Source organism: Canis lupus, chromosome 16 (genome assembly GCF_048164855.1).
Source record: "Canis lupus baileyi chromosome 16, mCanLup2.hap1, whole genome shotgun sequence".
Lineage (NCBI taxonomy): Eukaryota > Metazoa > Chordata > Mammalia > Carnivora > Canidae > Canis > Canis lupus.
In genome coordinates, this window is record NC_132853.1 from 30,747,502 (window position 1) to 30,891,680 (window position 144,179).

At 42.9% G+C, this 144,179-nt stretch overlaps 2 protein-coding genes across 29 annotated transcripts in view; both read right to left on the minus strand.

Annotated features, from left to right (window-relative positions):
* Positions 1 to 10,368: 10,368 nt before the first annotated feature.
* On the minus strand, positions 10,369 to 65,101 carry HLF (HLF transcription factor, PAR bZIP family member). Of its 6 annotated transcripts, none has more exons than XM_072779945.1 (4): positions 64,949 to 65,101; positions 60,510 to 60,845; positions 19,440 to 19,660; positions 10,369 to 14,772 (listed from the first exon to the last, which is right to left on the minus strand). In XM_072779945.1, the coding sequence occupies exons 2-4, from the start codon at positions 60,703 to 60,705 to the stop codon at positions 14,557 to 14,559; spliced, it is 633 nt and encodes a 210-aa protein (XP_072636046.1). In that variant the 5' UTR covers positions 60,706 to 60,845; positions 64,949 to 65,101; the 3' UTR covers positions 10,369 to 14,556. The 6 variants fall into 6 exon arrangements, with proteins under 6 accessions (XP_072636046.1, XP_072636040.1, XP_072636043.1 ...); XM_072779939.1 differs by lacking the exon at positions 64,949 to 65,101 and adding an exon at positions 63,346 to 63,957; XM_072779942.1 differs by lacking the exon at positions 64,949 to 65,101 and adding an exon at positions 63,037 to 63,271.
* A 32,103-nt stretch (positions 65,102 to 97,204) lies between these two features.
* STXBP4 (syntaxin binding protein 4) overlaps positions 97,205 to 144,179 on the minus strand; it is a 214,435-nt gene continuing 167,460 nt past the window's right edge. For 10 of the 23 annotated variants that reach the window (XM_072779947.1, XM_072779966.1, XM_072779967.1 and 7 more), the window contains 3 exons: positions 142,680 to 142,766; positions 126,183 to 126,280; positions 97,213 to 97,442 (listed from right to left, as the gene is read on the minus strand). In XM_072779947.1, coding sequence (XP_072636048.1) covers positions 97,384 to 97,442; positions 126,183 to 126,280; positions 142,680 to 142,766 — 244 coding nt within the window. In that variant the 3' untranslated portion in view covers positions 97,213 to 97,383. Of the gene's footprint in view, positions 97,443 to 126,182; positions 126,281 to 131,086; positions 131,192 to 142,679; positions 142,767 to 144,179 lie in introns of those variants that run through there. The other 13 variants (XM_072779955.1, XM_072779952.1, XM_072779953.1 and 10 more) reach the window with 7 other exon arrangements.

Genomic DNA, 144,179 nt, shown 5'->3' on the forward strand with positions numbered 1-144,179 from the left:
CCCCACCTCCTCTCTTCTTTTAAGCTGTTTTTCCTCTGTTTCTGAGATTCCTCTTCTTTAGAGGAAAGAAAGGCACTTTGGTCTTCTAAGGGTTCCTTTTCATGAGGCTTTGGCTGCGTCCGCTTCCCTCTGTAGTTCTGGGGCCGCGGCGGGGGGCCGGGGAACCTGAAAGGAGGCCGAAGGGACTTCTGCAAAGCCTCCTGCCCCGAGAGGAAGCAGGCCTGGGGCCGGAGGGGCGTCTTGGGGCCGCCTGGGAGCCTTGTCAAAGGACGCTCATTTGCTCATTTGCCGGCCTTCAAAGCTCCGAACAGAAAAGATAGGAGGAGGAGGAGGAGGAGGAGGAGGAGGAGGAGGAGCAGCAGGTTCATTCGAGGCCAGGCCTGCCTGTCCAGGCGGAGTCGCCCCGGCCTGCCGGCACCGTCATGACCCTGGCCCATCTCAGAGGTGGCGGGTGGAGAAGCACCAGGGTGCAGGCCGCGGAGTCAGCACCCCGGCCAAGGCATTGGTTATTTTAAAAAATTTATTCAAAACTCATTAATTATAGCTGAGGAAGCTGGGGTGTGTCGGTAGGGCCTTGAAGAGACACAGGTGGTGGGCGGAGGGCGGCACAGCCCCCCGAGGGAAGGGGGGGACGTCGACCTATACCTGCAGCACAGGCCCCCCTGCTCTCTGAGCCTGGACAAGGCTCGCCCCCCGCGGCCAAGCCTCAGTTTCCTTCTGTGTCGCACCCTGAGCACCTCGCAGCGGGGCTGGAGGAGCTGAGCAGGCGAGGCAGCGTTCAGGGCGCCGGGCTGTTCGCAGGTGGGGACCCTTCCCTTCCCGAGCATCCCCACCAGCGAGCCATTCCTGAGGAGCCGGCCCTTCGCTTTCCTTCCTGCACGGCTCCTCCGGGGCCTCCTGCTGGGCCCACCTAACCAAGCCCTGGGAAAGCCTCCCAGTCCCCAACGGGCCGCGGCCTCGCGTCCGTGTGCAAAGGCAGGGATCCCCGCTCTTCGCATCCTGGGCTCCCCGGTCACTCACGGCTTCGGAATATCTAGCTGGAAGTGGTTTGGGGGCTGCAATCTATTTGGGTGGTGGGGGTGCATCTAGGAGAATCTGGAGCCATGTTAGTATGTGGAGGCCGAGAAAAATCAAGGCCATTCCACCTCAAGTTTAGCATTAGCACAAGTACAGCCATCTTAGGCCCCTGGAAATAAGAGCTGAACTTTTACAGGAAAAACTGCAGAATATCCTCGGCAGGGAATCCCATATCGGAAAGACAATAAAGCTCAGAATTGCCCTCGTTAGAGAATCCCATATCAGATCTTAAGAAACTCTCCCACCCTCTCCCCCATATTGGAATGGAAAAAATTCCTCCCCCCCTTCTGAAGATCCCCTAGACCAGCCCATAAAAAACCCAGCTGTAACCCACTTCGGGGTCCAAGCTCCTGCTCCGCTGTGTCAGGTATACTTGGACCCAAGCTCGAGCTTGTAAATAAACCCTCGTGCACTTGCATCAGTGTCGGCTCCTTGGTGGTTTCTCGGATTCGCAATCTTGGGCACAACAAGTAAAGCAAGCATCCTGGGGTTGCTTGAGCACGTGGTACTTTGGGGAGGCTTTCAAAAATTCACGATTATGGGGTTCAAAGGTCCATGAAGCTCCACTCTGTCAGTTTATCTCTGAGTGAAGATTAAAGGTGGGATATGGTTCTTAGACTCAAGGCTGATGTTACTGCATGAGTTTATTATTTTTGTTAAAGATTTTATTTATTTATTCATGAGAGAGAGGAAGAGACACAGGCAGAGGGAGAAGCAGGCTCCATGCAGGGAGCCCGACTCGGGACTCGATCCCAGGTCTCCAGGATCACACCCCAGCTAAAGGCGGCGCTAAACCACTGAGCCACCAGGGTTCCCCACTGCATGAGTTTAGACAGAAGTTTGCAAACCTAGGGTGGATTCCAGTCTCCACCAGCAAATGTTCAATTCCTCGTCTTAAAGTAAGGGTAGTAGATGCGAGATTCTCCCAAATTCCTTTGTCAGTCCCGTCCCTCTCCTGTAATATGTTAGGGTGGAAACCTTACAAGTAAATCTAGCCTAAGGGATTCGAGTGCCCAGTGCCTCCGCATGTTGTTTAATTCATTTGACTTTCAAAGGCCAGAGAGAGGACACGAATCCTGGGTCACTCCCAGGAGCTTATTTGTCTCCTGCAAGGTCAAGGTAGAAGGGGCTGGGAGGGTGGTGGTCGTTAGGCAACGTGAGGGGACAGACTAGAACTAATACTTGTTGAGTATCTAATACTCCAGGTTGCTAGGTGCTTTATATATGTTATCTTGTTTAATGCGACCAACACTGAGATGGCATTAAATGACCCCGCGGCTCAGAAAGACTAAGTATGACGTTACAAGCTAAAAAAGGCTTCTCCGTAGTGAGGGCTCCATGAGTTATTTGTTTCTTGAATCAATGGGTGCCAGGGCTTGAACCCAGGTTTGATTCAGCTCCAAAACCTGTGCTATTTCCAGGCTACATCCTCAAGCCCAACTTAAAGAGAAACATAGTTACTGACCTTTGGCAAATGCTGCACATCTCCGGTGAGCTGGGTCTGAAGAGACAGCATTTAGGAGAAACTCGGGACCGTGCACCAAAAACACAGTGATGACTTAGTGTCCCTGCTATGATACTGAAGCACTGCGCAGAGCACTTTGGTTGATTCCAGCTGAAGGAAATTTTATTTTATTTTTTTTAAGATGTATTTATTTATTCATGATAGAGAGAGAGAGAGAGAAAGAGGCAGAGACAGAAACAGGCTCCATACTGGGATCCCGATACGGGACTCGATCCAGGATCACGCCCTGGGCCAAAGGCAGGTGCCAAACCGCTGAGCCACCCAGGGATCCCATGAAGGAAGTTTTAAAAGCTAGAGTCTTGCGGCCTCCGTGGTTGCAAGACACAGAAGCCTGCTCAAGTTAGCCCAATCAAACGTGTGGTGGTGGTAGAAGTAATTATAATGCTAGAGAGCATACTGAATCCAAGGGAGGCTGAACGACTAAACATCAGGAAGGACAGGAATCAGTGAGGTCCAAGGACTTTGCAGGATTACAAAGACTTTTACTAATTTGCATTCCCTCCTCCACTGATTTATTCAGTCTCTCCAGGGCTGTTTGGAGGAGTGCTTTGCAAACTGCAGCTCGCACAGGCATCACCTGGAGATCTTGTTAAGATGCAGATTCTGGTTTGGTAAGTCTGGCACGGGGCCCAAGAGTCTACATTTCTAAAAAGCTCCCAAGTGATGCAAATGACGCTGGTCAATGGACCACACTTTGAGAGAACTTAAGTCACTAAATCACAAGCTGAAGTTGGAATCACCTGAGACTTTTTTTCTTAACTTAGATGCCTGGATTCTACGCTTCCCAGCAGATTCTGATACAACTGGTTTGAAGTATGACCTGAGAATTAGGATTTTTTTTTTTAAAGTCCCCCAGGTGATTCAAATGAGCAGCAAAGTTTGAGAGCCATGGTTAGATCAAATTCTCAGTGGACCTGATGGAGCTGCTTCTCTGGGGTTAGAGGTCCCTCCTGGTTCAGGCAGCTATGGATGGACATGGGGCTTATAAAGTACACACATATCAGCCACACTTGAGTCTGTATAGGGCCAATGGGCAAGGATTAGCATATCTGGCACAAAAGAAGACTTGGAGTCCAAAGAGCATGAGTACAAATTCTGGCATTCCCATTTTCTAATTGGATGCTCTCCTCCAGAAATTCTGGTTTCAAAATTCTTTAAGCATTGGGTTTTTGTTTTGTTTTGTTTTTAAAGTGAAAAGTGGAAGCTGTGATTTCTGATCCACATCCTTCCCACGGTCTTTTGAGGCTCAGTGCAGTGTTCCACCTGGGGGCACAAGAGAGAGTAAACTGGGAGAGCTTTCTGAGGAAGATAGGCTGGCCTTCCATGCAAGTCTCAGGGTGGTGCAGACATGAGTTTTTTTATAAGCTCCCTCAGATGATCCTTCTGTGCATCCCTGGCTGTGAACCATTGATCAACTGAGATCATATAATAAAACCCTCGAGCTGTCCTTGACTCTTCTACCAAATCCCATGGATTCAAGCTCCCTAAATAGCTCTTGAATCTATCCATCCATCTCATCCCTAGAGCCTTATTCAAAGACTAATGTAGAAAGTTCCCTCAACTCTTCCTAATTCCCTGCAATCCATCTTCCCAGTAGCTGCCAGTATCATCTTTCTAATACAGGAACTGCTTATGTCATTCTTTTGATCAGGATAAAGTCCAAAGGCCTTAAAGCGGTGTGCAAGGATATTCATGGCCTGGCCATACCTCATTTCCCATCACTCTCCCCCTCATACCTTACATCCAACAGTCCTATCACTCCCAGGAGGGTTCTGTTCTCTCTCATTTCTGTACTGCTACTTGGGATGTCCCTCCCCATCTTTCCTGACAAACTCCTGCTTTTCCTCCCCTTGCTCTAGCATCCTCTTCCCTGCAGAGCCCTCCCACATCCATCCTGCTCCCCAGCAGAGGTTGAGGGAGGTTTAAGGCCAGTTCTGTTTTATGAATCTTAAAAAGACAAAGAAGTCCCCAAAGAAAGTTACTCAAGACAGTTGTCATTCTATCTCTGTGAATATATATGCTTTTGGTGACAAATCAAACATCTTAATTTGAGGCCTTCAAAATGTAAGACATGGCCAAATGACCTTTCTGCTTCATAATCCCACCCACATGACATTGAACCAGCGTGATCCTCAGGCTAGCGGAGCCATGCATCTAGTGCTACGCAGAGTACATCCAAGGGATATGTGTGCACAGGCCAATTTTAAGGGGATGTCTAGATCTTTAACTTCTTTTTTTTTTTTTTAATATCTAACTTTTTTTTTAAATTTACTTATGATAGTCAGAGAGAGAGAGATAGAGGCAGAGACACAGGCAGAGGGAGAAGCAGGCTCCATGCCCCAGGAGCCCGATGTGGGATTCGATCCCGGTTCCCCAGAATCACGCCCTGGGCCAAAGGCAGGCGCCAAACCGCTGCACCACCCAGGGATCCCTAGATCTTTAACTTCTATATGTACTTTTGCTTAAACCAATCTGTCAGTGAAAGTGCTTGTGACGGAGGCCTTGTGCTGGTTCTCCCTTTCTTTCCTTCCTTAGGCAATCGGACTCCTTTCACTTTACCAAAGATAGGCATACTCTTACCCACCCTAAATCTTACTGTGGTTTAGGGCTCTAGTTCCAGGTATCAAAATATTTGGGACATTTTGGGGACAAGGGGACAATGAGGTGATTGGCTGTTGGTGAACCCTCCTGTTATTGAGGCACCAAAACTATGCACATTTATTTCCCTAGATTGGCAGTTCCACTAAAGTTTTGCTTTTTAGGGGGCACCTAAGTGGCTCAGTTGGTTAAGCAGCTGCCTTTGGCTCAGGTTATGATTCTGAGTCCCAGGATCAAGCCCCACATTGGGCTTCCTGCTCAGCAGGGAGTCTGCTTCTCTCTCTGACTCTCCCCCTTCTCACATGCTTTCTCTCTCTCCAATAAATAAATAATTTTTAAAAAATTTTGCTTTTTAAGATCAATAATTATCAAAACTGTTAATATATGATATGGTTTTATCAATTACATAATAGAAATAAAGGTAACCGTCAATCATATGTAAAGAAAAAAATTTTAAACTTTTTGAGCTTTCTGTTCTGGGAAAATAAAAATAATAATTTCAGTTTATAGACATGATCTTCTGGCTTAAAAACATGGAGGCTCAATACAAGACTTTCAAACACAAAAACGTATTACCTGAGAAACAAATTGAACAAATACAACAGAAATAATGATTTTGAGGGAAGAAGAAGTAAAGCACAGATTCCAACCGCATTTTTTCAAATGGGTGTTGGTAGGTATTAGATCGGTAGGGGTCACTGGCTCCGTTAAAAAGAGCAACACGTTGGCTTACCTTAAATTGCCAAAATTTAGAGCAGTTACTGTGTCCTTTGCAACTATTTAAACCTGTGATAGCATATTTTGGATGCTAGCTCTATAATATGAAATGCAGGTTCATGTTTTAAAAATAATTTTAGGGAGTACGTGAGGGGAAAAAATGGGGAGATCATGCTCAAAGAGATGTTAGGCCTCATTTCTAAGTGAGTATCTACAATCTGGGGTGAGGAATAGAGGAAGGCCTATGTGGCCAGGAGGAGTCTAGATGGGGGAGGGTATGAGGACTAGGAAGGCTGCACCCAGTATAGAGACTGGCCCTCCTGAGAGCAGCTGGACAGCTCTGGACAGTGTTCAAATGCAGGACACAGGGAGGCAACATGTAGGCAGTAATGTTCTGATGGTCCAACCAGGGTGGGAGGTCTGTCCAGGAGGTAGGCCAACCTCAAAGTCATGTATGTGAGAGGGGATGAGCCTGGATTCCAACCAGGAACTGTCCTCCACTCACTAGCCTGGGGAGTGGCAAAGATGTCAAGATAAGGTCACTGGACTTCAGAAGCCCCTCATATCAGGGCAAGTGGGACATTGCAATAGCCAACTCCAGTCTCTCAAAGGTTTCATTCAGAGAAGTTTTTTTCCTCTTTCATGTGATAGTTCAGTGACTCAGAGACCTAGGTCCCTTCCTTGTCTTTATTTCTCAGGACACCTGCTGGAGCCAGAAGGAAGGGAAGAGAAAGGGACCACATGGTAATGTTTTGGGCCAATCGTGAAGTGATAGCCATGCTCACATCTGCTCATATTCTAGTGGCTGGAATTCAGCGGCATGGCCACACTACATGCAAGGGAGGCTGGAAAAAGTGGTCTGGCTGAATGTCTGGAAGGAAAAGGAATGGATTTGGTAAGCCGTTGACATATTGCTTACCCTCATCAGGGATAGTCAATACTTGGGCCTGTGTCTGTGGCTGATTAGTAGGAGTTGACATATCTATAGTATATAATATATATATGCATATCTAACATCTAATATATATAATTTATATTTATATATATGTACAGTTGACCCTTAAACAACATGGGGGTTTGGGATACTGACCCTCTACACAGTTGAAAATCTGCATATGACTTTTGACTCTTGAAAATCTAAACTACTAATAGCCACTTTTGACTGGAAGCTTTACTGATTACATAAATAGTCATTTAACACATATTTCGTATGTTAGATGTATTATGTACTGTGTTCTTTTTTTTAAAATATTTTATTCATTTATTCAATGAGAGACAGAGAGAGAGGCAGAGACATAGGCAGAGGGAGAAGCAGGCTCGCTGCAGGGAGCCCAAAGCGGGACCCAATCCCGGATCCCGGGATCATGCCCTGAGCCAAAGGCAGATGCTCAACTGCTGAGCCACCCAGGTGTCCCTATGTACTGTGTTCTTATGATAAAGTAAGCTAGAGAAAAAATATTAAGAAAGTCATAACGAAGAGAAAATACATTTACAGTACTGTACTGTATTTATTGAAAAAATCTGCATATACATGGACCCACACAAATCAAACTGTGCTGTTTGAGGGCCAACTGTATGTGCATGCAACTGTATGTATAAAGATAGATATGGGTATAGGTATAGATACAGTATAGGTATAAGTATTTGCAAGGAGACCGAGGCAGGCCTGATAACAGAAGCTACCAGGAGAGCTCCTGGGAATCACCAGGACTTCTCATCCCTGTGTGAGCAGGGGACATTCTCAAGCTACAAGTGTCACCATTTTAGCACCATTCAGTACACTGATTCAAAAAAGGTTCTCCCAAATCCCAATCCAAGGCAGCATAATTGGCTTCAAATTAGTGATGCTTCATGAATTTTATGATTATAAAATCCATCTCAGAAACACAATTTGTTTCATGAAGCGGCCACACTCCCTCCCCAGTTCACTCATCCATGTAGAACCCGGATGTCTTGAAAACACAGCGGTGACTCTTGAATCAAGTATTTGCAGAATGAAAATGCATCCACTAAAATATATAATATATGGTCTGACTCTGTCGTAGCACATCGCCAGCGGTTTTTACTAACAATTACTATTATTATTACAAAAAGGAAATACTGAATCCCTATCACACTCTGAGCATCTATTTAAGTGTTTTAGATGCACGTTCTCACTTAGTTCGAGTAAGACCCCTACAAGGAGACTACTGTGATGCCCATTTTACAGTTAAAACTCAGGGCGATTTGGTGAACTGTCCATGTTGGATGGATGGTGAGTGAGGGATCTGGGACTCACGTCCAGGCTCACCTGCCCCCTGCTCACCCTCCTAACCACGGCAACTGCCGTCTACCTTTGCTGAGCACGGACTTGAAAGCGTGCACTGGAGTGGTGTAGAACACAAACTCTCAAATCAGCCTTTCAGCCTGGGCTTAAATTCTCCTACTTCCTCTCTTGAGCCCATCCTTCATCTGCAAAACAGGGATAAGAATATTACCTATTTTGTAGCATAAGGATTAAATGAGATGTGGCAGGTTGAGGGTTTAGGATTCAGTGACTGTTAGCTTTTCCAATTGTTTCCTGGCACTGAGCCAGGGTTTGCAGGATGAAAAGAAGTCAGAGAGAGGGGCCTTTGGTCCCAAGTCCTCACTGACTCAAAGCCCAGACAGGCAGAGGAATCTCACCACCATCTTCACTCGGGCCTTTCTTCTCTAAAAGGTCCTTTTGATTTATTAGCAAGAAGCTATCTCCTGACTACAAAGGCAAGATTTCAATAATTCTCACCCAGTCCCTGGCTAAAGATGCCCAAAGAGACTTCTAAGCCAGTGATTTTCAAAGAGGGAACTTAATTCATATACTTTGAAGAGGGGGGCTTGATGGTTGGGCAGTTGGTTATATTTTAAGTTTGAATGGAAAGCCATCCCCCATGGGCAGCAGGCAAGGGACCCTGGGGACGGAGCGCTTGTGAATGACTGGGCTTCCATACAGCTTGGCTTCCTACCAGTTCCTGCCATCTTGGAGGCCAGAGCCTCTCCAGGCATGGGGGAGGCAGTCACCTCCTCTAAGAGATTTGAAGAGGCCATATATAAAATCAGTCACCCAAAGAGAATCTTAAGGTATCTGTGTCTACTCCCACTCTCCTCAGAGAGGAGAAAGGTGTTTGGCGATGAAAGTAGAGCTGAACCCTAACAGCGCGATCTAAATGGGAAGACGCCACGGAGTGGATGCCTACTGACCTGTGTCCAAGCTATGATCTATTAGGGATGTCAGAATACGAAACCACATCTATGTGGCATCCCTCATTCCTCCAGCCACCTGCTCCTTCTTCTGAGCAGGAGAATTGTTTCCTGTCCACTTTGAAGGAACAAATGGTCTGAGATAGTGAATTGGAAAAATTGCTCCTAGCCCACATTCCCCTTTCCTGGGCCCCCATGACAGGTATTTGTTGCGGGCTTATGATTTTTTATGAAGTCATTCTCCCCACAACCCTCAGAGGTAGAAATTACAACTTCATCTCACAGAAGAGGAGGTCTAGGTTAAAAAATGCTTAGTGCTGCTCAAGGTCATACACCTGCTAAGTGACAGATTTGAGTCACCGAGATCCTCACCCCAGAGTTCCCTTCTCTCATGCCCAAGATGCTGAGTTCCTTGGCCTGGGCTACAGCCCATGCAGTGCCAGTGTTTGGAGCTCCCCAGGTGAGACTAATGGGCTGCCAGGCCTGAGCACCACTGCACTGTGTCTGCCCTTCTATAAATCCGTAAACGTGGTTTTTATTCCATCTTGCATTACAGATTCCTTGGGGGGGCGGGTGGAAGGGGGAAGCTGTGGATCTCCCCTACAGAAAAATAAATATGTTTATATATGAAAAGTTGCATACAATTTCAGGTAATTATGGTAATTTTGAAGCTTCTGCATGGCTCCCCTGAGTCATGAACTCAAATTAAGGTCAAGTCTGTAAATCTTCGCTTCCAATTACTTGGCCACACATGGGAGTTAGCTGGAAGCCTTTAAACAATTCATTTTCTTTCTAGTGACTCAGAGTTACTGGATCTGTAGTCCTGGAATATGTTCCCGGTTTATTCTTATACATCCAACCAGTCTTTGGACTGGTTTTTGGGAACCAGTGCTCTAAATGATGCCCATCCAATGGGCCAGGATTCATTTCTGTCACCTCTACCTACATAATGTCAGACAAGTTGCTTAACCTCCCACACCTTCTCTTTTCCCTTCTGTGAAATGGGAATAATGATAGACCCCACCTCATAGAATTGATATGGGATTAAATAAAATATTCCATGTCAGTGTTTAGCAAAGAGTCTGGCACGTAAGTACTCAATAGATAGTAATGTATCACTGATTACATAGTAATATTATTTATCATCGAAGTAATTAATCTCTAAATGGTCTCTTGGTGATAGGATTGGGAACAGAACCTAATTTCTAATAGACTGTCAATAAAAATACATGAAAGAAAGGAAAAAATTCAAAGTTTATTAAGCATTAAGAATAACAGACAGATAAAGGTTTGGACTTAACAGCATAAACACCACCAATATCTTGGTGTACAATTAAACTGACCTCACATTAGTTTGTACCTGTTTAACAGATGCAACCTTTGTGGTGTTGCCAAAAGGATAATGGTTATGGTTATTGTTACGTTTGGTAAGGTGCTCCAGAATTAAAGATGTTACGATTAGACTTAAATATTCACACACACACACACACACACACACACACACACGCATGCACTCCTCTACCCACACCTGGCCCTCTGCAAAATGTACTGACTTCAGTTGGCAAGTCCAATTCAACCAAGATCTAAGATAAGGCTTTGCTCATTTTTAGAATGACATTATTAATTATAGAGAAAGCTAAGAGGAGACCATGGCCTCTCCAGTGAGGCCCAGGAACCCTCAGCAGGAAGCTGGCGCCCTGAGAACAGAAGAAATCTACCACATGGTTTCCTATCACCTGCAGCTTGCTGGCCCCAGGTTAAATCCCAGCCTCTGCATGCCACACCCGCAAAGAGGCCAAGCCAGCCTGCCTTGGGATTGCTCTGGTTAATTCTGCGAAAGTGTGAGTTTTCCTAAAAGGAACATTGGGGGAAACTAGAGAAACTACAAAAAACAAAAACAAAAACAAAAAACAAAAAACAAAAAAACAAAACAAAAAACAAAAAAACCCAAACCAAGCATAACTGCATGTTACAAAATGCCTGTTGTTTTACTCGGGGTGGGTGAAAGAGAGAGGCTCCACCTAAAATTCTTTTTGACTCTTCCAAAATCAGAGGACCTTCCATATGCACATTTAGAATTATTGTGTGTTCCCTCACAAAACCAGTGAGTCGGAAGGAAACTGTAGGTTATCTAGTAATAGAATCCTACCCACCCAATGCCAAATCCCATCCGTGCTGTCCTCAACCAGTTGTTCTGCTTTGAGAGATGGCTTCACACAGGCCTGTCACATTGGAAGACGAAAGGCCCATCACAGTCTTGCCCATTGGGTGTTTTGAATGGTCAGAAGGTGGGCACTTTCTCAAAAGGAGGATATGATCATTTACAGCCCTCCCACCCCTCCCTACAGCCTCCAGTGGCATGGGCAGCAGGACAGGCTGATCAGCTGTTGCCTTCCTCTGCAAGTCTCGTCCACAGAAATGATAGCATGACCTTGTCAGGAAGTCCCAGGCCGCTCATTCCAAATTGTGTCTAAATGATGTTGGCGTGACATGATTTGGATTCATTTTTAATGGCCAAGTAATTAATCTCCCAAAGATGCTTATGATGAAAAGGTGAAAAATGACAACAGGACTTTTAATAGCTGCAGTCTGCAGGACTCATTTGACCCTGGTTGATCCAAGTCATTCCAGATTGGGCCATGACTTCCCACGCCATTTAGCAGAATTGCCTTATTTACTAGTTAATTGCCCTAGACAGAAAGCAGTGAGTCCAGGAATGAGTGTTCATGTGTGTGTGGTGACAATGACCTACATAGAAGGCACGCATACAGACTCCAAAGTTTTTACATTTTAAGACGAGGTAGGTTTTCTGAAACCTCTCCTGGCACACCAAAGAATACGTTTTATTATAATCTTTTTATTTCTTCTGCAGAGAACATTTGTGATCCTCATTTGATACAAACAGCCTAATTCCAAGAAAGACCAGGGCTCAAATACGGTTTTTCAGCTACCATCTCATACTGTAGTTAACTTGGATGGTCCATGGTGCCTCACTTCTCCACTTAAAAGATACTGCTTGTCATTGTTTTAGTAACTACTGCCACTTAATAATTCTGCTGCCATTGGTCTCTTTACCTATAAAAAAGCCAACTTTGCATGTCCACCCGTGTCTCTTACTTAATATCACTTATTCAGTTCTGCTTCGGAACTTGGCCACAGGTTTTATTTATTTTACTGGTCGTATACCTGAACCATGCATTTTGATTCCAATGCTCTCCCATTTCCCACCATAATCTGTAGCTCGGAACAAAAGGGATTTCTAAGTAGGAATATCCTACTGGTCAGGGTTACCAAGACTATGACCCTATAACAGAAGCTTTGCCGGTGGACTGACCAGGAAACCACCAGGTCATTAAATAATTAGATACTCTGGAGGCAGGAGAGTAGAAAATCCCACTGATGAAAGGGTGTTTTAATCTAGCACAAAATGTTTCTTTGCAATAACAGCAGAATCTCTTGACATTACACAACTTTGTGAAACAAAAGAACAATCATCTTTAAAGTCAAAACATCTATCAAATTATAAACCATACACATAACACCAATATCAACCTTATATTGCATTAGACGCACGTGCCCACAGAGGAGAACAGAATTGTCTGGGGTGCTTGCAGTGATTATTTCATTCCAGGAACTCATAACTTTGAAGTGAACATTTTCGTGGCAGATGCTTTTCCTAAAAAAACACTGTATCATCCAATAAATATTTGACTAACATCCACTTTGTGCTTTTGGGTGACGTTAACTGACTTCTCTCCGAGACCTAATAGGAAACAAGAAAGCTCCTTATATATTTTAGAGCAGGATTCGTCACACCAAGCTTCGATGCTGTCATAAAATTTTAATTTAAAGCAAAAAAACATGCTGATGTATCAGTGATAGGCTTAAAATATTAAAGACTTCAAAAACCCCCAAGCGCTTCTTCTCTGTACAACATTGATGAATATATATCTTTGCTATATAATTTTAAAACATGGAATAGTTTTCCTTTTCTCTTTGCTATATATAATATATGTCTTCCAAAATACATTGTCAGTATTTATATCTGAAAAATACTGTACAAAAAAGAACTTCCTATAATTACTCTGTATAAACATTAAACAATTTAATAATCTCTCCTTTTGGTCTATAGTAAACATTTAAATTGATTGGATTAACCACAGTTTGTGACAACACCATCCTCTTCTGAGATACACCAGTGTCTTTTACATTCATTTTTCAGAAGTCCACTTTATAAGAGCACATACGTTCAAAAAGCAAACAGAAAATTAGAAACATAAGCTCCAGAACCATTAATTTATGAAGCATTCAAAAATGACACCACTAGGGAAAAGGGTCTTACAAAACATCAACTTATTAACTTAATTAACTGATTTTTAAAAACAGCAAGGTATAATTCACAAAAATATATATATTACCAAAAAAATGGGGAAAACTGAATCTTAAGTAATTGTTTTGAATATCAAGAGGGTATGGCAAAAGGTATCTAGAAAAGTGGGAGGGTGAGGGACGGGAGAAAACAAAACCAGACATATCAATGTCAAAAGCTGTTCCAAGATGCAATTTATTTTGGCTCCTACACTGATAAATTAACCCCTCGTTCTGACACCTGGCATTTCCCTCTGCTTCCCTGTCCTGGGGATGTTCTGGGCATGCTCAAATGCATTACTGTAATTTTTGTGTTTTAAAAGACAGTGAAATTCTTAGGTAGGGAACATATCCTATGTCCACTAGTAATACTCAGGCAGCATGCTCTAGCGTACGATAGGATTATTGCTTTAGGTACAGACGGTGCAAAAACACACTCTGTGTTCTAGAAGAGTACTCTTACTTATCTGGGGTTGGTAGAATTAAAAGGAAACTTAGTAGATAGCAGTAAGTAAATATGGGAATCTAATAAATCTAAACAGCACTTTAAATTTGAAGACAGTTATCACCAAAACGGAAAATAGGAGGAAAGCAACCTATAACCGAGAGAGAGAGAGAGAGAGAGAGAGAGAGAGAGAGAGAGAGGGAGGGAGGGAGAGAGGGAGAGAGAGAGGAGAGCGAGAGCTGCAGTGTAGTGCTAAGTGATTTCTGTGCACCTTATCAGCATGGTCACTTACGGATTAAACAGAAACGAGAGCTCGTAGTCTGGACAGGTGAGAGCCCACCGGGGCCCCTGGGCGCGGGGGGGCACGGGAGGGGGCGGCGGGGGCCCCGCGGGCTGGGGTGCGGGCCTCCGCAGTCCGGTAGAAACACGGCACCTTTCCTTTCGGAACTGAAAGACGACGACGAGAGGGCTGCCTGGGGCGGCAGGTGCAGGGGCAGGTGCGCCCAGAGCGCCGGCCGGTCGAGGCCTCCGGTAAAGTGCTGATGGCAGAGAGGTGGGTCCGGGCCGCGTGCTGGCGGGCGGGACACTCGGTCCCACAGGACCCGCCGCCCTACAGGGGCCCGTGCCTGGCCTCGTACTTGGCAAGGATGTTCTTGCATTTGCCCAGCTCCTTCCGCAAGTCAGCCACCTCCTGGCGCAGGGCCGAGTTCTCCTTCTCCAGGAAGGACGCCCGGATTGCGATCTGGTTCTCCTTCAGCCGCCGGGCGTCGCGGGAGCGCTTGGCTGCCATGTTGTTCTTCCTGCGCCGGGCCCAGTACTTGTCGTCCTGCTCGTGGGTCACGGGGAGGGAGAGACAAGGCGTTAGGCTTCAGGTGTCCTCCCCGGCCCGCTGCGCCCCTGGCACCTGCCTCCCGCGCAAGGGCGCACCTGCCGGGCCGGGTCCCAGCGCCCGCCCTTCTCTCTGCCCGGCAGGTAGGTGCCCGACCGGGCCCAGCCAGAGGCCCACGAAGGCGGGGGGCCCACCTCACACCCCGAACTACACCAGGCCCCTCTGCGCTCTTGGGGAACAGTGTAAGAGCGCTTCCCTCCCACGGGGCTGGCTGGTCAAAGTCCTTCCCACCCTGCCGCAAGGCCACCCGGCGCCCTGGATGGACCAGCTCCACTGCTGCGGCCTCAGCGTCCGCCCGTCCGCATGCACCTGCACACAGACACGGGCGCGGCATGCTTACGGCGGCATTGTCTCTAGGGGGGAAACTAATCAGTAGGAGATTTAATGACTATATGATGATGGGAGTCCTACAAAAGGATACTCTGCAGCTGTTACAAATAATGATCCAGCTGAACCAAAGAGATGTTCATGACATACCACTCTGTGGGTGGAAACAACGGCAATTTGCTGATTAATATGTATGGCCTCGTCCCACTTTGGTTAAAAAAAAAATCATAATATTGTATATTCATAGAAAGAGGCCCAGAAGGATTTGTGCCAAGCTATTAAAAGTGGTGCCTCTACAAGGGGGATTGGAGGAGGGACGCCAAGGAGAGAGGTAGGATCTTTCACCTTTTCTATCTTTCTGATCTAGTGCCTTGGTCATTAAAAACAGAAATTAAAGAACAAACAAAAAACTTCCACCCGCCTCTGATCAATATGCTCATGTTGATGGCTAGCATTTAAAGAATTTAATTTCCTATTTAACTCTTAGGCCTTTATTCACCTGGGTACTACTTAAACACGGTTGGTGTGAAAGCATCGTGTGCAGTCCCCCCCCCCATCATTGCTCTCCTTGCCAAAAAAAGGGGGAAACTTTCCGAGGAAGACGAAGAAATATAAATCTTCTTTTAGGCCTAACCAATTCATCTGTGGTGCCACCTGGTGTGTTCTGCAATTCTCTCTTTTCAGCAACAGCAAATCCCTCCATCCTAGCAAGGCTAATCCTTGCAGTTACCGGTCACCTAGAGTAAGTGAGTTGAAGACAGTTCTCACCCTCCCCCCGGGATTGTGAGGGGCAGCTGGCATTGGAGGAGGTCACATGAGTGGGGACCAAGGCTGCAAGGACGTCTCAAGATCAGTGGTGCATCCCATGCCTGCCCATTACCCTTGGCAAACATGTGCCCTGCAGAGAGACAGGAAGTGTGAGAGAGAACGCAGGTGCATGCACCTTCTGCCGGCCAGCAATGATCTGATACCGGTACCTTATTTATAAAGCACTCCTGGCTTTCTTCATGTTTCATAATAATATGTAACTAAGTGAAAAAGATGATCTTCACAATAGCTGGTACTAGCATCCTTCTTCCAGAGAAGAGGGCTGTCCTTTGAAGAACAGCTGGCTAAACCAGCTCGGGGCTAGTATGGGGTGGCCATTGGTGGGATTTGTTGTTGTGCTTGAGGAAGGGGACAGAGGACTGAAGGAAGGGGAGAGAGGCCAGGCTAGCTGAATGGGGTGATCTAGGAGGAGCAAAAAGAGTCAAATGACTCCCCAGAGCTAGGAGGACCTACGGGCATATTAACAACAGTGAAGGTTCCAGTTTGGACGGCAGCTGTTGGGTTACTTCAATGTGAGCCCCAATCTTAACCCCTCATAGTCTCGGTAAATCTACCACAGTCAGCGTTCCTTGGTTGTGTGGTTTCCAAGATCATTCAAAGGAGGAGGAGCTGACTTAGAATGTATCTGAACCTGACCCAGGGGAACAGGAAGGAGCCTGGGAGGTAAAGGGGTGCATGAGAACAAGACCCTGGGAAATGGCAGAAGCTGGGGGCGGGGTGGAGGGAAGGGAAGGGGTGTACTGCTGTAGGCCACGGACTTAGAGGTGTGTGACTGGGTGTTAAGGACCAGGGAGTCAGCAGCTTTTCTCAGGGTAACAACCAACTTTTCTGTCTCTTAGAGTTCTTTTTGCTTCTGTTTTCATTTCACAGCCTCACCTGTCCACACAAGCAGGTGAGCTGGAAAGGTGTAAAATGGAGACCATCTCGGGTGGGAGGGGAGCTAGGAGGAGGAGTGGAGCAGAGGACGCAGAAGGCCACAATCAATGATGGAAGAGGGGGCTGCCCTGGACCAGAAAACCAGCTTGCTTCCCTTTGTTACCACGGAATGGTTGGAGGAGGGGGAAGCAGGACATTGAGTGGGGCCGACAAATTTGGCACTGTCCTCTTCTCCGTTGTTCCCAGGAGCAGGTGCCATCTGGCTACCAGGTTACCCCACCCAGCAGGGGCCCCCCAGTCCTGCCCCATCATCTTCCTGAAGGTCTCATGTTTGACATTGCCTCCCCTTGCCAAACCCCTCACGACAAGTCAACGATCCCTTTTTCTTGCCAGACTAGAAGTTCCTTGAGAGTAGGAACAATGTTAGTTCTGGCTCACTTCTGGATATCCCCAGGGCTTGGAATACACAAGCATTTGAAAAATATCTGTCAAGTGAGTGAATGAGCAGTAAAAAGTGTTAAGACATCAGGGTGATTAAACTGATTCTCAGCTAGGAATCCCAGGACCCACACTGCTCATTCCTCCCAGGAGACGCATGCTAACCCAAACGAATGGTTCCAGGGAGGTGTAGGCACCTGAGGGGAAGACTCCTCTCTGCCAAAAGGAGAAACACGTTACAGCTCTGCTTCTTGTTTCCATATGAGATCATGGTCTGTGGCCTGAGCCTTTACCCACAACCAAAGGAATCCAAGGACACTTGGCAGGAGAATGTTCCTGCCCGCTACCCACCTGCTATGGGAGAAGGTCAGGCCTGGCCATGACAGCAGTACCGTGCATATTCCAGCATAGACTGTTTTCCATGGCCTCTTTGTTGCCAGGGTTACCTGGGTTATTCAGTAAGTCTGCTCTTTTGCTTTGAACTTGTAAATGTGGAGACCCCGGGAAGGTCTGGCTGCAAATTAGAGCTACTGCTCAGGATCATCCTTCTAAACTCCTCTCTGTTCAAAAAGAGATCCATGCTGCCATGGTTTAGCTGAAGAGATGAGCTCTAAGATACACACAGGACCAGACGGCTCAGGTGAGGAAAAGCATTCAGCTGAAAGAAGATACCCTACTGCCCAGGACCTAGTCCCAGTGGTTCTTTCTTACCCTTACTCTGACCATCAGTTCCCTAACTAACTGGCTTAGTTTTCGTGGTGCGTTTACTATGAACTTCACTCTTTGGATTATTAGGGTGACAGCTACTAGTCTGTCACCCAAGGGCCCCTCTTGTGGCCTGTGTCCCAGCCAACATCCCGCAGTGACATTTCTGGACACTAGAAGACTCAGGGACAAGGCCTTCCACTAACTAGCAGTGTTCACCCTATTTCACCCTACTCCTTGTTCCATTTCCTCAACTGCAAAATGGTAATTTTGGTGTAAGGAGCCTCTGAGGTCCCATTCAGTCCTGACATTTGATGAGTCCTCCCCACTCAAAATAATATTGGGTATGTAGATGACAGCAGTGATTTCAATCTGATTTCCTTTTCCTCCAGTGCTCTTTCTAGATGGCAAAAACAGGTACCTGGTCCAAATTGGTTCCAAGAAGATATGCCCAAACTCCCATGTTCCCAGTCTATAAGTGACTTCCCATTCGCATCACAATTAATTTTGAGAAATGGGCAGGTTAGAAGCTAGAAAGAGGCTAATTATGCCTGGTTTCAATGCCTCGATTGTATACAATCATATCTCTATTGTCCATATGATTGGAAGGAAGCATAAACACAAAAAATTCTAAGCCATAGCTAATCAAAAATGGTTCTATTTTGGGATAAGTGGACATGGCATAATTTTGGAGAGAATTCTCTTCCTAATTATTATTAAATGTGTCAGATTAATTTTGTTTTAAGTTGTATCAGACTTTGTCAGATAAATCTATTTTCCTTTATAGATAACGTGTCCTCTCAACATAGCAGAAAAGAAACAACCACCTGAAAGTAACCTTTTCTTGAGATACTCAAATGACCATTGTTTAAGAAACAGAGTACACAGTACATATAAATTACACCAGGGGACCCACAGGTTTCCTTAAGAAAATCCCACCCAAGTCATCCATGGGTGGAGAGAGGCCCGGTCTCCAGTTGTTACTCTCTGAGGCCTATACGGAAAAGGCAGCAATTACTTATCAATAAATCTCCTAAGGGAAGTAACCCTTGGAGGACTTTGTGGTCCAGATGTTCTTCCAAATAATTTCCTTTCTCTTTCCAACCCTGAAAGATTTTGGTTTGATTTTATTGGGCTTTCACAGGCTTCCTGCAGATAGTAGCAGGTTTGTTTCCTTCATGGGTTGTAAATCGCTCCAACATTTTACGGCTTCTCCTTATTTCTGTGCTATATCAAGACATGAAAGGCATATTTCAGAAGGCACCCAGGGAGAAAGCAACTTGCCTAGAGTCACATGCCAAGAAATAGGATCAGAAATCACAAGTCCTTTGTTCACTTGCTTACGTGATCTTCCTGGAGGTCACCCTTTTAATCTGCCTCTTGAGCCCACCTTCCATTTGCCCAAAGCCTGATGACCAGTTCCAATTTACCTTCAGATCATCGGGGATGAAGACTTTGCGCGCTTTCTTAATCATGGGCTGTGGCTTCAGTTCTTCCTCAGAGAACTTGCGTTTGCGAGGGTCAAACATTTCCTGGCCAGGGATGCTGGAGAGGGCCAGATCTGCTGGGTCTGGCTCGTAACCCACCGGGACCTGGATGGTGTCAGGATCGATGGGACTCGGTGTATTGCGGTTTGCTGGCAACAGCTGACCTGGAGCAAGACAGGAGCTTTAATTCAGAAATACTACCGGAGCCCCATTAGACAGCTACCAGATGATACTCCAGGATAAATGGCAAGAGGCTTCAGCTTAATACATGACTAACATTGTTCATTGTATTCATCCTCACCACATTACTGAGGACCCAGCAGGTTGAGTATGACTTTACTCGCATCACATCAGGCAAAATAAAGACCCACACACATGTGTGCAAACTTTAAAAAAAAAATTTTTTTAAATTTTTAAAACAAATTTTAAAAAAATACACGCACTCATTCCTCCCTATAACACATTCATGGAGCACCAGCTGCGGGCCAGCCACTGATTTTTACCTAAATTTAAGGTGTCTTCCAGGCAAGTCAGGGAATCAGACCCATAACAAGTCAGTTAGAATATAGTGAAGGTTCTGGGACAGAAGTGTGCTTCCAGAGTGTGGGGGACGGTACCTAACACAAAGGAGGTTAGGGACACTTTCTAGAGGTGACACTTGGTGTAGGTACAGCTTGAGGTAAACAGTAATTAGCAAAAAAGGTAATCCAGGGACAAAAACAAGCCGGAGGGTTATCTTTTGGATAGCACGGACACAGAGCACAAGACAGAGCAGAGAGAGGTGTAAATGCAAGAGCTGTAGTCAGGCGGGTGGGCAGTGGGGCTACTTGAAAAGGATCCCGAGCTCCCAGTGACAAGCAGAGCTCGAGGCTGGAAAGAGGACTCAGGCCGTGTGAGGGATGGACTGGACGAGGCAGGGCTGGAGACAGGAGCTCAGCCTCCAGCTGCTGTGATGACCCGCCCAGGCGTACATCAGTGCTCACAGTGGGCCCAGTGGGAAGAGGGTAGTTTCAAGGAGCATTTCACAAATTAGAAAGGACACATTGGAGAGGCCCCCACTTCTACGGGGGGGTTCTGCAGGCCCAACCAGGGAACCGCACAGACGTCCCAAGAACAACAGAATGTGTCCTACTGGTGAAAGCGAACTTAATGACAGACTGCAATGTTTACATAGGCAGCTCTGAATCTCAACTTCTAATTTCATCTGAATTCTACAATTGCTCCTTTCACACCCAGAAAATAAATGAGAGGATACAGCCTGGCTGTGTTTGGCACACCGCTCCCCCAATTCCTCATTGCTAATGGTTGGACGATGTGTGAAATATCCTTCAGGTTTCATTAAAACCTACCCCAGTTTGAAGCACGAAGCCACTGGCTCACATTCTAGCTGAACTGTAAAACCACGCTCATCTGTTTTCTGGAAAGGCCTGGTGGGGAGCCTGCAAATGAATGTTCTGGGTGACCTTTCAGGTCCTCACTCTGCTTTGAGCTCTCTTTGTGTCCTGCTTGCCAAAGAGGAAGAGATGGGCCCCCGAGGCATTGGCAGAGGACAGAGATTTCTCATTAGCCAAGCCGCAGCTCAGCTATAGCTTCTAGAGACTGCTGGGTTCGGTATTGGATGGTGTCAAGCTAGATTTGATCTTGTGCCTCTTGACATTGCCTCAGAAAATGAGCCATATCTGAGTCAAACAGGGATTTTATTTTCCCTTTAGAAATTCTCTTTGAACTTAGTAACAAAGCTACCCAATGCCCTATCACCACCGGCGCCATTCCACCACCACCTCCCCCATAACACCGGCACATGCTCAGGCATATGCACCCTCTCCTACCCTCTGGAAGCATCTCGTAATTAATATTTCCCAAACTTAATTGCTTCAAGTTATTTCAAGTTCCTCCTAAGTACTTCAGAATTCTATAATTATGCTATATTGCAATGTTCTCCTTTTTGTTTTATAAATATTAAACTTGACATACATACACATACACACACACACACACACACACACACACACGCACCCCTCCTCTACTGGACAACATGGTCTTTCATGATTTATCTACTTTATGCCCACTCCACTCCTCACCGTGGTACCTACTTCAGAGGTCACCTTCTACAAAGAGTATTCCTCATTTACCAGTGGCCCTCTGAGATGCTGGGCTCTGACATTCATTCGTGGACATTCTAACAAAAACCCCTCACATTCAGGCAGAAACTTTCTTCGTATTCTTTCTTCAAAAGCAGTAGGTCGGGCCTACCTGCAGAATGCAGAAAACCTAACTGGACCATAGATGAGGTCAGTGGCTTCCCCAGTGTCAGACGGCAAATGGCAACGCACCCAAGTGAACCTGAGGAACACAACCAGGTCCTCTTTCTCCCCACAGATACCCTCATGCCATCTTGTTCATCTCAATGTTTTACTGGGTTAATTCTGTTGGACTCATTTTTCCCTCCTTTATTCCAAAAGGTCAACACTGCCATTGGGTAATGGAAAGGAGGGTCTTTAATTTTGTCCTACCTTTGTGGGTTTTCAAAATTTTAATGGAAAAATTTTCAGCCTAAGAGTGTATCATTATATAAATTTTTAAAATTACTGAATATGTTCATTGCAGAATTTCAACAAATGCAGAAATGTGTCAAGATGTGTTCCTGTCCCCTGTCCCCTGTCCATCTTGCTCCTCTTCCCAGAGGTGACTGCCCTTAACTGCTTGGTGTGAACCTTAGTTTTCACACATAAATAATTTAACCCAAATAGGATTATACTACCCACATATCTTAAATCACTTTTTCAATATACCATATACCATGTCAGTGCAGAAAGAACTACTTTGTTCTTTTAAAGGGTAAGGGGCACCTGGGTGGCCCAGCTGGTTAAGCATCTGCCTTCAGCTCAGGTCATGACCTCAGAGTTCTGGAATCGAGCCCTGCAATGGGTTCCCTGCTTAGTAGGGAGTCTGCTTCTCTCTCTCTCCCTCTGCCCCTCCTCCCTGCTCTTGCATTCTCTCTCAGTTAAAATAAATAAAATATTTCAATAAATAAATAAATAAATAAATAAATAAATAAATAAATAAATAAAATCTTTTAAAAAGGGTGGGGGAGGATGAGTATTTAACTGCTTATTCCCAACAGAGAAGTTTTTAGGTATTTTTGTAGAAGGGATTCCTAGAAGTGGGGCTGCTCGTCCAAAAGGTACGTGCATTTTATAACTGTTCTGCTAAACTGTCATATCTACTTACACTTGTACCAGCATTTGAGTGCATTTCCACAATATTAATTTTTTAAATGTTGGCAGTCTGATAGACACAAATATCACCACTGTTTTAATTTGCATTTCCCTTATTACTACTGAGACTGAACATCTCAAGTATTTATTGAGTATTTATTTCTATTGCTATGTACTACCTCTTCCTGCCTTTTGTCCCCTTTTAAATGGATTTTATTGCTTACTCGTTTGTAAGAACTCTACAGACTGGGTAGAATTCTTTCATCTGGTTTATCTACAGAAAATATTTTCTTCCAGACTATTGTTTGTTTACTGACTTTGCTTATAGAGTTTTTCAGTATTGGCAAGACCTCACATTGTAATGTAGTAATATCTTGAAGTCTCCTTTTTGGCTTCTAACTTCTGTATCTTCCATGCAAAAATTATATATGCACATACATGTATGTATCTATATATTCATATATGTATTTTTTCATATATGTATTTATATATGTATATTACTCTATACTTTTCTCTGAACAACTATAATGGATTTTTAGAATTGTGAGTCACCTAAAATTTAATTTTATTTATTATTTTTTAAAACTTTTTTTTAAAGATTTTATTTATTCATTCATGAGAGACACAGAGAGAGAGAGAGGCAGAGACACAGGCAGAGGGAGAAGCAGGCTCCATCCAGGGAGCCTGACGTGGGACTCGATCCTGGGACTCCAGGATCACGCCCGGCCAAAGGCAGGCGCTAAAGTGCTGAGCCACCCAGGGATCCTGAATTTAATTTTGTGTATAATATAAACAAGGGGTTTTACTTAATGTTTTCCAAATATCTTTATATAATGGTATCAGTAAGGCTTGATATTTGACAAGGCAAATTCTATACCCTTTACTGTTCTTTTTAGAAAAATTTCTTTGGTATTATTCTTATAGTCTTCACGATGAAATCCAGAATATATCTACTAAGTTATATTTAAAATCATTACTGAGATTTTTGAATGAAGATTGCATGAAAGCTATAAGTCAATTTAGGGACAAGTGAGGTCTTTAAAATTTTGAGTATACCCACAGCATATCTATCCATTCTTATTTTTATTTTTTGGTCTTTTTCTTACATCTAGCAGTTAAGGCTTAAAGTTTTCTTCATTTTAACTATTCACTTTATTGCTAGGTATATCTCTTAAACGTTTTGTAGTTGTTCCTAGTGTGAATTTCCTGTTATACCTCCAAATTGGTTAATGCTGGCATAGAGGAGCTACTGGTTTTAAAAGGCTGGCTTTAAATCCAGCCACTTTACTCTCTTATTAGTCCTAATTGCTCTAGCATTGCCAACTTAGTTTTCTATGAGAAAACTAACACAATCTTATCACCTGCCTCTAGGGACAGTTGTTGTTTCCTTTCAGTGTTTGTAATTCCTAGTTTTTATAAAACTTCATTGCATTAGCTAGACTCTGCTACAAGGAGGAGTAAGATGGGTAGAGACTGCTGCTTGTCCGAGCTTTTAAGGGAAAAAGTTTTTAATATGAAGTGTTCAAGTATGAAGGTTTGTTCTAGCATCCTAACTGCCTGACAAAGTAAGGCAGTTCCCACATATGGTACTGAGAGATTTTTTTTTTTAATCAGAAACGGTGCATTAAATTTCCTCAAGTGCCTTTTTTAGAATCTGTTGAGATGATGGTGTGGTTTCTCCTGTATTTGTTAACTCTGAGCCTGGGGTTTCTCCAAGGCTTTCTTTGAAAGATCCAGGGTAGACCAGATCAACCCCATGATGCAGACTCTGCAGTTTGCTGGCACATTGTTTTCTTCTTTTTAAAAAACATCTTGATGAAAGTCACTTCCAAAAGGGCCAGGGAGGATTTCTGGAGGAAAGGGTGGAACAAAAGAACTTAAATCTGGAAGAAGATTAGAAATGACCTTCAAACCCAGAATTGGCCTCCACTTTTGTCACAGGTCAGGCATAACTGAACTTCCAAACACTAGAACATAAGATTGGCTATTTCTTATTCTTATATGCTTTAACAAGAAGTGAGCACCTTGAGTTCGGTTAGCTGATTGGCTAGAAGTCATCAGTGAATGGGAACAGCAGCAATATGTGTCCTGTGTCCTTATCTCTTTTCAAGTCAATGGTTTAATTTATGGCTGCGTCAAAGCAATAATAAGTCATAGTTGTATTTGCTATTTCATCCTCAAGACTTATTGCCACACCTCCAACCTTTCTGTTTTGCTTCTCATTCAGGCAGTTAAAGAAAACAAAACCTTAGATCTGCAGCTGTAATGTCAGGACAGATGATACTCTAGTGTTTATCACTGATGAGTATTATTCTCTATGAAGGAAGGCTGAGAGAAGAGAAAGTAATCTGGTTTTGACCAAAGTGTTCTCTATTAGCACTGAGGGTGAACTTCCTTGTGATTCAAAGGTTGTTCCCAGATCTTGGTCCAAGCTCTTTCTCTCTCCATAACCAGTTTGTGGTCCGTTGCTTGCAATCACCTTCTGAACCCTGGATGGTCATAATTTGATTTGAAATAGCACCATTTACCCTCTTTGCACCCACTGCTTTCAGAAGAAAACTGCCATCGAGGTCACAGCCTATTTTGCTACAAAACACCCCTGCTTCTGAGAATGCCTTATGTTACAGGGGGCCAATTAACTTAGAAGACTGTGTAACACTAGCAAGTTTCTAAAGAGTGCTCACGATATGTGTAGAGATTAAATAAAAATCTCACAAGTACATCCTAAGGATATAGGGTTTGTGGACTCTGAGGCCAATTAGCCAGTCTCTGTTCCGGCAGCAGGAACAGCTTTCGCATGTTCATCAAGCAGGTCTGCGTAAGCAGCTACCTCCTAATGGTCAAAAGCCTCACCCTTCCCTCTACCCATGTTCTGTTCCATGTGGCTTTGCAGTTCCAGGCAGAGCCTATCTCTCTAACTCCTTGAATCTGGGCTGGCATTGTGACTTGCACTGGTCAACAGAGTGTGACAGCTGTGACAGTGTCAGTCCTGTGGCTGGACCTAAAGAGACTTTGCACACTCCTGCTTCTTCTCTCCAGCACTCTGTCCCCCCAGACATAAGCTCGATCTAGCCTACTGGGGAGTGAAGGGCACATGGGCACATGAAACAGGCCAGTCTAGGTCAGCTCCCTCGTGGTGAGTACAGTCGTGGTCAGCAGAGCCATGTGACCGACCCACAGCATTTCCAGGTAAGTAAACAATGAACCTTCATTTATGCGTGTGACTATTTGGTAGGTATAATCATAAGAACACATGAGTGATCTACAAAGCTGAACTACTGCCTACCGGGAGATGCTTATACAGTAACTTCAAGAGTCTAGCAGGATTTACAACATACAGGATGGCAGTTAAAGTGAAGGGAGTCAGACTTGGGTTAGAATTCTGGTTCTGCCACCAATATGGTACAAACCTGGGTGTTGGTGAATAAAGGACCAAAAAGAAATACCCCACCCCCAATTTCCTAATAAGGTCTGTTTTAAAGAACAAGGATTATTGGTCCTTCCCCTACCCCCACCCCCCACTTTCTGTTATTTCCCTGAGTTTTGGTTTCTTCATCTGCAAAGGAATTACTATGCCAGCCTCAGAAGGCTGTGTGAAAAATGAATGAGATAATGTATATATAAATAAAGTGCTTAACACAATGCATAGTGCCTGGAAAATAATAAATGATATAGATATATACATAATTACACAATGTAGATCCTATAATCACAGATACTTAAAAAAATTTAAAGACTATGCCCCCTTGTCCAAGCCAGCCCAGTCTCCCCCCAAACTACTGTCACATCCCCCCAACCGCTCTTCCTCCTTCCATTTGTGTCTCCACAATGCACTCTCCACGCAGCTACCAGAAGGTATTCTAAAAATGCAGACCTATGCAGGGCACTCCCCCATACCAAAACCCTCCAAAGGCTTTCCATTGCCACATATGATAACATTCAAGACTCCTCCTCACTCAATATGCTTAGCCATGCTGGCCTTCTTTCTGCTCCTCATATACCCCAAGCAGGACCCCGCCTCTGTACTCAGCCTTCTTTCCGTGTAAACCATTCTTCCCCTGCTCTCTGCCTGCCCAGTCCTCCTGAATCATTTAGACACCAGCTTGTGGTGTCTCCTTGATCCTGTGACTTAACCCCCCCTTCACCCACCTTTCCAACCACCCATCTAGTAACCTTTACAATATTTATCTCCAGGGCACCTGGTGGCTCAGTGGTTGAGTGTCTGCCTTTGGCTCAGGTCGTGATCCCAGGGTCCCAGGTTCAAGTCCCACATCAGGCTCCCTTCATGGAGCCTGCTTCTCCCTCTGCCCATGTCTCTGCCTCTCTCTCTCTCTCTCTCTGTGTCTCTCATGAATAAATAAATAAAATCTTAAAAAAACAACAACAATATTTATCTCCCCCCCAAAACTGTCTTTTGTATTTGCTTGACGTTTGTTGACTGCTTCCCTCCACCTAGATGGAAGCTCTACCACCAGGACAAGGAACCTTGTCTTGTTTGCTGCTTCTTATCCCTATTCTATATGGAGCCTGCATGGAGGCGGCATTTGGTACAAACTATTGAGTAACCAGAAATAAATACTCCCAGATCCCAACAAGGACTGTTTTAGGGAACAGGGACTATTTTCTCTTTTTATTATATTTTGCAAATTGTCTATAATGAGCATCTTTCACTTTTAAGGTCAGAAACTAAAATATCATTTTTTTAGAGAAGGGACTCTGCTTCACTCTGTACATAATACTTTCAGGAGCCGGTGTTAAATGTTGTTCAAGAGAAGACCATTCGAGTCCCTAGAAAGGAAAAGGAGGAAGAAGAGGAGGAGAAAGAACAGACCAAAGAGAAGCAGGAGAATGAGGCAGAGGAAGAACAGGAAGAGAAGGAAGAAGGAATCAAAAAAACTAAAGCAGAAGTACAAGGATGAATGAAAACAGTGAAGGAGGGAGGGAGGGGGGAGGGAATGTGGAAGAACAGAAGGGCATAGAAAGGAAGAGAAGGGAGAGGGGAAGAAAGATGACGGGAAAGAAAAGGGTTAGCTGAAGACTAAAATGGGAAATGTCTTCTGGATCCCAGCTGCTGGGAAGTGGACGTGACCCTGACACTGTTCAGATGTCCTGAGCCACCTTACACAGCCGACACATGGACATGAGGCAAGACCGACTCTCTCTCTTTCTCTTTCTCTCTCTCTCTCTCACACACACACTGTGTCAGACTCAGACAAGGTTCCCAGTAAGCGTCATCCACGACCATTGAACAGGTGCCCCAAAAGGCATAATGCAAAGATGGCTTTCATCTAAGCAGCTCTTCTCCCACAACTCCCTCCACACAGTAACAGACCATCAACAGAAGTCTGAGGTAAGCTTGATGCTGAGAGGCCAGCTCAGTCCCTTACGTGTGACCATCAGGGAGCATGCGGTGCCACCCCGGGGGCTGGTAGGCAGGCGTGCCCAGCCACTGGGCAATCATTCTCCATCGTACCGATGGCTGACTGGGGGGCGGTGCTTATTCCCCACCAGGCCCCACTGACAGGCCGCCTCATCTAATGCTCACAGGGGCTGTGTGAATGTGGAATGATTAGTATCTTCTTGTTCCAGATGTGGGAAAAAAATGGAAACGATTTAAGACAAGTTCAGAAATGCTAAATAATTTGCCAAAGGTTGCCCAATTAGCAGATGAAACAGGGACTCACCTCCCCATTTTTCTGACACTGAAACACAAGTTTTTGTTGTTGTTTTGTTTTTTAAAGATTTGTTTATTTTAGAGAGGCGGGGAGGGCAGAGGGAGGGAGAAACTCAAGCAGACTCCACACTGAGTGCAGAGCAGAGCCAGATGTGGGGCTCGATCCCGCAGCTGCAGCCCAAGCCACGGTGTCCCTCTCTGTGACCCCATGGCCAGGACAAGCACTTTGCCCTAGGACTGTGCCTCAGGACCCTGAAGTCATGACCTGAGGTGAAATCAAGCACCAGACGCTCAACCTACTGGGCCACTCAGTGCCCCTGAAACCCAAGTTTTTAATTGTGCAAATGCCCTAGAAATGGAGGCCAAAGGGCCTAACCCTGCATCAGTGGAAAGTGAGAGACTTTGTGCTTCAGGAGTGAGAGTCCTGTAGTGGGACCTGGACTAGGAGCCTAATGTAGAACATTCCATTGAACCATCAGCCCAGCCCAAAGGGGTAGATAGTGTCCCACATTTTATGGATAAGGAAACATTTGTCAGAGAGGTGAAACCAACTGCACAAAGTCATGCAGCTAGAAATCTGCAGGGGCAAGGTGAGGTGGAATTCAGACTCAAGTCCACTTGATCCACAGCCCATGCTCTTTCTACTCCGCTTTCCTCTCAAAGGAGCAGGAGAGCATGGGGAGGACCCCGCAGATTCCCTTCTCTGTAGCCCAACATGGGCCAGCAGCAGATGGACCCCCAAAGAGGTGGAAATAGCCTCCATGGACAAGAGCCCCCGGGAAGCTATGGGCAGCCAGCCACTCATTTCCTTGCCCTCTGTTCCTTCTTCTCTTCCCTCCGCCCCTCCACTACCTCAGTCCCCCTGAATGGCCAGCCTGTGCTAAGGGCACGTCTCTGACAACACCACTGCTGGCCACGGGGTCGGGGCTTCCGGCAACACTATGTCTCCTCTCTGGCATCTTGAACAAGTTGCGGGATAGCCAAAGACCATGGCTCACGAAGAGAAGGGTGAGGGTTCCTGGCAGAGAGGGTGTCTAACGTATTGTTGTGTGGCCATGAAGTTGGTTGCAAAGGTCGCTCGCTTCATGGGGAAGGCATGTTCTTCTACATCTAAACCCTTAAATTGTCACTATGCCAATCAGTGCTTGCTCTGGGTTTGGGCAACTGAAGACAGCCGGAACTCTGTTCTGAGGCTCAGCCCCAGCCTTCATGCCTCTGCTTCGACCTTCCTGGGAGACAGCGCGGCTCATCAGAAAGCTCAGACAGACGTGGACGCATCACGACTTTGCCCCTATACGGCTCTGCGGCCTGGGGCCGCGGCTGCCTCCGAGCAGTCTTGTTCCCTCATCTGCCAAGCGGGGCTGGACAGGGTGGGCCGTGGAGGCGGACGGGAGCCCCGCAGCAGGCGTGGAATCCACGTGTCCCTCCCTCATGCTGCCTGGCGCCGGTTGTCCCGCAGCTGCAGCCCAAGCCACGGTGTCCCTCTCTGTGACCCCATGGCCAGGACAAGCACTTTGCCCTAGGACTGTGCCTCAGGACCCGAAATGGCCCTGACTTGACTCGGCAGCTCCTAACTTGGCAGGAGCTGGGACCGGATTAACGAGGCCTCTCATTCCGAGGCTGTTTATCACCACGCTTCTTGCCAACGGTGTCAGCAAGAAACCTGCCTCCTTGAACTGAAGGTGAAGCCAGAGGAGCTCATAACCACAGCCTGTTGCAAGTCAGTCACACGCAGGCAGAACAGAAGTTCCAGCCCAGTGGTCAGGGCCCAGGTGGGCCCACCGGCCTTCTCGCCATGGCCCCTGAGACCCAGCACCCTCTGTCTCCTCCCCGGTGGGCCAAGGGCCTCTCCCCATCGCTGGCACAGCACCTCAGAGTGCAGAGAAGTCAGACTGGCCAGAAACGAACTCAGTGCCAGAAACTGAGGCCTAAGTGAGGCGTATATCTCAGATGGGGCAGCCCTGCCCCTGGGGGTTTTGAGCAGGGAACACACTCATGCCCCTGCCCCTGCCCCCACTCCACCCCAAAGCTGTGGAGCTACGGTGGGAAGAGATCGGCTCCCTCTGCAAGTGCAGGGAGTGCACAGTGGGATGAAGACCCAGGAACTAGAAGGTTAAGTCCCAGCCATCTGCTGGCTAGCTCAAAGTCTTCAAATTGTTTTGTGCTCCAGCTCTCCCTTCTGAAGGAGAGGAGGCCCAATGCCTCCCAGAGCTGCCAGGGTGATGATGGGAGTGACAAAGAATGACCATTTCACACACCAGACTCCACATACCAGAAAAGAAGTAACAAGAGACATGTGGAGAGGACAGAGTAGATCCTGAATGTCCAGTGTAAGACCCCTGCCATGGGGTGCGTGGTAGGGATGCCATCCAGACCGGCCACCTTCCACAGAGGAGCAGTTGACGGAAGAGGCTCCTGCTTGCACCTGCCACTGCATCTGGACCTGGTTCAACAGCATGTTGCATCTCTCCAGCTTCATTCCACCCTCCTGACAACCCTGGGTTGGTAGGAGGCAGGTAGGCAGGACCAACGGGCATCTTTTCCAATGGAGAAAGTGAGCCACGAAGCAATTTCCCTGGGTCCCCGTAGGATGGGGCTAACTTTGATCAAGCAGAGAAACAAGCTCTCCCAACCTGGAGTCTATTTTCAGAGGCTCTTTCCATTTTTAATGACAACGTGCACCACTAGAATCAGCACCACCCAGGTCCCCAGAGTCTCTTTAATTGTCTGAGTTGGTGAAAATGTGCAGGCCTAGTCATTTGAAACCGGCAGTTTTCAAAGTGCTGCCATGGCGAGTAATTAAACTGTCTATTCTCCTTTGGGCTATGTTAAAGTTTTTGTTTGGATTTAGGGGAGGGAGTGAAACAGGAGACCAGATAAGGGGCGAGGCTGGCTGACGCTCCCTGCGAACCCAGGAACCTGTGGCAAACAAACAGCCCATACTCTCCCTGAACAACACCCTTCCTCCTCCCCCAACCCCCAAACCAAACCAAACAAACATAGGAAGAAAAACAGGATTGCTTTAAAGCCCTAGTTTCCGGATGAACATGAATAGGATTCAGGTGTGTCTGTGGTTCTGCAGCTTCTCAAGGAGATTCACAAAAATTCTTTCCTGTGCAGGACTCCAAGCTGAGCACCCAAAAGTAAACATGCTTTTCCAGAGCCTCCTTGCCTTGGCCCCCGGCCAGCGCTCTCTCCTACCAAAGTTCACAGAGTCCTGGCCCCAATCTGGGCGTCACTGCACATTGCCCCCAGGCTCACCGTCACCTCCAGGCCAGGGTGTTTAGACCAAACCCATCCTCTAAGCTTCCAGAGACCATCAGCCTCTTGTGCCTGCCAACTGTCCACTTCTCCATTCTGTTAGACTTCAAATATTAACCACACACCTCTCATGCTGGAGCAAAGAGTGAGCCATGAATCCGAATCTGAAGACTCCATCGGTGATGGAAACCTTGGAGAGGTTCCCTGGGCTTCCCTTTGGCCACCCATTAAATAACAGGATGCCAGGCTGGAATGACAGCAAAGGCTCATTCCAGCTCTGGAAATAAATTATCCCTAGAAGCTCACGGGAGGTTTTCCTTTGTGGTTTAGATTCCCATTTGGGGGCTGGTGCAGGCCATTCTATGAAGGACCCAGACCATCATAGTACCTTCCTCCCTGGCCTCTCTGCCACCTGCAATCCTGTCGGCCAACAGAGCTACCAGGTTACTCTTCCTAGAACATCTCCAGGATCAAAGGTAGCCAATGGCTCCCCACTGCCCCCCATTTTCACTGCCAACAGTCATGCTGCCCTCACCTTGTAGTCTCTGCTCAAGCCAAGCTGCTCTGCTTTGCTTCCTGGACATTCTTGCTTTATATCCGCTCTACCTCTACCTGTCCTGCCACCCACTGGGATTTAATTCAAGCTCGCCTCCTGCTAACTGCCCCAGTGTTGGTGGCAAATTTTAACATCCCTCACATTTAATGTCTCTATCATATTGTACTACACACATGCCAGCCTAGAGTTTTTACCAGATTAAGTTACTCTACAACTTCTAAGCAATCCAACTTTCTCAGATTAGAAATCTTTTCAGGGGAAGGCCAATGCCCTCAAAAAGACTGGCTGATTAAAACATTCATTTGTGGGAGTGCCTGGGTGGTTCAGCATCTGACTTTTGATTTCAGCTCAGGTCATGATCTCAGGGTCCTGGGATTGAGCCCTGCATCAAGCCCCGTGTTGGGCTCTGGGCTCAGCACAGAGTCTGCTTGAGACTCTCCCTCTGCCCTCCCCCTGCCATGCACCCACACTCTCTATCTTAAATAAATAAATTTTTAAAAAACCAGAAAACATTCATTTGTGTAACAAACATTCATTGAGCACCTACTATAGACTAGGCTCTGGGAATTTATAAATAAAACCCAACCCCTCGGAACATACAGACTGGAGGTGGAAACAGTGAGCAAGCAGATGATTAGAATACAAGTGCTAAGTGCTCTGAGAGAGCCTTGCCCAGGGATACAAAGGTTGGAGTTCAAAGGCTGATCATTAATCCAGATACCTGCAGGGACATCAGGAATAGCTTTCTCTGATAGAGCGGGCATCTTGGTGGACTCCTGAAATTGACCAGACGAGTCAAGGGACAGGAGGTGGTCACGGCAAAGGGAATAGAATATGTGAAGGCATGAAGATGCGAGAAAATTCATGGGCCAGTCATGGAATTGAATGGTTGGTATGACTGGAGCTCAGAGAGCAGAGAGGAGTAGTAAGAGTGGAGACCAAAGAATGGCTGCAGGTGGTCAGATCTTATCCTCAAGGGAATGGGAGCAATTGATGAAATATTGCTGTGACACCCAAGTGGAAGAGAGATCAGAGGGGAGTCTAGAGATGAAGGTCCCACACCAAAATGGTAGAGGACTGGGTAGGTTCAAGAGTTACTGATGAGGAGGGTTCACTATGAGCCAACTCAATATGGGGAAAAGAGGAAAGAGCAAGATAAAGACAGTGTCTGGCTGTGGGCCCATTGAGTCTGGGGTGCTGGTGCATTCCAGATGAAGAAGCTGGAGCACATGGAGCTCAGCTTTGTACATGAGTCTACGCTTCAGGAGAGCAACCCTAACGACACATACAGACTTAACCTTGAAATCCCCCCAGGAAAGGACACAGGGAATGAAGAAAACCAGAGAAAAGATCCCAGGGAACCCCTGATGCTTTAGGGACATTTAGGGACAGAGAGAAAAGCACTCCGTGGAGGATACTTTGGAGAGGCCAGAGACAGAGGAGGTAAACTAGTTCTTGGACAAGCTGGTGAAATGGGACTGACCAAAAAGATGGTTCTGCTAATTATGTTGTTAATCCCGCATGGGCAGTCACTGTGCCTCCTAATCAAGGAGCTACATTATTACCTCCATTAAACAAATGAGAAACAATACAACAAGACAGATCAAATAATTTGCTCAAGGTCAAATAGTTGGAAGAGCCTACATTCAAATTAGGGCTAGCTCCAAGGCCCAAACGTTCTTTCTACATCTCTACCTGTACACACACATATCCCTCAGCAAAAGTGGTGCCAACGGCTGGTGTCCAACAATCTCCTCCAAGCAACACTCCCTGGCCCCTACACGTGCCACAAGGATCCAAGGGTTCTGACACGTGTTTTGGGATGTTAGGTGTCTATTATTCCAAACTCTTGGGGGGTATTTTGTGAGGGGTGCTTGCAAGGGCATTTATACGCTGAGCAACCCAGCCTAACAGAGATATTTCCCTTTGCTGTCTGTCCACCACTCCTACTGCCTAAAGTTCCCACGACTTTTTATTTATTTTTTATTTTTGATCTGGCAAGTATATCTTTGGAGGGCATGGGCAGTGGAGGCAGGGAGGCTGGGGGATGAAAATGCCTGGGGAGATCCCCTCTCCAGACCACAATCAGAGATGTCTGTACCACAGGCTGTGTATATCACATGGAACAGGGACATTCTCTTTCCTTCTTAGTTAATGATAATTCTGAAAGGTTGCTAAATAAGAGTTGCTAGGCAATAGGAACTGCCTAGAGGGGTTTATGCTAAGCCAGGGGTGTGGATTATTGGGGGGAAAAATGTCAATTTAATTCCATGGAGTCAGCTGTTACCTAAACAAAATGGATGTTGTGCCTTCAGTGTCTCATTTGGGGTGAGGTGAGCAATCCCCTAATAGTACCAGCCCTTGTGATTGCTGCCCCGGGGGCGGGGAGGGGGAAGGGGACTTCAGCTTCATATAAGTATTCACTGCACAAGTCTTGTCATCGCCTGATGGCATACACCTTTGTGATGAGGCGTCACAGAAAGGATTACATTATAAAGAAGTGACAGCTCAGGCTCAGTCGTTTAGGGAGAGGGAAAGGGAAAGTTATGGAGTAAAATATATAGTTACAGCCATCTACTGATTTTTACATTCAAATGCAAGCCAAGGCTTGGGAAAAGACATACACTCAGGTTTTCTTAAGTAAATTCAAGTCCCACATAGGGGGGAAACAGCCAAACAGCTGCTGATTCACGTGAGTAATAGATGTGGAGGGGTTTATTAAATCTAGTTCTTACCCCATGTTGGTGGGGGAGGGAGACACAATAAATTGTCCCCATATTTATAAGCCTGCAGTAAATCAGCCTATCATCCTACAGTTCCTACACTACAATAATATCCTAGACCAGTTATTTAGAAATGTGCTGTTTCAGAAAAACTGAAAAATTTCCACCTTGCACAAAGGGTCTGTAGCCAAGCTAAACCCATCTGGCTCCTGCCTGATGTGATCTGGGGAGAAATCAGAATGGGACAAAAATCTACCTTTACATTTCTCATGAGGTGAGATCTGTGTGCCTCTCGGGTAAACAGAAACTAGATACTAAGTCATTATGGGCAGCCCGGGTGGCTCAGTGGTTTAGCGCCGCTTTCAGCCCAGGGTGTGATCCTGGAGACCCGGGATCGAGTCCCGCGTCGGGATCCCTGCATGGAGCCTGCTTCTCTCTCTGCCCCGCGCTCTCTCTCTCTCTCTCTCATAAATAAATAAATTTTAAAAAAAGCCATGTCATTATCAAACACTTTCTCCTTTAGTTCCTCAAGCCAGTGCCCACTAGGAACATGCATGGCAAGGGAAGCCCCACCATAGTCTGAAATGGACCAAGAATATCCCAGTACCTCTAAAATCCTCTGCCATTCTGACGTGGTGATAACCCCCCATGCCAAAAAGCTCAGATTTCTTAACACGAAACTCCCTTCGCAGAAGGCAGTTCTGACCTAATCACTGGGGTGAGCTGGTTGACAAGGACACCAACTATAAAGATATGCCATGAAAATGACAGGTGGGAGGGGCAGGAGACAGTTTCCTTAAAAAGGAAAAGACATACATGCTGTTCGATGAAGACAAATGCTCCTCGGGTGGGTCGGGGGTGTGAAGGGTGAAGGTGTCATGCGGCTTCCTAAAGCCACACAGCCAGGGGCACCGTCTTTGGCAGCAGCTCAGTGGACAGACTTACAGAAGAAGATGGGAAGGCATGGCCTCAAGGGGAAGGATAAAAAAAAAAACCCAATGGTTGGTGAATTGTTTTTTTCTGAAACAGGGTATGAAAGAAGGTCAATAACTGGAATAATTCTTTAAGATGGATAATTCTTAAAACCAGTCTCCTGGAGAAGAAATGCCTATTCTCATTCTCTCTCCCTCCTCCACCCCTCCCCCCACCCTATTGAGGCTAACTAAGCAAGAGAAAAAAGACAATTTAATTCCCAGAGCTGGCAAGCCCGTGTGCCAGCCTGGGGACTTTTCCTACTGATATCAGAGAAGGAGGAGGTATTGACTTTTAATACCCACAAACTCTACCTACTATTTCTGATGGAATTGGAGGCCATACCACAAGAACAAAATGATTCTTTCTTAAAGGTCTATAAAAAGAGGAAATGAGTTATGGCTAAATAATTAAAGAATAGTGAGAAAAGTCTCAAACTGTACCTAGGTGTTCACTCTCTGGCTCTTGTAGTTTGAATCCTACACTATTTTAATACAGACTCATTTAATGTTTCTATCTGTCTAAAGAAAGACCTCCATCCAGTTCAACAAGATCTTCAGAGAAGATGGATGGTTCCATTTCTCCAACCGACTGACCACATGAAGGGAAGTCTTGCTGTATGGATCTGAAAGGGCATGACCAAGGCATCATCACTGAGAAGCACGGTCCCTTAATTTTATTCCCTCTGTGTAAGGTCACAGTTCCCAACCCTGGCTAAGGACCAGATTCACCTGTGGAGCTTTTAAAAAAATGCAGGTGCTCAGCACCCTTCCCACTTCAGTCAGAAGCTCTGAAAAGGGGACCTGGGCTCCGTAGCTTTGTTGTGTTCCGTTTGTTTTGTTTTAATGAAAGAGGGAATAGTCTTTTCACACACTTTTGGTGGGAGTATGAACTAGAACAATTCCTTTGGGTCCTATACATTTTGATCAAGCATTCCACATCTAGGAATTTAAATGTTGGATATGCCACACGCATGTACAAGAAAAAAAAAAGGCAACCAAGGATGAAAACAAGCTAAAGGTACTTGCTAAATAAATTACAGCATAGCCTGACAATGGGATTCCATGCAGTTAGTAGAATAGCTATATATGTTATTGTGGAAATGTATCCAAAAGGTATTAAATAAAAAGGGGAAATTGCACAACATTTTGTATAGTGTACAACTCTAATCTCTCTTTTTTTTTTTTTTTTTTTTTTTTAGAGAGAGAAGCAAGCGTGTGCACACATGTGTGAGCTGGTGCTGGGAGGAGGTGAAGGGGCAGAGGGAGAGGGAGAGGTAGAGAATCTTAAGCAGGCTCCATGCCCATCTCAGAGCCCAAAGCAGGGCTCCATCTCCTGACCCTGAGATCACGACCTGAGCCAAAATCAAGAGTGGGACGCTTAACCAATTGAGCCACCCAGGCACCCTAGTATGGACACTGTTCTATGTATAGTGTGTATATATACATATATTTCCATAATCCCCCCCACACACGTGCTTATAATAACAAAGAAAATGGAAGAGTGTCCAAGAAACTGTTGACACTTAAATCTGGGAATGAGATATAAGAACTCAAGCTGTACACGTGTACAGTTCTGACTTAATTTTACGACGACCCTATATTACTTTTGCAATTCAACATTTTAAAATAAATGGTTTCAAAGAGCTCCACTGGCAACTGGGGCCAAGGCTGAGAACCGACGACCTAGGGGAAATAGCCCCTGTGGCTGGAAGGCTGGAAGGCTGGAAGGCCATCACACTCCAGCTTGTTAATAAGGAAACCCACCACCCACACAGCATTCACACCATGTCATGCTCCCCACCTGCCAGAAGATGGCGCCCCAGAGGCAAGCATCCAGCGCTTCCATCAAAACTTGTCAAAAGCAATTTTTCATGAACCCAAGTCTTTTTACTACTCTAAGGACGATTTTATTTATGCCCAAAGCATTCTTTGCTGCTGCTTCCATAAACAGAGGTTTACACATATTTATGTCACATGTATTTTTTCACAGAAATCCATGGGCTGTTCAATATACTCAAATACAACACTGGGGAGATGTTTTCCTGAAAGGAATTGGCAATGCTTGCTCAGACCACCCCCTCCTCCTCCGCACTGTTTCCCTGTTGTCTTTGCTCTGGTTTACTCACCTCCTTATCTCATTCCAGAATCAATGCCACAAAGGCAAGCCAGGCGGTAGTCAGCCATGTGGGGCATTTGTCCTAAATCCATCCACACCTTTGGCCCAGAAAGTATGGGGCACAGGGCAGCCCAGGGCAAGTGCCACGAGTTTTTCTGCCCTCCCACTAACACTGATTTTCTGGAAGTGGGTGTGTTGCCACAGCAACTGTCAAATCACATCAATTATGCCGCCTCTAACCTCCCAACATCTTCTTTAAACATACCACGCTCAAGACACGTGGCTCGGCTGCCCTGGAAGTGCAGAGCACCAGGTCCCTCACCATACAGCAAAGTTTCCCTTTTCTGAGTAGGAAGGAGCTAGCCCCTTTGTGGATCAACCACCATATGCATTCGTTTTATGCTTTTATTTCCCCTATTTTCATTCCAGGTCAGTGTTATCACATGACACTATGATCTGAATTGTTTGCTGTGAGCTTTTTTACTGTGCATATTTAATAGACACTAATTCTTAATATCAGTCAAGAAAAACTCAATGAGTCACTTAAATATATCCTTCCTGGGATCCCCGGGTGGCTCAGCAGTTTAGCGCCTACCTTCGGCCCAGGGCGTGATCCTGGAGACCCGGGATCGGGTCCCGCATCGGGCTCCCTGCATGGAGCCTGCTTCTCCCTCTGCCTGTGTCTCTGCCTCTCTCTCTCTCTCTCTCTCTCTGTGTGTGTGTGTGTGTCTCTCATGAATAAATAAAATTAAAAATATATATATATATATATATATCCTTCCTATTGACATAATTTTGCCCATTCTTCAAGACACAATCAAGGATCATCTCTGATATTCCCTCTACACCCCATTCGGAGCTGACCACTCTTGCCTCAAGAGCTTCTCAAGTTCAAGGGACGGTGTATCTTTCTTACGTCTGAAACCCCAATACCTAGTTCAGCGCCTGGTAAACAGTTGGCCCTCAGTAAATATCTGGTAAGAAAATGGGTAATTGCACTCCAAAACAAATGTTCATTTGCTTGTGGTTCTCCATTAATCTTTATTATGTTATTAAGTAACAGGGATAATGATATGACGACTGGGTATCAGACTTGCAATTAAGATCTAAATAACACATCACAAATCCTTTCTAAGAGGGAGAATACAGAAAGTTCATTCCCAAGACTTTTATACCATCTTCTTTTTCATTCTTGTTTTTTTTTTCTGATCCAAGAAATGCATTGAAAGGGAGGCTTCTCCATATGGGGAGAAGCAACGAAGCCCCAAAGAAGGAAGCCACCACATTCCTGGAGTCCTCACCAGGCAGCCTGACATCTGGTCTGCACTCGGGGAAAAGAGGCCACATCCTCACATGGAGATCTATTTTTGCATTCCGAACTGCTGATGCTTCACTCATACAACTCGCCTCACACACAGGAAGGGGAAGGGAACCAATATTTACCAAGTGCTGGCTGCATGCTCTATGCTGCTTCATATACGCAGCTCTCAAGGAGATATCAGCCCCATGGTCTGAGTCTGTCAGGAGCGCTCACCAAGCATGTTTCTGAGAAGCACACGGAGGTGAACACAGAGTAAGCAACTGCTTCCATTCATCTAGCTGATGGCAAATGCAGAGCTGATGCCCAGCATCACCACGTACCCATGCATGCTTCCCCACAGGACTATGTGTCTCCCTGTTGTGCTGGGCCGGGTCAGCAGAGGGTGGGCACCAGAAGGATGAATGAATCCTGTCTTGACTTATACAAACCATGCTGTGGGCTGAGCTCAGAGGCATTAAACATTCCTAACACCCCACTAGAGCATCCCTAGATCTCCTGGATCAGTATGCTTATTATTTCATGGTGTTTCACATTTAAAACTATTTTGGAAGGCACTGTGGACTTGAGAATCCTACCAAAGTGCAGAATTCATTTTTCAGTCAAATCCTTCCTGATTTTATTGGTAAAGCCTGTATTTTGAAAATCAGCCTCTCCATGTCCTTTAAAATCAGACTCCCCGGGAACTGGCCAAGAACTGAGTTGGCCACAGACACACACTCAGGTCAGGTTGTAGTGGCTCCTTCTGCCTTCATTCCTCCCACAGCTAGTTTCCCGGTCCAAACGTCACTGTTGTACCACCGACACAGGTGGTCAGAGGTCCCGGGAGTTCTTCTACCTTCCGCAGGCCACGTGCCTTCTACCAAGAAGCAGTGGCGGGTTCTGGTGTCTGACCACGTGGCCTCGTACTCCAGCCCTGCAGTCCACTAAGCGTGCTCCCTTCAGCATTTATTCGGTTCCCTGGGCCTGTTTCCTCACCTACTAAAGGATGCTGGTAGTGCCTCCCTAGTACTAATGACAGCAGTACCCAGAGGTTGTTTTGAGCTTTAATGAGATAATTCATGGAAACCACTTAGCTTGGTGCCCAGACCGTAGTAAGCACAAAAGAAGGGTTAGCTCTTCCTGTGTCATTGCTTTTCCACCCATCCTGTCTTATGGAAGCTCTATGTTCAGAGAAAAACTGGTACCCACTGCTGACTGATCCTCAGGATGTCATCAGTCAGGAGACAGCGTGCAGTGACAAGCTGCTGCACACCTGACAGGCATGTCGCCAGTGGCTCCCAGAACCCCGCGTCCTTAGGGTGCTCCGGCTGCACCAAGCCCTCCTCTCTGTGTTGGTTTTGTGTATTTGTCTGTTCGTCTTCAGCATGAAGGGAGGAAGGTATGTGCCTCCAGGGTTTAGAGATGCTCCAAAGGAATGTATGCACCCCCAGGAGCACTGCACGCCCCCCACCCTCTAAAAAAAGTGAAACCTTTCTATGGAACTAGCCTGGCCTTTTTTCTCCCCTAGACTAAAAACAGGCTAATTTATTAATACCATGGAAACAACATGCAAGGAAGGGGTTAAGACCTGAGGAAACAGACTTTTAATTATTTCAGTGCTGCTTTATGAGTTACCACATTTCTCTTTTTAAAAAGTTCCCCAAGGCCACAACTCAATCTGTAATGTTTAACTTCATTGACAACTGTGTACATACATTTGTATATGAATATATAAGGTCAGTATGTCAAATGGTTAATTCTGGGAGACAGGAGGAAGGGTGTCTGCTATGCACTTTTTTTTTTTTTTTTTTGTATTTTAAAACTTTTTTCAAAACAATGTTTCTGGCACCTCAGTTGCTTGAATAATTCTCTGCACACTATTCTAGCCAGAGACCTTTGCCACCTCACGCTGGTGGGAGGGCTGGGCTTTTCCCCAGCATACTACTAAACTGAAACAGAGTAAATGGAGTAGCAGAGGCACTTGTGGGAAGGGCCCAGCATCTCTGGGCGTTGCCGGAAGGTTCCTGCTATATTCCCTGCTGTAGGCGCACAGCACGTAGGGCACTTAGAATGGATTCAGCAGGGAATGCTGAAGACATGACAAATGCAGGGACCAACCCATTCCAACTCCTGGCCCAAGAAGCCCCTCTCCCCTTCAGCAGGGCCATGTCTGTTTTAGCACCCTACCCGCTGGCTGGTGTGGACAGAAGTGCCATTCTGTAAACCAATCAAATCCTACACTCAAAGTAGTTACCCCCCGAACGTACCACACACCAAGGAGTACCTCCCAGGTCTATGAACCAAAGAAATATAAGCTAGTGTTTTTAAAAAATAAACATCTGGGCAGTTCGGGTGGCTCAGTGGTTTAGCGCCGCCTTCAGCCCAGGGCCTGATCCTGGAGACCTGGGATCGAGTCCCACGTCGGGCTCGAAAATACTCTTCATCCTTGACTATTAAATAGTTAATTGGAAAATAGCAAAACGTTCACACAGAAGAGCAGCTCACGGGAGCCTTATGAGCAGCTCTGAAGCTCTCACCATGTCAGCGGGGGTGTATGGCTGCACTTTGCCTCCTCCGAGACCACTCAAACTCAGCTCTGTCCCAAAGGAGCTCATCCTGGCATGCTGACCCTTTGCAAAGGCTCACCATGTTGAACATAATCCTGCCAGCACCACTGAAGATATATGAAAGTTCGCACACATTCTCTTTCAAAACCACTTATAACGAAAGTAATGTCTTTGTTATTTCAACAAATGTTTACTGAATGCCAACTATGGTATAAAGCATGTGTTCAAGTGCTGAAGATAAAAGCCTAGTCCCTATCTCTGAGAAACCGAGAGTCAGGTGCAGAGTCAATAAGCACCAACCGTGTATATGCAGAAGTGCTTTGGGAGATAAGAGGATGGGGTTCAACATGCCTTCATCGACTTCACTTTGTGCAAAATGAAAAAAAAAAATCCTGAAGGATTAAAATACTCACACTGGTATGAGGACAGGCCAAACTCAAGACCAACAACTTAACCCACTGATTTTCAAAGGTACATAGTTCTGAGTGATAACTGCCCTGTCATTAAAATGCATGAAGAAATGCAGTGTGCATTGCCTCAGTTAATTATAAAATGAAATTACATTCCTTGAACACTTCCCCGAGTGAGGGCAGGGGGTAGAAGCCTTGAGGTGGTGTCTAGCTGGGTGGCAAATGGCAAACAGCCAGGGCTTACACATTTACTGTGGCTAACCTACCAAGCAGAGAATCCACTAGAGCAATGGAAGAACTGACACCTGATGCTGGCTACAGATCCTCTCAATCATCTGCTAGAGCTTCTGTTGATCGAAAAAGAAAATGCGACTAAAAAAACACCTGCCTGACTTATAAGGGGAAGGGGAACAAAGCTTCAAATGAACTCCTGAACATCAACCATTTCTCAGTACTTTCAGGAGACCTCTCTGAAACTTCAGGGCCACGGCCATCTCCCCCAGGAACCTTCTCTAACCTCACCTGGACTGATGTGATTGCAATAGTATTACTCGGTGAAGTAGCACTTGGTTCACCCCCCACGGAGCTGATGCATCTACCAGCCACGTGAGAGCTTGGCATTATTTTTACAGCTAATTACCAGCAGATTTTTGAGACAGGCGGAATGCATTTCTGTCACTCCACTTCTGCAGAGTAAGCAAAGGCTTTACCAGGTGACCAGCAGGAGGCTGTAGCCTGGTCCCTGAGGTTCTGGGCAGCTTTTACAAATGAGGGGGCTTCCCACTGAAGCAGCGGCCGGGCATATGCACCTTGCTGGAAAAACTCTCTTTAAATCTTGATTCATTGTTGCAGGGCTGGATGGTACAGCAACAGTCCAAAGCAGAAAACACTAGAATCAGAACAAGGCTCAGCGCTTGGGAAATCCCTACAGAATTTATGGGTTGGCACAACTGGGAAGGAAGAGTTTATTTTGTCACTTGTTACAAGAGAGTCTTCTATTTCACTGACAGAAGAGAAGTTAGTAATTATTCCCATAAATCTTTGCTTTTGAGTCATTTTGGTCTTTCCTAAGGAGGGCTTAAAATTCCAGAACCAATTTTATTTTCAAACCTAAGGCAGGCACCCATAATAACTTGAGTATGAGGGGATATCAAAAGAAATATATTATATCGTCTCTTTCCTCTGATACCTCTTTTTGAAATTAGATATATGTTTCCCTGGAGGAAAAATGATCAGCTTGGTCCGTAAGAAAAGTAAGATGGAGAGATGGGACCAGAGGTGGAGAAGTAGGGGGTGGGGGTGGGTATTACAAAACAGTAAAGTACAAGGGGCGCGCAGAATAAATAAAAATAGACCAGTGAGGGAAAACTGAATGGAAGGGGTCCATTTGTTTATTTTAACAGCGTTTGCCATTCCAGGAGGCTTGCTGAAGTTCCTCCTTCAGTGGTTGGCCCTGGACCAACATCTGAAAGTCTTAGATCTTCAGAAAGAAAGATTTGGACAACGAAGTTGTTTTATCTGGGAGGGTAACTAGTTTGCTCAAGAGTTCCTGGACTTTGGTTTTGATGTTATTACCTTGGCCTAAGCTTCACTGTCCCAGGCGGTCCTGGCCGTGTTTACTGATTTAGCAAGGGAAACAGGAGGTCCTGGGAGGGATGGGGCTGTCTCCCAGGCGCAGCTTCCACGTTTGGCTGGATCCCTTATTACCTGGGCACACTGAAGATGGCAAAGATGGGGAAAAGTCAAATATTTTTTTAAAGGTCCTATCTCTCTACACTCATAAGAGGGAAACAACACTTCTCTAACTTACTCCCCAAATAGACACTGCCGTGGATGTTCTGCCAAAGAGTGATGCGAAAGTGTGTTCCAAAGTGAAATGTAAGCTTGGCCCAGTGCCCAGCTCTCGACTGTATTTTGCAGAGAGAGCTGCAGGCTGGTGTACCGAAGGAACACATTTCTCTCCACGTGACTGCAAGAGCCAGGCAGCCCAAGCAGATTTCTTTGTGTTAATAAAATGTGATCTCTAGACGGTACACACCAGCAGCCCTGGGAAGACGTGAGCCAGGGAGAAGGACCCAGGGAAACCCATGGTCCTGGCTGAAAAGGGACCGCAGGTGCCGGCAAACTCAGTTGTATCAAGGCAAGGCATTCCAGGCCTGGCAAATACAAAATGAGAACAGAGTCAGGGAGGAAAAGACATATTAGGTGCTCAGGTGAACGCTGCTTAAGAAATAAAAATAATCCACGGGATCCCATCAAACGTGATCCTATGCCAATGTTTATCCTTTCTTGGTAGTCCTTCATGAACACCTTCTCAAGATTAGGAGTATACCTGGGATTCTGGGCACCTCCCCACAAAACTGAGATTACCCCAAATATGGCAGTTTGACTCTTATGTTAAACTGTAGATATTCTGATCTGGTGTAAGGGGTGGCAAACACACCAAATTTCTATTTCCTCACCCCACAGGGGCCCAGCAAACACAATCAACTTTCTATGAACACAAGCAACCATGGGGCTGGGAATCATGAGCAACCAAGACAAGCCTGGCAATCTACATCTTTGGGGAGGAGGTTCACAGGCTGAGGCGGGAAAGTGGGGATTAGCCACCCCTGCTCATTGGGCCTCCTTTTCACACAGCAGATCACTTAACCTCCAGAAGTTTCCAATTTACTATGTCCTCTGGCCAACTTGATCTTTCCAACGTGGAGAGCGTGTGGAGGCTGAAGGTCCCAGGGACAGAGTATCAGGGCCCTAGGGAGCTTCTGAACCTCTCAGGGACAATGTTAGAGACTGCAGGACTTGACACACCAATGGGTTCCTCTGGTTAAAGGGAGTGGAAAGTCCTAGAAATCACTGCTCCTCTGCTCTCCTCCCTCTGCAGGAGGAGCCCAGCCCCCAGGCTCCTTGACCACAGGCAGGCAATCAGCTATAACTAGCTAATTATGGAGCAGCTGAGTTGATGCGCACCTTGCAGGCCCAGGTGAGCCTTCACCTTGGTTAATCTGCAAACCAGTTAATCGGCCTCAGGATAATTGAAAGTTAATCGTATGCAGAACTCAAGTGCAGTCATTGGAAACAGCAGAAAACCACAGGAGCAGAGTAAGTGAGGTCCACTCTCTGCGAACTCTCTCAGTCCACTCTCTAGATTCTCCACTGACAATGTTTAACCTCAAAGCCACCACCCCGCTGCCTCACACACCCCTGGACCCACCTCTTGTCACCCAGAAACCTTGACCCCAGGGAGCACATAGTAATTTCTCAATAAAATGTGATCATTATTATTCCACTGGCGCAGCACGTGGGTCTAAAGCTAGGAGACATTTGGGTGCCTATGGGAAGCACACTGGGGGAGCTGTGAAAGCATTACAGGTTCAAACATCACCAGGAAAGCAGATCAACAGCACAAAAACATGAAGCTCATTCTAAAACTGAAGAGATATAAACTTCTGAATATCGGTTCCATCAGCATGGATGACAGAAGGTCATCCCAAGCCTAAGCAAACTAGTAAATTCTCCGATGCCTTCTTAAAGAAGGTGGTGGCACTTCTGCTATAAACGTTAAGAATCACCGTGTGGGGGACTGGGGGCCCAGCCCCCTGGTCACTTCAGGGAAATCTGCAGCCAGGACTGCTGGCCACAGCCTGCCAGGTTTGGTGGTTTGTGGCCGCCTCTGCTGCTGCAGTGAGCCCCCACCCAAGCCTGACCTCCACTGCAGTATCCCCTGGAACCTGATGGGGATGCTGGTTTTGTAACTTCTGTCCCTCTTGTAACTCCTGCCCTGTGATCATGGTGCAGAATCAACAGACTTCACTTCCATTCTATCAAACTAACCGGAATAAGCCTCTCGCAGAGAGTGAAACAGTATGTGCCAGGAGCTTGGAATAACACTTTTCCGGGACACCAGAAACCGCACTGGCCCGAGTCCTTGATCTTCTGCCCAGAGGAGGGATGAGTACTCCAGGATCTTCCCAACCTGCTCTGTAAGGGCAGCAAATACCTGGCACAAATACTGTCCCACCTATGCCCATGGCAGACATCCCTAATTCATCACAGAACTCTTTCCCCTAAGTCCAGACCAAGCTTGAGTCTTTCAAGATGACATTCCAGGCACCTAGCAATCCACTGCAGCCAGCTGGGAGGTGAAACCTACTGCCATGGTGGGGAAGGGGGAGCCCCTACGAACCTGAATCCAGACATGCAGGGGAGCAAGCCAAAAGCAGAGCTGGCCACCGCCCTTCAAAAGAGCTAGCTGTGGGCCTTGGGGTTTTCCTTTTATTTTTCCCTTTCTCTTTTTTAAAAATTATTTTGTCTGGCTAATAAACCACTGCTAAAAAAATCCAACTCCTAGAGCAATAATTCCAGCCAGAGAACCTGCTTTCAGGGTTACTCGGGAATGCTGAATACCAGAGAGAAGCCAGGGGTTCCCATTCAGAATGAAGACCATTTTTAAAGAAGAAACTAGCTTTAATACTGTTGCATTTTTTTTTCCAGATGTGTCAGATGGTTTTTTGCCTTTCAGCTTTAGTTTTAAACGCCATCATTCTCTATGAGTGGCAAAATGTCAGATTCTTAATCCATCTGCTTGCTTGGGAGCAGTACCATCACCCCGAGGCTCTGCATTTTTTGCACCAAAATTTGAATGTTAGTCTTCCAGCTCATAGTAGTCTTAGAACAGAGTCACAGAGATAAAAATAGCACCCATGTTTTACAGATAAGAAAACAGAGGCCTTGAGACATTCTGTGACCAGGAATACACAACCCAATCCTGGCCAACTTGCTCTAGAACCTCGATTTGGTGGATTTCAGATTCAGAGCTTTTTGTAAATGGCCTACCTTCAAACTGCTGCTACATGTTTTCTCTTTTAAGATTTTATTTGAGAGAGAGCAAGAGGGCATGAGCTTGAGAGGGTGTGCTTGAGCTGGAGGAGGGGCAGAGGGAGAAGCAGGCTCCCTGCATACTGCGCTCAATCCCAGGACCCTGAGATCACGACCTGGGCTGAAGGCAAAAGCTCAACTGACTGAGCCACTGAGGCACCCTCATCCCCCCATTCCCCCTTCCACCTAAAACCTAATGGAAATAACAATGCTAACCTAATGCACACTTTAATTTGAATTTACTTTGGTCAATCTTCTAATTGGCTAACATATTTATGACATACTTATAAATTAGAAGAATGAAGGTTATTCTCATCTTACAGATGAAGGAGTAAAACCCAAAGAGACGTTGACCACTCACTTAAGATATTTAATAGCATAGCTGGGACTATAAAAGAGGTCTTTTAGTGTAACTAAAGAAGCTTCACAAGGCTTTGCAAAGACTCAGCCCAACAACACAGAAATCTGGAAGAGTCCAAACACTGAAGTACAAGTACCTTTTAGAAAGTAATCTTTAAATACCAGATTCTTAGTGCACCTGGGTGGCTCAGTAGGTTAAGGGTCTGCCACCAGCTTAGGTCACGATTTCAGGGTCCTGGGATCGAGCCCCACTTTGGGCTCCCTGCTCAGCCGGGAGTCTGCTTCTCCCTTACGCTCTCAAATAAATGAATAAAACCTTAAAAACAAAAAAACAAAACAAAAAACAGATTCTCACTCTGGAATGAAAACTGAGTGACAACTGAACAGGCACGATCCCAGGTCTGTTCACGGATTAGCCCATTTAATGTAATTTAACCCCATGATCATCCTGTGACTGGCTGCCACAGACCATGCTAGAAAAGGTGGGGGAGGGGCTCAAAATGTAAGTGACTTGCTCAAGGTATCATGGGTTCTCAGGAGACCTCAGACTCCAAATCCAATTTAATCTAGTGCCTAAGGGGTCCAACCGTGACATGCTCGTGCTATTAGGACTGTGTTTCTTTGAATATCTTTATCAAAGCTTGTTATTTCTGCCTTAAAAATGATTTCATCCTGATCTCCATGGTTTTTGGCCACTGAGACGTGCCCAAATTTATTTTTAAGCTGCCTGTAATCAGAGTGGAAGGGCTGATGAAGAAAAGAAAAAACGTACTTTGGCGACATAGCCATAATATGCAATCCTCCTGGGAGCAGACTAAGCTCCAGGAACCAACATCATTTCTAATATGAGCTGGTTCCTACAACCTCTTCCATTAAATGCTTAGCATCATCCTGGCTTTAACACATAATGGGTATTGCTATGATTTCCTATGCATTTAGCTGATTTAAACTTAGGAGCATTGTGCCCACTCTTTTATAGAAGCACAGAGATATTTCATTAGATGTAAAAATATGTGCAGGGAGCTTTAGCTGGAATCAAGAGGGGGAAATCTTGCTTAGTTTGATGTACTTTGTTAATCTTAAAACAGGACTGTTGTACCTTGAAAAGCTTTATCCTGCCACACCCATATGTACAGTACACAAAGTACTATGTCAAGACCTATGCCAAGAACTCCACATCTCTAATCTGGTTAAAAAACAAAGTCATATCAGGTTAATCCCAATTCTTAAATTAATCAAATTCTCATCATCTCCTTTGTGTAAAAACTAGTTTCATACTTTTCTTCCAAATAATTTGGTTTTCTCAATTTCCTCACGTTCCCATTCCATTTCAAAAGAAGGGTCCATTTTTCCTATCTGGAGACCTCCCTGCTACTTTTCCATCTTATAGCGAGAGTTAAGAAGAAAGCCTCCAAGGGATTTACATGAGGAGGGGCAAAAGAGCAGAGAGTCGGCTACCACTGGGGACCTACCGCCCTGCTTCTCCTCCAGCCAACAACTCATCACCAACAACTAGGAGGCTGCTAGTTCTCCAACACGTGATCTAAAAGTGTCACCAAAGAGAAGCCCAACTCATAAATCTTATGGCATGAGGGAAAGGCTTGAAAACCCCCAAAGAAATGTACATAAATTCCATTTCTCCCTTTCCCCCCTCAAGGTCTTTTTTTTTTTTTTTTTTTTTTTAAATCTACAATAGTCACACACAGAGAGAGAGAGGCAGAGACACAGGCAGAGGGAGAAGCAGGCTCCATGCACCGGGAGCCCGACGTGGGATTGGATCCCGGGTCTCCAGGATCGCGCCCTGGGCCAAAGGCAGGCACCAAACCGCTGCGCCACCCAGGGATCCTCCCCCCTCAAGGTCTTTTAGCCACAGAGTCAGAGGATGGTAGGGGGATGGAGATGAAAGACACAGCCCTGGCTTGTAGAGCATCCATCTCTTAGCAGAGCCACCCAAGAAAGCAGAGGGACCACACCAGAACTCCCAGGTGATGTAGATCTTTCTACAGAAGTCAATACACAGGATTCTTAGCCCCACTGTGCCTCATTACTCATCCTTCCCTACAACGACACGGAAGGTGGGGAGCCATTTCCAGGCCATCGGTGCTGGAGCACAAGATGCTCTCCCTGACTTAAGTGTCCACACGGTGATGTTGGGGGCAGAGGAAGAGAAGAAAGAATAGAATACAGATCCAAGTGACGAAAGCTACCACTCATATGCTGAGCACTGCTCAAGGGCTTTGCATATATCACCTCATTTACTCCTCCAGGAATTATCTGGTATAGAGCAAAAAAACAAAGGCAGAAGATTTACAGAGCCAAGATTGAAGTTCAGGTCAGAGGTTTAATGACCATGTTATGCTGCCCTTTGATGCAGAGAGGGGAAGAATGAGAGAAAGTTGCTCCAATAGATGATGATTTCATTAGTCGAAATCAAGGAGAAAAAAAAAAAACACCCAACACCATCCTTGGGGATTGGTCTAAGACATCCTCTCCGATGGCCCGTAAATGAACCCATACACTTCTGGTTTCATACGCTTTTGGTTTCAGTTTATATACACACAGGTAAGGTCTTTAAAGACTAGTTTGTACTCAAATAAGTTAAATGTGCCTAGGACTAGATTTGCATAATTAATCTGCTTGGTGATATCTTCTTCATAAAGACAATAAAGATGTAAACTTCAGTTTAATCAATTAAAGGTCAAATGATCACAAAATCTGAATCAATGGGATGTGACTATCAGGAAAGCTTAAAGGTAGAAAGAGAAACAGAATATAAATAAATTTAAATTGCTTCTTCACATCTAGTTTTTGTAGTAGTGAAATTTCATTCATCTTCAAACTTGTAAGGAATCCAGTAACTAAATGCCACTAAATGGCCCATTTTGTTTGAGTAAATTTCACTTGCAATGCTAAAAAATACTTATTTTTTGACACATATAAATATCATTTTAAAAATCCTTCAGGTGGTCATTGGCTATTTGAAATAAACACAGGCTAGATTCTATCAGAAAAAAAAGACATGTCTCCTGGGAAAATGTATTAATATAAAGAAATCAACTTTAATGAAATAAATTCTATGAAATTCGTATACAATCAGTTTTATAAATGTATCCTCAGAAAGTCTATCAAGGCTTTATTTCTCTCTTTACCTGTTCTATATCATCACTCTTTCCTCTCTACATCTTACAGTGGCCTTTGGTCTCTTAAAAGCAATATTATTTTGACTGGATCCAAGATCCCCATCCTATTTTTAAACTTTTCTCTAGTAAAAGCCTCCATAATCACCTTAGTGATACTAACAAACGAAGCCCACAGCATAATGAATCCATTCTAAGGTGAATTAAGTCTTCGGTTTAATCCTCAGGGCAGATGGAATTTAACTGTTTGCCACTCTCCTTAGAAGTATTCTTCATATCTTGGGGTATTGAGATCTCTGAGCTGGGTAATCTGATTACTGCATTTCTAGATGATCTTGTTCATCTGGTTTACAGCATGGATTCCCATTGGTCAGGGCCAGGTGGCATCCTTCCCCAAACAAACCTTACTTTTCCCATTCAATTCAATTCAATTCAAGAGGCATTTATTGTGCATGAATGGACAGCCTCGCTTCTTAACTCTTTCCATTAAGTGCAGAGGCAGTGACAGAGCAGCAACGAGACTTTCCTTCTCTGCTCTGCTGTCCAGGCCTAGATTCCGTAGCAAAGACATCAAATCAGACTGTTAAGCTCAGAGCTAATTAGAAAAGAAAGCATTGCTCTTCCCCACTCAAGGAGTTTTCTGCCAAAGCACTTATTTTTGCTGATCCATTTATGCAATCCCACTTTCTAAGAGAACATTTTGTCACAGATGATTTAGTGTTGTAGCTCCCTGGAGCATCTTTCTGCAGCATGCACTCATTGTTTTTAGGAATCTACGTCTCCCAGGCAAGATTTGAGAGGGAAAGGGGTTTAATTAGCCACAAGCCATCTCTCATTATAAGACCCCAAATTCCAAAGCATTCTTCCAAAAATCAGTAATGAAAAAAAAAAAAATCCCAGATTAAACTTCTAAAAACAAAAGTTTTAGGAACCTTGTGTGACAGCGGAATTGGTGATTTTTCAGGACAGAAAGTGAGACTGGATTCCCATTATGAGCTCGATGGGTAGGGAGCTGAGAGCAACGATATTTGTTAAAGTCAGGAGAGAAAGAAAACAAACATTTTAGGAATTTCCACCTTCAGTCACGGAGTGTGTATCTACCAGAAGCCAATTTCACAGAAACAAGCACTGTATGGTTTTCCCCCAACAGACACTCAATTCTGCCAACACTCCTGTAATTGTCTACTGTACATAGCTGGAGGTGAAATTGCACACATTGACTGTTATTTTTTATTTAAGTTAACTGGTTTGGGTTAGGGCAACTCCTCCAGCTTTCTGTAATCTTGGCTTGATATCAGAGTATACTTCAGGGGTGTTTGGGCAAGTCACTTCACGCATGTGCCATTTGGCGTCCCCATCTCATCCCCTAGACCCTGTCCCCACAACACAAAGCCCCTTTGCTGTAGCACCATTCCCAATGCAACACACACACACAAACACACACACACACACACCATATCCACCATACCTAAGCATGATGCACAATTAATTCCGGTTTCAGGGAAGAAGGAAGCCACAAATACAAGGTCAGGACTCAAGAATGCAAGACTATAAAGATTCCTTTGTCTCTCAGGAGTAAAATTAATAAGCTGGCCAGAAACTTGGCTAAGTATTTTTAGCTGGATATTACTGCTGCAGGTAATCCTTATAATCAAGTACTATTTGTATCACTGAGACATTAACGTGTTCTTTTCTCACATACGTATATATACACAGAACTACAACCAAAAAAAACCACACTCAGAAGTCAGTTCAATACACTTGTTTGCAAACCTAGTCAGCCTATAAAAGAGGCATTTAAAAAATGATGAATGTTAATGGGTTGGGTTTATTAAAATCTATTTTTCTCCTCCTATGAGACCAGGCCTGCTTTTGGACTTCTAAATTCTGAACCATTCAAATCCCTCAAACGATTTCCTTGCCAAAGAGTGTTTCCCCCAATCACTGAAATCATAAAGCCCAAAATGATGGGCTTCATAAGTGAAACCTAAACCCTGTGTTTTTGAATTACTTTCTCTAGATCGTTAGAACATTGTGTTTGCAAAAGCTGTTTGATGTTCAAGGGAGAGTATTTATTTTCAAAATAATAATAATAATAATAAGGAAGTCCCGCTCTGCCACAGGAAACTATTGTGAAGTATCTAAAAACGTTTCAAATCCGACCTTGAACCCAAGTGGAAATGTCCACATGCCACTTCCCTCCTCGAAAACCTTCAGTGGCTCCCCACTGCCTACTGGATAAAGTTCAAGCGCCACAGCCTGGCATTCATGAAGCTGCCAGCCTGCCTGGCACCTGCCTCTCTAGACTCATCTCCCCGACTCCTTCATACGGATCTCCTGCCCCAGCCAAACTGGATCTACACCTTGTTCCTTAAACACCCCGAGGGCATTCCTGCCTCTAGAACCCTGCCACACCACCACCCACTCAGCATTCTGGCTCTCCACCTCTCCTTCCCAGAGCCAACACAGGGTCTAGCCTCAGGAACTCTTACCCGGGGCAGTAGCTGCTTCCTGTGAGGTCTGGGGCTTTCTTATTGTTTGCACTCCTCCTTTATTTATTTTTAAACATTTTACTCACTTTCTTGATTACTCTTCACCTCCTCTTTCCAGGAGATTTATCAGAGGCCTCTGTCCCCATCGTATGGCACCAAGGACATCCACTCTGTCTTGTCACTCATCCTTTTATCTAAAAATCCTACCTTCCCTACTAAATTGCCATCTCTCTGAGATCAGAAGCTTAACTGTACCCTGGTCTGTCTTCCCCAGGTTACACCACAAAGAGAAAGCTGACGCTATTTCTGGGGACAGTCCAGTGGCTCCTAAAACTTCCTCTGCTGTTCCTTAACCTTCCCATCATTTACAAGTGAAGAGTAACGGGACTGACTTGTGATCAAGGCTTGCCCCTTATGTGCCAGGGGCGATGCTGGACCCTTTGTGCACATTAGCTCTAGAAAGCTCACACAAACCCAACCAAGATGTTACCTTGTAGACGAGAAAAGGAAGGTGCAGAAAGAGTAAGGATCTATCCATTACAGAGCCATTTGGGGGGAAAGAGGAATTATTATTCTGGAATATTTCTGTAAAATACTGCTTATAAGCAGGAGGATGAACTAGAGCGCTCTCCTCCTCCGGCACCATAGTATGCCTTTTGGCTTGACTCCCGAGGTCCTTATATTGCTTTTAAGTATAATCACTAATGCCTATGATTAAAGATTCAATAATAACATTGACTGATTGATTTACTAGCAAATATGTCAGGGAGAAATCTTCTAATCAGGAGCTTATTTGAACTACATTTTGTCTGTTTTGGTTTTTAACCTCACGAGCAAGGAGGAATGATTACAGGTTACCCTTAGCTACCCCAGGTTATCTGAAACTCAGAGGCTGAGAGGAGCAAGTGAGACAATGTAGAGGAGCAGAGGAGAAACTGAAATTCCTTGACCAGAGGCCTTAATGGGCTAGGGAAGGGAAGTACGCAGACTCACCAGGAGACCAATGCTAGGTCCTCCTAGGAGAAAGGACATCAGATGGTAATGAGGCTGCCACTCACAGCAGTTACGAACCGTTACTGAGCGCTTACTGTGTGCCAGGCACTGTGCCAAGTACTCTACATGCACTGGCTCACGGGATCTTCACCAACCCCATGAGGCAGATCCAGTGATTATTCCAAAGTTCCAGATGGGAAATCAGAAGCAGATCATTTAAACAACCTGCTGGAGATCATGAGCAAACACGGCAGTCATGATTCACACCCAGGTTGGCTGGTTTGTTGGACCGTAAGCTCTAAGACACTGCTCTGTTGCCCATACAAAGCTGTCTCAGACAGGGCCATTCCGATGGGTATTGTGGCAAGTATTTAGGTCTTCAGGAAATTTAAGTTTATTCCAAAACAATGGTTTAGTGGCTTCAGATCAAAACATTTGCTGGAGGAATACCAGATATATGCTAAGTGAAAGATATTCTCAACCATTTCCATTACAGAATCAAATGCAGACCCTGTCCCTCGCGGTCTCTCTCTCACATGTTCTCTCCCAATGTTTTTTCAGTCCTAAATTTCCCCTGCTACTTCCCTCTTCCTTCCATTTTCACTGCTGAGACATAAAAAATGACTCCCAGGTAAGAGTGATCAGTGTGGTTGCAGGAGAGGATCAAGAGAAGCCTAATAAATCACTGCTATCTTTTCATTCTCTCGCTTTCTACATTAGGATGTTATCAAAGCCTTTCACTTCCCACCTTGCCCACCTCTTTCTCCCCCACCTAGCTCTGCCTTCATATTGCTATTTTTCTAGTCTGGTAGGCACAGCGCTCAACTGGAAACACTCTGCCAAGACCCTTGGCAGGAGCTGGCCTACAGGAATCCTGCCCGCCACAGCGGTGCACAGAAGACAGGGCCTCTGGGCAGACGGGCAGGAGAGAAGGCCGAGTTTGGGGTCTGGCTACAATGTTGGACAGAGCAGGTTTCCCTGGCATATGAACCACCCTACAGGGCTCAGCTTTCTCATGCCAGGGTCAGGATTACAATTTCTTGCTGGCACTTGCTGTGGCTCGCCTGGGAGGAGAAGCAAGGGTTGGGGTGGGGGACGGAAGCAAGCCAGCACACCACCCAGAGTTGGGCAAGCTCATCAGGGCACAGCCACGTGCCTGAAGCACACGGTCACACAGGCAGATGGCCAGGGTTGCCAGGGCTCGCACGAGAGCTGGGGGGGGGGCGGGGGGAACGGTGCTGGGCACTGAGCGAGTGGCTGTTTCCACACTGGCAGAACAGGAGCTGCTAACCCAGAAGCAATGCTGCTGGGTTAACACCAGGAAGTCACTTGTCCTAACCCAGAATGAAGGAGCAAAGTCAAGCAGGCTACACAGAAGAAGGATTGGGCATGCTGGAAAAAAAAAAAAAAAAAGCATGTCCTATTTTTGCAGAGAGAAGGGGACTGGATGAAACAAATCCCTAAATGGAGAACGGGGGTTGGGAATACAGTCTAGTTCTTTCCCTGCTCCCATGCCACTGACATCAGAACAACAGCTCCAGGGGCTGAGTATTCGTGTGCCACACACCATGCCAAACTCTGTCAGGTGCTACCTCATTTGACCCTACAAAAACCCCACGGGAGGGGGGACTATTTATCATCTCCACACTATTGAGATGTAAACTGAGGCTTAAAGAGGTATGGAAATTGTCACAAAGTTGCATAGCAGACCAATGTAGGTCCAGGATGTGAACCCAAGCCCCCAGGCCCAGAGCTGATGCTCTTAACCACCACCCTGCCCTCCATACCTACCTGAAAATAACCTCTTGCCAGAAGACTAGGAACTACCGTCCAGGAAATGTCACAACAGGTCAAAGTTAAGAGAAAAGGACAAGTCTGTCCTCTACAGGGTGTGGTGGGGAAGGTCAACTCTACCAAGAAGCAGAAAAAAGTCTGCCTGCCTCCAGAAGAAAGCTGACTCTCTCCCCTTCATGATGTCCTTGATCCCAACAAATGCAAAACACTTCCAAGATGCTTGAGGCACAGTGCACAGCAACTATCAATCGTGATGCTCCCAACCTGCAGACCTATCAGTGTGCTGGATGGGAAAATATTGAACTGCACACCCTTAAGGGTAGGGAGAAACCAAAGCTTCATCTCATGATGTTGAGAAAAGCAAGAGAATCCTGTTGCCTGGGCAGGACTGCCCATAAATCCCAGAAACACCAGCATAGAACTCCCCTCTGTCATTACTCAGATCCCATGGCCAGCATGTTCCTTCCACACCAAAACCTGATTATAAAGAAAGGTCAGCAGAAACAGAGCACAAATTCCATCTTGCAAAGGTACAATGGGTTCTCCCCCACCTCCCCACTCTTCTTTTGCCACCCACTTACGCCCTCCTCTTCCCCCACGCCGCCACATGGAAGGGTTTTCACTTCGCTCCGTAACCAGCCTTCATCATGACCCCGACTCTGTGCTCAGAACTAGAAAGACAGCCTTCTTAATTCTCAGCTGAATATGGGTCTAACAGTGGTAGGACACCCCCAAGCTATTCAAAGAAAAACCACCAGAGGAAACGATTTCAAATCTGGCTTTACAAGCATGTGATTTAAAAATAACTCTGCCTTTGTCTGCTACAGATGACTTTCCCTAAAGGGACTGCTGTCCTTAAAGCAATCGCTCAATTCTCTGGGCAAACAGATTCTTATTTTTTCCAGTACCCAGTGCATACCTCCAGAAGAACACTCCCGGGTACTATCTCTGATAGCATCTGTAAGGCAAACATCAAAGTGGTCAGGATGACTCCTGCCATCTCTGCTGACCTGAGGCCATCCAAAATGTTGCACCTTGGATGACAGAGAAGACGGTGCAGGTGGCTACAGCATCCAGCAAGCACCACTCTTCCTGAATCAAGGTGTCAGCCCAGAAAGCTTAGCCATCACCCAATAGCCAGCCACAGGAGGTTTCGACAGATCCCTGGGTTCTTCAAAGAAAACTGTGTTTTTTCAGATATTTGATTTATTCTTTGATCAGACAGAGGAGTAAGGATGGGTGCACAAACAGGAAAGGGGCTTGGGGGGCAGTCACAGTAAGCAGTAAGAGAATTCATAAGAATGCTCAACTGGCCATTCCAAGACACATTTGGGGCAGACCCAGGAATACATTCGTTGTCAACTTATGGCTTAATTTCCTTTCAACCAGACAGGTAGCACTAATGGCACAATGCTACTTAGCATAATTCAAAAAAAGCATGCTGAGCAAATATAGAAAACAAATGTTTAATGAAATTGCTTTGCAATTATCTCCTGATTTGCCCAATGTCATAGTTTTATCAACTAACAGCATAGAACTGTGCTCTTATTAACATTATATTTCTTCTTGGCAACCTAATGTCGCCTGACCTTCTCAAAAGTTTTGCCAGAAAACATTACAGGAGGCAAAAAGCATCCACGCACGCATGGCAAGATCCTGAGTTATGCCTAGATTTTGCTGTCCAAATTGAAAGTCTACATCATTAGTTCTCAACAAGGGTGATTTTGCCCCCAGGGGTCATCTGGCAGTGACTGGAGACATTTTTTACTTGTCACAGGGTAGGGGCAGGGAGGGCATGACTGGCATCTAAGGGCTAGGAGCCAGGGATGCTGCTGAACATCTTACAACACATAGGACAGTGGCCCACAGCAAAGACTTACGTGAGACCTCAACAGTGCCAAGGTTGAGAACTCTTGACCTAGACTGAAATGATACAGTTCCCAGAATGCTCAAGGCCACACATGTGCTCTTCCCTTCTGAGGACTTCTTTTCCTCAAGATTAACTTGGTATTTCTATTCTGGCCACCACTGTGATTACACAGAAGGATCAAGAACTTTCTTCCTTTTTAGTTTTGTTTGGGACATACCCTTAGATTTTTATTTTGCATTATAATCTTTATAATGACCAACACTGCACGAGTTGTTATGGCAGAGTGTTATTGTCTTAGTACTTGGTATTTAAAGAAGACCCTTAAACTTTTTTTTCCCCTTCTTGTTAAGAGTATTATTGAGTTTTCAATTCAAAGAAGAAGATTATTTTGAAGTATGTTTCCATTACCAAAAAAAAAAAAAAAAAAAGACATTTAAATAAAGAGCTTATTTCTAGATTCTGGTGCCCCCCTTTGATCCTAGTGCCTTTCCGCTGTGACCAAACAAAACTTCCTGCTGAAAACCAGGAGTCTTTTATCATGGATTGGGGGACCCGAAGTTTTTGAGAGTTATTAATACTGATTCTAGCAAGTTCTGACAAATGGCTTCTAAGGAAGCCTTCAAATCTCAAACCCTGATTCTGAACTCTCAGTAGGAACCAAGATGTGAGCATACAATATTCACATGCCTTTTGGGGAAAAATACAGTATTTCAAACATGGCACTCACATTTGCCAGGGGATAGAGAAATACCTGTCAATTGAGTATAAGAGTTAAGGATGGAACACACAAATCCAATAAATATTGGCCAAAATCTCTTGATATTTCTCTCCAGAAGTGGGAAGGGTTATATATTCTTCCTAAGTATTTTAGGAACATATTTCAGAAGACAATTAAAATCAATGATAAAAGTTGACACAGATACAACAATGACAACTGTTCTCATTAAAAGAATATCTACTGCTAGTCATTTGACCCTTTATACGTATTACGTATAATTTTCACAATAACCCAATCCCATAAAAATTATACCCTTCTTTACAAAGGTAAACTGAGGCTCTGAGAGGTTACATCACTTTCTAAAGCACAAAGTGGTTAAGTCTCTTTGCAGTGACTGAGATACCAGGTACCTTCTCACGGGGGCTCCAGCCCCTTCTCCTTGGTTTATTTTTTTTTTATTTTTTGTAATAATAAATTTATTTTTTATTGGTGTTCAATTTGCCAACATACAGAGTAACACCCAGTGCTCATCCCGTCAAGTGCCCCCCTCAGTGCCCGCCACCTAGTCACCCCCACTCCCCGCCCTCCTCCCCTTCTACCACCCCTAGTTTGTTTCCCAGAGTTTGTCTCCTTGGTTTAAATGGTTATTTCACTGATTATCTGTACCTAGGAAGACACAAAACCATGGCCTGTCCAAGGAATAAGAGCTTGGGGTCACATCAAGGAATTTGTTGCCCAGCTTCTGTGGCGGCCTCCTGGGATGGTCAGAGGTTAAGACTTAATTCCATTCCAGCCAGTGGCCTTGAGTTATCATTCAAAGTAGGTTTCAAAGATGGGGGGGGGGGGGGAGTCCAGCACAGAAAGACTTTAACTCCAGGACTAATATTTCAAGGCAGGGGTGTTCTCTTCCTCCTTTGAATCATTTCCTTCCATTTTAATCTCACTCTGCATGTCATAGAAATTCTATGTGAGGCAAGGACACGGAGTTCAGTAATCATCTCGAGTACAAGTCCCCCATTGTCCTGCTTTCTGCCTTCCCCTGCAGCAAAGGCCCTTAGCTCGGTGACCTTCCTGACAATTTATCCGGCTGAATCTTTGTTCCTGGTCACCTGTACACGTGAAATGCTTTCTTCCCGTTCATTTTGCACTTTGCAGTGTTAACGGCATGAAGCCAGAGCTGAGCCACCTCAACCAGTGTTTATAGCTGAGCACTGAGCAGTGGGTTTGGAAGTACTGGACATTTCAGGTGATGTTTCTAATGTAATATTTCACCACCACTTACAGTCAACCTTGTGGGCTTTGACATACATGGAAATGAAAAAGAAAAAAGTAAGAACAATTTGGTTTATAGGAATAATGGGGTTCTGGCCCCAAAGAAGGCTAAACCACGCTAAACCATAAGAGGTGCTTTTAGATTCAATTCCTCAATCAATGCAATCGCAAGAGGAAAAGGATGAAAAAGGGATCAGCCCCACACTCCCTTCAGGTGAGAGAAAAATGAATGTAGGTGAGCCACAGCCTTGGAGAGGGTCTACTCGCATCATTCAGCAAGATCTTATATCTATGTATTTGGGGAAGGAGGGCAAGGGGCAATAGAGGAGGTGGGTGCCTACAGTATCCAAACCATTCACTGTAGGCCAGGGTTTCTTAAACTGCAGTCCTTGGATCAGCTGCATCAGTAGTCCCCGGGGTTTAAAATGCATATTCCTGGGCCCTCACCCCAGACCTAAAAAATCAGAATTTTGAGAGGTAGGTCCATAGAATCTGCATGTAGCTGACTCTCCTGAACATACAGATAATCACTGATGTGGGACAACCAGGGCTGTGAGTAAAACACAAGATTCCTCTTTCAGAACTGGCCAGTCTCCTAGACTGTGAATATATCCATGCCTTCTCCCCACCCCTTGCCCCCATCCCGTCCATCCCTTTCACCCTTTTCCCCATCTGAAGGGAGAATCTTTTTAGAATTTACCTGGTCTGATGGGGCTCTGCATACAGTTCGGGGACGGGATGCCAGGGTGAATGGGTGCAGAGGCCCGACTGCTGAGGTCCATGACCGAGGGGGCCGAGGAGGAAGCTGGCTGCAGCCCAGGAGGGTGAGGACTGTGGTCATGCTGGGATGGGCTGGGGGGAATGCCATTTTCCGACAAAAACTCCTCCAGGTCCATGTATTCCAACTGGAAAGTATCTCCGTCATAGGGAAGGGTTTTGTCCCATAAGGTGGGTCCCAGGAACGCCGACTGGGGGACCGTCGGGCTATTACTCTCATCATCCAGCTTCTTTTCCTTGTCTTTATCTTTACTAAATGCTGCAGAAAACGGGGAAAGTTGGACTTTAAAAAAGAAAAAAAAAAAAAGTGTCGCTTCTTTAATCGCCCCTCCTAGCCTCCACTACAAAACCCTACGTTCAAAATGTTCTCACAAACACCAGGGTTTCTTCTCTGGCTGCTGGCTTTTGTGGATCTAGAGTTAAAAGTTCAGACAGGACATGGATCTCTGCCTGTTTTTCAACATCTTCCTATTTACTTTGGAAAGAAAGCATTAGTCCTTGGGACTGGGCTACAAGCTGATCTAGGATATAAACAAGGGAATGCATTTTGAAGAACGTGATTTGAGGAGACAAATAATTTAGATCTACGGTGAGAAAGTCACACCTGCAGTTACATACAATTGCTGTGATTTTTAAGAAAACAGCCAATAACCAGGCATGATTTCTCTTCCAGGAAATTCATTACAGTAACAATATGAGGTCATTCAGACTTAGCCAGTGAGCTGGGGATTCTAATTTTGGTAAAGTAGGGACTCTCCACCCTCCTTTGAAACCATGCATTGAGGGGTGCCTGGGTTGCTCAGTCGGGTAAGCATCTGCCTTCAGCCTTCAGCTTGGGTCATGATCCCGTGGTCCAGGGATCCAGCCCCACATCAGGCTCCCTGTTCAGCAAGGAGGGAGGGGCAAGAGGACTTTTCCCTCTGCCCCTCATCTCACTCATGCTTGCTCTTTCTCTCTCTCTTGCTCTCTCTCCCTCTCTCGAATAAATAAAATCTTTAAAAAAAAAAAAAGGCAAGAAACCGTGCACTGAGCACTTATTATATACCTGACTCTTTCCACATATAATCTCCAAAAATCTCACAATAAATCTGCAAATAGCTATTATTCCCATCTAAAATGAAAACATAGAGGCTCTAAGACTTGAAGGAACTCGACCAATGCCTCACACTGGCAGAGGAAAAAAACTGAGAACTTCCTCAGCCCACATATGTTTGTTTAGAAAGCCACTGGGGCACCCTGTATTTTACAAAAGGGGGTTTTCTTTTTTGTGTGGTTTTTTTCCCCTCCTCTTCTCCAAAGGCTTAAGTGTGATCCAATTCACAAAAATTATACATGTATGCAATCTGTCAAAAGCACAGCTATTGGAAAGGTGATTCCATACCTAATGATGGAGGCATGCAGCTATGTCCTACCTGCAAGTACCGCTCACCCCTGGACGTCTTTAAACACTGCTCTGGATTTTGCCCATTCTAGTACTCAGGCGCGGGTGGAATCTGGGATTAGGGAATCTGGCTTCTGAGTTTCTTCCTCAGAGAAACACAGCCTCCGCTGCCATCCATTCTAATCCTCTAGTCTCATCTCCTGAGAATTTGACTTGAAACACCCACAGATGCAAAAGACTGCAGGCAGCACCTTCCTCCCAAGTGCTACTCCTTAAAGGAGAGTTAAGAGGGAAGCTCAGCTTTGCAGAAGGCGAACCAAACCCCTCAACTTCTGCAATGCAACAGGTTGTCCCTCCACCCCCCCCACCCCCCCCCACCCCGCTAGGAGAGAAGATGCGTACTCCCAAGCTATTTGTAACCAAATGATCTTTCAAAGACTTTTACACTCTAAGCCGCAAGGTTCGCATCTGCTCTTGTGACATCGAAGGCTTGAAACCGCATCAGCCCAAACGACGAGTCCCTGGCGGCACCGGCTCGGTCCCGCGCCTCCTCGCCCGACCCCTCCTCTCCCGCTCCAGCCAAGGTGGCCTGGGGGAGGTTTGGGACTTACCAAGAAAAGGCTCAAGCCAGAGGAGGCTCCTGCGCGGTTACACGTGAGCCTGCTCCGCTCTCCCCTCCCACCAGGAAAAGTGCACGGGGAAAGTGTCAGAGCTGGAGGTGCGCACGGTGCCCGCCCAGAGACCGCTCCCCCCGCCCCCCGCCCCCCGCCCCGCGCGCCCCGCCAGCCCCAGCCCCAGCCCCCACCCCGCTTTTTGAATTCCCCGTAGCAGGCGAGCCCCTCGCGAGCTCCGGATGCCAAGTAACAGCCACAGTAGCCGGATCCCGAGACCCAGGCTACGCGGCGAGACCCACCCCCCGCCCCGCGCCCCGCGCCCCGCGCCCCGCGCGCCCCGCCAGCAACGGAGCCGGGCCAGGCCCTCCGGTGTGTCCTCCCAGCCCGCCGAGCTCTGCCCTCGCCCGGCGGCTTCGCTCTGCGTGCGGGAGAGCCTCAAGCTAGGGAACACTGACCTGTCAAGTTAGGACTCCCACCTGCGCCGCTGGCCCGGGACCCAGGGCGCCTGGGTCGGACCCAGAGCTATTTTAAACGCTGCTCAGTGAGGGGATTTCCGCGCCCCCCCCCCCCCATCTCACTCATCGTTTGGTAGGAAGGGAGGGGGGTGATGGGTGAGCTCTTCGAATTTCAACAAAGCAGGGATAGGGCGCCAGGGGACAGGGAGGGAGAGGATGGATGCTCCAGCAGGGCTGCCCGGCCGGGGAAGGGGACCCCGGGGGCGCCGTTCCTTCCCAGAGCGGGGCAGCCAGCAAGGCAGCGCTCACCGTCTTCGTGATGAAGGGGGAGCTTCAGCGGGTTCTCCAACAAGGACCTGAGCACGCCGTAGGGAGGCGGAATAAAGGTGGGGTTCAGGGGGAGCGGTCGGGACATTTTCTCCATCGCGATGCACTCAAGATTTTTTTCTTTAAAAAAAAAAAAAAAAAAAAAAAAGAACAAGAAAACCCAGCCGCCCCCCCACCCCAAAATGTTGCTGAGCTTTTTTTTTTTTTTTTTTTTTTTTTTTTTTTATTCCTCCGTCCTTTGCCAAAAGTACTCGCTTTCAAGGCGGTGGAGACAAGAAAAAAAAAAAAAATACTTCTGTCTATATTATAAATACATCTGCATCGGAAAATAAAAACAAAAAACTTTCGGGTTCCCGGTGCAGACGGTCCCCCGAGAGCGCGCCAAGTGCCCGGGGGGCTCCTCGGCGACTGGCAGGATGCTCTCACCTGCCTCGAACCCCTCGTCCTGCAAAATGTTCAAAATTGCGAAAAAGAAAGAGAGAAAAAAAATATGCAGATGGCTGCAGAAGGGCGGAAGGCACCGCGCCGGCCCGGCCCCCACGCGCCAGCACCCGAGGCTGGGCGCCGTCCCACCCCACCCCCCTCCCCGCGCCCGCAGCCGCCGCTCCCCCGCGCTCCGCGGCCCCGCAGCGCCGGGCTCAGCGCATCCGGCCGCCCATGTGCCGCGGCCCTGACAAGAGTGACGTCAGGGCCCGCACCGCGCGCCGATAGGCGTGCGGGGGCGGGGCTACGCGCGGCCCCGCCCACCCGCCCCGCCCGCCCCGCCGCCACGTGTTTAGCGTCGTCGCGCGCGCGGATTTTCCAGGACCCTGCAGAGCTGGCCCGCCGTAAAGAGACAGCTGCCAGATCTCCTGGGTCACCGACCTGGTCAGGGAGCCCCACTTTTTCAGGGTAGGAAGAGGAATGAGGAATTTTTATCAGTGGTTTTCAACATGGAAATAATCCGAGGAGTTAAAAACAACAACAACAACAACAAAAACATAAGCCCAGATGCTCAGGCTGCATCCCAGATCAATTAAATCAGACCTCTGGGCTGACATCCAGGCGTCATTAGTCTTTAAAGTTCCCCGGGGTGGTTCCAATGAGCAGCAGGTTTGAGAATGACTGGTTTAGATCGAATGCAAGATAAATACTCTTCTAAATATTTCTCCTGGCCGCAGCCAAGCTTGGCACCCTCTCACTCTTGCCCCGTCCCCAAAACTATTGAAAAATAACTACTTGCTAGAAGTTCTCCTTTTTTTTTTTTTTTTTTAAGATTTTTTATTTATTCATGAGACACACACACAGAAAAAGAGAGGCAGAGACACAGGCAGAGGGACACAGCAGGCTCCATGCAGGGAGCCCGACGTGGGACTTAATCCCGGGTCTCCAGGATCAGGCCCTGGGCTGAAGGCAAGCGCTAAACCGCTGAGCCACCCAGGGATCCCTAAATGCCAGAACTTCTAATGAGATACAAAAGTAAAGTGAAAAAGGGAATGAAAGAGGGAGTGCTGTCAGTGGTTTCCCACGTTGTCAGGAGGGCATTGCCTGGGGTAGAGGGCAGAGGACAGACACACACCCACACTAAACGGGGTTTCAGAAATACCTGCTGTAGGAGAGTACAGATGACTGTGCCCGGCTTAAGTTTCAAGATCTGCAGAATATTAAAATAATTTTGTAGGGTCTAGGTCTTCACTGCCATAGCAGCGGCTTCAGCATCTGGCCCTGTGGGTTCCAGCCCTCGGAGCTCAGGGTCGCTGGAGCGCTGCACAGCTCTGGTGTGTGGAGCCCTCTCCCTGCATGGGGCGGACGCTGGCATCAGGCCTGAAGAGCTCCAGGCAGGCAGGCAGGCAGGCAGGGTCTTCTCTCTCCCCACATCTCCTCACTAAGATCAGGGTAGCATGATCTGGGGCAGAGTCTGCAAGAAGTAATAGACACAAATTAAAGAAAATGTTCTTTCAAGGAGACACAAAGACCTTTGTAAAGGCTGTCTGAGGTGGAATATGGTGGACTCTGGATGGGTTCCACTTCCCTGAAGGCCCCAGGAGGGAGGTGTAAGAGAGAAGGCCCCTGGAAGCCAGAAGACCAGGAGGGCCACAAATGAGCACAGACTGCCCCAGGCAGGGTGACTTCTAGCGAATCCCTTCCCCTCTGAGCGGGGCTGTGATCAAATGACCTCTACAGTTCTCTTCACTCTAAAACTATAATGAAAAAGTAACATTCTAAGATAGTGTGATGATGTTTCAAATTTTAGCCAAATTCTGAAAACATCAGACTTTCAGCTAATGCCACCTACTTTTGTTGAAGACCAATTGTATGCCAAGAACTATGCTGGAACTGGGGAGAAAAAGATATATAAGACATAATTCTAATGTAATAGGTTATGGCCTGACATATGCAAACGTTTCAATGTAGTCTTAAAAGAGCAAAAATGCATAGATGAAGGTGACACAGGTACTTGTATGAGGAGAGGGATTCCAGATAAGTTGTCTGAGCTGGCACAGAGCTAAAGATCTTTCATGAATTTCCCAAATCCCTCCATTCTATTATACTATTTCTCACAAAACAAAAGACTCTTCCACCATCCTTTCAGAGTGGAAGAGGCTACTTCCCTGCCTTCATTCCCCTACCTACGTGTGAACCCACCAACTAGGAGAGCCGAGAGCAACCTCTCAGATTGGTTAGAAACGGATTATAGATTCCAGGTGCACAAAAGGATAACAGTCCACTAGCATTTCCTGGCACCTCCAAAGGGCTTCACCTGCTCTTGGTTCCCTGCACGTCCTCACTTTCCCACAAAACCCCTATCAATTCAAGTAATTTGGTTTCCCAGAGTGATCTTTTTCTTACCACTGGAGAGAGCCTAATACTGTGGCTTGAATTACATTTCCCATTGCAAATGGATACACTGACATCCTGGTTGATCAACCAGTCTTTTGGGAATTTGATTCATATAATTCAGGTCCTCTGATCAACTCTAGACATGGGCTGCATTGAGGACCAGCCTCGGAGACCAGGATGTTAAAGATACACAATATTTGCCTATGCAGAAATCAAAGGGATGGGAATAGGAAAAAAGAAACTCCAGAAGAGAATGGCATGGGGAAAGAAATGAAGAAAGAAAATTGGTAGACACAATTTGAGGACATGTTTTCATTCCTCTTGGATAAACAAAAAGGAGTGGAATTGGTACAACATGGGGTGGAGATATGTCTGAAACTGCCAGGACACTTGGGGGGCTCAGTCAGTCGGCATCTGCCTTCGGCTCGGGTCATGATCCTGGGGTCCTGGGATGGAGCCCCACATTATCATCACTGGGCTCCCTGCTCCATGGAGAATCTGCTTCTCCTTCTCCCTCTGCCTGCCACTCCCCCTGCTTGTGTGACCTGTCTTTATCAAATAAATAAATAAAATCTTAAAAAAAAAAAAAGAAAGAAAAGAAAAGAAACAAAACTGCCAAACAGTTTTGTTTTCTGTAGTAGGTGAATTCTCCTGCATTGCCAGCAGCAATTGAGAGTTCTGGTTGCTCTGGATTCTCACCAACATCTGGTGGTGTCAGTTTCTTAAAATTTTAGTCATGTTGAGTGGGTAGATAGCAATGTCTCGCTGTGCTTTTAAGTTGAATTTCCCTGATGACAAATTACGTTAACCACTTTTTCATGTGTTCATTATGCATTATATATCTCCCTTTGCAAAGTATCTATTCAAGCTCCTGGCCCATTTTAAAATTGGGTTGTTTTTCTTGTTTTTATTGAATTTAGGAGTTCTTTATATATTTTGGATACAAGTTCCCTTGCCAGGTATATGTGTTGTGAAGATTTTCTTCCTTTCTGTGGCTTGCCCATTAATGTTTTAACATTGTCTTTCCATGAGCAGAGGTTTTTGATTTTGATGAAGTTCAATTTACCAATTTATTTTTTATGATTATTATTTCTGTGAACTAAGAAACCTTTGACCACCTGGAGTCCTGGAGATACTTTCCTCTAAAACTCTTACAGTTTTTCCATTTAGATCTATGAACTCTCTCAAATGAATTCTGTATATAGTATTGAGGTAGGGGTTGAAGTTTTGTTCTGTTTTTTTTTTTTTTTTCTTTTGTTTTGTAGGGACTTCCAATTGTTCTAATAGCAATTACTGAAAAAGATGTTCATTTCCCCCTTGAGTTGATTTGGTGGGTTTATATGACTGTATATTTGTGGGTGGTCAAAACCTTTGACCTCAAGGGACAAAATATTCAAGGATAGAATAATGTTATTTTTAAGTTTCCTAGGCTCTGATTGTTATCAAGCAACAGAACAAAGTTCATCAAAGTTCATTGCTAAAATAAATGGCTTGCTTTCAATGGCTCATTTGGTTTGTCACAAGACCTTCTACAAAGTTGTCCACATTAACTTAAATAAAAGCTCAGAGGCAGAAACAATGACCAACTTGCTTTTTATGTACATGAGCAAATATTCATCTTTTGGATGCTCCTGGTTACCACTCTCAATATTTCAATGCTTAAAAAAGAGTCAAAATAAAATCTTTTGTTAGAAAAGGGCAAACAAATAAATATTCTAAAAAGAACATCTGACAAGTCAGTGGAAAACTCTTCAAGGAGGAAAGGATATAGTAGATGCTCCTGAGGTGTGAAACTATTCTAAAAATAGGAATGATCATAAAAGAAAGGTTTCTCAGAAACTTCTTAAAAGATACCAGCACAGCCTGACTCTGCTCTGAAGCTCTGGAAATCAGCTTCTGCCCAGCCAGTGGTTTCCACCTGTCCAGTCATTTCAGGATTTTGAGTTCTGAGGTTGGGCAAGGAAGTCTTTCTCACAGCCCAGTGGGTGCAGAGGGGAGGCATCCATGTCGGCACCAGCTCTGCAGGTCTGCAGAAAGAGCTTTGAGGTGTAAGAAGTGTCTGTGTTTCAGATTCCCAATGGGTGTGAAACCTTGCTGAGCATACAATGCCTGCCACTGTACCCTACCAGGGGCTGGGAGCCTGGGGTGGATAGAGCCCAACTTTGTGGTTATGAAGGGCTTTATACACCAGCAGCCAAACCTCTAGATGAACCTGTTTATCTTGTTGCCAGAAAGGGCACTTTGTCCAGGGAATTAATTCAGAAGTGAAAGGCATCACATGGAAGTTCAGCTGGTTAGGCCTAACCTGGCTCGTCCTTCTCCTTCCTGAAACCTCTAACCCGGCTAAAACACCGAAAAGAAAAATTATATTTCATTAACTTAATTCCTGGAGACCCTCAAATCTATCTGCTTAAGACAGGAACATGCAAACACCCAAAACAAAAAACACGTGTTGGGAATGCTAAGCTCTCCTCCAGAGGATGACTCATGTAAAAGACCATGGCTAGGCTTTCCTACCTCTTCTCTGAGTCCTGTGATGCTCAAGTAAATTCGAGTGGGAAGGACTAAGACAGCCATCAGAGGCAGTAAGCCAAGGGTGTGTGTTTAAGAGTCAGAGGCTTTATGGTGATAGGAAGGTAGGAGAAGGAAAACAGTGTAGGAGAGAAAGAAAGAAAGGAATATATGTGGCAAAAAGGAGAGAAAAAAAGATCAGTGCAGTGTGTTGCAATGGAATGGTTTGGGGCCAGACATATCTCGGTATTTACTACTACTCCTACTAAAATAATAGTAACAACAGTATGAAGAGAAGAAGGCTCATGTATTGTGCCCTTAACTGGCTTCTGGCACAGCATTAAACACTTTTAACATATTATCTCATTTATTACTCACGACAATGGAAAGGGTATGTAACATTTTTTTTTAAAGATTTTATTTATTTGACACAGAATGAGAGAGAGAGAGTGAGCGAGCACACGAGCAAGGGGAGAGGAGGCAGAGGGAGAGGGAGAAGCAGACTCCCTACAGAGCAGGGAGCCCGATGACATGGCGCTTGATCCCAGGACCCTGTGATCATGACCTGAGCCAAAGGCAGATGCTTAACTGACTGAGCCACCCAAGTGTCCCAGGTATGTGACATTATTATCCTCATTCTATACATGAGGACAATGAAGGTCAGAGAAATTAGTGACATGTCATGTTCCTATGGCTAGATAATACATGGAGAAGCTCTGCTTACTCTGGAGCTTGTTCTCTTAACCTGGATACTATAAATGAATGGCAAACATCCATCCAATAAACTCACTGGCCTTCCAACCGGTTCAAATTTTGCCCCTGTCCTATAACCTTGGATAACCTCTCTGATCTCAACTTTCTTTGTGTGAAATATAAACTAAGGCCTGCGTTTCCCAGCTCGCAGAGTAGCTAGGGAGACTAAATGAGATCACGCATCTGGAGGTGCTTGGTAAATTGTGAAGGGCTAAGCAAATGTGAGGACTTGTTAATTGGGACATATCTGCATTTTCTGGAGAATGCTCCCACCTGTGACTGCATCTCTGTGTAGTGTGTGATCTTGGAGGCTACTTTCCATCTGAACACATGTGTTCTTTTTTCTTCACCTCCTTCTTCCTCTCACCAGGGCAGACACCTTCTACTGCTTCCAGGATCCAAAAGAAATTGGAGTTTGAAGATCAGTGGGAAAGCAAATACAGTAGATTCCAAAGAGCCCCTCAGGCAGAGCTGGCAAGGATGCCCATTTCCTTTATCTTCTTAAGGGGTGAGAAGAATAGAAATTTGTGGATTAATTAACAAGTGAAAATTATTTCAAATCTAGGAGATATAACTGAAGTTAGAAAACAGTTGAGCTATAGAGGTATGGAGTCACCATGAATCAGAATTTAGTATTGCTCAGGATCCAGGGTGGGCCAAGTTTAGCAAAATTGACTTACATCAACCACACTCTAGAGTATAATTTCCAAGCTAGGCTTTTAAGGTGCAACAGAAATACACAACCAGATGCCCTGAGGTGATGGATCTCTGGTTAGGCTAACCGGTAGAGAGGAAGGCTATAAAACTGCTAGGAGCGTGCGTGGACTCATGGAACAAGTACAAGCACCCTGCAGACCTGGGGAGAACTAGAACAATGGGCTCTCATCAAGCAGGGACACAGGACCAGCCTCTTTCCATTCATTGTGCCTTCCTCCCAAGACCGAGGTTCTGATCTGTAGACTCTGTCACCATCCTATATGGAGTTCTTGCATTGGGCAGGGTTTCACAGGAGACATCTCATAACTGATTGGCCAACCAGATGCCTATAAATGAGTGTCTTTGTTGGGACATTGGTAATTGGTCCAATTACTAGAGGCCAAGGCAACTCCTTTATCTCAGACACATGGTACAAACCATATGCAACCAGATTAATTTGGCATGGCTTTCCTTTAGAAAGATGCTCCAGGCATATCAGATATGTTTCAACTTTAAGCAGTACTTAAAAATTTGTGTCAGCTGGGCAGTGTGCTCCCTGCCCTGTAGGGACACTCTCCATGGGAGCTTTTTGCTAAGCATGGAATCAGAGTAAGAGGCAAGTAAATCAGATGGCCTTAATGACATCAGGCAGTGCCAGCCAGGTGCACAGAGCCTTGCAGTGACTTCTTTCCAACTGAGTAACTGAGTGGATTTGGACATTTCCACCGTGGGGACTCACAGCCAGGGTGAGAGGACCAGGAGGAAGCATCCTGAAGGATCTATGCATTATGTCTCATAGGCATCACATCTGCTGGATTTTGCAAGGTGCAAGAGGCAACATTCCTGACTCTTTGGACTCTGCATTTACTAAGCCCAAGCACACTATTCCTTACCTGTTAATGTTTTTAATTTTTTTAATTAAATTAATTTTTAAAAAATCAAGCACATAACATTAAGATTGAGCTTTTAACAGGCCTGTGTTCCCAAGACAGTACCCTAGTCCCTTCCCCACAATGCAGAAAAGACTAGTGGAAGGCTCTTTTGGGCCAAGTGCTGTGCTGGATGCTGAGAATGAAAGCAAAGAAAAGAAATAAGGATTTCCTTGCAGTCAGGTGGGGAGACAGACACTTAACCAGATACCTATCTCAGTGCAATATGTACAAATTGATAGATAAAAAGGGAGTATGAACAGGGAAGCAAATAACTGTGTTGGAGCAGGTCAGGGAAGTCTCCATAGAGAAGTTTCAAGGAGGGTTCTGTAGATAGAAGTTGATCAGGACAGAGGGAATGCCAGGTACAGGGGACACAGGCTTAGAAGTGCACAGTCTGAACTACAGGCTGTTCAGTTGCTGGAATGCAAAGTTGACTAGAGAAAGAATGAACTTTCTTCTACCACCATCTGCTGAGCCCTGACTGGGCCAGGCATCATGCTACCTGCTTTCTGTGCACCACTGCAGTCTAACATTGCAACAGCTCTGTGAGGCAGGTGTTAATACTTCTTATTGATGAAGATCCTTGGTTGTGTCATAAACGAAAGTCACACTGTCCTAGGAAAATGGGGGGCATGGGTTGAAACCTTTTCAATTGTCTTTTCATGGTCTCATGCTTCTCTCTTTGTGCTGACTTCATTCTCTCCCTACAGACCAGCCTCTTCCTGACTTTAGGTTGCATGACTTCCAGCAGCTCAGGGGTTCATGTCTAGTTTTTCTCCATTACAGAGGGACAAACCCTCTGAGTTTTAGCTTAAGAAATCCAGGAAAAGGGCTCTGATGGGCCCAGCTTAGATCAGCTGCTCATTCTTGGATGGAACAGCAATGGCCTATAGATGGTAAGAATGTGACCACTCCAACAGGGATCAAATGGTTGAAGTGGAAGGAAGAGCAATTCCCAAGAGGAGGGAGTCTTTGGTGGACAACATCACAAATGCCCATGGTATTCTCCATTTCATAGATGAGGATATTTTGAGAACTTTGAGAGGTTGAGCAACACGTTGAGGTCACACAGCTAATAAGTAGCAGAAACTGGAAACCAATCTACGTCTCTTTCAGTGGTTCTCAGAGAGGATTTTGCCCCCTCCTGCAGGGTACATCTGGCAGTGTCTGGAGATATTTCTATTTGTCAGAACTTCAGGGTCCAGGGGTAGGGCTGCTCTGGCATCAAGTAGGTAGAGGCCAGGGATGCTGCTAAAATTCTACAATGCACAGGACAACCCTCAACAAGGAATTAATCTGTCTCACAGATGTCAATAGGGCTGAGTTTCAGAAACCTTGGTCTGTCTGAATACTGAGCCACCAGCACCCTGCAACTGCTCCCCTCTCCTAAAGGGCCCTGGTTGGCCTTTGGTGGATCCTAGGTCTCCTTCCCACATATTTAAAGATAACCTGTTTGGGTATTACAACCTCATTTTTTTAAATGTTTTGATTCTTACATTTCCCAGTCACAGAGTAGCTACCTTGCTTTCAGGTGCTGGGTTCAAGTTCCACGAATCACCTATACATGCTAACTAAATGCAAAACAATGCACAAGTTGACCTCAGACCCTTTTAAGTATTTTATCAAAATGAAAGTTGGTAGTCTAACAAAACACTTTCAAACTATGAGGATAATATCCTATCTCTACCAAGAACAGTTTTTCCATGAGAAGAAAGGGATTTGCAATGCAGTGAACACATTCTTTCATCTCTTCTCAGTTATTTTTTGGTGAAGGATAACAGTGCAATCTGAAGCCAAGGAAAGGTTCTTTTGGAGACAGAATTGGTGAATTTGCCTGTGTTCTGTGCTCTTTTAGGCGATGGTCCGTCAGGTGTGGCCACAGGAGGAGACAAGAGAGAGGCTCAGGAAAAGAAGTTTATTCACAGGTCCTAGAAACCAGACACAGGGCACGCCATGGAGGGCCAAGGTAGGAAGCACTGTGCTGGGCAGAGGCAGAGGGCAGCAGCAAGGTGAGAACCAAGGCCATGGCCTTTGTTGGAATTTACACAGGAAAGGCAAGGCAGGATGGGGTGAAGAATTTAGGATTAGCTAATTTGAATAATTCTGGTGGTCCCTAGTGGCCCAGCACCCAACTCTGGGCCAATTAAGGAACTTTAGGTTTCCAGGCTGGAATTAGATGAAGAATGGCTCCGGATTGGTTAGTTTGCATATCAAAGGCACATTTCTTTGCTACCTTTAAGAACAGGTTAGCCCCCAAGGGGAGGGTCCCTCACCCTATCCCAGCCAGGAAAAAATGTTAAGATGTCAAGCCATCATAATATAGAGAAAATAAAAACAAAAACAATATGGACTGGCTAGTGCAATTTTCTAACTCAACCAAGTAAGCTTAGATGCCCCAGTGCTGCAGTAAGTCCCAAATATATGAGCATCTAATTCTCTTTGCCATATAACCCTAATATCAATCCCTCTTTCCTCCTTCCCTCAAATAAACCAAACTCTTCCTCTTTTTCTATTACCTCCTTCCCATAATGGTACCAATTTACCCAATAACCAAGTTAAAAGCTGCAGAAATGACCCTCTTCTCTTCCTTATGCTCCAATTTAGCTTTTTGAGAACAAAATGCCATCCTTAAAGTCAAAGCCAGATCCTAATTATTTCTCAGAAATACCCTCTCCCTTGGGGCACCTGGGTAGCTCAGTTGGCTAAGTAGCCATCTCTTGGTTTTGGCTCAGGTCATGATCTCCCAGTTTGAGATCAATCCCCAAAGTTGAGCTCTGTGCTGAGCATGTACCCTGCTTAAGATTCTCTCTCTCTCTCCCTCTGTCCTTCCCTCCCAGGTGCACACTTGTGAGCATATACTCTCTCTCTTTCTCTCTCTAAAAGATAGAAGAAAGAAAGAAAGAAAGAAAGAAAGAAAGAAAGAAAGAAAGAAAGAAAGAAAGAAAGAAAGAAAGAAAGAAAGAAAAAAGAAAGAAAAGAAAAGGAAGGAAAAGCAAGAAATACCCCCTCCCTCCTGTCCTCAATGCCATAGTCTTTGTGAAGACTCTTTCAGCTCTCCCTTAGAAGATTCCAATGGCTTACTTACTGTTCATTCCCACCCCAAAATAATCTGCCACTAAAATCACCTCTCAAAAATATTCATTTTCTTTTTTTCTTGCTTATGAGCCGTTCATGTCTCCACACTACATGTAGAATGAATCCCAACCTTCTTATCATGTGTAGACCCATTCTAGTTGAGCACCCATCTCCAGACTCATGTCAGGTTCCTGCCCAACCCCCTTCCCTACACCTGTACCTTAGCCTCACCAGGAAGAAGCAGGACACAGTATCTAGATGGGTAGCTCTGGAATAAGACCACTGATAGAGTTCTAATGCTGGCTCTACCATCTGTTAGTTGGGTGACTTTGAGGAAGTCACTGGGTTTTTTGGTGCATCAGTTTCCCCAACAGTAGGATGAGAATCACAACTGTACTAACCTTGCAGGTGGGGGATTAAGTGCACTAAGACACACAAAAAACTTAGACCAGTGCCTGGCACAAAGTATAACTCGGTGGATCAGAGCTATCATGCCTTCACACTTCATGCTCACTTTCTTGCCTACTCAATGGTCCAGGCTCAGCTAAGCTGTCACTCCCTGCAGAAACTTTCCCAAAGCCCCCCAGAAAAGTTTGTCCTTCCTTGGCCTCCTGAAACACTTGCTTACACATCCATACTCCCTATAGCCCCTTGAGGGTGTGGGTCTTTCCTCTTGACATTTGTCACTAGAACACCATACCTACTACTGAGAAGACAACATGAAGATGCCCAATGACTGGGTGTGCAAATATGTAGATTTTGTGGCGACAATGCCAAACAGAGTCAGCTGCCATCACCTAAACATACTTATGGGTTTTTACCAAGGATTGTTCCTTCTACTCTCACATTGCAATTATTCTTACGTGCCTACTTCAGAAGGAGTGAGAAATATCATTTACAGAGTTCGGTAGCTTGGTCCTTCCTCCTTTGCCCCGTCAGCTTTTATCCCCAAATGAATGTTTGTCGTGTTTTTTATCAATGCTCCCAGATTCTCCATTACCTCTCCAGCTTGGGTTTCTGTTTACCTGCCCAAACTAAAACCCTGACCATTCAGCTCTCCTTCCTCATTTGTTTCTGCACACACTGATTCAAAGCTTTCCCATCCAGTGAAACCTGCCACCATGTTTTTACGCTTGCACTTCCAGTTGCTACACCGTCAGAGCCTAAGTAATTATAAGTCTCCAATAACTAGTAATCTGAGTATTTCATACAATCGTCTAATAATCCTGTATTCTTTGCTAAGAAAATGGCAGGCAGCCTGTGGGATTACCTTTTTTTTTTTAATTAAAAACAAATCTTGAAATATCGGGCTATTTTCAACCTGGATGACAGACACCACACACAGTCTTTCTTATAATTAGCTGTCAAACTTTATACACCAAAGTTTAGAGGAGGCTGCTAGAATGCAGATTCCCAGGCCTGCTGCTAAGGATTTTCCTTCAGTGGTCTGGATTTGTGTCTGAGTATCTGCATTTTCGACAGGGTATCAGGTTCCTAGGGCTGCCCTAACAAATTACAATGAACTAGGTGTCTGGAAACAACAGAAATTTTCTCTCACAGTGCTGGAGGCTGAAGATTAAGGTATTGGTAGAGCCATGATCTTTCCAAAGGCACTTGAGGAGACTGCTTCCTGGCCTCTCCTGGCTGGTGCAGGCTTCAGGCATTCCTTTGCTTGTGGTCCTATCACTCCCATGTCTGCCTCCACTTCATATGCCTTTGCCTCTCTGTTGGTACATCTCAAATATCCATCTTTTTCTCTCATAAGGATACCAGTCATTGGATTGAAAACCATCCTAAATATAGGGGGATTTCATCTAGTGATCCTTAGTTTCATCTGCAAAGATCCTGTTTCCAAATAAGACCACATTCACTGGTTAGGACTTGGACATATCTTTTTGAGGGTACAAAACTCAACCTACTAGAGAAAATTATTTTGATGTGTGGCGTTCTGGGACCATACTGTAAACAATGTTGCCCTATATCAGTGTTAGAGTTTATCTTGACATTAATTCTCATGATATCTAGACAGTTCTACAAGAGGATACTAGTAAGTTAGAGAAAAATGAGCAATAAAAGAAGGAATGCTCTCCCCTCTGGCAGAGCACATCTTCCCTTATATGTTGCTGTGATGGTGGAGAGGGAGAGGGAGGAAAAGCAGGACTATTCCATATTGTACATGCTTTCTCTCTCTCTAAAAGCAAAGTTCTAGGCTCAGACATTGCCTCTTCATCAAGTATGCTGAGCCTACTGCTTGAAACACAGACATTAAATATATGAATGAATGGACACACAAAAGAATGGAAGTATTTCCTCTTCTTTCAGCTTATTCGGGATTCTGTATGTTGAACCTTGAAAAATAAAATCAACCCTTCCTCCCTATAATCCTTATCCTGGTTTTCTCCTTTCTATAGCTTATAAGTATAATTTTACCATTGAGATAAGAATCCTCCTCTTTCTCTTCCTGTGTGTTAGTCACCTTCCCCATCCTGTTTCAAACTAAAGAGGTCTTGAAAACAAAGGATCTACGATAATACCTGCTTTTTTCTGCTAAAGTATGGGTGTCTTCGTTTCATGGTTGCAATCTGCCTCATCTACAAGAGTCTCGTCTCCTTTATCAGACGTTCACTTCTTGTACACCTAATCCTGCAATATCAGTTACAAATCCCTTACCTGGTGCCCCTTTTTTAGACAAGATGCATTTCACCTTTTATACAGTCCTCAATCCCTTCTGCTCTGTGCAGTTTCCAGGTCCAAGAACCTTTCCGGAAGCTGTGACCTTCTCTGACATTGGGATTAGGGCCAGTCACTGGGTTCCATCTCAAAGCTCTGCCTCCCTCTCCTAACTCCATTTTCAGATACTATCCCAACAGCAAAATTTGGCTAGAAGTACCCCTTTACTGGTGTCCACCTCTCCCATCCTTGTACCTCTGCTATTCATTCTCCCCTTAATGAATCGAATCCAGTCCATGCAATGCTATGAATAAATTTCACAAATACAATGTGGATGAAGCCAAAGAGATCAGCCCCCCAAGAGTATGTTCTCTATATAATTTTCTATGGGTTTAGAAGGCAGGTTAGTAGTGGCTACCCTTGGGAGACTGACAAATGTTTAACAATTGGCTGTCCAAAAACCAAAAAAAAGAAAGCCATGTTTTGTAGTACTGGCTGATTTCTCTGATGTAAATACCCTTATTCTGCCATTCTCAAGCCACTGATGTGATGTCACAGAATACCGCGTTGGGACGGGCTGTGCTGTAGTAGGTTATGTGGGATTTACACTAGACACATACAATAGAGGTATGTAACCTCAAGAGCATAAATAATAAAATGTAGTAGAATATTTAGGAAGTGGTGAATTTTGAATATTTATTACATTTTTGTGTGTGCCAAATGATCTTTCCAGCACCTCACTCACATACAAATTGGAAAGCCCCAACAGCTAACGCTACCTAATAATCCAGGATTAAAATAACTTCAGATGTTAAATTACACTCTTGATTTCCCCCATCTTCAAACTCTCCTAATCTAGCCTATATTTAACTTTTCAACAAATATTTAGTGAGCTATGTTCCAGCATGTTTTTTTTTCTTTTTGACAGTTCTAGAGAGGTGTAATTGACATACAATAAACTACACATGATTAGGTATGCAATCTGACAAGTTTTGACATCTGTATACACCCATGAAACCATCACCACAATCAAGATAATGAGCCTATCCACCCTCCCCAAAATTTCCCCGTGCCCCTTGGTGACCCCGCCCCACCCCGCCCTCCTCCATCTCCAGGCCACATGATCTGTCTCTGTCACTAAACATTTGTTTGTATTTCCTAGAAGTTTTTGCCTTTGCTGTTAAAATAACTTATTTAAATGTAAGTTTATATAAATAAAAAAAATAGTGGCTGTGTTTAACAACCATCATCACTGGGGTACCTGAGTGACTCTCCTTGAGCATCTGACTCTTGGTTTTGGCTCAGGTCTGATCTCAGGGTCAAGAGACTGCGCCCTGCATAGGGGCTCAGTGGGGAGTCTGCTTAAGACTTCCTCTCCCTCTGTCCCTACCCCCTCCTCAAATAAATAAATCTTTAAAAAAATTTGATGATCACCACTTCCAGGACTCTAGGAGCAGGAGAGGACACAAGATGGGAGTCTACAAGTAAATGGAACAAAACAGGAGGGGAGACTCTGGGCTTGGGGTGATGTTTTGTTCTGGATGCTGGTTGACTAAAGATCTCCACATAACTAAAAATTTATTGAGCTGAACACTTACAGTACGTAGACATTTCTGAATATATGTTCAACTTCAATAAAATTTACCCCCCCAAAGCACTAGGATTAAAAAAAGGATCAGGATGTCGGCTCACTGTTCTTACCTAGTTAAAAATCCTTCTCTGGCTTTCTGCGACATTTCAGTGAAAATCTAAGCTCCCTGTCACAGCTTTCCAGGCCTGCCCCACAGATTCTGGTCCCTGATCATATTTCCAGCTTTGCTTACTCAGGCCTCAGTCTGTCAAAGCTGTCCACTTCTTTCCTGCTACAGGACCTTTACTCACGCTGTCTCCTCTGCCTGGTGTGCTTCTTGCCACTTCCCTTAGAACTCCCACCTCCTTTGCAGCCTGGCTTGTTCCACCTAAACAGCTGCCCTTTTCAAGTTGAGCTGCTCTTTTTTTTTCTCAAAGCTTTCTTTCCAAATAATTTTAACTGTGTAGTGTTTGTCTGTTTATGGCCAGGGCCCCATAGTAAAGTGGAAGCTCAGCAAGACCAAATATCCTATGCATCTTGTTCGTGGGTGTGACCCCGGCACAACATCGAGCACCTAGAAGGTACTCAATAAAAATTTAGTGAATGAAGCAGTTAACCCTCGGCTTCTCTGGGGAGTACAGGGAGGCCATGGCCCCTGGGATGTGTGTGAACATAAGTAATGAGAGCAGAGAAGCTGGCCTGCTATGCCGACTGTGAAGTATCATTCCTCACCAGCTGCAGGTTCCACATCCTTCCATTTTCAGATGAGGAGATGGAGTTCAAAGTGGCCAAGGTCATGAGAATTCCCTTCTCCTGACTCCCATTCTGGAGCTCACACCTCTTTCTCACATGTTGGAAGCTCCGGGTAGGGTTAGGGTTAGGGTTGGGGGTAGGGGGTAGTGGGGAGGAGGAACAAGTTTTTAACACACACAGACATGGAAGAGAATCTGGCTTAATTTATAATGGACTCATTCAGCATTGTTGGACAAACAGCCAAATCCCCCAACCCTCAGTGTTCTTATCAATAAAATGGGGTTCATCACGACTGTTTATAGGGCTCCTGTAAAGAATGAAGGAAACATATGTAAAGCAAGTATCTCATTATTAGTATTTGATAGAAACCCCATTGGTGGCCTTTTTCGTCGTAGTGGCAGCAGCTGGTGGGGGTTGAGCAAGATGAGGTCTCTCCTCACTACTCCATGCATTCCTAATCACGGCTCTGACTGTTGGCCAGTTTAATTAATGCCCTGGCAAGTGGGTTGATATTCACAGGCCTTAAAGGTCTAAGATAAGAGTGGTGCTAACACATCGAGTTTCTGCTGCTGAGTATCTAATGAATCCATTCCTGAGGTGCTCAGAGAAAACCCAGGCACAGATCTGACAACAAGCTCTCCAGGAGAGTGATAAGGCATGAAATCAATAATGCCTCACTTTCCCAAAGAAATGGCAACTTTTTAATGTCAAAAATACAACATCTTCTGACATAGTGTGTAGTGATGCTATCCTCTTCGGAGCAACCTTTTCTAATCACAGGTATTTAGTTTCCCATTAAAATTCAGTCACACTGACCATAGGGCCTCCAGGCATGAAAAGGATGTGCTGAGTGGAGGTGGGGGAAGGGCACTGGTATATTTTTAGCATATACTTTGTTCCAAACACTGTGCTAGGTGTTAGCCTCCCTATGAGATAGGCTATACTCTTCTTCAGATTAAGGAGTTCAGACTTAAGTGCGAAAGGAAACGTTATCAGTCAGGATCTAAGATGCTGTAGCAAAGAGAGCCCCAAAGTAGAGAGGTTCCAAGAGGTTTGAGTACGTCTGTCTCTCATATAACCGTCCATAAGTCGGCACCCTGGACTTAGTAGGTGGCTCTGCCATCCTCAGGAGGATGCAGCAGAGGCAGCAGGCATCACGGATTCAGAAATGGAAGCATCTTTTCTTTTAATGGAATGATTAAGCAGTACCACACATCATTTCTGCTGACATCCCTAAATAGCAATGATTCAAATAATATAGAAGTTCCTCTCTCATGTAACAGTCTGAGGGTGGAAGGTAGCTCCCAACCACATGGGTCCATATGCCAGCCAAAAGAACTAGAGGAAATAAGAAAGAAAGGACAACTCTTTTCCTTTTAAGGACACACGCTAGAAATTGTTCACGCCACTTCTGCTTGTATTCTATTGGCCAGGATTTGATCACATAGCCAAAACTAGCTGTAGGGAAAGCTGGGAAATGTGCCTAGCTAAAACTGGGTAATCATATTAGTAGAGGAGGAGGAAATAAATGGTTTCTGGTAGAAAGTGACCCTCTTTGTCATAGGACGCCATTGTAGAGATCTATGCAAGCCAATGACAGCATGTGACTAAATTTTCAGAAGTTCTTCTGAAGGAAGTAGAAGAGGACAGCAGACTGGGAGGACTTGCACCAGCATGGAAGGAGACAGACCAGTTGAGAGATAAAGGTAGCCTGTCTAGGGTGGTAGCAGCCAAGGTGATGAGAAGTGATTTGACCTCAAGATATATTTTGAAATCACTTTCAAAAACCTTCAGCAGAATTTTCTACGGGGTTACATGTACAGTGTGACAAAAAGGAGTCAGGGATCTTTGGATGAATGGTTTCTTCGAGTCATTCAGGGTTCAACTCAAACATTGAAGTTGTCCTTGATCCACTGCTTTGTGGCAGTCCGACATGTCATCCTGGTGTTTCTTCCTGAAACATACCTATCTGAAATGACGTTGTCTAGTTCTTTTCTGCCTCCTCCACTAAAAAGCATGCTCCATAGAGTGGGAACTTTGTCCATCCTCTTCATTACTCTATTGTTGGCATCTAGAACAATGCCTGGCACATAGTAATATTAAGAGTGGTGGCCTGTGGCACCTGGCTGGCTCAGTCGGTTGAGTGTCCTACTCTTGCTTTCAGCTCAGGTCATGATCTCAGGGTCACAGAATCAAGCCCCACATTGGGGACCGCGCTCAGCATGTGGAGTCTGCTTGAGATCTCTTTCTCCCTCTGCCTCTCTCCCCACAATCTCTCTCTAAATAAGTAAAGTCTTTTTTTTTTCTTTTTAAGAGTGGTGGCCAAGATTTATTTAGTATTTGTGAAATGGATGAATAAGTTATGATAGTTGATGTTTTTGAAGAGAACAGAATAAAAAGAAAAATTAAATCATATAATAAGGAAACGGAATGACTTTCTTATTCTGGAAGCCAGAAATCTATACACTGAAGAGTCTACTATGTTCTTTCATTATTTATTTATTTATTTATTTATTTATTTATTTATTTATTTATTTATTTATTTATTTATTAAAAGATTTATTTTTATTTATTTATGATAGACATAGAGAGAGAGAGAGAAAGAGAGAGAGAGAGAGGCAGAGACACAGGCAGAGGGAGGAGCAGGCTCCATGCGGGGAACCAGACGCAGGACTCAATCCCGGAACTCCAGGATCGCGCCCTGGGCCAAAGGCAGGTGCAAAACTGCTGAGCCACCCAGGGATCCCCTAGTATGTTCTTTTAAAATGATTAAACGCTGACCAGTGTTGTCACATAATCTTTGAGGAGTTGTTATTCCAAAAGTCTATGGTCTACAAGCACCCTAGCAGGAGAGACAGATTACTTTAAAAGAAGAAATAATCAGAATGATCTCAACACTTCCCTTCAGCCCAGTAAATAAAAAAATAAATAAATAAATAAATAAATAAATAAATAAATAAATAAATAATTTAAAAAAAAAAAAAAGCAATATCCAGAGACTTAGGGCAAAAAGGCATGACTCAAGAAATCTAAAAACAGTCAAGATACTATTTAAATATGAAGAACTCTGAGAATATATCACCCATATATCCCTTCTGGTATGAATAGATGTTTCACGGGCCACTGAACAAGATTAGAATAAAGTATTTATTAAAAAGGGGATGTTGACACATATAAGGATTATTGGTGAGCACCAAAATATATTCAACATAATGTGAATTTTTAAATAATTATGTTTATAAAACACATTACAATTGTGTATAAAGGCTATACATTATAAAACAATGACAGAATATTGATGGGGCAGCTTTAATGGATACAAATTAATAGTGGTTTGAATAAGATAGATGTTTATTCTGTCCCCCAGCCCCACCCCAAACAATCTGATTGCAAATAGTTCAAGGCTGACCTGGGGCTCCATTGTGTCAGGAACCAGGTTTTCTCTCTTGTTACTCCCCATTCTCTAGTTGGTGGCCCTGTTTGGCTTGGTGGAATATGGCTCACCACCACATCCACTTAGTCTATATTTTAGCAGCAAGAAAGGTTAAAAGAGGAAAGATGACCATGGGGTATTCTCTTTTAGGAGCATCCAATTAGTTGGCTACCTAGCAGCAAGGGAAGCTGGGGAATGTAATATCTAGCTGGGGAATGTAATCTACATGTCCACTTAAAACTTCTATTATTACAGAAGTAGAGAAAGATGTGTGTGGGAAAGGGAGAAACCCGAGGATAAAATGAAATGACATGTCAGGACACATGCTTAATACTTATACCTACAGCACAGTAGGTGTCCAGTAATTATTAGGCATTATTTTTAAATGAAATAATCACGTTTTTTCTTATAAAATGATACATGTTGGTTAGAAAGTCTTCAAACAATATAAAAAGAACACACAAAAGAGTAAAGTTCACTCTGACCCCTACCTTCAGAGATAACCACTGGTAACACTTCATCAATATCTGATCATTTAACAAGTGTTTCTTTGAATCCATCCCAAAATACAGTTGCTTTTATTTCTATTGGTTTTTAAGTTTCTATTTTGTTTATTGGTGCTCTAATCTTTATTATTTTTCTCCTTCTACTGGTTTTGGGTTTTGTTTGTTCTTTTCTAGCTCCTTTAGATGTAAGGTTAGGAATATGTAGTTATTTTTATAGATGTTTGCTGGAGGGGAGGTGGTTGGGGAGATGGGGTAACTGGGTGATGGGCACTAAGAAGGGCACTAGACGTGATGAGCACTGGGTATTATATGCAAATAATTAATCACTAAACTCTACCTCTGAAACTAATAATATACACTTTATGTTAATTAAATTCAAATAAAAATGTTTCAACACTTTAAAAAGAGCATGTATTTTCTATTTACAAGGTAAATCATTTATATATATATGTTATTTCAACCATGTTATCTTCTACATTTTTTTTATATTATTTGGTGCAAAAAGATTTATGATAGTTAAACTTCATGATAGTTTTACTTTGCCTGGATTTTGAGTGTCTGATATTAACATCACAACCCTTCCTTCCTTTTGGCTTCCATTTTCCTGGACATTAAGGTTGATACAAGAATTTTGCCCTAAGCAAGTTCGGGACTTAAAGAAGTTAATTTCTTCTTTTTTTAAAGGCTCAATTTGGGCAGCCCCGGTGGCACAGCGGTTTAGCGCCGCCTGCAGCCCTTAAACAACTGAAATATCCAGATCCTGGGGAGCCGGATCGAGTCCCACATCGGGCTCCCTGCATGGTGCCTGCTTCTCCCTCTGCCTGTGTCTCTGCCTCTCTCTCTCTAGCTGTGTCTCTATGAATAAATAAATAAAATCTTTAAAAAAAAAATAAAGGCTCAATTCTCTTCTCCCCTGCCCTCACAACAAGGAAGGGACAGTTTACAGCCACCTGCTCTGTACTTAACTGATCTTAGATTCTGTAAGAATGGAGATCTTGTAAATACTACTATCCTGTTTGAATCCAGTTGCCCTGTATTGAAAAAGATGGTGTCAAATTGTAGCAGAAGGTCAACTCCAGGGAGTATGTGTTTTCACTGGATTTCAAGTAAAGCTATAAATTCACAGCTAATGTGCAGTTCAAAGGAAGTTTAAGGGCTTTTTTTTTTTTTCCCCCTTGGGAAAAATCACATATGCCTTAGTATTTGTACACATTTTTGTGCTTCATCTATAGAGAAGTAGCTACTTCCAAGTTGGCATATTTTTATTTACCAACAGTCAAATTAGAGCTTTCTAAATTTAGTCTAATTCCTTTCGAATTCTCTCATTAAGAGGAAACTATGAAGAAAACCCAAATCCTTGCTTATCCACCTATTTTTGTTGCTTAGGAGATAATAATGATGATGCCAGGAACCACTTGAAGGTGCCTATTACGTGCCAAGTCCTTTACATACACCATCTTTACTCTGATCCTCAGAGCCACATGCCCCATGAGTGACTTCCACCCTGTCCAGGTAAGAGTCCTGAAGCTCAGAAGAGCTGTAGAGTTACACATGTAGGCTAGTTGTGGTCAGAGTTGAGCCAGTTCTGTCTGACTCCATAATATCTTCTAATTCCACTCCTCCAAGAGTTAGACTTCTGGAGGAAGCAGGAAATTCTTTTTCTATGTTTTGAGTAATGTGTCCTCTTTTTCTCTCCTTGGATGTTCTTTCCTGCTGTCCAGTAAGAACAAATTCCATATGCAGCTACAGAGATGCAAATATGAAGGACTGGAAGCCTAGAACCTGTTTAATTTACAGTTCAGCAAACAAATGTAATTTCCTTGAATAAACCCTCCGGGAGTGTTAATGGATTCAAACCTCTTGTTATGTTAGTGCTGTAATTCCAGAATGTACCTCAGTGATTTAACAAAGAACACAGATATCAAATATTGCTCTCAATCTATTGCAAATGCCATACAAAGTTTTATTGTTGTTTAGAGGACATTGGCTCTGTAGCAAAACATTATACCTTGTTTCAGAATGGCAAAATAGGTATAACTTTATGAATTTTATGAATTACTTAGATTTTTTTTTTTTTTTTTTTTGCACAACCAAATAAAACTTCTAACATGTAATTCTGGAAAAAAAGAAGTGCCCCTCCTGATTGCAGATGTATTTTCGTTAATGTGAGCTGTACTTATAATACAAGGTGCTTTAGTACCATCGGCCAAAAGGACTGAGGAATGGGGAGGAGGTAAAGGTTTGGACCAAATCTGCAGCTCAGAGCTGGCAATGCATGACATTATACCTGCAGAACTTTCCATAAATGCCAACCAGCTGTCCATTCTTTTTTGGAAACTTGCCTTATTGACATTACAAAGAATACAAACAGCTGCTCAACCATGTCTAGAAATGAGATTCTACTCTTCAATAAAGCACCAACAGTTTAACCAGGAAGTGTTAAGGAGGAAAAAAAAAAAAGTCAGCCTGAAACACTTTGCATGGAAAAGTCACCCATCTCCCCAAAGAGTAAAATAACCGAAGCTACCTTTACATCTGCTTTCCTTTCATCAATTGTTCTTTGAGGACAGATATCTCAAGGCAGACTTAGCTAGAATTTCATTGTGTGCTGTTCTTCTGGATCTAATCTATTGACTCTCTCTTTTAAGTGTCTGTAATTTTATTATTATTATTAATTTTTTTAATCCATTTATTCATGAGAGACATAGAGAGAGTGAGAGAGAGGCAGAGACACAGGCAGAGGGAGAAGCAGGCTCCATGCAGGGAGCCCGATGTGGGACTCGGTCCTGAGACTCCAGGATCAGGCTGTGGGCTGAAGGCGGTGCTAAACCCCTGAGCCACCGGGCTGCCCTGTTCTTCTGGATCTATACTTGCTACACTCAGTCTCTCTCCTTTCCCCAGCCCCTACACTACACACACACACACCCTAAACAACATCCTTAGAGATGGGGAGTAGAATAAGGGAGGGGATCTGGTTTCAAATAATCCATATTATATCATTAATGTCTATGAGCTAATCATGCCCCTCACCCCATTCATATCATAAAGTCCTAGCCCTCAGAACCTCAAAATGTGACTATATTTGAAAATAGGGTCTTTAATGAGGTAACTTAGCTGAACTTAGGCTTGTCAGGGTGAGTGTAATCCAATATAAATGGTGTCCCTATAAGAGGAAACGACACAGATGCACACAGAGGGAAGCCCACATGAAAACAGCAGAAGGTGGCTATCAACAAGTCCTTAGAAAGGTCTCAGAGGAAACCAACCTTGCTAGCACCTTGATCTCCAACTTCTGGCGTCCAGAATTGTGAACAAACACATTTCTTTTGTTTCAGACACCCAGTCTTACCACTCAGTGGTATATTGTTATGGCAGCCCCAGAAAATGAATACACTGAATCACTATATCCATCTGCCATGGAGACAAGATTTAATCCCATTCTTTAATAAATTCATGCTCAGAATGGATAGCCAGTATCATTTTGACCCTTCAGTTAAAATGAGGACCTGGGCTTGGTATTGGTGAAGGTGCTTCTGGTGGCAAATAAGAGAAAAGCCAACGAAAGTAACAAATGGGATGTATCTGTCTCAAACAACTGAAATATCCAGAGGTAGCTCAGACTACAAAAACAGTTGAATCAGGGTGTGGCCTCTTCGGCCCCTCTTTATTTATCAGGCCTGTGGTTGGGATGGCTCCCCTCAAGGTGGAAAGATGACATCAGTAGGTACACACGCTTCTTCACCCCCATCCGAGGAGAAAGAACCGCATCACAGAAGCACTGAAACAAATCCAGTCTTCCTCTGATCGAACCAGTCATTGTTACACTAGTATCAACAACAAATGTTCATTGAGCACTAAACATGTGCCAGATACTCTTCTAACTGAATGTGCTTTTGCGGAATAAACTCCCGTAATCCTCATGAAAAGAGCAATGGTACTACCCCCATCTGTTACTTCAATTGAGGCCGGCCCCTGGAGCTGAGGAGAGGTAAGCAACCCCCCCTCCTAAAGCAGAAGGTCATTTCACAAGGTGCAGCATGGATAGTAAGGAAACACCGCAGTAGGAACAAAGCCGTGTCTCTGTAAAATCATAACTGCATCATGTTTCTGTTTTCCTTAATGACCTAGCTTACTACGGGCAAAAAGCAAGATCCTCTCTGCTTTCGTTGCCCACATGACCTAAATTACCCTTTTGCTATATGTTCTTCTGAATGTCACAGGATTGTTTTCTCCTTGCAGGGACAGATGCCTACAGAGACCGAGTTAGGTAGCACCCAGAATTTGCTCCTAGACACGTGACCAGCCTTCCTCCTGCAAGGTAGAAGGGCCTCTCGCTGCTCTTCTAACATCTGTGTGGAAGCCTCTTGGCTTGTTCTGACTTGCGTGGAGCCACTTTCTCTGTTCCTCTTGATTCACAGCGAGAAAGGAGCAACCAGAGACAGGCGTTTGGTGCTTTTAGTTTGTCTCACTCCTACCCTCTTTCCAACCCCAACCTTGCACCTGCTGGGTGGTTCCCTGTAAAGGATTAAATGCACTGGGCTGATAGTTTCTCATTTTTTCAAACCTGAATTGAATGTGAATTTTACCGTGGGTCACAAAACCCAGAAGTGATGTATGATGATTTATGGCATTCTGCTAAATCAAGTATTCATCTCATCAGGCTTCAGTGATTTGAAATAAATAATGGGCAACGGTGCTGCCTGAATGCTAAATATTTCAATGCTCTCTTTGGTGCAACTTGGTGAAATATCGGGGGGGGGGGGGGGGACGACATTAATCTGACAACACTTTATCGAAAGTTACCAAATATTTGTATCTTTTATAGAGTCACCCCTCTCCTGGGATTGATTTGAAAGTGGACAGGTGAGAGCGTTATGCACGACTATGTTCATTGAAGACTGGCTCAGAATAATATAAACAGAAACAGTATAGGTTCCAGCCATAGGCATGGCTAAGGCAATTATAGTAAAGGGCCCCTTGAGGGAAATATTATGTAACTATTTAGTAGTTTCCTTTGTTTGGAAGCCTTTTCCACCCCCTCTGCCTTACTTTTCTGCCAGCTAACTCCCACTTAGCCTTCAAGACTCAGGGTACCCACCCCATCCTTGGGGCCCTCCTCTGTGCTTATGTAACACCTGGGCACACCTCCCATCCCATTGATTTTGCTTGTCAGTCTCCCCCATTGATTGCAACTCATGGAGGCAGAGTCTGTCCTCTGTGCAACAAGTTAAAAGTCAGAAGGGGCAGGGGCAAGAAGCAATATTATTCCTAATGGATAAAACTCGGGCTTCAGCTTTCATATCGACCCCACCCCTTCCCCTACACACCCAGCCCCATTAGCACCGTGGTCACCTCTCAGGTCACCTCTTAGGCCTCCTGTGGAAGGTGAGAAATCTGCTTAAAATCCCCCTAGGGGGAGTGTCTTGCGGGGGGATGGGGATGGGGATGGGGATGGGGATGGGGGTGGGGTGGGGTGGGGGCGGGGCGGGTTGTGGGCTGGAGTTTGCACAGGGGGCCTATGGAGTTTTCCTGCAAACCCCCAGGAGCCGCTAACATCCTTCTGTGCGTCCTATCACAAAGTTTGTTTCTCTGAACGTCCGAGTTACCTGGTTTGCAAATGGGGACTGCAAACGGTCGGTGTGATTCGGTTTACACTGAAACGCGCCGCGCGTCCCTCCTGTGAGGCAGCACAGCCTCCGAGAGCACAAGGCGGGCCCAGCCCTGGGCCGGCGTCGCGGTCTGAGGTCGCCTTCCTCGCCCGGCCTCCTCCGGCCCCGCTCCCCGAGGCTCCGCGCCGCGCTCCCTTCCCGCCCGCCCGCCCGACTTCTGAGCCGCGCGCTCCGGAGGGAGGAGAACCGGAGAATCCTCGCGGGCTCCCGGCGCTCGCGGACCGGGGCCCGCCCCCCTCCCCCCGCGCCCGGCCCCGTCACGTTGGCTGCGGAGCGCATCCCGGCTGCGCCCCGGCGGGGAGGCGCCGGGGGTAGCTGAGGGGAGCAGGTCACGTGGGAGGAGGAGTCTGACCTACTTTCCCCGGCGGCAGGCGCATGCGTAGCTGCGGGCGGCACGCCGGCCGGGAGGCTCACGTGGAATCGCACGTGCCGGGTGCTCCCGCCCGGAGGCCGGGGGCGGGGCCACGGGCGGGGAGGCGGGGCCGGGCGGGGAGGGGGCGGGGCCACGGGCGGGGCCTCGGGCGGGGAGGGGGCTGCGGCTGCGGCTGCGGCTGCGGCTGCGGCTGCGGGACCCGCGGGGGGCCGGGCGGGCGCGCTCCTCCCTCCTGTACCCGCAGCTTTGGAGAGCTGCTTGGGCGCCCCCCACGACTTCATCGAATTCAATATTCCTGAACCCAAAAATTAAAACAGAGTTCCTGCACAAAATGCCCTTTGATTCAGCAATTCCACGACTGGGAATTTGTCCTACAGATGGGCTCCCACTTCTGTGAAATGTCGCTCCAGAAGACATCCCTGTTTGATATCACGCGCGATGGGAAACAGTCTGTCCAGCAATGAAACTGGTCAAATTCACGGGGGACGTAAATTATGATTGGGCGCATCTGGAATTCCCTGCAGCTGTTAAACAGAAATGGACAGCTAGTTCTATAGACACCTCTAGAAGGATGAGAGAGGTGAGAGAGACCTCTAGGATCCATCCGGCGATCCGAGGAAACTTAGAGCAGAACAGCGTGTATGAGATGCTGGCATTTGTGTGCAAAAATGCACACATATCTCTGTAAATGTATAGAATAGCTCTGGAAATATGCATAAGAAACTGGTAAAGGAGGTATATTGGGATGACTGAGGGTCAGAGAGGAGGATAGAGACTGTATACTTACACACTTTTGTGACCTTTATATTTTGTACTGTATGATTAATTTGTTTTTAAATACAAATTTTAAAAGCAAGGAGTCGTTTAGCTCTGACTCTGTGCCGGGCATCGGATTTTACGTAAATCATTTGCTTCTGGAAAGTTTGTCGCCTATAGTATCTGCGGCATTTCCTATTCTGTTCAGCTTGTAGCTTAATGTTTCAAGCTTTGCGATCAACTCTGATGAGATATATTTATTTTTTTAACTTCCCAGATGAAAACCCAATAGGTCCTCTATGTGGTTAAGATACTCTCCCAAGTTTTATCACTTAAGGGAAGACATCTTAACTAAGAGACTCTCAGCAATAAACATTTGCACAGTAAAGCCTACACAACAGTATTGCTTTGGTAATTAACCTTTGCTCTCCCGGTTACTCTGTGAGTTTGTATTGCAGCTATTATTGTCATTGTAGTTATTATATATATATATATATATATATATATATATAATGTATATATAAAATATATCAGTTATAATATGTTTGATTGCAAGTAACAGAAAACCTAACTATGAGGGTCAGGTAGAAAGTTTCCTTAATTGAAGTCAACGATAAGGTGGACTTCAGGAATAGTTCGATTCAGGAGCTAAACAATATCATGAGGACTTGGTTTCTCTCCATCCTGCTGCCATGCCTTTCATGGTGTCAGCTTCATCTAAAGCTTTGGAAAGTTCTCACTTGGTGAAAATCCTTCTTTCCTAGAGGCAGTAGAATATATCTAATAATTCATTGGCCTGGGTTGGATCAAGTACTCATACCTGAAACAATAAATTGGGGGAAACTAGATAAAACAAACCAACTGGGTTTGGATGTTGAGGAAGCAATGATGATGCCCCTCACATCACTTCTACTATTACTAATAACACTATTACAGTTGACCCTTGAGCAACACAGGGGTTGGGGACACTGGCTCCCAGCACAGTTCAAGATCCACTTATGACTTTTGACAACCCCCACATTTAACTGCTAATAGCCTATAACTGACCAGAATTCTTACCAATAATACAAACAGTTAACACATATTTTCTATGTTATAGGTACCATATACTGTATCCTTACAATAAAGTAAGCTAGAGAAAATAGTTAAGAAAGTCATAAGGAAGAATATGTTTACAGTACTGTACTGAATTTATCAGAAAAAAATTCAAGTATAAGTGAACCTACAAGTTCAAACCTGTGTTATTCAAGGGTCAACTTTTCAGGTATGGATTGGGTGATAGTTCTTTGCTTGCCCTGCATTATGCAGCCTGTACATGTGCATTTTCTCTGTACACCTTCCCAGTGAGGGAATCTAAGCATCACAAATTAGGAGAAATCTAGCTCCACTACTCAGAAAACAACTTGAGTTATAGTGAGTGATCAAATGATGTCATTTTGGCAGGATCATATAAAGTAAGTATACAAACACCACACTTATGTGCCATTTTTTTTATCGGCCTTCCAATAACTATTAGACTCCTACTGTAAATATATGGATACACATGGGCTCTTGGAGAGAAATAGAAGATATTCACGACCAAGACTCTGGCCTCAAAGGGAATATGGTCAAGTCAGGCAGATAAGATAGACACTTGGAAAATGTTAAAATAATGATATGAGACAGCATGCAGTTAAGTGCCTAAGTGGATGATAATGTAGTGTGTCAGGTATTCACAGCAGAGGAAGACTACATAGGCAGAAATTGGTGGAACAAGCTAGCAAATAGAAGAGGGCCTTGACAGAATGCTCAGATTAGGTAAGATAAACAGGGGAGAAGGGAAGGGCTGTATAAATGGTCAGATACTGTATGAACAAAGGAGTAGAAGTAGAAATGAATCTAGTATTCTCAAGATTAGAGATCAGACTTGCCATGGGGAATTTGTGTTGAAAAGGAGTGACAGATGATGTTAGAAATGTAAGGAACCATGTGCCCAGGTTTATATCCCTTGGGCATATAGAGGCATGTTAATTATCTAAATTGCATGGACGCTGGGTGCCTGGGTGGCTGAGTGGTTGAGTGTCTGCCTTTGGCAAGGGGCATAATCCCAGGGTCCTGGGATTGAGTCCTACATCAGGCTCCCCGCAGGGAAGCTCTCTGTCTATATCTCTGCCTCTCTCTGTGTCTCTCATGAATAAATAAAATCTTAAAAAAAAAAAAAAAAGTAAATTGCACTGACTCTTGCTCCCACCTGCTCATCCTTTCCAAATCTCATCCAGTTACATGAGAGAGTACTCAAGGGTCTACCACATGTGCTCACACATCAGTCAGCCAATTATAGTCGCCCTAAAGCATGAGCCAGGTTCCTTCCGTCCTGCTCTGGTCCCCCTCCTATCATCCTTTCCTAGGAAAGCAGGACAAAAGGCGGCTTACCACCACTTGACTGGTTATATGGGGAAGAGAGGGAGGAGTCAAGAGTGATTCGAAATGTACTCACCATGTCTGCTGCATGCTATGTCATCAGAGTATACATTACACACACAGCATGCCTGTAACTGGCATGTTTGCACCATAAGGGAAAGGATCTCCTCCAGCACACTGGGTGTTCAGATACTCAACACCTGTCAACTTAAGATCAAGGTGAACTCCCAAGGGCCGAACCTGAACCAGCGTGAGGCAAATGAAGCCTCAGTTGCAAAATTTGAGGAGGCACCTACTCTTGGGCTTCATGAGGGCAACTCTACAGGAATGGCATGCCATTGTCTCTGTTTTGTGGTCTGGAGAGGCCAAAACTAGAAACCTAAGAGTGTCCATCTGAGTCTTTAAGACACATAGCATTTGAAGGAAGTTTTAACAGTTGTTAGTGATAGATGTTGATTTTGACTGACACCCATACATTTGTGGTTTTTTTCCCTTTCTATTTCTTTCTGTGAAAATCTTTTTTACACATTTCTTTTTCCTAAAGCCCAAATCATACTACAGACTTTGAAGTATGAACCAGATGTGTGAATTTTTATGGAAATATAGGTTGTATGTTCATCTGATAATTGAACATACATTAAGTGCCTGCAGGGTAGACCAGGGATGCATTAGTTGTTGGAGCTATGAAGAAAATAAACAAAAATCAGTGGAAGGCTTGCTTTCCAGGAAATCTCAGCCTATAAGGAGAAGACAAATTTGTAAACAAATAAGGGTAGTAAACGAATATAAGGGTTTATCAGGGTTGGGAGAATATAAGAGAGTGAACGGCTCCCTACCATGGTTGGCAGTGTGGGGGAGAAGGAGGAGATCAAGAAAGAGCCTCTTGTAGGATATGATACCTGAAATAGGTCTTCAAAGGCTAGGCCCCTCAAAAGCCATGTGCTGTGTTAAGCAGTTGGGGTAGGGAATGGAAGGGATTTAAATCTCAGATATTAAAAAAAAACCTCACAGTCCTTGTAGGGACAGGTCTGAAGACAGAAAATTGGAGAAGTCCTGAGAAGTGATCATCAGGGATTTCTGCCCCGTGCTTTGAAGGGATAGGAGAAAGGTGCCTGATGTGTGGGAACAGGAAGACCAGTTCCGGCTGTGACAAAGCGATCTGTTTCCCTGGTATAGAGAGCTTAAAGATTACTGAGCAGACTTGAGCATATTTGCATAAGGAATCAAGTTTTTCAAGGGCTGGAAACTCCCGTTTTCTTTCCCTTTAGACGTTTCACACTGCTTGCAAATTTCTGAGATATTGCTGATTGATACAAGGAGATGCGAAAGGATCACAAAATGTCACTATGATAGAGAGGTGGTGTGGTTGGTGACAGGGGCTTGATGGTCAAATTGAGGATGAAGCATGTGGTCAAGGCTGAGCCATCTTATCACCAAGGGAATATTGGCTTAAAAGAATAAAGAAGTATTTCTTGCTCATATTACATACCCATTGCAGGTTGGTATGGATTCCGCTCCATCTTGTCATTGTTCTGTTGGAGACCGAGATAGAAGGAACAGCCATTGTGTGAAAAATTGCCGGTCTTGGCATAGGGAAAACAGAACTCTGGTGGGTCTTGCATCAGCAATGTTCCAACAAACATTCCAACCAGGAGGAGCCGGGCATTGCCAATGGAACTAGTCACATGCCCTCCCCGCTCCCTGACCAGGAATCGTTGAGTGAGAACAGTTCTATCTAGTGCCAAGAAAGTAAGGGAGCTAGAATATTTGTGAATAACTATGTGTGTGGCATCTTTTTCTTCGAGCTGGCTCGCCAAATTCAGGCTCCAACGGGCTAACTGGGAATACTAGGAATGATATTAATGGCAATAATAATAATAATAAATAATATTTCTTGAGTGCTTGCTACTCTGTTAGAATCAAAGTAGACACTAGTCCAAGCACTATCCCTGTAATCATTTATTTAATTCTCCCAACAGGCTAGAATCACAGGAAAGGTAATCATAGGGCAGGGAAGAATAACCTCATAGCCGCAAGTGTAACCCTAGAGTCATGTAGATTTTATTAACAGGAAAATGAAACCTATTATTTTATAAACTGGGTCTGTGAAGTATATTGGTTTCACGTATATATCCACTTTCGCCTTGTAAAAGATGGATTTGGTGTGTAACAAAATCAGGGAAGTGTAATTTCAAGAGCATGAATTAAAAAAAAAAGAGCATGAATGAATGAACTCGGGCACTATTTCTTGTACTCCATTGTCCACAGTAATAATAGTTACTTTATCAATTCATGCACAACATTTTATTACAGGCTTTCTTTATCCTGAGCAACCACAGGCTCCTCAAGGGAAACAGTGATTAGATCGCTTTCCTCCATTATTGGCTCAGGGCTCATCCCTAGAGACAGAGTCGAGAATGTTTGCTATGAGATACTGTTTGCAGAATTCTAACCCAAGGGACATCTGGAAAAGGGGTGTATGTGTGTGTGTGACAGAGAGAGACAGACAGAGAGAGAGAGAGAGATCAGACATTCCTCTGTACCCATAAGTGTTTTCTTTTTATGTCTGCATACTTTGCCTGCTATAGTCTAAATGTTGGTATTCCCCTGAATTCAAATGTTGAAATCCTCTCCCCTCAAATTATATTAGGAAGTGGACCTTTGGGAGGTGCTTTGGTCATGAGAATGGAGTCCTTAAGAATGGGATTAGTGCCTTGTGAGAGAGTCTCCAGAGAGATCCATAGCCCCTTTTATTGTGTGAGGACACAGCAAGAAGGCACCTGCTCTGAACAGGTAGGGGATCCTTACTAGAAGACAATGCTGCTGTCACCTTCATCTTGGACTTGCCAGCCTCTAGCACTGTGAGCAGTAAATTTCTATTGTTTATAAGCCACCCAGTCTGTGGTATTTTGCTATAGCAGACAAAGACAATGCCTAATTATTTATAAACAGCTTATTGAAAGTCTCTCCTTTATATTGTCCCTATTTTCACAGCCCCCCAAAGGAATTACTTACCAAATATTTCTGAGAAATTGCTGCTGATTTGGGAAAAATGTTTCATGATTTGCACACAAAAATGGTAAAATAAGATAGCTGACATCTGAGAGCTTATTATATGCTAGGTGCCATGCTAACTACTCTACATGCAATTTTTTTTTGAGATGTTTATTTATTTTTTCCTTAAGATTTTTTAAAAAATTTAAATTCTGGGCAGCCCGGGTGGCTCAGTGGTTTAGTGCCGCCTTCAGGCCAGGGCCTAATCCTGGAGACCTGGGATGAGTCCCACGTCAGGCTCTCTGCATGGAGCCTGCTTCTCCCTCTGCCTGTGTCTCTGCCTCTCTCTCTCTCTCTCTCTCTCTCTGTGTGTGTGTCTCTCATGAATAAATAAATAAAATCTTTTAAAAAATTAAATTCTAGGTAGTTAACATATAGTGAAAAATTAGTTTCAGGAGTAGAGTAGTGGTTCATCACTTACATACCACACCCTGTGCTCATCATAACAAGTGCCCTCTTTAATACCCATCACCCATCTAGCCCATCCCCCACCCACCAGCCCTCTCCTTCATTTGTTTGCTGATTGCCCATGGGGGAAATAAAAATAAATCAGCCATTGACCAGGCCATAAAGAAGTCCTAGGCCAGAGGGGAGGTTAAGTTATTTGCATTTGTAAGTATAACAGGAGGGTGAAAAAACAATGCCTTAAGAGATAGGACAGTGTGTGCCATGTAAGATAGAAGACAAAATCATTGGTACTTCCTGGTGCAGGGTTGCTTTGAGCTGGCACTTAAAGCCAAGTAAGCTGTCACGAGATGGGAAAATACACTCTATACAGAGAACATAGCAGGAGACAAGGCTCAGAGGCAGGTCCTCACTAGGTCTATATGGGGAGTGGGAATACTTTAGTCTGTCTTGGTTGTACACTCCGAAGGGTGGTTTTGATCTCTATCCCATTCTTTCCAGAGCTTGAGGGGATGTCCTCAGGTGGCCCTATTTCTGTGAATACTTAGTGGGCCATAGCTGACATGGTACCTTTTGGGGGATTTAGTGTTGATACCTTATTGGAGGAAGCCATGATCAGAGACAGTAGAATTCCAGGTGATGTAACAGCTCATCCTCTCTTCCATTCCTTCTCAGAAGGAGAAGGTGAGAGCTGATGATCTGTGGGGCCCAGCAATGAGTCTGGAAAGGTGGTAGCAAACAATTTCCTAAGAACCCTGTCCCCACTTCTAACTTCAGCAAGCAGCTTGGAAAACAGCCTGAAATCACCAGGAGTTCCTAGCCTTCTTCAGCCAGTTTGAAAGCAGTGCTTATTGTTTCTTTGGCACTTGCCCAAGCCAGCCACCTGACATAACTCATGGAGGAGAGAGGGCATGGAGCATGGCAAATGGAGGGCACCTTCCTCTACCCTAGAGAGAGGGTGGAAAAGTTTCAAAGGTGGGGACTGTGTGACCAAGTGGACAGGATCTTCATTCAGAGATCCTCAAGCTAAAGACACAGCTAACTGGACATCTTTTAAAGCCAATTTTGATAATTTATGTTTTCCTTTTAAAAACATCCAAATTGGGACGCCTAGGTGGCTCAGTGGTTGAGCATCTGCCTTCAACTCAGGGCATGATCCCAGAGTTCCAGGATCGAGTCCTGCATCAGGCTCCCTGCATGGAGCCTGCTTCTCCTTCCTCTGCCTGTGTCTCTGCCTCTCTCTGTGTGTCTCTCATGAATAAATAAATAAAATCTTTAAAAAAATAAAAGGATAAAAAAATAAATATAAATAAATAAAAAACATCCAAATTAGCATGAGTTATACATGGTATTTTCTTAAAGTTCAAAACCAAAAATCCCTTCTTTATACTTTTAAAATGTTTTCACATGCATTCTTCAATGAACCTACTATAGAGTAATATTATTCTCATGGTCAAAACATCTTAATATATTATAAAGTATAAAAGGGTAGCAATAAAGTATGAATTGATATCATAAATGTGTATATACATATATACATATATATATATACATAAGATGAAAGAAAGGGAAAAAATGAAGATACATATACTTTTATGCTTATCTGTCTTCTCCACATTTTCTGCATTGAGCATATCTTTGTATTCAGCTAAGTTTTGCTTTTGTAAAATGAAAGGGATTTCTTCCCTTCTTTTTCTTCTTCCCTGGAAATAAAGGGGGAAACATTCTTTCATAAGATATGGTTTCAAGCGCTCTCACCATTCTTTCTCAAGATACACCATCATGTTCAACACATAAAAGCAGGTCCTATCTCAAGATGTGGTCTGACTATCACAGAGTGGACAGAGTGGCAACAACCTCTCTAACTTCTGGCACCATGAATATGGCAAAATGACTCAAGTTGATATTTTGTTAACCTATCTCATGGTTAGACCATTTGTGTTGTACTTCTAACAAACAAAGGGCCCGCATTTTCCTCATGTGTACCAAGACTGGTGAATGTTTCAAGCATTCTGTCTTTAAACTCTCTGTGTTCAGAGAATGTGCTGGTATGGGTCCTGGAGACTGGGCTCAAAGGTGCTAGAGTATAAACCAGAAGAGGTCAAAGCAGGGGAAATAGGATCATAGTAGCAGAGGGGAGCTCATGGTCAGAGCCAAAGGGCAAGTATTCAACCAATGTCAAGAAATGGAGTGGTAACAGACTGGGTCAAAAAATGAATTAGCTGTGACCTTGGGAAATAGGACTCTAGACTTCCGCTCTTGTAAGATGTCAGGGACTAAGTTTTCCAGGATATTCACTATGTAGCTTGGGAATGGTTTGGTCAATTTAAAAGAATTGAGTTGGGTGGAATATGTGATTAATTTGTTGAACCCAAGTGCATGCCTTGATACTTATCTCCTTTAAATTCAGTCTTGCTATATTTGGTCCATTTTTACAGCTCAATAAGAAATTTGTGGGACCTGATTCTGTCACCTGTGTGTTAGTTCTTATTCTAGCTCTGTCTGTGATACATAGATTTGATCATTGTGTATTCCAGGTATTCATACCAAATCCACTGAAATCCATCACCAAAGATCCCTGCTGCATCCTCCAGGGATTGCCATTCAATCATAGGCCAACCAACTTCCCACCACCTCCTTTCTTGTCTCTGAGGATAACCTGAGAGACCGCATAAAACACTTTATTGTAGAACATTTCCCCAGATCCATCAGTTTAATGACCCTAACCAAAAAAGACATGAGATGAATTTAAAAAGACTTGTTCTAGTGAGCAGATTATATCTCCTCTCAGCATTTTCCCCTCCAGGCTTAGTAAGCCCAAGGGCTCTAATCTTTTCTTGACACCAGAAAGGAGAATAATGAATAGCAATGAATAGAGTGACAATAAGCTAGATTCATCTCCAGTTGGGTAATGTACAAATTTCCATTCCCAAATATATTCATTCCCAAATATTTTTATTATTCTCTAGAGTCACTTTGCCTGAAGATTCCAGCTGTCTGGATACCCAGACACATACCCAAAAAGTAACATGACCTTGGTAGCAGACCCAAGTAATCTGGGGCCCAGTAATTAGCTTTGTTGGTCTAGAAACTCTGATCAGTCCTCAAGAATTGAACAGATCCAGGAATCTTGACCCATGACAAACATACATTCATTCAGCAAATTCATTTATTCACTTGAAAAAATTTTTTCTTTGTATCTGTTTGGAGATTGGCACACTGATTCTGAACACTGGGCTAGAGCAGCAAACGAGATAAAGTCTCTATCCTCATAGAGTTACATCAGTGGAAAGAGGCACATAATAAATAAGTAGGCAAATAAATAAAAAATGGAATTTTAAATAGCTATGAATGTCATGAAAAAAATAAGCAGGATGGAGAATAAAGAATGACAACTGTGTGGCTGATGGACACCTGATCATGTTAATATATTATGTGTAATATGGATTTCCTTTCTTGTGGCCAATGCTGTGTCCTCACTCCTAGGCTTTAGTTTTAACATACAAAGGACAAGAAAGCTAATCAGAATATGTGTTAATTTGGAGAGCAAGGAAAGCCAGAAGAACAGTAGTGGTCCTCTTGTGATGAAACCTTTAGTAGACCCAGTGGAGTGGTAGGAATGAAATATGGAAGGAAGAACATTACATAACTGTGGTTCAGAAAAAAAGTAAAAGTAAACCTAAGCTCAAATGACATGTTATAGACATGATCTGATGTAGCCTCTCTCTCCACTTCACCTAATCCCAAGCTATTGAATACAATGAGTGTGCAGTTCTAGGCTTTTCTGACTTGACGACTCCCTCACTCTGTGTAGGCTGTTGAGCCCACCCCATCTCGAGTATGTCACTTGAAAAGGAAGGCATTGGAGAGCTGTTCACTCATGCCAGCACATATTTATCATCTCACTTATGGTCCATGTAGTGCTTTTTGGCTAATATAGCAAGTGAAAAAAACAAACTTCAGCTGAGTCTGACTTACCAATTTCCATTTTAAAGCCTTCACCAGCCTCAAAGAAGCTTTGTCTAGCCAAGAATAAGAAACAATAAGCTACAAAACTTAAGCACTTTCTATGTGCTGGCACTATCCTATATGTTGTAACAGGATAATCAATGGTGTACTAGTTTAGATGGCTAACTGCTGTATCAAATACATCTCCAAAGGAATAATGGTTTGCCCAATAGAACTTAATTTTTTTTTTCATCATACACATAGCCTAAGGTGGTTCCAGGTTGGTAAAAGACCTCTGCTCCACACAGACATTCGGGTATCCAGGATATTAGAGGCTCTACTGCATCTACCCAATGAGAAAGTAAAGAGGAGGAAGTTTGAAATAGGAAGTTTTTAATGGGTCAAGCCCGGAGGAGTTCCAGATTCTGTCTGCTCATATACTATTGGCTAGGAGTTGGTCACTTGGTCACCCCAAAAACTTCAGGAGAGGCTGGGAAATGTAGTCTCATCATATTCTCAGAAAGAAAGAGCAACAAGGAACTGTTAATATTATCTTGATTTTACATATGAAGAAACCAAGAATCAGAAAATTTAAGTATCTTGTTCCAGACAATAAGTAAGTAAATAAGCAAGTAGGTAGGTAAGCTAGGGTCCTGGTGTTCCAACTAGGTTAATCCAGCACTAGAGACATTCTTAACAAATTCTTAACAAATTCACTGTATATCCTTTCTTGAAGGATATACAGACTGTGGTAAATCTTCCAGATGTATGGTCTCTCTCCTCTGGGTAAGACTGGGCACAGGATGCCAAGTTTTGCCTCTCTAATCCTCATTTATCTATACTTTTTTTGGCTGACCAACCCCTTTCTATCACCATAGTCTTCCTTTGCAGGGTTGATATCTATTAGGGTGTGATCAACTTGGCTTTCCCCTTGTCCAGGAAAATCTTCCATATCATATTTCTGCATTGATTTTGCTGACAAACTCAGAATTCTCAGGTGTATTTCATTGTTTCTTCCACTCAGATGATTCTGCCTTTAGTCAGTAAAGTCCTGCAGAGAATTAGGGTATTTCTAGGCATCATTTTTACACCTGCGCATTCAAGACAGTCATGCCAGTTTTCTCTTTTGTTGTTACTACTGGGATGTCCTATTCACAGCTGTTACTCCTCTGAGGTCCCTGGGTAACCTGTTTCTGCTTGACTATCTTTAGTCAGTTTTACTGACCTCATGAGCACCCTCTCATCACAGGAGTAAGTGAGTCAATGACAGTGTAGAGGATTAAAATTTCACAGAGGTTTATGATGGTTTAGGCCTTGTCCTGCCTGCATTGCAAAAATTGAGAAATCGTTCTCAATTTCTTCTCGGTTCTGAACACACACTCACCCCCACCATAAAACCTACCTCCCATAATATCTACAAGGAGTATTCTCAAGATAGGAGGAATGAGCCTGACTTGTCATCAGGAGACCAGATGATCCAGCCTCCCCATCTCAGGGAATGATGCTCAGAAGCATAAATGTCTTGGGGCTCCTCGGTGGCACAGTTGGTTAAGTGTCTGACTCTTGATTTTTGGCTCAGGTTGTGATCTCAGGATTGTGAGATCGAGCACTGCCTCAGGCTCTGCACTGCAGGGAGTCTGCTTGAGATTCTCTCTCTGCTCCTCCTGGTTGTATTCTCTCTCTCTCTCTCTAAAATAAATAAATAAATCTTAAAAAAAAAACAACCCACAAATGTCTTAAACCACATGAGTAGAGTATGTCACTATGTACAAGGTAAAATTATAGCTCTGGCTACCTAACTATATTTTTATCAGAATATCCTTTAAGAAGAAAGGGAATGGAGGTTGTTTCTGCAAAGCAGCATTTTAGGGAAGGTAAAAGCACTGAAGAGAAAGTGTAAAGAAACTAACTGGATACCTTTTCCCACTAAGCTGGAGACCCATTATAATTTACCCTAATTCTGTTTAAGTACTCCCATTTCCAAAGCCCCATAAATCGTAAATACATTGTATAGGATGGGGGGTATAAAAGTGATCTTGTCACTCTTTTCTAAAATTGTGAATAGGTTCCTTACTATTCAGTTAGGAGGAAAATTATGTGAAAAATACCAAATGCACCCTCTGTTTATTATTTTGACCATGAACTTCACTGTTCATTGCTTATAAATTTTTATAATATGAGTATTCACATCTGTAGGTTGAATATAATATAATCAGCATGACTGACCAACTTGGGCTGATGAAATTTCATTTTCATAATGGCCCTCTACCCCTCTTGGGAAAAAATGGTGATAAATAGAATCAATAGTAGGTTTGTGTGATGTGGGGATTAAAATATTTAAGAAAGGTAAGTAGGGGGGAAAGGCCTGAGTGAAGAGGAAGATCATCCCCAGATGGAGAGACAAGAAGGTTCTGAGATACTGGGTGGCCACTGGTGGGAATGAATTCTTTCAAGCATGAGCCTTGAAGTACCACCTCATGTGTTTCTCTGAACTTGAGATTATCAGAAGTTTTTTGGAAAAGGAAGATAATTACAGCATTGCAATGATCATGTGCTCCACGAAGTCAGTGACCATCATCATCTTTTCTCCACTGTTACCCCAGTTTCAGGCCCAATGCCAGGCATGTGGTAGCTGCTAATCATTTATTGAATACATGTTGAATGAATGAATGAACAAACAAATGAAAATGACAAAAGCCAGGCCACTCTTTGGGGTTGCTTGTAAAGAAGTTATAATATGCTGGGGAGAGAACCTTCCCTTATGTCCTTGGCAGTGAGAAGGTCAATCTAGGATAATGACAGCCCTGAGTTTAAGAATGTAGCAGAGGTGGCCAAGAGGATGGTTGAGGCCACCACATGGCAAACTGAGGTCACAGCATGACAGAATGACAAGCCAGCAGCAAGAAGCAAATGAATGAACCCCATCCCTCCCAGGACCTTTGAGGGGAAGGCAGGAGACCAGAGAATTTAGGGACCAGTGATTCTATTGGGGATGTGGTATCAAACCACTATGGATTATTGCTTGTACCCTTAGCAGTGACTATACTTCTCTCCTCTTATCTTCTCCCTGGTTTCTGTTTCCTCACTGGATGCTAATGTGAAATTTCTTCTTTTTTTTTTTTTTTAAAGATTTTATATATTTACTCATGAAAGACACAGAGAGAGGCAGAGACACACGTAAAGGGAGAAGCAGGCTCCCTGTGGGGGCCCCATGTGGGACTCGATCCCAGGACCCCAGGATCAGGACCCGAACCAAAGGCAGACACTCAACCGATTGAGCCACCCAGGCGTTCCATGAAATTTCTTTCTTTCCAGACATTAAGCCTAATTCTGTTTATTTATTTATTATTTTTTGTGTGTGTGGAATAAAAACCCTAAATAAATGTAGTTTCTTTCCTACATGTTAGTCCTTTAAACAGAGAATGCACGACAGGGAAATAATCCTCTCTCCTTTTATGTCAGAAAGATCCAGACATTATTTCTTCCTACTTATATTGTGGTTGTGGGAGAGTCTTGTTCAAGTTATACCTTATAGTCTTTCTTCACCTTCTTGGGGCTCAGAGGAGAATTTAATTAAGACACCTCAAATTGATTAATGAACAGAGGTGGGGCCTTGTTCTCCCCAGTTCACTTTTCTGACAATTCCAAAGTCATTTCAGGTTGGAGGCATATAAATCTGGCTTTTTTAACTACAAGGTTAAAATGTGTTCACTGTCCACTCTGTAGGGCCCATGGGGATAGAATTTCTTTCTTTGTCATTCATTACATATTGTCAAATATAATATAAAAGTAAAACTACATGGAAACAAATAATTTTCTGGATGCTTAAATCTGGTTCTTGTCCCAACAGTAGTTCCCTTCAGGTAAGATTGCCTTTATTTCCACCCTTTGTTGCTGGGGGTACTTCTGATGTAGGAGAGCAAACATCTGGAAGAAATCTCCCCCACTGACCTCCATCAGTTCAGGTCACTTTGAAGTGCACCTGTCATTAATGGACGTGTACATGTCTGCTGTAGAGTCTCTTTCCCCACCCTTTGGCTCAGGAAACTGTAGAATGGCTGGCTTCCTTCTCGTTGGCTCTGAGCAGAGAGGAAGTGGGTGTACATGTGGTGATGTTTGTTAGATAATTGGAGATTGGAAACACACACATTACAGATTAAAACTTAGAAATATTCAGTAAGGTTTGGTTCCCTCCTTCCCACCATGATCCTATTTCCACTGACTCAGCAGCATCAAGTGCTTAAGAGAACACTGCTAGGAGACTTAGAAAGAATAAAGGCGAATTCTTTCTATCCTACCTTAAAAAAAATCCAAGTAGACTCTTGAAACTCAGAGCAGAGGCACTACTCTTAAAATGGAAGCCCTTTTATTTTTGCAGGGGAGGCATGAGATAAGGTTGTTTTCTTGTCTTGTTTTGTTGTCAAAGGCTAAAACTCCGAAGGAAGCCAGATATAGAGTTAATTCCCTACATAACTTTCTATAGAAAAAGATGACAGCCTGGGTGAAGAGGAGCTTCAGGGGAGGATAAGGGAGCTTAGCTGCCAGTCAGTCCCAGGGATGAATCTGTCCCTTTTACTCTGCCCCTGAATCAGCATGAAAGAGACCCACGATAGCAGAATGGAGCACATCTGAGAAGAGGAGATTTGTATTTTGCTCCCCAGATAAATCCTGAATGGGTAGCAATGCTTCAGAGAAGTCTTTTACACCTACTTTAGAAAGTAGTTTATAGCATAAATGGGGATGGGGCAGGTCTAAGCAGAAAGGGCTCAAGATAGCACCTCCTCCCCCACCTCCCACACCCAACAGGCACTTATGACAACTGAGAGGCACAGGATAATAGCCAAAAGTTCCACATGCCTCTTAGAAGGACACAGAGTGGCTGACAGGGGATCACTTACAGGAGGAGCCCGGCCATCAGAGTGAGGAAGGTGACCTCTGTGGATCTGTTCTCTGAAGACAAGGCACAATGGAGCATATGCTTGCAGATATAGAAGGGACCCAAGGTAGTGACCAGAGTTTATACCTGGTGCCTTACACCCCAAGAAATTCTATCAGATATGGGAGGGAAGCTGTAGACCAGACACTACATCCACCAAAGTCCCTCTCAAAGTTGGATGGCACTTTGAGGGTGAGATGAGCAGAACATTGATTAAATCTTATCCTAAAGTGCCTGGGGAAAAAAAATCACAACTAATTGAGTTTATCTGATTTAATAGCTTATGTTTTCTACATCAGACTGAATGAAGGCTCTGGCTAGGTATTAAACGAGTCAGAGAAAAATTTTACAAGGTTGTATTCTTTGTGTCCATTGAGTTTTATGGCCTGATAATTAATACTACTATTTAAATGAGGATCTTGGGGGCAAAAAGCCTGCTCAGAAACTAATTTCTCTTAATCTTCTTTATAGGTTTTTTAATAGGGGCATGATTTGCACTCTTCTTATTTGCTTGACTCCCTTTATGACTTTTTTCTTTTTTCCTTGTTTACTGTAACAGTCATGTTGAACATCAGCATCTGAACAGTATAATGGAAAATAACCTGATTCTGTTCTTAACCACTGCTCCTGCATACCCATTTGAAAAATGAATTCTTTCCTAGTGTTTTGGATATAATCCAGGATGGGACCTATGACATTTCAGGCTTCTCTGAGATAATTAAAAAGTCTTTGGTCACTTTAGTCCTCAGAACAAGAGAGTATTCAAAAACTAATTTGACATAATTAAATCTATTTTTTAAAAAATCAAATTGGATCTTTATTTTATAGTTCCCAGCAGATGAATTTTATATAGATTGAATATTTTTTAAAAATTTAAAAACCAGAATAAAGCATTGGCAGATAGTAAACTAATTAGGGACAGATGAGGACTGCAAGCATAAAAGCAAGAGGAGAGATCATTGAAAGAGAAGGTTATATCTAGCTACTGAAAAATGTAAGCCATTTGTCACCAACACCAAAAACAAAATGTAAATGTGTATGACAAACTGGAAAACCTATTTGCAAACAAACAGAATGAAGGATGAATACCCCTAAATTTAAAAAAGGAAAAAATTCTAATTAAACAAACAGTAACATTGGTATAAAAACATGAAAAGACACACATAAATCGCCACGATTGAAATGAATGATGCTTAAGGCTGATGAAGGTAGGGTGAAATCTTGGCCCATGTCCCCTCTTATGGGAGTCACACAATAACAAATATCATGGGGGGCACTTCACAAGAAATATCCCACAAGCTTTAAAATGTGCACTTTTTGACTACAAAAATTTTATTTCTAAGAATCTAAAAAGATACATGATTCCAAATTTATATTTAAACATGGCTACTGCTCATAACATGATTTAGGATGATGACCCACTGGAAATAGCCCCTACAGGCATAGTGATAGGGTCTCTTCAATGAATGATTTATGCCTAATCTATGATGGGTAGTATTTAGCCATTTAAAAAAAATCCTCTTTTAAAATAGCATTCCATGGCAGGAATGATATAAGTTTAAGTGGGATGATATAATGATTAAGTGGAATGATATAAGATTAAGTGGAAAAGAGCAGGATACAAATTTCTGCACAATGTATGACACCAATTTTACAACATACATGTGTGTTTGTGAGTTTGTGGGTATCTTCATAGAAAGATTCTAGAAGAAAATACACATAATGTACACAATGTCTATGTATATTTTAAATGAGGAAAAAGATATGCAGTTATCAAGAATTAATCTTTTTCCTCCTTATCTTTCTAATTTTATGATTTTGTAATCTGATGAAAACATTATAATTGGCACATCAAGCACAACCATAGTTTTATTTTTGGCATTTATGATTTTCCCTTTGAATCCTATCAAAGGAAGGAATACAGGACTTTAAGATGGCAACTTGCCAACATCACATATTGGGATTTTAATGAATTCCCTCCTTCTGAGGCCTAATTTAAGCCCAATTTAAAGTAAATAAAACAAACATAACTCCATAAAGGGGTATGAGCACTTCTTTGTTGTATAGGCTTTGAATTTGAATCTCTTTATAAAATGAAAAATAGAGCAAAAAATAGCTTAATAAGCTAGACTGCTCCTCTGTTCAGACTTTTTCTCATTATAGGTTTAATAACATAGATTGCCATTAGAAAATTTAGGTTTATACAGTGTGTCAGTGATTCCATTTTCTACTGCTTGAATGTTGACCAGTAAATATTCTAGATGCAGGAATCAGCATGTTTGGGAGATAATCTGTGTTTCATTAGTGACCTCCACCCTTTTCACCTCACATCTTTCTTCCCTATCAAATACACATGCACACCTCCCAAACATTACACCCTAACTTATGTTGTGAACCTACCCACCACCAGCGAGCAGTCTAGACTTCACATTCAGCCTGCCTCTTAATGATGTCCTAAATCCCACGGAATCTGAAAGACCTTATGACTGACACCAATGAGAATCCTGTTGGAAGAGAGGAATGGTGGGATGGACAGCGATGTTCTCAGCAAGCCAAAGCTGTCTTTTAGCCCATGATATGACCTGCAGGACAACACTAATGTAATGTGCTTCATCTGTCTTAGTCCATTTGAGCTGCTATAAAGAAATACCATAAGCTAGGTGGCTTATAAACTATAAACATTTATTTCTCTCAGTTCTGGAGGCTAGGAAGTCCATGATCATGGCAATAGCTGATCCAGTGTCTGTTGAGGACTTGCTGTCTTCACAGGGTGAAAGTGATGAGAGAGTTCTCTGGGGTCTAAGAGTACTAATCCCATTCATTCATGAGGATTCCACTCTCATGACCTAAGCACCTCCCAAAGGCCTGCTCCTAAGTACCATTAAATTGGAGGGGGTAGGATTTTGGTGTAGGGCTTGGGAGTGGGGGATGCAAATATTCAGTCTGTAGCACTGTCCAAAGCATCAGCAGGAGATGTGAAAGAGTGTAGAATAGCTGATCATGGATCCCAGGCTGCTCACTTTTTACTAGGAACAATGAACTACTGATTAAAAACAACTGACCCTGGTTAGCAAGATGTGTGCTCGCCATATTTGTTTCACTGAGCCTTCACCTCACTTTGCGAGGTAAGTGGTTTTTTTTGTCTCAAATGCACAGATGAGCAAAGCGAGGCTCAGAGAAGCTTAAACTCTCAGCTCAGCTTGTTTGTTTGGGTCTTTTACTCCCCAGCTCAGATCTTTCTTCCACACCATTGCTCCTCTGTCAGTTAAGAGGACAGCACTAGGGATCCCTGGGTAGCTCAGCAGTTGAGTGTTTGCCTTTGGCTCAGGGCATGATCCTGGAGTCCCAGGATCGAGTTCCACATCAGGCTCCCTGCATGGACCCTGCTTCTCCCTCTGCCTGTGTCTCTGCCTCTCTCTCTGTGTCTCTCATGAATAAATAAATAAAATCTTAAATATAAAAAAAAAGAGGACAGCACTAGATGTGCCTCAGTTGGGTCTGGACATGAGGTGGCAGCTGTGCCATGCCCCACGCAACACTGAGTGTTTCTCACCTGCTAAATGCTATGAAGGATGAGGACATACCAGGAGAGTTGCCTGGGTTTCTAGAGGCAGACTACACTGGCTTCTAGACCCAGCACAGTTTAGAATTTCGGCCAAGTTGGCCTCAAAGAGTCTCAGTTTCTTTATCTATCAAGAGGGCATACTGATGGGGCTGTGGAGAGGATTAAAACAGATAGTGTTAATAAAGCATCTAGCACACAGCCTGGTACTTTGAGACTTAAAAATGGTAGATATTATCAATATTTTATTATTATTATTACTATCATCACTATTTCACTGTTTTTGAAGTTACAAAAGAATTGCATGCTCATTTTAAACAAAGTCAATAACACAGAAATACAGAGTGAAAAGCAAAAGTTACCCTCATATTGTTCCCCAATTCCACTGCAAAGCTGATCAGTGTTCAGTTTGTGGGTATCCTTCTACATCTTGTTCCATTCATAAACAAACTACATATATGTATCTGCATGCAGCAGAGGGGAGATGTGGTATAAATGTGACAGGATGCTAAATGGGGTATTTCTTATTATTTTGGATTTTCAGCTAATGCAGCAAAGATGAAGACAATAGGTATATATGACCCATATTCTAAAGAGAAAGCACAATACCCACCCACAGAGAATTTACTGAAACAAAGCAAAGTGAGATCAGTGACATCACCATTAAGCTTGTGTAAAGTAGCTAGAAATTAACTTGAAAGTAATTTATAGGAGTAGAGAGAGAGGTCTTTGGCTTTTCTTTTTTATTTCAGGCCCAGTAAGGTGGCCCCCTACATGAATGAATGGCTCATGAGGGTGAGAAAGGAAATAGGCCTGACTCCCAGGTTGAATGCCTGTGGAGCTGGATACTGGGTGGGGGCACTGACATGAAGCAAGGCTAGAGGGTTCTGAGGAGAACCTGCAGTGCATCTGTAGAAGTTTGGGGTGTGTATGCACACAGTGACTGGTGACTACTTTCCTTCAGGAAGGAGCCTGAGGGCAGGAGTCTGTCTGAGGCTGCCTGGGATGGCACAGCCTGGAGAGGGTCAGCAGTCTGGTGAGTTGTACATGGTGGGAAAAGAAAGTGTGAGCTTTGCAAATGGAGAATCACTAGACTGGAGCCCTCTCCAAAGGGTGGCCTGTTAGGGTGCAGGGACCCCAGAAGTAAGAGGTTGTGGGGTAAGAGGTTAAAGGGGGACAGGTGGAGAGTGACTCCCTTGGGTTATGTTGAAGGTTCCCATCAGTGTTTCCGAAGAACTCCCAGATACACCTCCATACGAAACCTACATGAGAGAGTCTTCCTGGACAGAGATCATTGACATAGGATTATCATAGCAGTGGCCACATAAGACATTTGGCTCTTTCCTTGAAAACTGCCTTTACCATGACTTGACCCTGTTGGAGACATCAGTAAGGGTGGGGGAAAGGAAGAAAGAGTATAAGAATATACATTCCCCCCTCCTTTACTGCCCCGTTATTGGTCTCCAACCTATGGTTAGGACTGTGTTGGTAAAGTGGAGAAGTTTCTAATTGGATATGACATCGAAGTTTTGATTCAGGATGGCTATATTTTCTATCTTCAAGTGATCAGAAAGGAGGCTACAGAGATGCCTGTTGTAGTTATCATGACTGGGAAGGGGAGATCATGGAAAGAAATGCACAGCTATTTTCTGTTGGTTACTGATTTCAAGTCACATAATAAGCCAGTCACACACATGCACACCAATACACCCACATAACATATACGTAATAATCACAGCAGTAGAGTTTTTTAAAAAGGCATCATATTATACAATTTTTATACCTTGCTTTCCTCACTATTCAATATATAGTCCGTGATAGTAAGTCTAGAACTGCCTTGTACTTTTAAATAGATTTATAGTATGCTATTTAATGTATGCAAAAAAATTTAATTAACCATTCCTTTACATGGGGGACATTTAGATAGTTTCCAATTTTATACTGCTAGAAATAATGCTTCAGTATATTTCCTTTTATTCAAGTGCCAATATTTCTGTAGAGGAGATTCCTAGAAGTGAAATGATATGCATATTTTAAAGTTTGGTAAATACTGCCAAATTGTCTTCCATAAAATTTGCATCAATTTATCTTCCCACCAAGACTACATAAGAGCTCCTATCTCCTCACACCCTTGCCAAGAATGTATATAAATATTTGTTAGTTTGAAATACTAAAAAACTACCTTACTATTATTATTATTTTTAGATATTTTAATGTAGTGAGTTTGGGCATCTTCAAATAGATTTAAAAATTTTTGTTTTTATGTAAATTATCTCTTCACTTTACTTTTCTATAGGATAATTTATCTTTTTATTGAAAATGTTAGAGTTTTTTCTCTGTTTTTCTATCTTTGTATCTCTCTCTATGAACATGTATACACACAGACTGAAGAAATATATATATGACAGATATATATCTCTCTCTGAATCTATGTCTATAAACATAAATGTCTGTCATTTATCTTTCCCAGTTTATTGCTTATCTGTTTACCTCTTAACACTACTAATGGTATCTTTTGCCCTACAAAAGTTTTACTTAATATCGACTATCTTTAATTTGTTTTTACTTTGTGTGTTAACCTAGGAAGGATTTCTTTAATCTACTTCAATATTATGGCTCTTTGAATCTGTAGCTCTTTAATTCATCTGGCATTAATATTATATGAGGTCAAATGCCTCCTTTATATATAATACATAACAAATATATAGTATAGCCAACAATTTTATTTTTTCATTTATATGAATCCATTTGTTTATTCTTATCTCAGTATCATACAGTTTTATTACTAAAGCTTTATAGTATAAAGACAAATTATTCTTAACTGAAAAAAAATGTTTCTTGGCTATTTTCTTGCATTTACTCTTCCAGATAAAGTTTAAGATTTATCCAGTGAAACTCCACCCTTCCATACAAATACTAAAGCAAGATTCTACTTCCTGCAGTGCTACACTAACTTTTTTCAAACAAATCCTTTCATTAGGATGACTAGAAAGCCTGGATAAAATTTTATTTATTTATTTATTTAATTATTTATTTATTTATTTATTTATTTATTTATTTATTTTTCTTTTTAAAAATTCTCTTTGAAAGTATTGGAAAATTACCAAAATTGCAAGATATGTAAATGTAGATATAGATATAAATAGACACATTCTGGAATATTATATGTGTATTTGTATGTTTGTGTGTGTGTGTGTATGTGTGTGTGTGTGTTACCTTTTTGAAGGTATTGAAGAGATACGAAAGCAATAAGTATTTGAGAGGGCAAAAACTCAGAGAAAGGAGAGCCCATAGAGTTGAGTCCAGCTGTGTCAGTTGGTGGCTGAGAGATTGATTACTTTGTTTTGATTCATATGAAGGAGGTGCTGCCAAAAATTGAGTACAGAGTCCATCAAGGAATACTGTTCCTAATACATAGAAAGCCAAGGTTTTCAGTTGGAATCTTTGAAGATCTATATTTTAGGAACAAAGTTAGTCTGAAATAGACTAATCCTAGTTCTCAAAGAGTGAACTCCAGCTATTAGGGATTCAGGTGATTAAGGTGGTCTACATCTATAACTGTTTTAACAAGTAAAATCAAGTCTTTTCTGAGGAAGATAACATCTTTTCAAGCCTTGAATTTTCTCTATAATTTTCACTCACAATATTTATAATTCAGTTAAAAAAATAATGAGTCAGGCAAAGAGAGAAGAATTCACAAAAGAGAATCAAACAAAATAGAAGAAATAGAAACAGATGCACAGATGATCTAGATGTTGGAGTTTTCAGCTATGAGCTTTAAATTAACTGTGATTAGTATGTTCAAGAAATGGGATGATAAAACAGAGAATTTCAGCTGGAAACTAGAGACTATGAAAAAGCAGCAAATATAAACTGTGGAAATGCACAATATAGTAACTGAAATTAAGAACTAAATAGTTTAGCATCAGATTAGCCACAGCTAAAGAGCAAATTAGTGAAAAGGAAGATAGGCCAGAAGAAAACATCCAGAATGATATAAGGAGAGAATAGAATTAAAAATGGGAACAGGGGGTCCCTGGGTGGCTCAGTGGTTTAGTGCCTGCCTTCGGCCCAGGGTGTGATCCTGGAAACCTGGGATCATGTCCCACATCAGGCTCCCTGCATGGAGCCTGCTTTTCCCTCTGCCTGTGTCTCTGCTTCTCTCTCTCTCTCTCTCTCTGTATCTCTCATGAATAAATAAATAACATCTTTAAAAAAATAAAAAATAAAAATGGGAGCATATAGGGACACGGTATAATGGTCTAACATATATCTAGCTGGAGTCTTAGAAAGAAAGGAAAGAGAATATGGGCAGAAGCATGTTGAAGAGATGTTGACTGAGATTTTCCAAAAATGACCAAAAAAAATCAAATCATAGTTTCAAGAAGTGCTATAAACTCTAATCATAATAAGTAGCAGATAAACAAAAAACTCCCCTCACATCTATAGAGAACATAGTAATACTGATAAAAATCAAAGACAAACTATTGAAACCAATCAAAAAAGAAAGAAAATGACTGCTTTCAAAAAAGGCACCACAGAGATTTAGGGCTAGCTTCCTAAGAGAAAAAAATGGAAGAAAAAAAATAATGGAAAAATATCACCTAAATTCTGAAACATATATTATAGCAGCCTTTACTTGAATACCACTAGTGAGTTTGTCAAATAGTCCCATTTGGGAATATATGTGACCAGTAGAAATTTCTTTCTTAGCTTGTGCTAAAATATATCTGCCTATAATTTTTCTGTGTTCTAGTTTTATCCAGAGAATTTCAGAGAATTTGGAATTTCAGAAAATTTGAAGCTAATTTTTCCTCTATTTGGTTGGGAAGGATAATTCTCAACACCTTCTGGAGCTTAAGAAACATTTTCAATCTTACCCAAGGTCTCCTACCATCTATCCTTTCTACAACCACTGAGCATCTCTCATGTACCTGTCAACATTCCTAACTGATGTGACTACGATGATAACCAGGACACACTCACTATTAGGAGTTCATAATTTTGAGGGTGGGAAAGATGGCAAACAGTAACTGCTGTGCTGTGAGATAATTTCAATTACAGGAGTGAGTGCAAGATGCTACACGAGTATACAGTAGGGGCAAGTAACTCAAATAAAGAGGACACAGCTCCTCAAGGAATCGATAGTGGAGATGAGACAGGAGCGAGCTATATAATTTTTCTTTTTGAATGGAAATGCAAACTACGTATTCTAGATGTAGAGAACCATACATGCAAAAGTATAAGAAAGTGGAAAAACATCCCATCTGGTCTGTCTTATTCTCAACTACAGCAGACAAGCTCCTTCATGAAGTCAGCAAATAAAATTTCCAGCAGCTCCAGAACTACTTTGTTCTAGATTAGCAAACTCAGTGGAAAGAAGGTTCTTCCTATGGTCCATTTACCACTTTCCAGAGATGAATGCTTCTTGACCTTCCTTGGCTATTATGCCCACCCTCTGGACCATTCAGATTTGGAGGAGGAAAATAGTACCAGGATTAGACTTTGAAGCATGATTAGAAAAGAATCGATTGTTTCCAGCTCCATTGGAATTATCCATTCAGGAGATGGGTAGAATCCCCAGGGATAAGATGTTGGTCAGAAATAACCAATGCTTATTACATTCTCTCAGCCTGAACAGCAGAGGTTATCCACAACCCTATACTCAAGAGGTGTGTGTGTGTGTGTGTTTGTGTGTGTGTTTGTGTGTGTTGCTATGGAAAGAGCATGGAATTTGGAGTCTGAACTCTTGGCCAGGTTCACTACCTTTGTTAAGTAAGCTAAACAAGTCACTCTTTAAATTTCAACTTCAGTGTTTATAAAAATATACAATGTACATTACAAAAATGTACAACATCAGACTGGTTATATTCCCAAAAAATTTAAATGAAATCATCCATGCAAAAGCACCTACCACAAGTCCTGATATGCAGTATCTATTTAGATTTCCTTTGCTTTTTCCTTGGGCTTTCCGGTATCTAAGAGATCAGGGCCAGAGGTGAGAATTGTATAAAAATGGATCATATATTCCCAAGAACTGAAGAACCACAACAGCAGAATGTGGAAAGGGCTGTTTTGTGGAAGAGAAAAGCAAGATTTGGGTCATGGTGGAGAAGAGGATTTGTGTCTGGAGCACAGAATCGTCTTAGCTTTTGAGTTGACTCTGTCATCATTTGTTTGTTTTGTTTTGTTTTGTTTTTCTCTGTCATCATTTATGTGTATGTCTAACCACATCTATGTGTCTTACTTATATTAGATACGTTAAAGATAAATGATTGCCACTGGTTCAAAATGACACTGAAGAATGAAGGCCAAGAGAAAAAGAGCAACATCTTGCTTCAACAAAGTATGTGTCGTTCCCCCTTCATGTGAAATATTTACCATTTGTGCTAATTATCCTGCGGCATAACAAGGACTCTGAATATGATGACATATTAGGTTTGTAGCAAGTTCTGTTTGGTGACAGCAGTCAAGAGCGTCTATGCATACCCAGCCTTGCTGTGTTGCTGCTCTTGCAGCATGGCTATGCACTCAAAAGTTTAAAAGAGAAAAACTGCCGATGGAGCAAATACAGACAGAGTAGATCTCCTAGTGAGGCTTATCTTGGTCCTCCTTGTCTCTGCTGTGAATATTTTCTTCACTGTGACCTTAGCAGTTACATCCTGACTGGCCTTCTTCTTGCCTGGAATATGTTCAAATTTCTTAGGCATGCTGAGAACAGAATTGGAAGTTGATGGTAATGAGAAATACTGTAATTACAAGGCATCTTAATATTGAAAAAGAAAATGGATCTTTAAATTTATTTTCATTAATAACACAAGATGCTGGAACGTAGCTCTTCTCTCCTCTCTCCGCTTTCTCTCCCTTTCCTCCTCTCTCTCTTCTTTCCTTCTCTTTCTTAATTTTGATCTTTATTGTTTGAATAAAACATAATAATAATAAAAAAATCATACTTTTAAAATTTATTATTCAGATAAAACAGTGCCATCATTATGTAAAAATATAATAAAGCAGAGCTGCCTTAAAAATTGCTCTTGTAATTACTGCTTTAAACACCCGTGTGACTGGAGGGAAGCTTATTTCTGCAGCCACAGCTTATACGCTGCCATGGTAACATCTGGGCTGCAAGTGAACAGTGAAGCTTGTCATAAAAATCAACTTTGGCATGGGGAAATGACAGTGAATGGAACAATTTTAACTATAGGGGTACTTCCATTAGACAAAGTATATATACAACTGTCTCCAGAGAGAAAAAAATATCGGAGAGTCTGCTTCCTGGGACCATCCCTAATAAGATAGAGAGCAGCAGACTCTCCATTGAGTTAGAGGCACAGAGCGTGGCCTCTGTTGACTTAGCCTTTTCCATTGTCTTTTTAAAAATGGTTTTGTTTTTGTTTTTAATGTATGCATTATGTTTGTTAATTGTTAAAAGTGTATGCTGAAACTGCTCCTAGAAAATGGATTTTCTCCGGCAAGTTAATTTAGCTGTACATTCTATCAAATTTGAAATCAAACTATATTTCTCCTTCAGGGTAGATTCCTCTGAAAATCATCTCCAGACTTTGGCAGGAGTAACTTGACTGCAAGACAGAAAGAATAATGAGGCTGGGAGGAGGGCAGGGGGAGGAGAGACCAGTAAATTAAGTACCTTTCGACCTGAGTTTGAGCCCTAGTTCTAACCCTTATTAATTTGTGATCTTGGGAAACTAAGAAGGTACAGAAGCTCTATGTTTAGTTTTTCTCCTCTAATATAGAGAAGATGATAATGGTTAAGTATAAGGAAATACTTTGTGAGCTACAAAGTGCTATACAAATGGCAGTTATTATTATGGAAGTTAAGTCCCTTTGAAAGTTTTCCTCTTTATAGAAAAAAAAGAAAAAAAGCCCTAATTTAGAAAGACCTCCTAAGATAGTTTCATTAGCCATGACTGAAAAAAGAAAAATATCCTTTTCTTTGTAAAGGATCATTTGGTCACATTGCTAATACATTAATTCACATTCATTCATTCATGAATTCAGACATTCACTCATTCATTTTAAAAGATTCCTGACATTTATTGAGATGCTGTTAAGTAAAAGGCACTGTGCTAGGCAGTGGAGATATGATGAACAAGAATAACTTAAGCTCTGGCTTTTATGATCATCCTTCTAGTTGGAGATAAAGGCAAAAATAAGTACAGGAATAAAAAAATAAATTACAACCTATCATAAATGCTACAAAGAAACCAAGAAGGGAATTAGATTTTACAATAGGAGGATGATGGGGGCTAAATAGATAAATAGATAAATAGATAAAATAAGTACAGGAATAAAAAAATAAATTAACAACCTATCATAAATGCTACAAAGAAACCAAGAAGGGAATTAGATTTTACAATAGGAGGATGATGGGGGCTAAATAGATATGATCAAAGAAGGACTATCACAGGAAGTAAAACTCTAAAAGGCTGAGGTAGGGGAAGTATTCAGGGGAAACAGTATGTGCAAAGGCCCAGCGGTAGGGAAGAAGTTGGCTTACTGAGCAAGAGAGAACTGAAATTAGGCCAGTGTCTGGGTCATGGAAACCAAGACGAAACAGGCTCACAATGAGTGTGGAGACAGCTAAAAGCTAAATTATGCTCTCTACATGAGATTGGAAAACCATCGAATGGGACAGTTTAGTGCCTGCGTTTGGCCCCGGGACATGATCCTGGGGTCCTGGGATCGAGTCCCACATTGGGCTCCCTGCATGGAGCCTGCTTCTCCTTCTGCCTGTGTCTCTGTCTCTCTCTCTCTCTCTGTGTCTCTCATGAATAAATAAATAAAATCTTAAAAAAAAAAAAAGAAAACCATTGAAAAGGTTTTTAACAATGGAGGACATGAGTAGATTTTGGGCTATTCTACAATTAGTCTTTTTGAGTTGGAATTCATTATTTTGCCAAGTACCTTAGCATACTTGAACGTACAAGTACAAAACAAATTCTGGTTATCACCACTGAGGAAAATCAGAAGATCAGTCTGAATTCATTTTCCTATTATCTTAGACATTTAAGTTGAAAACAGGAGTTGGTTTTATTAGTGGAAGGTAACTCCATCTTCCATCTGTAGCATGATGGCAAACTTATGATTTTGATGGTCTTTAGAACTGAGGAACAGGAAAGAACAGACTGAGGCTTTTCATCAGGAAGGCATGCATATAATGAACTGAAATTCTTTGAACTTAACTGCATCTAGGGAAAAAACACATTGTTAAAGGACTTTGTTAGCTTCCTATAAGTTTTTTTTTTTTCCTAAGACATCCGAGAATTCAGAGTATAGTTTTCAGCAAGAATATGAATAGAAGTTTCTGTTCTGTTGTGCTTTCTGTTTTAAAATTTTTGTTCTGGGCAGAATCCTGTCACCGAGCAAGAAATGCTAATTGGACATTTGATTCATCTGGACAGCTGTGAATGGAATTTTTGCTAAGCAGCAGCAGATGTAGACCTAAAACAGAATGGCAAATGGCCATTGGCATAGATGTGATGTTAGCTGCATGTGCCCAATGCTCCAATCCACAAGCATCTCATGGTCTTTTTTTCCTTGAAAGATTTTTATTAAATATTTCTGTAAATTAATCTTAGTGATTGTAAAGGGCCAACCCAATTCATTGGCGTGGAAAGAGAGAATCTGTCACAGCCTTTATTAGTACTCCAAAGACTGAATTGGTGGAGTTAGATGGGAAATACTTGCTTTCCAGTTGAAAATGCAGAACAGATGCTGGCATTATTAACAGAACATTGCCTACTTGCAGTTCATGTCCTGGATGAGCTGTCTGCCACTTGGTCTCCAAGTCATACCTTTTAGTTTACTTAGGAATAAATGCCTTTAGAAGTGAACCATCTCAAAACAGGAATTCAGTACATTCAGAAGATGATACTATTCTTTCTTCCTTTTTTCTTTTTCTTTGGATACTGGTCTTTCTTGTTTGCTTTTAAGTCTGATGAACTGGTGAACCGATTTTATATCAGATGCTGGTTTATTTAAAGTAGGGACAATTAACCAAGGAGTGAACCCTGAAAAATCACTCATGGAATTTATGGTAAAGAACCAAAAACCATGGGTTCTATGTCCAGAGATTTTTATTTCAAAATTCTTCCTTGATAATTTTGATGTGCACTCCTCATTGAGACTCTCATCAAAATAAGAAATAAAAAATAGTTAAGATCTCTATCATTAGTTCACTATCATTAGTTCAACGTAGTATCTATGAACAGTCACACCACACTTGTGCATCATATAGTTCCCATAACTGAAGAACAAGTTGAGAGGAAACCAGAGGGTTTGGCATTCCCAAATCCAGCTAGGCCACAATCCTCCCTACACTGTCCTAGTCTGAATTTCTAAAGGAAATCAGGTCAATTTTTCCAGTGTATGTTCCCTTAGCTTGGTTCCCACTGTGTGAAACTGTGCCCCACTCTCCCTCCCATTCTGTTTAAAGGAGAAGATTTTCATTGGTCACTTTCATTTTGGTGGGAAACCACATTTTCCTATGACCATTGACATCTTTGGAAAGTTCCCATCTGTGAAAAGCTGACAATCTACATGGCAATTTTCTTGTACATTAGACATTGCGCAAAACAGGGTAGTTTTGTTTTGTCTTGAATCATGCCCTTCTCTCCCTACCTGCCAAGAGATTCTGATTTAATTGGTTGGGCCTGAAGTGTTTAACTGTCTTAATGTTTTAATAGCTCTCCAGATGATTTTAATATGAAGCTAGATTTAAGAACCACTGGTTCATGGCATCCTAGTTTGGCATCCACAGGTCTAAGGGTCTCCCTTATTATATTAAGAACTATCAATAAGGAAAATCATTGGCTGGATTTATTACAAACATTCTGGGATGTATGTACATTCTTCACTATAACTGTATTATTACTTAGCTATTTATGTACCAACTGCAGATCCACTGGCTTGTCCAACACTTACAGAATGGGACATGTTGTAGGGAGTGGCACATGGTAGGCAGGCGTTGGTCATGGAGGGCCTTGTTTGCCATCCTTAGGGGTATGCATTTTAATCTATAGGCAATGGATAATCATTGAAGGGGAGAAAGAAGCAGACTAATCATGTGTCATCTTATAAAATGCAAGTCATCATGACTGACCATCCATCCATAGATACAAATCACATCATCCCTGAGCCAATCCATACCGGGGATTCAGGTAAGAGATAATCTACTTAGGAAAATACAAACCATTCATTTATCCATTTATTCACTGAGAAAACATTTATTAAACACCTACTATATGCCAAGTACTAGGGATACAGAAGAATTTCTCAACCTTGGTACCATTGACATTCTGAACATATAGGATATTGAGGGCAGGGAGGGGGCAGCTGTCTTGTGCACTGTAGGATGTTTGACAGCATCCTTGTCCTCTACACACCAGATGCCAAGAGCACCCTCCACCTTCCACCATATTTACTCCAAACTGTGATAATTGAAATCACCACTGGATGAGAATCACGGGCATACAGAGATGAATAAAGCATACTCCCTGTCCTTAAGGAGTTTATAGTCTAATCTGGCAAAGAAAAGATGGGCATTAAAAAAGCATAATTAAAGGGTAAAAGTATCATAGAAACTGTTAAGAGAGCCTATATAGAAGAGAAACAACATCTGCATTCAGGGTAAGCAAAGAAGCCTTCATGGAGGTTAAGAGGCTTTTGAACTGGGCTTTAAAGATTTTTCTGGATGCACAAAGGTAAACTGGAAAAGCTGAGACTCAGAATAGCCCCTCAGCTCCACAGTCTCATCTAAGGCACCATATGAGTATTAGTTGATTTTGATCCTACTAATTGGACCAGGGTGGGCACCTAATCAATGACTGGTGAACAGTAAGGTGGCTTGTCAGAAGTGCTCTAATTGTGTGATGTCCACCATATTTTAACCTTTCTCATCCATTTTCCCTCTCCACGTTGATTTTAAGGTGATATGCACAAGTATGACTACTTAATGGTCAGGTCTCATTTTGATTGGTTGACACTTGGGCTCTATGGGTCATTACATACTGTGAATATACCACCAATCTCTCCATCCAAGGACATCACTCAGATTGTATTCTATGGGAATGGTGCCCCTAGAGTTGTGAAAGTCACCCTGCTTATCTACTCCTCTCTCCCAGCAATGTGTGAGGTGGATTAGAAGAGTGAAATCCTAACATTTCTCTTCTAGACAAGATTCATGTATAGCCAAGTCTCTTGCCTCTCATTCTCTTGACCTCCAACCTGCCTGAACTTGTAATAGATGTTTGTGTCCTCTATCTGCACCTGTGAGTTAGTTCAGAGAGGGTAGTAGGAGACCCTACAGCATTTTCTAATCTAGCCATTAGCAGATTGGGTCTATGAATAAGGGGATATTTCAATCTCTGCTTCTCCTTGTATATATTTTTGAGCAGGAGGGGCAAGTAATTAGATGCTTTGCAATGTACTCATGTTTATTTTTTTTTATTTTAAAGATTTTATTTATTGATTGATGAGAGACACAGAGAGAGAAAGAGGCAGAGACACAGGCAGAGGGAGAAGCAGGCTCCATGCAGGGAGCCCGACGTGGGATCACAACCCTGGCTGAAGGTGGCGCTAAACCGCTGAGCCACCGGGGCTGCCCTGTACTCATGTTTAGATTGCGTTTCCATGGAACCATGCAGGAGCTTTAGAGTCAGCAATGTGGGAAAAAGGACAGGTCATGTACAAAGAGCTCCAGATTCCTGTCACTCTGTTCCCTTGACCTGGTATAGTTCAGCTATATCTATCAATCTATCTATCTATCTATCTATCTATCTATCTATCTATCTAGCTATCTAGCTATCATCTATTTATCTATCCATCATTTATCTCCTGGGTAAGATATAACTTGGAATAAGTCAAATAAGAATTTCTATTGTTTAAAAAAGTTTCAAAAGTGCTGTTACAATAGTTTTACTGTACTGCCTCAACTTCTGATTTTGTCATCAAGACTAATCTTGTAAGAGCCAGCCTGCCTGGGCTCATATCCTGGCTCTATCACTTCTTGGTGATGTACTTTGGGGCAAGGTATAACTCTTTATGCCTCATCCTTCATCTCTAGAGTGGGGACCATAGTGTCAGCCTCATGGGATTGTTTTTAGGGTTCAATGCAGGTATATATGTAGGTGTTCAGGAGAGTGCCTGGCACATTAGGAGCATCATGCCAGAGGAAGGCCTGACACAGCACCATCCCCCTTTTCTCTCAGATTCCTCCTCTGTTGGCTGCTTGTGCCTGGATTTCTTTAATTGGGACAACTAAAAAACACCTTTCAATTGTCAATGCTTTTCTTCCTGAGAGTAGTGATGCCTTAGTCTTTGCCTGTCATACAAATCTGCAGTAGGGATTAATTAGGCCCTTTCCTGCGATCAAATCTTGGTGCAGGTGAAGAGGGGTCAGGGAGGAGGCTCAGAAAGAAGAGATGGGTGGTTCCAAAGATAAATATCTATTTCTCCCATTTTTTCAAATGACAATTTCAAGTCTCCAGCTTAGAAACTTGTTCTTTTCTCTCCATTCTTTCAGACATTCATATCACCAAATTGCAGATGGCTTAAGAATGACTCTCGGAGCCACTTCTTCCTTCCTGTTTGTCTTTTACTAGCTGAGTGCAGGCCCTCATCACCACCTTTTTGGACTGAGGTCCTCACCAGGTTCCTCACTGGGTTTCTTAAATTAGGGCTTGTCATTCTCCAAATCATGACAGATACTGCTGACAGATTCTGTGGCCGGTTGTTCTCTCATACTGTGCTCAAGAATCAGACAACCCACACTTTTTTGCCTGGCTTAAAGTCTTCACAGTTGGGCTCATTTATTCAACATTATTTCTGATTCCTGTACACATGATCCCTTCATCTACTCTGGTCGCCTCACTTCTCTCTCCTTTACTCATCCCTACATGCTAGGTCCCTGATTCCTCACATTCCTCATAGAGTGGATGTCTTCTAAGCTTACTCCCTGATCAACAATCTAGAATTCATGTTGGCCTTTCATACTGGAATGCCTTTCTCAAAACATATCCTGCTTATCTTTGAATACCCATCACAAAACACCAGTCCTCTATGTAGCTTTCATGAGTGCTCCAGGATAAATTCACATTCTCTTTTCTGAAGTTTGTTGGCACTCAAATTTTTCTTAGGTCTCTTGTGCATTTGTGTAGTGCTTAAGTACATGGTATTTGCAGTCAGACAGATGTGATTTCACATTTGAAATCTGGGTCTACCAATTAGTATCTGAGTAAATTAACTTCTCTTGATGTCAGTTCCCTTGTTAGAGGGGCTGTTTTGGTACAGTGCCAAAGATATAGAACCAGGGGTCACACTGGTTTGGGTTTGGATCCTGGCTTCACCACACACAAGGATGGGGCACTGGAAAGTTAGTTAACCCCTCTAAGCCTGAGTATCTTCATCTGCAAAACAGTAGAAACTTCAGAGAATGACTGTGAGGATTAAATGAAGTAATCCAAATAAAGTGTTTAGCAAATTCCTAGAAATTCTTATTAAAATGGAGGCTAATCACTCTTGGGAAGAGTGATTTTTCCCCTCTTCAGGTATTTATTTCCATGCAGAAGGCACTCAATTGGGAGTAAGAAACCTACTTTCCTCCCTTGTGCTTGTTGCACCTTGGAGGGGATGGGTGGAGTAAAGGAGTTATCTGACTTGATTAACACATTTATGAAGAATGAGTAGATTATGCTTGGCTCAGCAGCTCCTTTGCTTCCTATTGAGAGTGGATTGTCATGGGAGGTTGTTTTTTTTTTTTTTTTTTTTTTCCCAAACCATTTTATATCTCATTTCTAGGCAGGCCATCCTGAAGCATGTACCTCCTGGGCACTTTGGGGCAGTTAGTGAGTATGTATTGATTGAATTATGAAGATGAATTGTCATTGCCTATTATATAGCAAGGCAGCATGTTGAGTGGGCCTTTGCTCAGAAGGCAAGACACAATACAACCCATTACTGTTAACTCAAGGATGTGGTTTGATGGTCCAGCACAAGAGAGAGGATAATAGAGTCAGAGAGTCGAGAGTGCATTAGACCTAGAAAGAGACAGAAGAGACCTAGACAAGAATAAGGACTAGGGTAATCAACTATAGTCTTCCATGGCCCCAGAAAGGTCAAAGGAGAATAGGTATTATTTAGATAAAAATTGTTATTTTGAGAAAAATGGATGATCCACTGTCATAATCCTTCAAGATAATTTCTTCTGAAATATATAGACCATGACTCTCTTTCATGATGAAGAGTGCCCTTTCCCCAGTAGCATCAGCATCATGGAGCCTGTTGGAAGTACAGTAACTGCAGGCCTCACCACAGACTTAGGAATCCTGCTCTGCATTTTGACTCCCAGGTGGCTCACATGCAAATTAGAGTTTGAAAAGCACTAGCCTGGGGTATTCAGAGATCATTAGAGGGAAAACTTGGGTTCCAATATTCCCTTCACCACTCTCCAGCATGTGACACTAGAAATGGCTTATTCTTCCTGAGTCTCAGCTTCCTTAACTATAGAATGGGAAGGACACTCATTGTTTTTAGGACTTCTTGGACATAGCAAATGATTTGAATGTGCAGGTAGTTTGAAAACAGGAAAGGGCCCTAGAAATGGAAGCTCTCCAGTCACTTCCTATATGAGGTTGCAGAGGGGACAATGATCTTCCCTCCGCTATCACTTGTGAATTTAACTTTAATGCTAAACTGTATTCTTTCTTTCTAGCTCTGAGTAAACTCTACCGTGTGTGAAGATGTGAACAAGTCAGCAGATGATACATTTATTTTTGAACACGTTAATTTCTTTATCAGCTCTATTTATTTTCTGAGGGCATCACTGTATTACATTAATGCTTCAAGTTGTTAACAATACCAGCTGGCACTGCAGGCATCACTTATATTCACAGTGTAAAAGCCCAGGGGGTAGCATGGAAATTGTCATCCAAACCCCAATGCTGGATTCCCTCCTTGGCATGCTTTTCATCTCCCCTTGGGAGAGCAGATCCACCATTCCCTCCCCTGTTTTTAAAGCTTTTTATTTATGATAGGATTTGGCTTCTCTTCAGTTTATTTTATTCTTCTCTAGTGGATTTTGAGGCCTTGGAGGAGCAGAGACCTTTAGAGTTTCTTTCTTATCTGTTTCCTCAAGGTTTAGCACATAGTAGGAATGCAAGAAATATCCGCATAATTTGAGTGGTAAAAAACACAAAATCTATCATTTTATCCTTATTCATTCATTTGTTCTCAGCATCAGTGGAACTTTCTGATAAGCAATCTTTGACAGTATAGACGAGATCTTGTGCTCCCATGTGCTTTCATAGCACACTTCAAAATGCTCATCACTTATATATGCATCTTCAATGAATGTCTTTTCTGACACCTTGTGAACTTATTGCTAGCAGGGATTGTCTCTTATTTCTCCCCATGTCCTGAGGGCCCAGAACAAGATCTCTCATATAGTAGGTGTTCAGTAAATATCTGTAGAATTAAAATGAGTGATTTGACACAAATTCTACTTTCTGAAGATTTCTACTGTGATATTGTGATTTATAAGAAATATATATTTGGTCATTCAGATTCTCTTTTCTTGGCTGTTGTAATCTAGTAAGTAAAATGTTTCTCTGAGTTCTCTGAGTTGTTCTCACAGAACTTTAATCCAACCCAAGGAGGGGTCTTGAGAACATTTGATTTACAGCTAGTTGATCAGAAGCAGATAATGACCTGAGTTGGTGACTGACATCTGAAGGCTGAGGGAGTGTGAGAGTCAGTTTCATGGGACTGAGCCCTCAACCTGTGGAATCCAGTGCTACTTCTGCATAGGGAGTGTTAGAATTCAGTTGAATTATAAAACACCCAATTGGCATCCAGAGAACTTGGTGCTGTCTGGGAAAGCTTGTCCCACTTTCCACATTGGAATTGGGTCCAGAGCCCTAATTTACCTACCTTTGTGGCTTCTTTCCACGAACAATTTATTTCAACAGTAAACCTTTCCCGGTTGGAAATCTGGCCAATTTCTTTCTAGTTTAAGAAGTTTCCCTATCAGTTTCCCCCTCTACTGGCCTACTGCCTGGAGAGAAGGAAAGTAACATTTATTGCCTACTTTCAAAATATGTGACAAGTGTTACTATCTCTACCTTTCTAGTGATAAAGAATGATGCCCAGAGGGTAACTAGCATGACCAAGGTCACAGAGTTACTCAAAGGCAGGATTTCAACCCACATCTAACTGTATTTATAGTCACTCCTTTCACAGAATCACATCTCCCTTTGTAGGGGATAGAGGATTCTTTCATATTTTCTCTCTGGCATCTGTTCTTCAAGGCAGGAACTTGGTCTCTGAATAGGGCCACAGAACTATCTGGTCAGAGTTTGAGAAGAGTGATATTCTTAATTTAATTCCTTGTATAGATTTATTTTAACACGAGTCATTCAGAACTCAAACTTCACTCTTCCACACCATGCCACTTCTTTCCAGGTTGGGCATGTAACTTGACTGTGGCTCATTCCATCTTTCTCAGATCTAGGGCACTAGATGGGCACTAGATCAGGGCACTGATGGCTATTCTTGTAGATGCTTGCTGATTGATCCTTTCATTGGTGGTATGAACTGGGTTAAGACTCAACGTAAGCTCTGATACAAACGTGTTTGGATTGTCAAGAAATATATATGTCCCCCTCTCCCAGCTCAGAGTCTGTTCAAGTCACATATTTCATAAAGTCTAAAGAAAAAAATGGTCATCAGTATAATTATTGTTTGGCTACAGACCCATCAATAACCATTATTTAAAAATATATATTCTCATAACTTATACCTCATTTAATCTACTACTTACAGCTGTAATTGATTTTTTGAAGCATCCTTTCAACATCTGTTCACCAAATATGTATTCAATGCCTACCTTGCACCAGGCATTTTATGAGATATTGAGAATGGCAGGAGAGAAATCATGGGTCCTGGCCTCAAGTATAATTCATTCCTACAAAAAGTACTCACATCTGCCTGATGGACTCAAGGGAGGTTTTCCAAAGGAGGAGGCTTTGATGGAGACTGGATAGAGGGAATGAACATGTCTGGAAGCAGTCAGGTGGTAACTGAGAAAAAGATGTTGTATGGTTAGGTCATAGCACATAACAACAAGTTCTATAGTCCAATAAATTCTGCCCATGAGCTATTATTATTTAATGGCTGTAAGAAAAAAAAAAGGTTGTTTTTTTTTTAAAGAAGAGAAAAGGAGCATCTGAAAACATTCAAGATCACAGTTGTGCTCTGAGCACATTCTAATAGGTTTTTCCTGTCCTTATGTAGCCATTTGATAGAAAAGAACTCTGCATTTCAATTGCCAGAAAAGAGCCATCAGGCTGAGCAGAGAGAAGCCCTTCATGAGGTCCTTTAAAATCCAGTGTGGCTGCAGTGCTCTTGATGGAGACAAATGGGACAATCTGGTCACTGACAATGGAGTGGCAACTGTGATAAAAGGCCCTTCTGTTAATGGTAGTGTCCTCTCCAACCAAGCCACAGGGTGCTCTAGAAAAATGCATGTGCTTTCCGGCCCCAGGCATTTTTTTTTTTTTTTCTCTTGAAGAGAAGCAATTTCATCATACAGCTGAAGGGACTTGGGTCAAAGTTACATTGGGGCTCTGGTTAGACTTGATGAGTAGTGGGGTAGCTTATTTTAAATGGTGGCTCACCATATGACTCATTCATCATTGTCTCATAACCCAGAAAGCATCTAGTCTAAACTCCTTTTAGAAAAATGCAGCCCAGAATGGTCCAGCAATTTGCCCAAAGTCACATAGATGATTAACACCAGGTCTCTAATAATCCAGTGCTGACCCTTATAATAAGTACTGATCTGCCCTATTCAACATAAGTTATTTCATTAATAACCATTTACTGAATGCTTCTGGGGTGCTAAACACCTCCTCATCAAGCAGTGGATTATTCTCAATGGCAAGGCAGCATCCAGTTATGAATCAATGTTCACTGCTTTTAGGTCTTGATCTAGCTGCATTATGATCATTTATCTCTCTAAAGCCTCAATTTTCCCATCTGTAAAATGGAGGAGATATAGTCCCTGCTGCAAGGACATCATTAAGATTAAATGAGATAATGCATGTAGAGATCAGCATGGTGTCTAGAGTAACTGTGATGTGATCATTCTGGGCTCTTCAGCCAGAGCAAAGATCTTTAATTATTATGTCTGCCTGTCCTAAAGGTGGTTATGAAAGTTTTATTTCCTCTGTGTTGCTTTCATTCTAAGCCCCTCTAAATCCCTGATTGACAACTCTGGAGGGCTGAAGCTTATCTCCTTTGCAGCCATCCCTTTCTCTAGATGGCTCCTTCCTCCCACCTCTGGATTCTTGGCAGCCTTCCCTGGAAGAAATTCAGATGTGTCCTCTCAATACACACCCTCATACCCTTGGGAGGAAGCTTTGTCAATGACATGTCCTCATCTCCCAAAGCCATTCTGAGAGGAACAGAGGCCAGCCCCCAGATGGCATATCATCTGTCTCTGAGCCCAGCCAGGTTTGGGTTGGCTCACAAGATCTGGGACTTGTCTTAGTCTCTGACATTCTACTAAAGGGTTCCACAGAGCCTTGGAGTTTAAAAAAATCAACAATAACATAATAAGTAGTGCTGCACATTAGCCCTTTTGGCAAGAATCAAGGGAAGAGCACACTTAAGCACATACTTGGCTGTGCACATTCTTAACAGCATAATTGAGTTTTCTTGGTTCCTTCTGAAGCTTGATCACCTCTAATGTAACACGTCATCTTCTCGGCAAGGTTTTTGCACACGCATGAACACCCTGCTTCTCTGGTCTCCTTTTGCAAATCATCCTTCTGTGAGTGAGTATGCAACCTACTTTTGTGCACAGCCAGTTGGAGGGAATGCTGGCCATTCCAGTGTGCATTAATGATGGCAATACATTCCCGAGGGAGGCAGAAACTTCAGCAGAGGTCTGGAACAGATTTGCAAAATAACTCTATCTGCATAAAGCAGTTCTTTTCCATTAGTGAATTCCTTAGCCCCAAAGCTTGTGAGGCTCATTTGAATGGTTACCTTTTGTGGTTTCTTTGTCTCTTTTATTTTTTTCTTTGTCTCTTTTAATTTGAGGAATGAGCTTTTAATTTTGGATCTCTTAAGGAAATTTTGGAGCATCTTGTCTTGTTCTTTTTGTCATCTTGGAAAATGAGGATGTAGCTTTGAAGTGGAGCAAGAGGAATGAGTGGAGAAAAAAAGACCTTTTTTTTTGGTTGGTGGGGGGAAGACTTACATCACATCCATCTGCCATTTTAAACTTCGTGACAACAGGTCCTCCGACAGGTTAACTGATTGGTAGAAGATGACAAGGATCTTGTGTAGTTTTCCCCAGATTGGTCTGCCTCCAAAGACCATGCACTACAACACAGATAAAATGATTCTGTCGTTTTATTACCTCTTCTCGAAGTCAGGAGTTCATTTTATTTATTTATTTATTTATTTATTTATTTATTTATTTTTCATTTTTTTATCCTCGTATTAGCCTTCTTCTCATACTTCTTTTTGGGTTCTTTTGATGTAAACATCATGCATCTTTTAGGATCTGAGGCATATGCAATTGCATTGCATATTTTTCCCATTTGAATTCCAGTAACAATATATTTTCCTTATATACTTAGCTTTTTACAACACTAAATGCTTTGATTTACTAAACAAAACCACCCAAGTTTCTTCTAATTTGATTTGTATTCAAAAGATTAATACATGGTGGAGCAATTAGTTCTTAAAATCTCTTTTCCCTGTTGATGGTAGCTTGAAATATAGCTAGAGCTTTTCTTTCCACATACTGTTTTTATCCTGAAAATTCATATTTGTCCTGAAGTACTTGTTTAATTCATATTTTTGGTAATAAATTCATTTATGTTTTAATGGCAGCAATAATTTGAGAGGTGCTTATAAATAATTACTTGGTGCAATAGCAACAGGACCTCTGTTTAATAGAGAATGTGTGCAACGGGGTTGGTCTACATAATCTTGCAGTTTGGGAAGCTTCAAATTATTGTCCATGGCCAGGGCTCAGGACTCATGTGTGGAGACAGCAAAAGACAAAGCAGCCTGGATTTGTTCTGAAGGTGATGGTACATCATAGGATGTTTCACCGCTAAGTGTGATTTTTGCTGTGGATTTTTTGTATGGGTGCCCTTTATAAGATTAAGAAAATTCCTATTTGGGGCTTGCCATGAGATTTTAAAATCACAAAATGGAGATGAACTTCTTTTTCTTAAATGCTTTTTCTCCATTGAGATGAAAATATGATAATTAGCCTGTATTTTGTTAATGTGGTGAGTGAACTGTTCAAGTTTTTGGACATTAAGCCGATCTTGCTTTCTCAGAATAAACCTTTCTTGGTCATAATACATGAAGTCTTTATAAACACCGCTGTATTTGATTTCCTTATATGTTGTTTATGATTTTCTGCATCTTCAGGACTGAGATGATCCTGTCCTGTTCATTTCTTGTAATGCCCATGTCAGATTTTGGCATAACGATTTTGTTGGCTTCATAAAATAAATTTGGGTCTTTTCAATTTCATGCTGTTCTCTGAAACAGTTTGTATATAATTGGCTATGTCTTCTTTAAATGTTTGGTAGGATATACCAGTGAAGCTATTTGGCACTGAGTTTTCTTTGTAGGAAGTTTAAAATTATGGATTAAATTTCTTTGATGTTATAGGATGATTGAGATATCCCATTTTCTCCCATGTTAGTTTTAATAAATTGTATTTTTAATGTTAATTTTTCTATTTTATCAAAGTTTAACATTTAATGACCTAAACTGTTTATAATATTCTCATGTTATCTTTTTACTATCTGTAAGATCTGTAATTATTTTTTTCTTTTTTCTTACCTAACAAAGGTTATTTTTCTTCTGTTTTCTCTTGATCAGTTTTGCTAGATAGTTACTTTTATTACTAGCTAGTCAATTTTATTACTCTTTTCAAAAGATCAACTTTGGTCTTTGCTGATTATTCTAAGTTTGTTCTCTCCATAATTTTTGCTTCTACTATTTTTCTCCTTTATTCCATTTTCTTTGAAACTTGCTCTTCTATTTCTGATTTCTTGAGATGATTGCTTAGCTCATCACTTTCTGTCTTTCTACTTTTATAATACATTTATTAAAAAAATTTTTAAAACTATTTATTTATTCATGAGAGATACAGAAAGAGAGAGGCAGAGACATAAGCAGAGGGAGAAGTAGGCTCCTCACAGGGAGCTCAATGTGGAACTCAATCCCGGATCCCAGGATCAGGACTTGAGCTTAAGGCAGAAGCTCAACTGCTGAGCCACCCAGGTGTCCCAATAGCGCACTCCTTATAGGGATGTGCTAACTGAAGGCAGAGACACAGGCAGAGGGAGAAGCAGGCTCCATGCAGGGAGCCCGACTGGGACTCAGATCCGGGGTCTCCAGGATCATGCTCTGGGCTGAAGGCGGAGCCAAATTGCCGAGCCACCCGGGCTGCCCACTTTTTACATCCTTTTACAATATCTCCATGTTTCAGATGACTCTTGTGAACAGTTGATAGTTGAGCTTTGTTTTATTATAAAACCTGGAAATCTTTGCCTTTAATTGGAACATTTGGTCCATTAACATTAATTTATCACTGTTATCTTCGGTTTGAATCTCTCATTTTATTTATTGCAAGCTTCCTGGTTATGCCAACCAATGTATCTTTCTGTATTCTTTATTTCTTATCTTCTTTTATACTGATTGAATTTTTTCAGTTTCATTTTCCTTTTCTTATAGCTTGTTAAATACTTGTACTAATCTATTGGTGGTATCTTAGTCAATTTCAGCTATTCTAACAAAATACCATAAACTGGGTAGCTTATCAACAGTAGAAATTTATTTCTCACAGATCTGGAGGCTGGAAGATACAGATCATGGTGTCAGCATGGTTGGGTTCTGGTGACAGACCTCTTCTGGGTTGCAGATGGCCAAATTCTCTCCCATATTCTTATCTGGTGGAAAGAGAGAGAGAGAGAAAACAAGCTCTCTCATGACTCTTAGAAGGGCATTAGTCTCATTCATGGTGGCTCTACTCATGACCTCATTTGATTCCAATTACCTCCCAAAGTCCCTATCTCCTGATACAATCCCACTAGGGAGTAGGGATTCAACATAAGAATTTTGGGTCGACACAAACATTCACCCTGGAGATTGGCTGTCCTAAACATTACAACATGTGCCTATAACCTAACAAAGGTTAGTGTTACTTAATACTTTTTACACTCTTTCTGTACAGTGCAAGGACCTCAGAATATTTGAGCTCTACCTTTTAATTCATATACTATTATTGTTGCATATCAATAAAGTTTACAGATATTTTAAATTACCAGACATAATTATTATTGCTTAATGCAGCCAATATCCACTGAATTGTAACCATATATTTACTCTTTTAATTGATCTGTATTCCTCCCTTCATCTCTAAGCTTCCATCTGGGATAATTTTTTTTCTCCTAAAAAACTTCATTTGCTATGGATATGCTGAATTCTATTATTCTCTGAAAAATTTTCATTTCACCTTTATTCTAAAAGGCTATTATTGCTAGGTATTCTAAAGTGGCAAGATATTTGCAGAAATAATTCTATTGTCTTCTGTCCTTCATTATTCCTATTGAGATAGTAATATGTCTCTCTTTTTCTCCTATCTGATTTTTAATCTTTTTTTTTTTTTTTTGTCTTTGGTTATCAGCAGTTTTGCTATGATGTGTCTAAGTGTGGATTTCTTTGTCCTGCTTGGGATTTATAAGAATTCTTGAATTTATGACTTAATGCCTTTTGTTAGTTTTTTTTAAAAAATCAACCAACATATCTTCAAATATTTCTTTTTAAAAAAAGATTATTTATTTATTTGACAGAGAGAGAGAGAGAGAGAGCACAAGCACGGGGAGCAGCAAGCAGAGGGAGAGGGAGAAGCATGTTCTCTGCTGAGCAAGGAGCCCGATGTAGGGCTTCCTCCCAGGATCCTAGGATCATGACCAGAGCTGAAGGCAGACACTTAACTGACTGAGCCACCCAAATGCCCCATTCAAATATTTCTTCTTTCTCATTCTTTCTATATTCTCCCTCTGAGACTCATGACACATATGTTAGCCCTTTACAATGTATTTTTTAAAATATTTATTTATTTATCTGAGAGAGAGAGAGAGCCCGAGGGGGAGGAGCAGAGGGAAAGGGAGAGAAAAACTCAAGCAGACTCCATGCTGAGATGTGTGGGTCTATCTCATGACCCTGAGATCACGACCAGAGCTGAAACTAAGAGGCAGATGCTTAACCAACACTGCCACCCAAAGCACCCCTTCAGTGTATTTCGTATGTCCTTAAATCTCCTATATTTTTATGCGTTTGTTCCTTCTTGAATAATTCTGGATATTTCCTTCTATCTTCTTGTTTTACATTGTGCCTAATGCAACTGTTAAACACATCCATGGAGTTCTTACTTTTGGTTACTGTGTACTTTTTTTTTTTAGTTCTAAATTTCCATTTGATTATTTTTTTGTAGATTCCAATTATCCACCAAAACTCAGAATCTTGTCTTTTATCCCTTTTATAAGCATTATTATTCTAAAGTCTATGACTAATAATTTTATTTTGTTTTAAAGATTTTATTTATTTATTCATTAGAGGCACAGAGAGAGAGAGAGAGAGAGGCAGGGACACAGGCAGAGAGAGAAGCAGGCTCCCTGCAGGGAGCCCATTGTGGGACTCAATTCTGGGGACCCCAGGGTCATGCCCTGGGCCGAAGGCAGACGCTCAACTGCTGAGCCACCCAGGTGTCCTGACTAATAATTTTATTATCTAGAACTACCTGGATCTTTTTCTGTTTTCTCTGGTTCTTGTGTGTTTTTCCTTGTCTTCTCATAGAACTTTGTTCTTTTTTATTATGTCCTGGCATTGTATGATGAAAATTAGGGGAAAAAGGCTTATGACAATGTTTTCTTTTTCCAAAGAGGATTTATGTTTCCTTATGGAAGATATCCCAGAGGCACTAGAAATCTGCGGTCATGTTAGTTCAATTTCAGGGACTGAAATGACTTGAATCTTGGCTTCAAATTCTTAAAGGGTTAATTTTCCATTTTACCCTTACTCAGAGGATGTTGAGCTTATAGGGTTTCCAAAGTTTATCAGTGCTTCTTTGGTGACTCTGGAGTCTAATTCTGGTTTCTCTAACTCAAATCAATCTGTTAAAATTTCTGTTCAGTAACTTGGACTCTACCAAACCCTTCTGGGATAAGCAGATACTTTAAGAGTAAAGAGGTCAAAAAAAAGAAAAAAAAGAGTAAAGAGGTCCAATTTTTGAATTTACCTCTCTTGGTGTCAATCTTTTTTCAAATGTCCCATAATTTCTCATTGCTTCTTAAAAATTATTATTTTATTTTATTTTTTTTAGCTCTCCAGTGACTTCGAGCAGATTAAAATAAAATATCTAGATTTTCTAGTTGTTCTCATTAAGAGTGTTGGGTGGACTACTTAGTCCACCATTTCAGTAGCTATTTAATTACCTTAATGTGAAATTGCCCCCCTCCCTGTGCTGTGTAAGGGAACCAAGGAGAAGAATTAGGTCCCAAGCCTGTGCTGTGAGTTTTAAGGTGAATCTAACATTCTCCAGGGACTGGGCAAGACAGTGGCAAGGATTATGACAGCACTCCAAAGGGCAGTAAAATTTAAGTAGGAAATATTTAAGACCACTGCACTAATTTCTCATTTTTTCATAGATGCCTCTGTTTTTCCTATAATAGAATACAATTCATTTTCAGGCTTTATTAAACCTTTTTTCTATCCATAACCATAACTATATTTTAAGATGGGTGGTTATTTTTTTTTAATTTTTTTTTATTTTTTATTTTATTTATGATAGTCACAGAGAGAAAAAGAGAGAGAGGCAGAGACACAGGCAGAGGGAGAAGCAGGCTCCATGCACCGGGAGCCCGACGTGGGATTCGATCCCGGGTCTCCAGGATCGCGCCCTGGGCCAAAGGCAGGCGCCCAACCGCTGCGCCACCCAGGGATCCCAAGATGGGTGGTTATTGATAGCAATGAAGACTTTTTCAAATCTATTGAGCACCTGGATAGATTGGATATTCAAGGGGAGAAAAATGGAATAGCTCTACAAAATGGGAGAATTTGGAGTTTTATGTGGCAACAATAATGGAGGGGGTGAGGAGAAATAAAGGGAAAGGTTAAGAAAGAGATGCCAGTGTGATAGAGGTATGAGCTTAGTTGTGTGACACCTGTACCCCTGCCCCCTACATATCGACACCATCCTTCAATCTTCAGTAAAATAAAATAAACTCAACTTTTATAGCAGAAAGCAAAATATGGATTATTTTGTGTCAGTTGACATGAGGTAGGATGAAGGTTTGGAATAGAAAGAAACCCAGAAGAGGGGTTTGGACTTCTATTGGCTGTATGGTGCAGCTTATATAACCATCATGACTTTTGGGTTACAAGAAGAACTATTTTCCTGGTTGAAATCTCTTTGTGGGAAACTCCTCTCAGTGTAAATGCGGGCCAACTCTGTGTTTCCCTGGGATGATAGAGGCTTTCCTCTCATATCACATTACAATTCCCACCCCAGTCATAGTGATGTGTTACAGCTTGAAATGACCAAAAGCACCATAACCTAGGGGACCTGTGCTCTGTCTCCAATGGCTGTAGGATTGGTTGCCTTACACTTGGAGACTCTGTTTCTTCATCTCTAAAATGGTATTATATTAGATCATGGTTTGTAATCATCATCTGAGGAATTCTTGTTAAAATGAAATTCTAAATTGAAGCATTCATACATCAAGTGAACAAAATGAAATCTAGTTGAAGTGGAGGAGTGGGCAGGGGTAGAAATCTCACCTGAAAAAAAAAAAAAAAGAAATCTCACATCTGGACATCTCTTCCTTACTTTACATCCCCTAAGGAAGATAGGTAGAGTAGAGTTTGATAACCAGTAGGCTTGATGGTTGCTTCAGCTCTAGCTGTCTCCTTATACAGAAAAAGAATGAATGCCATTTCTCAGCCAACTAAGAACAATAGTAATTTAAGGAAAGATTACTTTTTGAGGTGGGAGATGAAAGGTGAAAAGGAAGCCCACATTTATGGAGGCCTTATTAAGTGCCAGACACAAAGCTAAGAACTTTCCTGGAGTGCCTCAGTTGGTGAAATGTCTGCCTTGGGCTCAGGTCATGATCCCAGGGTACTGGGAACCAGCCCTGTGTTGGGTTCCCTGCTCCATGGGGAGTTTGCTTCTCCCTCTCCTTGTCTCCCTCCCCCCAGCTCCTGCTCTCTATTTCTCCCTCTTTCTCAAATAAATAAAATTAAAAAAAAAAAGAAAAAAGAAAAAAACTTTCCTTAACTTTTCTAAGGGCTCTGTGGACTTGGTTCTATGCCCAGTGGAGGGAGCACCTGAAGCTCAGAGGTATGTGGCTCAATGTAACAATTTTAGCATGTGGCAGGGCTGCATTCCAATCATCAGCCATGGAGGTGGGGGGTAGAAAGTAGGCACCTGGGCAGCCTGAGGGGCTCAGCGGTTTAGCGCCACCTTCAGCCCGGGGCCTGATCCTGGAGACCAGGGATCAAGTCCCACGTCGGGCTCCCTGCATGGAGCCTGCTTCTTCCTCTGCCTGTGTCTCTGCCTCTCTCTTTCTATCTCTCATTAATAAATAAATAAAATCTTAAAAAAAAGAGAGAGAAAGCAGGCATCTTAGTAAAGGAAATACAGGTTTGGGTTCAGGAAAGTGCCATGGGACATTTTGAATGGAGAGACATCTATACAGATATCTTTTTGCTTTCAGATGTAAACTTGTTATTCTTTTTATTTAGTGTGATATGGGAGACTCCGAAAAGATGCTTCAGCCTGAGGATGTGCCTTTAATTCAGGGTCTAAGTTTTTCCCTGCTTGGTTACCTACACTCACAGCCCTAGCCTAGAGAGCTGGCAAGACACTGTTAATTAGCCACCCCCCAACCTTCTTTTAGTGCTCTAGGGATCAATATGTGGCATTGTCCTATTTCTGAATTACTAACATGCATTCCTATCATTTCCCAAGAGTTTTAGGGAAAACAATCTCATTGGTTAGAACCCTTGGCATGAATTAAGTGTGCAAGATATTGGACAATTTTTGGAGGGAAGAAAAAATTACATGGGGATTTTGATTTCATTATCATTATGCTAATGACTGTCGTTGGTTTTGAGGCAATGTGATACAGTGGCTAGACAGACATAGAATGCCAAGTTCACAGCAATAACAATATTGCTAACAAAACACCATTTAGTAAGTGCTACAGATAATTTTATGTGTCAACTTGACTGGACCATAGAGTGCTCAGCTATTTGGTTAAACATTATTTCTGCGTGTGTCTGTGGGGGGCATTTCTGGATATTAAATTTGAATTGGTAGACTGCCCTCAGCAAATGTGGGTGGGTCCCATTCAATCTATTGAAGACTTGGATAGAATAAATGTCTGAGTAAGAAAGAATTCTTTCCCTTTACCTGTTTTCTAGCCAGGACATTGGCTTCACTGGCTTCCTCTTACACTCAGACTGAACCTGGCTCTCCTGGTTCTCAGGTGTTTGGACTCAGACTGGAACTACATATCCAGCTCTCCTGAGTCTTCAGCTTGCAGATGGTGGGACTTCTCAGCCTCCATGATTGCTTGAGCCAATTCCTTATAATTAATCATATATATGCAGATATGTGATATATGTATCTCCTATTGATTTGTTTCTCTGGAGAACCCTAAATACAGTGAGTGATGACTGCCTAGTAGGCGCTGCACTAACATGCTGCACATAACATCCTATTCAATACGATCCTCCGCAATCTTATAAATTTGGTCTGGTTATTTCTGTTCTGCAGATGAGGCTTACAGCAGCTAAGTAACTTCAACAAGGCCATATAGCCTAAGGGGGGGGGGGTCAGTGAATTTATCTGTGTTAAATGGGGATAATGACACCTTGAAAGACTGTCAGGGGGATTCAATGAGGTGATAGGTGTGAATTATTTGGAACAGGGTAGAAGGCACGGTAGGGACTCAGAAATAGCTTTTGCTATTTCATTTTTACTGTGTTACAAAATTCAGAGGATTTGCAGCTCGTGAAATAGATGTAATTCCTCCAATGTAATATATCAGTAACATCTGAATTTGATCATTTGTTCATCTCCATTAAGCTCCAATGATATTTCATGTTATCCTGGGGAAAGATGTGATTACTGTGACATTTAAAATTCTGCACAGCCCAGAGAGAGGGAGGAGGAACACTCCTGGAAACAAGGGAAAACCCTGGTTAGATTGTCATTAGACAACTCCAGGCTGCTGTACTTTAGGAAGCTGAACAGCTGCAAAGGTCACCAGGAGGTGCTTTGTTTCCCAAAAGGTGTTTGGTATTTACTTTCACTCAAGCATGTTCCTTCTGCTCTGATAACCATTGTCATCTTCCATTACAATAAAAGATGTCAGAGGGATTTTTACAGGCATATGGCATTAATTTAGATTTCCCTCTGCAGTCGTAAGAGGGTTTGCAAAAATGAAAACAAAACAAAACAAAGCCCCACTCAGCCATTCATCAATTCATATTTATTGGACAGGGATCATGTACCACACAGCCAGGAGGACAGGATCTCCATTTCGAAATCCGTGGAATGCGCACGCTCTTTGCAGGGTGCTGGCTCCGGTGGTGCTTCACTCTCAATTTCCTCTCCGGTGTTTGGGAAACAGGTCAGAGGACTGTGCAGATTTCCTTGGAAAATATAACAATATCAGCCACATTTTCTTTTCATCGTAATGTTGCTGGGGATTATAACAGCGCTTTCTAGCTGCCAGAGCCTGTTCATGTCCATTCCATGGCTTGCCACAATCCAGTGAGGTAGGCTGAGCAGGTTCGGCTATTTCTTTGTCGTTAGGGGTGAGGGAACCGAAGCTCAGAGATTTTGAGCCAGTTGACCAGGGTCTCAGCCGGAGAAGGGGGCCAGTCTGTGAAAGCTCCTTCCATTCTTATTCCTTGCCCATCTGTCCTTCACACCTTGGGAGCCTTAAAACAATCTGATGATGTTGTTATCTTGCATGTAATCTTTCCATTCCTCATCCTTATCTTTAGGATAATGTCCAAACTTCTTGACATGCTTCTAAGGTCTTTTGAGATCTGGCCATGCTCACTTCTTTAGACTTATTTTAAGACCTTCCCATTGCCCCTACCCTGTTGTCTACCCCCCAAACTATGCTCTGGCTGTATTGGACCCCACTATATCACACTCTCTTCTCATCTCCCTGCCATTACTTGGGAAGCTGCCTTACCTTCCCATTCTCCCACATACCTGCCTAATACTTGCAAATTATTGAAATCTCCTTGTAGACATAACTCCCTCCCAGAAACCGGTCCTGATCTCTCTTACCTGTGTTAGATGCCTCCACTATGTGTATCTGTCACACCCTCTTCCTCCCCTCTGCTGGATCTATTCATCTGCCTCTCCTGCTGGGCTGTAAGCTCTGTGAGAGTGAGGACTGTGCACATCCCATCGATGGGCAGCACCTGTGCCCCTAGAGGGCAGGCAGGCAAGAATTCTCCATCATGGAATGAATAGTTTGTCTATTCATTCTGATGATATTTTTCAGTTAGCAGATCTCCTCTTGCACAAAAATCTGGAATCTCTAGATTACTCCTTATGCTGGTTATCCTCCATTTGCTCCCTCAGCCCCAGGAAGAAGAGGAGCCTAGTGGGATGCCTCCCTGGGCATCATTTGCTGGGTGTTTTGGGCTGGCTTCCTTCCAGCAATGGGAAGCATCCCCAGCAGAAGGGAGGATGGGAGGAGAGCAGGGTCAGGACACAGCCTCTTCCTTTCTGCCCTTTCTTGCTGTGATATGATGTTCTGATAGTAGCTGCGTCCCTGTACCCCTGCAGCCTTCTCCACAGTCCAGTTCTCAGGGGTCTCTGGCAACATTTTGTCTTCCCTTATCCCTCAGCCCTAAAGATGGAAATGGCTTCTAGCTGTTGCTGGTTTCTGGGCACTTCATCATCACTTGCTTGTTTTCTGAATCCTCACCAAATATCTATAAGTAGTGCCTTCAGTTGGACCATCTGTGGTGGCTTCTATGTTCTGTCAGGTTTCTGATAAAGAATTCTACTCGGTACAGGTAAGATTATGATTTTCAAATTCTCTGGGATGGTTTCTGGCCATTTTAGATTTTTGGAGGTAACTCTCAAGACAGCTTCAAATTGCTGCCTTATTATACAGACATAGATAGGAATTTCCAGAAGGCTTGCAATAAAATTTTCTGTCTCTGCCAAACTTTCAGCATTTCCTCTATGAGCATCAGTAGGCGTCTTTAGATCTCAGAAGTCATATTGTTTGAAGCAGATTTGGTGTCTGTATATCTATACAACTCAGTGATATGGGAGATCTCTGCCCTCTGTTAGGAATGGCTCTGTGGTGCTCCCAAAATTCAGTGTCACTTCTTGTCATTTGACTTAGGTAAAGGTTCTCTTGTAAAGGCTACATCCACAGTCACACAATGTTGGTTAGATGGTAGGGACACTGGTGTGAAGTAAGTTGTAGATGCCATGGGTTTAAGCATCAGGTTTTCCTTTAAGATCCTGTGATCTCATAATTTCTTTTTAATAGAGCAGAAGTTGTATTCTCTAAGAAGAATGTACGAATGGACTGAATTGTGATTTCGGGATATCTGGGATCTACTATAAGTAGGAGAAGGCAGAGCCATTTTCAGATCTGACATACCTTGGCTTAGAATCCAAAACTGAATCACTCTGTAGTCTAGGCCAACCTTAGCAGAACCTGAGGTGCAGGAAAACTGTATGTGTACAACTGTTATCTAGGTGAAATGTAGTAAAACTGGACTTAGACAAGTAAATATTTGAAAATCACCTATCTGACAAAGGACTTGCCTCTAGAATGTATAAAGAACTCTCAAAACTCAGTAGCAAGAGAATAAACAACTCAGTTTTTAAAATGGGCAAAAGACTTCAACAGACATCTCATCAAAGAGGATATACAGATGAAAGATAAGCACAGGAAATAGTGTTCAACATTATTCGCCATGAGGGGCATGTGAATTTAAACCATGTTCAGACACTACTACATATCCATGAGAAGGGCTAAAATAAAATAATCACAACACCAAGTTCAAGAAGGACATGGCGCAACTGGAACCCTCACATAGCACATGGGAATGTAAAATGGTACAGCCAACTTAGGAAATAGCTTGGAAGTTTCTTGAAAAGATGGGTAGACATGAAAATGTCCCCCCAAAGGTGCTCATGCCCTAATTCCCAGATCCTGTGACAGCACTACTTTTAAAGGCAAAAAAGGATTTGCAATTTGCAATGTGATTAGGGTCAGGACTTTGAAATGATGATGTTATCCAAGAATATCTGGGTAAGCTCAGTCTAATCACATGAGTCCTTGAAAGCATAGAATTTCTTGTTGGGTCAGAGAGAGGTGTGATATAAATAGGACACAACAGGCTCTTGCTGGTTTTGAAGGTGGAGAAAAGGGGCTTCAAGGGGAACTCCCCAGGGAGTAGGGAGCCTAACATGTGGCTTGATTCCATGACCCTGAGATCATTACCTGCACTGAAATTAAGAGTTGGATGCTTAACTGACTGAGCCACCCAGGCATCCCCAAGGGGTTCTTTTCTAGAGCTTCCAGAAAGGAATGCAGCCCTGCTAATAGCTTGGATTTAGCCTGCTAAGACCCATGCTGGGCTTCTGACCTATAAAACTGTGAGATAATAATGCATTGGTACTGTTTAAGCCATTAAATTTGTAGTGATTTGTTATGGCAGCAATAGAAAACTATTACATCACATGGTCAAGCAATGCTGCTTCCAGGTACCTCTAGAGAAGTAGATACTTATGTTTACACAAAAACCAAGACACAAATTTTAGATCATGTTTTTTTTTTAAACCATAATTGAAAAACAAACACCAATATATGAATGTTTATAGCAGCTCTATTTGAGATAACCCAAACTTAGAAGCAAACCAAATGTCTGTCAATGCGTGGATAGATAAACAAACTGTGGTACTTCCCTACAGTGGAATGCTCATGGGTAGTGAACATGACCAAACTACTGGTATATGTCACAGACTGGATGACTCTCGAAGGCTGAGTGAGAGAAGCCAGTCTCAGAATGTTATACACTGGATGACTATTCACATATCCTCAAAAAGACAAAACTGTGGTTATGGAGAATGGAGCCGTGATTGCCAGAACATTCAATGTGTCTAAGAGAGGATGGCAGGAGGGAGTTTGTGCAGTGATAAAACTTCTATACCTTCATTATGGCATTGCTCAAATCTATCTACATGTGTGTTAAACATTCATAGAACTGTATAGCCCCCCAAGAAAGTCAATTCCCTGTATGATTATTTTTAAAATATTAAATAAACCCAAACTATTACAACCTAATAACAAAAGGAAAAACTGAAATAAAACTTATTGGCTGACACAGCTTTCTGCTTTGTGGTATAGGAATTTCCAGTCCTAGGGAATGGACCATGCGCATAGCTGGGAGAGGAGACAGTCACTTTTTTTTCTTTGTGCCCTGGGCGCCCCTCAACATCTAACAGTGGAAGCAGTTCTAGCTGGGGTTCTGGAGACTTACCCAAGATTTTCTTTCCTCCATGAAAGGAGGGATTGGCTTACAGAAGCTCTATAGTCCTTCAGAGTGGGGGACTCATTTCAGCTTCTTGCCACTAGTACAGGTTCACCTACCACCCTGGCTTGCCCAGGACTGAGGAGGGGTTCCCAGTTTGTGGGACCTCTAGTTTTAAAACCAGGAAAGTCCCAGGGTAAATCAGGACTAGTTGGTAACCCTAACATGACTTGGGAAAGTCATATAACTTATCTGAGCCTCCTTTTTTTTCATATATGAAATAGAAAGAATGGTTACCCTGACTACTTTACCAGGTATTGTGAGATGCTAACTTTAAATCGTAACATCTATGTAAGTGTGAGTGAGTTTGGTGACATTATTATTAACCACCACCACAACAACAAAAACTATGGGATTTAGGAGCAGTCTTAAAATGTGCAAAAAGGGGAGATGTTACTAAAGGAGATCATGCAGTTGGAAGATATGTGTATGTGTGCCTGATTGTAAGCATTGTTGAGGTTGCAGTTTCAATTTTGTAACTATCAAAATATATGCACCCAAGAATGTAACTTTTGTTTTTGGCAGCCTGCTACCTGGGAGGTTTTAGTTACCTGGATCCCATGACAGGCCAGGGAAATTATTTTCAACATTGTTATATTGTAGAATCACCAGGAGATCTTTAACAGACAGGTGCCTGGATCCTACTCCCAGAGATCCAGATATAATGGGTGTGGGGTTAGGCTAGGCTTTGTAATTTTAAAAATCTCCCTGAGTGATTCTAATGTGCAACTGTGAGCCTCTTGATATATCAGGGCTGGACATTTGCTCATTTGTACTCACAGTCTAATGAGCTCATTCCATGAGAGAAGAGTCAGGTATGCCTCCAAGAGAGGTGACTTCTGATCTTCATAGGACAAGAACTCACATCTACAAAAAATGACCAGCAGTCACTCAAGGTAGTTAATACTGTGATTATGACTGTTTTTCTAATTTAAAGGGGTCAATTCTGGATCTGGGGGTGGGGGTATATTCATTTGCTAGGACTGCTGGAACAAAGTACCACAAACTGGTGGCTTAAACAACAGAAACTTACTATCTCACAGTGCTGGTGGCTAGAGGCAAGGGATTGTGGTGTTGGCAGAGCCACACTCCTTCTGAAGGCACCAGAAAACGTTCTATTCCAGGCCTCTCTCCTAGCTTCAGGTAGATTCTTGGCTTGTGGTCATATAATACACATATAACTTGGTCATATAACACCACCAATTTCCAGCTGGTGTTCTCCCTGTATACAATTGTTTTTGTTGTTGTTTCCACAATAATCAATATAATTATGAAGAATACAGGTCAGGTCTCATTCAGAATACCATAGACCAAATATTCATTCTTCCAGCCCCATAACATGACGAATTTTCACTAGACTGTATACAGAGTTTTAAAGGAAAATTCTCCTAGGAAATATAAGGGAAAATAAATATAATCAAATCAGATATACTTTTTTCCCCACATACATAATATTACTAACATTTATTTTTTCTTATAAGAGACGTGTACTGTAGAAAATCTTCGACGTGCAGAAAAATATAATGAATAAAATAATTATCACTAATAATGTCATCTAACATTTTCCTAAGGTTCTTATAGTATTTATATATAAAATACTGTTGGTATCATACTGTATACAGAATTCTATTTTATTTTGTTTTCATTTACTGTTATATTGGGATACTTTTCCTGAGTCATTAAATATTATTAAACATTTTCCATCATGTTAGATACCATATTTTGTTTAGACATTCTCCTACTTTGAGGCATAAAAGTATTATCATTTTAAATAACGCTTCAGGAAAACTTTCAATGTAAGATTTTTTTTGGTAAAAAATTGTGATCAATTTTAAGGATAAATTCATAGTAGAACTACAGGGTCAAAATATATGAATATTTTTAAGGCTCTCAACAGATATTCCAAGAATGCTTTCCAGGAAGTTTATAGTGATTTATATGCCCTGAGAATACTTGAGAAAATTTAATGTTATGTATCCTAACATAGAATATTATTGTGTTTTTAAAATACTTTCTTAAAAAAAGTCATATCTTAGGTAAGTTCTCAAGTAAGTGATCAATAATTCTAAGGAAGCCTTATATCACAGGATGGGGAGTTTGTTTCCAATCTCCTTGAAATTGGCAGGAAAGAAAACACTGGAAAAGACTATTGAGGGAGTTTGGATTGTCTACTAAAGCCTTAAAGATTCACTTCACAGAGAAAATAATACAGAATTATGTGCCCTGGATCATTTACATTTGACTCTTGTCAATGTGGGGGTAAAATAATTTGATCTCCTT

Excerpts from the sequence above, each read along its gene's own strand:
- HLF (XM_072779939.1), bottom strand. The coding sequence starts at position 63,460 with ATGGAGAAAATGTCCCGACCGCTCCCCCTGAACCCCACCTTTATTCCG. Across the intron at positions 19,661-60,509 it reads GCAGAGCCCCATCAGACCAG|GTCAGCTGTTGCCAGCAAAC; the intron begins GTAAATTCTAAA and ends GTCTTGCTCCAG. Across the intron at positions 14,773-19,439 it reads TCATCCCCGATGATCTGAAG|GACGACAAGTACTGGGCCCG; the intron begins GTAAATTGGAAC and ends ACCCACGAGCAG.